Genomic DNA, 119,733 nt, shown 5'->3' with positions numbered 1-119,733 from the left:
TCAGATGAAAATACGCTCTTTGTCGTCATCAAACTAATGTTTTGCAGATGTTAAATGTGGAACCTGTATGTTTAGGGGGGTTATAGCCTAGGCTAACAAATTATAAATGGCACTAACAGTTCGCAAAGTAACTAGTCAGGACACAACTATTCCAAAACTGCAGCTCGTTCCTGGAACACATTTTCCAACTTCAATCAACCAGTCCATTTTGAATTTGTAACTGTGTTCATTTGGCATGGAATGTAGCTTGTGTATCCAATCCGTTAGATACGTGTTTTATAGGCATTTGTTGCTGTAGGCCCAACGGGAGCTCGTGTGGCGGGATCGGATCCCTCCACACACGTGACATGGAGGGGAAAGGGAATTTGGAGAAATGTGTGACGCTTGGCTTGGTTTCTTTTTTTGTTGTACCCAGCAAATGCACATGTTCATAAGGAACACAAGAGTCGAGGCAAATTTGAACGTTGTCTAAAGACAAAATGTCACTTGCCTTAGTTTTACAGTGGGCTATTTGGAGGGGAAAAAAAGTGATCTCTGGTTAAATATAGAGCTTTTACGTCCGTTGCAGTACTAATTTACTCATGCCTACTCGGTTAACGCAACGTGTCTTCAGATTTCCTGTCTCCCAGTCTCCTCAAACTTAATATAAACCATGATGTTAGCTATATTACTGTGCAACGTATGTTATATTTTTCCCCCCCGAGATTGCAAATAAATCTGTACGTTGTAGTGCCCATCGGTTATAAATGTTTCAACCTCTGTGTCGAAGGGGCATACTCTAAAGTGATTTTCGTACCAGGTTAGGAGAGCATGTTCGCTAACCTTTTTCCTCAGGCTCTTACTTGCTACCTTAAATCTCCCACCCTGCTGTGTAAATTCTTCTAACCTGCTACGAAAAAGTAATCGAAGTGGCGTAAGAAGAATTGCCCGTGTTGAGAAGTTGTGTTTTTGCCGTCTGTTCCGGGTTTCAAAGATCACCAAAAACGAAGCATGAGCCTTAACGTTTCGGTCGCCACAGAAACAGACCCTGAGTCTGTTCTAACGTGACCAACAACCTGCGTGCCCATTTCTCCCGGGGGGAATAATTGCTTTTGCGCTCCATGAAACGGATACGCTCTTCACTCGTTCCGCGCCGAAAGAGCGGCAGAAAAGTCAGACGGAGTGGCAGGTAGCCTAGTGATTAGAGCGTTGGGCCAGTAACCAAGGTTGCTTGATCGAATCCCCGAGCTGATAAGGGAAAAATCTGTCGTTCTGCCCCTGAACAAGGCAGTTAACCCACTGTGCCTAGGCCCTCTTTGTAATTAAGAATTTGTTCTTAACTGACTTGCCTACTTAAATAAAATAAAAACACAATTTCAGATGGCACTCCATGCCCGCTCTTCCATAGAGAAAGTTATGTATTTTTTTTTGTGCACCGATAGAGCAGTGTTTGAACTTGGGCTAGCTGTGACTGGACTAGTTCACAGTAGTTGTTGGTTTCGGTTTGTTACACACATGTAATCTCAATATATTTAAAGTAGGTATTTGAAATCAGTTGAACAAGACTGCAGTTATTAAAAATAAGAATTTGTTCTTACCTGACTTGCCTAGTTAAATAAAGGTCAAATAAATTAAATTGTGGTATGTACTGTAGAAGTTGGCAGTCAACATTGTTACATTACATTTCTATTACATCAGAATATACCTGAATATACACTACCAGTCAAAGTTTTTAGAACACTTACTCATTTCTACTATTTTCTACATTGTAGAATAATAGTGAACACATCAACTATGAAGTAACATACATGGAATAATGTTAAACAAATAAAAATATATTTGAGATTCTTCAAATACCCACCCCTTGCCTTGACAGTTTTGCACACTCTTGACTCTATCAACCAGCTTCACGAGGTAGTCACCTGGAATGCATTTCAATTAATAGGTGTGCCTTTGTTAATTTGTGGAATTTCTTTCCTTAATGTATTTGAGCCAATCAGTTGTTTTGGGGGGGGGGGGGGGGGGGGGTATACAGAAGGTGGCCCTATTTGGTAAAAGAGCATTCCATGTTATGGCAAGAACAGCTCAAATAAGCAAAGATAAATAAACAGTCCATCATTGACTGACCTTCGTGTCTGAAAGTAATCTGGAAAATGTCAAGAACTTTGAAAGTTTCTTCAAGTCCAGTTGCAATAACCATCAAGCACTATGATGAAACTGGCTCATGAGGACTGCCAAAGGAATGTAAGACCCAGAGTTGGCTCTGCTGTAGAGGATAAGGTCATTACAGTTACCAGCCTCAGAAATTACAGCCCAAATAAATGCTTCTGAGTTCAAGTAACAGACACATCTCATCTCACATCTCAACATCAGCTGTGAATCAGGCCTTTCATGGTCGAATTGAACACCAATAAGAAGAGACTTGCTTGGGCCAAGAAACACAAGCAATGGACATTAGACCGGTGAAAATTGGTCCTTTGGTCTGGAGTCCAAATTGGAGAATTCTAGTTCCAACCGCCTTGTCTTTGTGAGACATGGTGTGGGTGAACGAATGATCTCAGCATGTGTATTTCCCACCATAAAGCATGATGGAGGAGGTGTTATGGTGTGAGAGTAGTTTGCATATATATCTGATATATTTAGAATTCAAGGTACACTTAACCAGCATGGCTCCCACAGCATTCTGCAGTGATACACCATCCCATCTGGTTTGCGCTTCGTGGGACTATAATTTCGTTTTTCAATAGGACAATGACCCAACAAACCTCCAGGCTGTGTAAGGGCTATTTGACCAAGAAGGAGAGTGATGGAGTGCTGCATCAGAAGACCTGGCTTCCACAATCCCCCAACCTTAAAAAAATGGGGATGAGTTGCACTGCAGAGTGAAGGAAAAGCAGCCAACAAATGCTCAGCATATGTGGGAACTCCTTCAAGACTGTTAAAATCATTCCAGGTGAAGCTGGTTGAGAGAATGCCAAGAGTGCAAAGCTGTCATCAAGGCAACGGTTGGCTACTTTGAAGAATCTCGTATTTTTTAACACTTTTGGGGGGGTTACTAAGTGATTCCATATGTGTTATTTCATAGTTGTGATGTCTTCACTATTCTACAATGTAGAAAATAGTAAAAATTAAGAAAAACCCTTGAATGATGTTCTAAAAATGTTGACCGGTAGTGTACGTAGTTTGAAATTACATTTGATATTTCCCTGCAACATTTATGGAATTTTTTTAAAATTTTTTTTTATTTCATGTTAAGTATTATATGTATTTAAATGGTATCACATTGTAGCCCTCAATATCTAATGGTTTGCTATCAAACACACCCCAATTCCCGCTCAGTATTCTGCAACCAGAGGTCTTTGAGTGGATGCAGCAGGTACTAGAAACCTGAGTTTGAAATGTGAGTTTAAGTAAAATATGTGCAATACTGTATAGATTACGACCAAAAAATTGACTGTCCAATCAAGAACAAGGATTACATTTTTGTGACGTGTTGCAAGTTGAATACATGCTCTAAATTATATTTATTTAAAACTTATACCAAGGAAATATCCTGTGTAACAACACTGAATGTGACATGAACTACATTGACTTAACTTGCATTACTGTTTTGTGTGTTAATACACCACATTAGATTTATATTGTATTATACTGACAAACAAAATCGACACAGTCTATCATGACATGAAAACCTACTTAAAATAAATAACGTAATTCCCTTAAGTCTTGATTTGATTTTTTTTTTAAATGTATGTCCTTATTTTTTTTTTTCCCCAAGTGGTTTTGTAATTGCATCCACAATTCTTAATGCGTGTCTACTTCACCAGAGACTTGAGGTTACATTATGCAAATTCAGAAGGCTGAAGCTCAAATAGAGATCTCAATTTGTTTGCTTTGTATCTCTGTGTGTGTGTGATATAATTTCTGTTATTAGCTTTGTTTACACATGGTAATAGTGTGCGTGATAGACGTTTCCTATTTTGTATTTTACACAATGTATTTTCTTTTTACTGCCACTGTAATTCCAAGTATTGGATTCAGAGTTTGATCAATCCTTTTATTTACCAGCAATTTGAAGTGTCCAGTGCACTGTAGTATGTTTCTAATGGTAGTGTTAACCAAAGCCATTACTCATTGAATTGAGAAACTGTGGCAGGTTAGAAATTCAATCCATATCCTCCCTTTTTAAAGCAGCTGGCCCAATGCTATCCAGATATATATCAAAGGGTCCTATGTACAGTACAAACTGTGATGTTTTGCCCCCCATTTTAGGACATTTGTTACACAAATGCAGAACAGTTCTTCCCTACCAACAGAAAACTTACCAATGAGTATTTTGGTTTTCTGTTACAAAGATTTAGCATGTCATATTAATCCAAATGAGTCATTATGTAGATAAAACACTCAATGGTATACTGAAATCTTCAATGAACTGTGAATTATTGTAATTTTGAAATAAACTATTTCAGTATGAACATTTTGTCTTATTTCCTTTTTTTAAATGTGTAGTTTGGTGATGATCTAGCGTGGATAAATACTGAGCGGAACATCAGATTGAGGCAGTGGAGCCAACAAAGCCAAAGTTGTCCTTTAGGTGTCAGCAAAAGAGCACATAATCATTCAGCCAGAGCCAAACGTTGGCTGTTTGTCAATATTGCGAAAAGTGTGTGAAGTCACACTTTCAAACTTTCAAAGGCAGTACACTATATTATATTTGGTATATTCTCAATCTTATTTTTACTTTGTCTTGTATCACATGTTCTTTTAAAATTTGTTTGGGAAAAATGTGAAACGCTAAATTATATTTATAGTGGGTGTATTTCAAGGGCCCAATGCATACCACCCCCAGGCATGCTGTGGAACCACCTAACTATATGGCAGCTGGGATCAAATTGTATGTCATTATTGTTGCACTCCATTTGGGACTTTCTCCTCCCACAAGGAAGGGTTCATCTGAAGAATTCAGACTTGAGGGTTCGTCCCAAATGGCAACCTATTACCTATATAGTTCATTACTTTTGACCAGAGCCTTATGGGTAGTGCAATACACGGGGAATAGGTTGGCCATTTGGGATGCACCCTTTTTAGGTGAGCTGTTCAACTTTCACATTAGTTACACCAACTTGTTATCGAAAACGCTCTTGTTTGTTCCCGTTGATGCTTTGCAGAGAAACGGTTGAGTCACACTCAACCTGTTGTGAATGTATGAGCAACGTAAGTTGTCTTCTCCTTTCTCTCTGAAATGATTTTGACAACAGTCGCAGTGAGTATTAATACAAATGCCTGACGGCTGAAGCTCCTTAAAGCTCAAGAACAAAGTGACGAAGGCAAAGAAAAAGTGCATTTACAATAGATCATATGAGGCATTTTAATGTACCAATCTAAACTTTAATATTTGTACTTAACCATAACATTTATAAAATGTGTTCTAACAGAATAAACAGTTACAATAGCAGACTTCTGAACAAAACGTCTTCAGCATTCTCCTGTAAATCTTAGTGAATTTCCATTGGTGTCACACTGTTTGATAAAATTGCTCTGATCCGTTCTTCATCTTGAGCTGTCGACAGTGTAACGGTGCATGCCGCAATGCCATTTCACTCAATGAAACCCCTATTGCTGTCATGTGGAACATTCAGACCAAAATGAGAAATTTCGCAATACACAAATTTGTTATTACAGAGAATTGATTTTGATTGTGTGAATATACAATATGTCAACAGTATTGCGAACCTGAACAAGCAGAGAAGAGCGAAATTCAGTGAACGAACGAGGAGAGTGGCAAATTTAGTAATGGTAATGTACAGAATGTCGTCAACTGGGGAAATCAAGCAAGGTCAACTCCAGCTCCACAGCCACCATTTAGTTCCACTGTAATATGCACAGATGTCATTTGCAACTACTATTTGTAATATTCCATACCAAATTATTTCAGAATTCTATGGACACATTCTCAGACAAGCCAAACATGTATGCTATACACACAGCAAATCACAGACCGACTCTGAGGCTTTCCTGTATCTATACATGCATGACCGCCTATACGTGACTGCAACAAGCGAAGTCAAGCTTTACATTGATCATTTGACCCCACATTCACCTTAGTACAGAATCTCCTCAGTGTGCGACCTGTCCTTCAGTGTTGTTGATGACAGAGGAGAAACCTGGTATAGGGTGCCATCAGGGACCATGATTGGGAACTTTTGAAAATGATGATGATTATGATTATGAATATTTAAAAGCCATGCTTGGCCCCCGTGATTACTTGACATGGGGCAAGAGTAGATTTTATTTACGCTGATGAATGGGTCATTTCATTGTGGACTTGTCAAACAAAGCACAGCACAGAGCACTCAGCAGGGTTACAGATATTAAAGGCCCAGTGGGGTCAAAAATGAGAGTTTCCTGTGTTATATTTCCACACGGAGGCTGGAATAATACTGTGAAATTGTGAAAATGATGATGGTGCCCTTTTAGTGTAATGGCTGTTTGAAAAGTCCGCCTGAAATGTCAGCCTGTTTTGGTGGGATGGAGTTTTGCCCTGCCTGGTGACATCACCTACTTCATAGACTAATAAGAAAGAGTTCCAAACCTCTCTGCCAATAACAGCTAGTTTCCCCCTCTCCACTCCCAGACAGTCCTAGCTAAATTCTTGATTGAGAAATTTCTCTTTGCTAAGAATTGTTTTTCTTCATTTTTGACCATTTTAATTTAAAACAATCACAGGAAGGTACTTCATTGTTATCCAAATGATTTGATATTGAGATAAAAAGATCCATTACGGCCGTTTCTAAGATCACAAGCAAAATAAAAAAATAACAAATAGTTATATTCAAACATCTTTATCTATTTATGTGATTGTGTGCTGTAATGTGAGGTATAAATGAATAACCCAGCAAAATACAAAATCGTATACCTACAGTCGATTTTCAGACAGTAGTCAAAGTGATAGGTCTTTCACTGAGGCTGTTCTACACGAGAGTGGACAGCAGTTTTAGTCCAGGATAAACTTTTACTGTAACAAATTCACTATCTAAGCCAAGAGATTGTGCAGGAGACATAAAGCAATTCTTTTGGAAGCAACTTTGCTTCCAACAGGGATTTATGGGAAAGGACTCTTCTGGCCCTTTCTTTAAATAGAGGCGCTCAGCTACTAGACTGTGGAATGTGCTCAATTGTGTGTATTCTGATTCATCCATGTCAAGGGGATTCACAGCACAGCTTGTTGCTTGCTATTCATTGCCTTTTTGAATGATGACCCAATATGGACACCGTAATTGTTGTAAGAACTTCACCCAAGTCAGTAAATAAAATACAAATAATGACAGTCCTACTAACCATATCTATGTGCATTTTGTTGCTTGGAGCAAGGCAATTCCAATCATCTTTCTGACTGGTTTTGCTAATAAACAAAAATATGTCAGTGTGATTACTACAATCATAACAGCTATATATATATATATGTATATATTTTTTAAATAATTTTCTCTAAAATATATAAATCAATTACAAAAATTAGTATTAGTGTTGAATTAAATTAATAATTATCCATTTAAAACAGTGCTTTCTCTTTGTGTTCAGGTTGAACCTATGTAAATGTATAATGCTACTCTCTAAAACACCTTTCCCATAAACCAGACATGTCAATCTCTCCTGGCTCAAAGTAGAGGAGAGATTGACCTCCTCACTGCTTGCCTCTGTGAGAGGTATTGATGTGTTGAAAGCACCAAACTGTCTGTTCAAACATCTAATACACAGCTCAGACACCCATACGTACCCCACAAGAAATGCCACCAGGGGTCTCTTCACAGTCCCGAAGTCCAGAACAGACTCTGGGAAACTCAGTACTACATAGAGCCATAACTACATGGAACTCTCTTCCACACCAAATAACTCAAGCGAGCACTAAAATCAGATAAAACAACACCTCATGGCACAACGAGGACTGTGAAGAGACCCAAACACTTACACACAATCTAACACACTCACTCTCCACACACACACACACACACATTTGTAATGTGGTATTGTGGATTTTATATTGTACATTTGTAATAAAAGAGCAATAATGTAATATATTGTATGATGCGTTGTTTTATTTATGATTTCGGCTGTTGTGTTTGGTTGTGATGTAATTGTTTTAACCCTGCTTGGACCACAGGAAGAGTAGCTGCTACCTTGGCAGCAGCTAATGGGGATCCTAATAAATACTAAATAGTGTATAGCTGGTACGCAGTATGGGCCCTATCATCAAAGCGAGGATAGTATGGTTTTAACACGCCAAAAGATCAATGTAATTCCTCTGATTTTGTTTGATATCTCTGTATAATGGTTCGATTGAATATGACCACCTGTCTTATACTCATCTTGTATACAATATAAAGGGGAAATGATGTCTCATCAAATAATGACATATTTTACAATGATTCAAAAACAGTGAGCTGAGTGAGAACTTATTGAGAATAATAATAACAAATTAAGAAGGGTACACAAATCAAGATACTGGAGTTGAGTAGAAATTAATCAAGATGGCTCAAAATGGCATGCAGTCCTTGTCTTGTTCCCATGTGGTGACCATGTACCAAAATAACCAGTATAGAAATCGCAGTGGCCAGCTGTCAATTGTAGGAAGATTGAAGGTGGGCGTCTCCAGCTGGACAGTAATGTGGGGTCCAATCCGTGCTTACATACAAGTGGTCTGTTTGCAGCACAGGTTTGGTGTTCAACTTTGGCTGTAGCTTTTTCACTGGTGACAGCAAGAAAGATATAGAACTGAGGTCCCAGGGTCTGTTTTGATGCCCGATCCAGCCCAGAGAGGACACAACTTTTGTTGTCATCAGGATGGAAAGATGGCCGCCGGCTCTAGCAGGCAAAGTCCTCAAACACATGTGGCTGTCCTTGGTGGTGGGGGAGATGGTGGTTCGGTAGAATCGTTTTGGCATAAGCTCCTTCAGGATGACTTCTGGTCATGGTCATATCACTGGACTCCTGGTGGCCACAAAGACCACAACACAATAAGATATACAAAATGGGCCAGTTTCCCAGACACAGATAAAGATTAGTCTTGGACTAAGGGCTCTATTCAATTCGTATTGCCGAAGTATCGCGGAAGATCAATGTATACATTTTAAGGTCATTTCCAATTGAGTCGAAATATGCAGCACTTACTGTGAATGCAGTCTCAGCGACCGCGGGTACATTGAGCATCTCTACTGATCGGTGTCCCACCCACGGGACGGTTGAGCTAATGTGCGCTAATGTGATTAGCATGAGGTTGTAAGTAACAAGAACATTTCCCAGGACATAGACATATCTGATATTGGCAGAAAGCTTAAATTATTGTTAATCTCACTGAACTGTTCAATTTACAGTAGCTATTACAGTGAAATAATGCCATGATATTGTTTGAGGAGTGCACAGTTATAAACTCAAAGTTATTAATATTCCAATTAGGTACATTTGAGCAGTCTAGATACAAAATTTTGAACAGAAATGCAATGTTTCATTGGATCAGTCTAAAGCTTTGCACATACACTGCTGCTAACAAGTGGCCAAAAACTAAATTGTGCTTGGGCTGGAATAATACAGTATAGCCTTTCTCTTGTATTTTTATTTTTTTCTTTGTTATTATTTTTTACCAGATCTAATGTGTTATATTCTCCTACATTATTTTCACATGTCCACAAACTTCAGTGTTTCCTTCCAAATGGTGTCAAGAATATGCATAACCTTGCTTCAGGTCCTGAGCTACAAGCAGGTAGATTCGGGTATGTCATTTTAGGCAAAAATTGAAAAAAGGGGAGGATCCTTAAGAGGATCAATCGCGCTACAAAGCAGATCTTCAGCGCTCAGGATTGAATAGAGCCCTAAGAATGTTCAATGGAGGCTTAGTCTGTGTCCTGGAAACTGGCCCTAACTGATGTACAGTTTAACGTTGGCTCAATAAACCAAAATTACAATGCCTTTGAATAAACCAAAATGATAATACCTTTGATGTAATGGTAGATATTTCATGTAGATGATTTTTTTACATCTAGGGAAAATGGATGATTTTGGATGATTTTATATGAACTCGAGAAGTAAATTTGTTCCTCATGAGAGAGGGACCTGGGAATTGGAGTTGCCTCTGGGGGGATGTAATCCTGTACAGTGGGATAAAACAATATTTTTAACAAGAGACTACCCTGATGTCCTTGAGAAAGACATGCAGTGATATAACTTGTAGTGATATATACAGATGTATAGTGATATGACTTGTAGTGATATATAAAGATGTATAGTGATATAGCTTATATATAAAGATGATACATAAAGATTTGTTGTGACACAAAGATTTATAGTGATATATAAAGATTTATAGGGATAGAGCTTATCGTGATATATATAGATTTATAGTGATATATAAAGATTTATAATGATATAGCTTGTAGTGATACATATTTATAGTGATTTATAAATATTTACATTGATACATAAAGATTTATAGTGAGATAGCTTATAGCTTATATAAAGATGTATTGATACATAAAGATTTATAGTGAGATAGCTTATAGCTTATATAAAGATGTATTGATACATAAAGATTTATAGTGATATATAAAGATGTATAGTGATATGTAAAGATTTATAGGGATAGAGCTTATAATGATAAATAAAGATGTATAGTGATATATAAAGATGTATAGTGATATAGCTTGTAGTAATGTATAACGATTTATAATGATATAGCTTGTAGTGATATTTAGATTGACAACCGTTGTGCCCAAATGGTTGTACATCACGGCTAGAGTGAACTGAACAACCCCATTTTTAGGAGGTTCATTCTCCCTTCATGCACAGCCTGTGGATGTGTAGGCCCGCAACATGCCTGATGCAACATGCCTGCCCTCCACAAGCAACACGCTCACCTTACTGGCTTTCATATCTTGCAGATCCACAGTTGCAACTGTGGTCGTCTGTTGTTTCTTCTCATCCTTCTGTGGCCTCAGCAGACGCTGCAGCCTGTGCTTGATCACCTGCATGAAGGGAGGGAAGAGAGAAAGTCAGGAGTCCACTCCGTCAGCACATCTGACATATCCCAGTGCTCAGCGAGCGGGGGCTATCCATATCATTAGCCTCGTATAACACGAGTGAAATCATTCACGCTCATAATTGACACATAAGCAGTGATCGTAGTCCTCACGTAACAGTTGAAAAGGTCAAAGTCCCACTGACACTGATTAAGGCTGCCATTTTAGAATGTTGTCCTTGGGGTTTACAGATTATGAACAGCTGAAATGTGTGTAGGGTTGTAAAATTCCAGTAACTTTCCCGAAATGTACAGGTATTCCAGAAATCCCGGTTGGAATCAGGTGGGTATAAGCAGGAAATCCGGAATCCGCCAACCAGAATTTTTGAGGAAAACTACAGAATTTTGCAACCCCGAATGTGTCCCCTTTTGTGAGCTTCATGCACATACACATATGAGACAATGTACCTCGTAAACATAATCCAAAATTTCTAAGATTGTCAAAATACTGGCTCCAATGAACAAGCCCATCTGGCCTCCAATGTCACCTGAAAAGGAAGACATCATATTAAGATTCCTCCTGGTATGGTTCCAGGTGATGTCAATGATAACTCATTAAACTCATAGTTCAAACCCATTATCTCGAGTCCAAATTCCATTTATTACCATTTATTACTAATTTATTACAAAGAACCACAGTCAGGCAGTTTCTATATTAAGACTCATCTTTAAACCACATGAAACACCAATTGTTGAAAAAACGTTGAATTAAATGTAAAAAATGGCGAGAGAGAAAGGGGTCAGGGCCGAAAAGAGAAACACTCACCTAGTAAACCTGCAACATCGTACGCTTTTTTTTGTTCAATTGTTTCGTAGTTAAGAGCCTCGAAGAAGATGTCCAGCACCAGAAAGTTGTCTCTGGAGACGGAGGAAAATGTGAACATGAATAAAAGATAACTGCATGTGTTTATGATACGTTTGTTATAACCAATAGTGAAGTGTTACAGAGAAAACAATACAACGTGCACTTTCCTTTTAAACTCAAAACACAGCACTGCAACGTCAACAGGATAAGACGTCAACACATATACCGTACCATGTCCTTTTTTATGGTCATCATAAATTGTCACGGTGGCACATTCATGCCGTAAAAAGCAATTCAAAGTAATCAAGTTAATGACTGTCAGATTAGGCGGCCTTTAAGATCTTAACAGCATTGAGCAGTGGACTTGAAAAGCACAGGCCGCATCTGAAAACGCAACCTAGTACCCTACTTTTGACCAGGGTCCGTAGGTCTCTGGTCAAAAAGTAGTGCACTATAGATGAATAGGGTGACATTTTCTCATGATGTGTAAGCCAACCCCTGAGGGTGTCTCCATTTTCCAGCGCTGATCTTTTCCAGGTCATAGTCATATAAGTCGTCAAGTTAGATCTACCTGATATACTCCTCAGACTTGTCGTACTTCCTGGACAGGTAGCGAGCGGAGCCCTTGCTAGGGATCTTGACCATGGAGAGTTCCTTGCCGTAGCGGGTCAGGTTGCATGGTGTCTCACAGGGACAGGTGTCCCCAGTGCTCTTCTGGAGAAGGGCTGGGTACACAGAGCAGATTGTTACATCCTGGGTTTGCGACATAGCCTGGAACACAGAGCAGAGTGTTATAGCCTGGGTCTGGAAGATAGCCTCGAACACAGAGCAGTGTTGTTAGCCTGGCTCTAGGACATAGCTTGGGTCAGTAAGACCAGTCTAAAGCCAGGTGATCCTAAATGAGCTATAGACTCCAGTGACGATGGAACAGCTGCCATGCACAAAGTGAGGCCCTTGTTCTCCTGCATGGGCACCATCAAATAGGATGCTGGTGTGTTTGGGTTCCATCTTTGCCTCCTAATAACCACTGTTGATGGATTTCAGTTAGCAAGTTAAAGGGGAATTCTGTTACTTTTTTATCCCCATATTTATTATCTCCAGTGCCTATGTGCTAGAGATAATGAATATGAAAATTGGTGGGATTTCCCTTTCTTATAATTCAATGTTTACCAGTTTCTAAGTTTTTATTGTCACGTGCACTGTACTAGTACCGTGAAATGCCTTTCACGCTCTCTCTTTCCCAACGATGCAGTAGTTCTATAAAAAATCAAATAAAAAAGAAGTAGACCAAAAAAAGAAGAACACAAAAAAAGTAACTCATCTATATACAGGGTTAGTTCCAGGGTCAGTGCTAATATCCTATTTACAATGGGCAGGGATACTGGAGTGTTACGATTAGATATGTATAGGGGTAAGGTGACTTAGCATCAGCATATATGAGAAACGTGAGCGTGTGTGCGTATGTAGAGTCAGTATGAATATATGTGTGTGAGTGTGTAGAATGTGCATAGAGACAGTGCACAAAAATAAAAGAGTCCATGCAGATAGTCCGTGTAGCCATTTTGTTAGCTGTTTAGCGGTCTCATGGCTTGGGGATAGAAAGATGTTCACGAGCCTATTGGTGTCATACTTGATGTTCGGATACTGCTTGTCATGCGGAAGCAGAGAGAACAGTATATGGTTGGGGTGGCTGGAGTCTTTAACAATTTTCCTGGGACTTCCTTTCAACACTGCCTGATATAGAGGTCCTCGATGTCAGCGAGGTCAGCCCCAGTGATGTACTGCCTGTCCGCACCACCCCCTGTAGTGCCATGCGATTGAGGGAAAGGTGTCGTTGCCATACCAAGCAGCGATGCAGCCAGTCAATATGTTCTCAATGGTGCAGCTGTAGAACTTTTAAAGTATTTGATGGCCATTGCCAAATCTTTTCAAACTACTGAGGTGAAAGAGGCGCTGTCGCGTTTTCTTCACGACAGTTCGCATGTGATATGTGGACCATTTTAAGTCCTTAGTGATTTGGACACAGAGGAACTTGAAGCGCTTGACCCGCTCCACTGCAGCCTTGTCGATGTGAATGGGGGTGTGCTCGTCCCACTTCCGTTTCCTGTAGTACACGATCAGCTCCTTGCTCTTACTGACGTTGAGGTAGAGGTTGTTTTTCTGGCACCATTCTGCCTGGTGCTGAGGGTCAGTGTGGCAGAGGTAATGTTACTACATGCTTAATTAATATACTTACTGAAATCATGGCTATTTCATTGGGTGCACACACTAACACATACAGTGCATTGACTTTTTCCACATTTTGTTACATTACAGCCTTATTCTAAAATTGATTAAATTGTTCCCACTGTCAGCTTGGATGGGGAGCGTCGCTGCACAGCTGTTTTCAGGTCTCTCCAGAGATGTCTGATTGGGTTGAAATCTGGGCTCTGGCTGGGCCACTCAAAGACATTCAGAGACTTGTAAAGCCACTCCTGCATTGTCTTGGCTGTGTGCTTAGGGGTTGTTGTCGTGTTGGAAGGTGAACCTTCACCACAGTCTGAGTTCCTGAGCACTCTGGAGCAGGTTTTCATCGAGGAACTCTGTACTTTGCTCCGTTCATCTTTCCCTCGATCCTGACTAGTCTCCCAGTCTCTGCCGCTAAAAAACATCCCCAAAGCATGATGCGGCCACCACCATGCTTCACCGTAGGGATGAAGGGTTTCCTCCATATGTGATGCTTGGCATTCAGGTCAAAGAGTTCAATCTTGGTTTCATCAGACCAGAGAATCTTGTTTCTCATGGTCTGAGAGTCTTTTAGGTGCCTTTTGGCAAACTCCAAGCGGGCTGTCATGCACCTTTTACTGAGGAGTGGCTTCCGTCTGACCACTCTACCATAAAGGCTTGATTGGTGGAGTGCTGCAGAGATGATTGTCCTTCTGGATGGTTCTCCCATCTCCACAGAGGAACTCTGGAGCTCTGTCAGAGTGACCATCAGGTTCTTGGTCACCTCCCTGACCAAGGCCCTTCTCCCCCGATTGCTTAGTTTGGCCGGGCGGCCAGCTCTAGGAAGAGTCTTGGTGGTTCCAAACATTTTCAATGTAAGAATGGCTATTGTGTTCTTGGGGACTTTTTTTTGGTACCCTTCTCCAGGTCCTGTATTGGAGCTCTACGGACCATTCCTTCGACCTCATGTCTTGGTTTTTGCTCTGACATTTACTGTCAACTGTAGGACCCTATATAGACAGGCTCGTGCCTTTCCAAATCATGTCCAATCAATTGAATTTACCACAGATGACGATCAAGGGAAATAGGATACACCTGAGCTCAACTTCGAGTCTCATAGCAAAAGGTCTGAATAGTAATGTAAATAAGATATTTCTGTTTTTCATTTTTAACAAAAAAAACCTTGTGTTTGCTTTGTCCTTATGGGGTATTATGTGTAGATTGATGAGAAAAAAAAATAATTTAATCATTTTTAGAATAAGGCTGTAACGTAAGAAAATGTGGAAAAAGTCAAGGGGCCTGAATACTTTCCAAATGCACTGTACATGCATAAACAATTTCTCATTCACAGCGATAAAAGCAAATATATGCACAATCAGAAAAAAAACCTCACATACTACATAAACATAGACCACAATACATGGCTTACTCAATCATCCCTCTTTTCAAGACAAATTTCAATTCAGTTGGACAAAATGGCCAGTGTCTATGACCTGATAACAGTAATTCCAATTTTATAACTCTTATAATGAGGTTATTTGTATGCAGGGGCAACACATAATCTATTCTTGGACTGAGGCACACAAAAAAAAAATCAACTATATAATACAAATATATAAATAATGTTTTAAGTTATTACCTTTCACAATGGCTGAATTTATTCTGATTATTTGAGTGGAAAATGTAACCGATATAAATATGAACAGTTCTTGTAAGATATATCTACATTTAGCTCACCCACCCATTAAATGGGCTTGGATTCTTTTTGAAGAAGATGATAATTAAATGTCTGGCTTATTAGGCTTGAAAATCCTAATTGTACTAATATATCTCTCATCACATAATAAAGCGTTTCTTTTATGACCGTCATAGTATCTTTGAGACAAATCACCTCTGCACAGAGATAACCCGAACCAGACAGTGGGGAGTCGGCCGCACCGTATGGAGTTGGTTTGGTGAAGGAATATCAATGTACTGTGAAAGCTCCAACGTGAAGTCGAGTAAGGAGTTGGGTAACATCGTTGTCACTCACAGCTTGCGCATTTCCTTCTCCTACAATTGACATATCAACATGGAGGCAATTTCATTTTGAAATCTTTACCCAGGCTATCTCCACCCATACACTGAAACTCAATATTTCCTTATAAAGTGAGTCAACATTCTGAGTTACTGATTTCACTGTTGTTTTACTCTATTATAATAGTAAATAAAAAGGTTTCTTACCAAGCGCCTTGTCAACACACTTGATGTTACTGGGAGTGCAGATATCGGCAGTTCCTGGAGTACAAAACATGAAATGAGTTTGATCAATCAAAAACAAAATGGTCGCCGCCTGTATGTCTGCCAACATGGAAAACTCTCATTGAGAACAGAACACTAGCTTATCATTCATCTACGAACGCAGACATGGGAAGATGAGTTCCAGGGATAGGGTGTCCGCCTCTGATTGCATCGAGAAATGGAGCACCGGGGCCCCACCCCAAAGGCATATTTAGAAAGTCTAAAAACCAATCAACGATTTACCTTCTCACCGTGACAAACACAGAGCAGGGGGCACTAACGATAGGAATTCATCAGGAGCACAATTAATCGCGGGAAATATGTGTGGCAACGCAGACGACAAAATGTTCTTTGAGTTAATGTTTTGAGAACAGTCGCCTTTCCAATTTGCATTAGGGAAGATTGATTTGGGGACATTAAAGTCGGGGGCACAGAGGAGCAGAGTCGTCATTATGATCAGGGTAGCAGGAATGCACAGGAAATCTTTCACCATATTTCCAATGGAGAGAGGTCAGGTGTGTCTGTACAGGGGATTTTCATCAAGGAATGAAAAGAAGCAGATTGGTATACCACATAGGACTCCAGCCGTGCCGAGACGTACATATTGACAGTGTGAACATGAAATGGTTGAAACAGGGACAAAATTATCTAATATCAGTGAACCACTGGTTGAATCAACGTTGTTTCCACGTCATTTCAAGGAAATCAGGTTGAACCCACGTGGAATAGATGTCGGATGGATGTCTGTGCCATGTAGGGAGTGAGGTTTACAGTAGACTACTTACCGGGCATGTGCACCATCCTGCAGTTGCACTCCCGGAGCACCTCCCTGGTCTCGCAGCGCAGGCGGCAGGCACTGATGCTGTAGGTGTCGTATCCCGGGATCATCTGGTCGCTGGTGGAGCGGCAGTTCCCCCAGGGCTGGGGCAGGTAGGTCAGCTAAGCACAGAGTGATTGATTAGAGCCGTGTCTGAGCCACAGGGAGGAGAAGTGGGAAAAGTACTGAGGGGGTGGTAATCTGGGAGAAAGCAGTGCCGGGGCCTACCCTTTGTTCCTGACATGAAACAAAGGTCTGGAATCCCGGGGAGACTCCGAAGCCCAGCTGGTGGATGTAGGGAGGCTCATCCTGGCTGTGGATCTGCACGCGGATCCCTGCCTCTAACGACGTCTCATCTTCCGGGATAAAAGAGGCACGCGCAGGCAGTACAAAGACACACATACAGAGTGGATTCATTCAGCCTTTTATTCATCAATCCTAGGGGAGGGCTAATTTTCACTACGCCTATCTCAGTCATGAGAAAAATGAGACACTGACAATGTGTGTGTGTGTGTGTGTGTGTGTGTGTGTGTGTGTGTGTGTGTGTGTGTGTAGTATATGACTAACAGTGCTGTCAACAGATGTATCCCTTCCAGTAATCATTTTACAAAAACACTATTCAGGATGGTGATGCCATTGCAAAAATGTATCGCTAGGGTCCCCTCACAAACAAGATTCAGAGATTTATGACAACAGACACAGGAGCCCGCAACATCACGTAAGATTTATGGCTTACTTGTCTCTTTCCAGATGGGGAGATACTCGTCCTGTTGAATATCCAACATAATCTCCAGGCCATTTCCCATTCCACCTTGCTTGGTTTTCCTGGACGTCGACTTGTTCCCGTTGAAAGTGTAACATTTTCCGTATCTGGTGTAGACCTACAGGAGAATATGTTCGTATCAGAAATGTCATAATAAACATGACAATATCCATCTCCACTATGACAGACGTACTCGTGAGGTGTCGTAATGAAGTTGAAGATATGGCCTGGAAAATGAACAAGATTGTCTACGTGGTTTCACATTCTCTGTCTGTAATAAACATAGGAGATGTGTTTTGAGGGGAGAGTTACATACCAACAGTCTTGATCTTTACTGATAAAAACACATCAAAAACACAACTTGTAACGTATACCTGTATTTTACATACTTACTGTATGACTACGATAAAATGATCCATTCAGGATTCCACAGAAATCCCCCAAGATCTTTTTAATCTACGTTAATAAGAAAATATTTAAAAGAAAACAGAAGCATTTGAAACTGATGTACAATATCATCTTATCATCAGCTTGACAGCAGCCTTTTAAGGGAGTTCATTTTCTTTGTTTATGGGCCTTATCTCACTACAGTACAAGCCAAAGTGACACATGTCCGTTATTTTGACTTGACACCATGAACCTTGTGAAATGAAAGAATGAAAGATGAGAAAATCACATGACAAACATAATGAGCAGATGAGACAGCGGGGTTGACAGTCAAATTACAACGGTGTCAAATCCAGAATGTTTCTGTAAAAACAAGCCTGTTTTTACTTCAATATCACCCCACTTAGAGTTGCATAATTCCAGTAACTTTCTCAAAATGGCCTGGTCTTCCAGAAATCGCAGATGGAAGATTCCCGGAACAGGTCGGAACAAGCAGGAAACCTAGAAATCCTGGGAATTATCAGAATTTTGCAACCCTAAGCACAAGCCTTATAATGACTGGTGTGACGGATAAATTAGGGACAAAAATGAGACAACACTGATAGTTACACACAAATTAAAGCCACGGTTGAGCTATAAAACCCGTACACTGTCATCTGGCTCTGCTGGCTGTTGTACACCGTCCATAACAGTCATTAAGACCAGTTTTGTTGTTGTTTGATTCCCAGATTGCCCCTTTAAGCCCAAATCAAATTGTTTTGGTCGCCTAGACAGATTTGCAAATGTTATCGCAGGTGCAGCGAAATGCTTATACAGACGCTTACAGTTGAAGTCGGAAGTTTACATACACTTAGGTTGAAGTCATTAAAGCAAATTTTTCAACCACTCCACAAATTTCTTGTTAACAAACTATTGTTTTGGCAAGTCGGTTAGGACATCTACTTTGTGCATGACACAAGTAATTTTTCCAGCAATTGTTAACAGACAGATTATTTCACTTATAATTCACTGTATCACAATTCCATTGTGTCAAAAGTATACATACACTAAGTTGACTGTGCCTTTAAACAGCTTGGAAAATTCCAGAAAATGATGTCATGGCTTTTGAAGCTTCTGATAAGCTAATTGACATTATTTGAGTCAATTGTAGGTGGACCTGTTGATGTATTTCAAGGCCTACCTCCAAACTCAGTGCCTCTTTGCTTGACATCATGGGAAAATCTAAAGAAATCTCAGAAAAATAATTGTAGACCTCCACAAGTCTGGTTCATCCTTGGGAGCAATTTCCAAATGCCTGAAAGGTACCACGTTCATCTGTACAAACAATAATACGCAAGTATAAACACCATGGGACCACGCAGCCGTCGTACTACTCAGGAACAAGACGCGTTCTGTCTCCTAGAGATGAACGTTCTTTGGTGCAAAAAGTGAAAATTAATCCCAGAACAACAGCAAAGGACCTTGTGAAGATGCTGGAGGAAACAGGTACAAAAGTATCTAAATCCAGAGTAATACGGGTCCTATATATCGACATAACCTGAAAGGACTCTCAGCAAGGAAGAAGTCACTGCTCCAAAACTGCCATAAAAAGCCAGGCTACAGTTTGCAACTGCACATGGGGACAAAGATTGTACTTTTAGGAGAAATGTTCTCTGGTCTGATGAAACAAAAATAGAACTGTTTGGCTATAATGACCATCGTTATGTTTGGAGAAGAAGAACACCATCCCAACCGTGAAGCACTGGGGTGGCAGCATCATGTTGTCCCCACAACAGGAAGGACTGGTGCACTTCACAAAATAGATGGCATCATGATGCTTGAAAATTATGTGGATATATTGAAGCAACATCTCAAGACATCAGTTAAAGTTAAAGCTTGCTCGCAAATGGGTCTTCCAAATGGACAATGACCCCAAGCATACTTCCAAAGTTGTGGCAAAATGGCTTAAGGACAACAAAGTCAAGGTATTGGAGTGGCCATCACAAAGCCCTGACCTCAATCCTATTGAAAATGTGTGGACAGAACTGAAAAAGCATGTGCTAGCAAGGAGGCCTACAAACCTGACTCAGTTACACCAGCTCTGTCAGGAGGAATGGGCCAAAATTCACCCAACTTATTGTGGGAAGCTTGTGGAAGGCTACCCGAAACATTTGACCCCAGTTAAACAATTTAAAGGCAATACTACCAAATACTAATCGCGTGTATGTAAACGTCTTCCCCACTGGGAATGTGATGAAAGAAATAAAATCAGAAATAAATCATTCTCTCTACTATTATTCTGACATTTCACATTCTTAAAATAAAGTGGGGATCCTAACTGACCTAAGACAGGACATTTTTACTAGGATTAAATGTCAGGAATTATGAAAAACTGAGTTTAAATGTATTTGGATAAGGTGTATGTAAACTTCCGACTTCAACTGTATTACCAAACTGGGATGTTTACTAAAACATAGTACACACCTACCATAGGGTTCCTTTGACAGAAAAAAAATAAACATTTCAAATCGACTGTGTGATCGTTCAGTAAATGGGTACACATATAGAATATGTAGCCTAGTATGTAGGAACAAAACAATGTTGTCAAATGATTCAAAGGCATACAGTATAATTGTGGCTAAACCAATAGCGTATGAAGAGGACAATGGTGTGCAAGCCACCCTCTTTGACTGACATGTGCTGTTAGTGTAAATTGGTTTAATCTGTGGAAGGCTGGCACAGAGCAAGCAGAGAAGGTAAACTGTACCTATCATTGATTTAGCCTGCTTCATTGACATACTTAAGCCTCCACCACTGCACTCAATCTGATCCAGCAGGGTACAGCGGTAGAGGGATTCAAGTTTAGAAATGAAAAAAAAAAAGGAAAGAATACTCTCTTACAGAGAGTCCCCGAGTTCTGCTCTAAAAGTTTGGCTGTTTTGAGAATGCCGGGGTGTTCACAAATGATGTCCCCAGAGAGCAGGGGAAGTTTTCCCATCATCTCAGCCTGGAAATCGTTGCTGGCAGAGCCTCCACTGATTCATTTCTCAGCTTTAGAGCCTCTCTCTCTCGTCGCTCCAGGAGTCTGTGTGATTGATGGTGCATTTTCTCCGCGTTTCATCTCGCACCAAATTTAGCAAAGTAACAGCTCTGACTTTGTCAATTCCAAGGAGGAACAAAGTATCCTCAAATCACACTAAGGGAGTTCTAGAAGAATCCCTCAAAGGCATCTATAGCTATCCACCTTTCAGGTAAACCATGCTGTGGACTAGTGTTCTTGGTAACTTTTAATGAATGTAATAGATAGGTACATTCATGACAAAACTTCTACGATGTTCTCTGTCAAGGTATTGGTTATATTTAACAGGCAACCCGGTAAGCCAGATGTCCAGTGACACACATTTCCTAGGTGGCAAAGGTCCGGGTGGATATCGTCCTTTATCGGCGTTGTGGTACAGCCGCAGTAACAAACATAGTCGTCTACGACTTAGGAAAGATGTTGTTATATAAAATGTACACTTAAAAACATGAAATCAGACAAGACACATTTTAATTAATTACAACGTTTTTCTTCAGAATGTTAACATGTGCATCATTGCGTCAACTTTGCTGTGAACCATTGCAGATGGTCCTTGAATAAAAAACAAACAAATTTAAATAAAATAAAACGCATGTTTTCTGGAGAACAAAGGAGAGTTTAACACAAATAACAATTTGAATGTCTCTGTGGGCCGTGCAAACTTAATGTAGAAGTCACTCTGGGCCTTGCCCTTGCATCAATGAGAGAAATTACACTTTTGGTCTCCTGCCAATGCCTTGAACTTTGGGACAAATGGTGTGAGAGCAACTCTGGGACACTGTTCATTGGTGAGCCTGGTGCATTATTTGTTTTTAATAAAGTTAACTGTGGAGAAAGCTGATTCACAGCTGTATGTGGAGCAAAACATGGTCAGGATGTGTAGTGCCAGTTTCTTGAGAACAGGGACATCAGCTGCAGGCACCATCTTTCCCCAGAAAGTAACAGGGTCACAGTCACCAGTCTGCTCCTTCAAATACACATTTTCTTGCAGCTCAATCAACTCCATTTGCAGTGAGGCAACATCTACCAATCTGAAGATCTGTTTTGCTTCTTCTGACAACTTTGTCACATTTGTGACCAAGAAGGGGTTCTGAATGAGCAGCAGCAGTTCTCTCCCAACAGTGAAGTCATCAAAGCGAGCCTTGAAGTTATCCTTGAAGTTATCCTTGAAGTTATCCATCAGCTTCTGGATGAAATCAACATGGTTGGGAACATCTTTGTCTCCCTGCGTTGCACCAGAAGATTGGGGAAGTGGACAAGTTCTACCTAGAGATCATTCTTGAAAAGCTCCAATTTCTTCTGGAAAGCCCGGACCGCTGTTATCATATCACACACTGTGTTGTGCCATCCCTGCAGCTTAACATTCAGTTGATTAAAGTGTGATGTAATGTCTGTCAAAAATTCTACTTTTCACATTTTCTTCTTTATCTTCCAAAAACTCAAAAAACTGAGTTGGCTTGTCACTCTTTTGCTCTGATAACAAAGCTTTTATTTCTTCCCGAATGGCCCAAAAGTGTTCCAAAACCCTGCCTTTGCTGAGAAATCTTACATTGTTGTGCAGTAGTAAGTCAGCAAAATTGGCATTGGCCTCTGTCAGAAAGCCTCATAGCAGGCAGTGTTGTAGGGATGATGTTGCTCTCCAAAAAATTGATAAGTTTCATTATCATTGTCATGACCTCAGGATACTCTTTCTCTTTCAGACTGGCACACAGAACAGATTGATGGATGATGCAGTGGTATGATGTCAGGTTAGGGTGGTCCTCTTTTAAACGTGTAACCAGTCCCCTCCCTCTTCCTACCATGGCTGGATCTGTGATAATGGAGACCACAGACTTCAGATCTCTCCTGCTTTTTGTCAGCATCCCTTTGATGACCTCATGGGATATCCTCTCCTCGTGTGTGTGTGTGTGTGCTTCTAGATTTGTTAAGCCCAACATCTCCCCACAGAATTCCTTCCTTGTTTCATTGTAAAATATGAGAAACACCAGAAGCTGGGCATTATCAGTGTCTTCTGTTGATTCATCCACAGCAAATGAAATGCGTGGTGAATTCTGAATGGCCTCATCGAGTTGTGAAGTTACTAAATATTCAGCTAATATTTCAGATTGCTGTGGAATCTGACAGTGAGCTCTGTTTGATATTTTCCCTGAGCTCATGTTTATGTTAACCTTCAAGCAGAGTGTCAGCGACTTCACACATGCCTTCTTTAACCATCTCAGCATCAGATATTTTTTGGGGGTGGGGGTTTCTCCCAAAACCCAAGATATTCCTCAGTGAACACTCCATTGCACGTTGTTGGGCTGTCAGGCAATTGACAAGGACTTTGGTGGGCCTCTCATATTGGGATTTGAGTTGATTCATCTTGTTCGTTCTCACCTTCGTGTTCAGGGGATGCGTCTCATCCAAATTTCTTGGGGACATAATCTCGTTTAAGATTGGCACTTTTCACGAGGGCTACGGACTCGCTGCATATCAGGCACATTGGTTTTGTGCTAGTTGCGGTGAGAGTTAACGCATTCTTTTCCGTCCACTCATCTTTGAATATACAGTTTTCAGCGTCAACTATTTTGATTATTTATTTAAAAAAGATACTGGTAACTAAGCTCCCGCCATCTGTGACATTAACAGTTGAACCGCGGTCAAATCTTTCTGTTTCTTTCTGCCTGCTTGTCCCAAGTTTCTGCAGAGGATATTTGAAGTTATTGGCCTCTTTGTATTTGCATTTAACCATGCGATTGGATTAGACGGGGTTGTGAGTTAGAGAGGCCGGTTGATTTTTTAAAAGCTGTCTAAAAATGATTTATTTACTTTTATATAACAAAATGAAATGTTGTCCAGTCCGTATTGACCTGTCTCTGGGTCTGGACGAAGACAGCGGTCCGCCAGTTGAGTTTGGCTGCTGTAAGCCAATCATAGACAAGTACATAAACAGATGTAAGGGACACATTGCACGTGTAAACCAGAAGGTGCTGAATACTGACCTATGCAGCTCATGCTGTGCTATGCATGATGTGACATGTCTATTTTCTCAATGAACAAGTGAACCTGGTCCCGGACGTTTGACATGCTGTCAGAAGCAGTCCGGTAAAATGGGAAGAAGCTGGACAAAATAACAGAATCCGGAGTTTAATCTGACATAAAAAGTTGACTTTGAGCGTCCGGCGGACTGGCCCACGTGGCGCCAGCAATTTCACGTGTTACAGAACAGCTACCAAGCTAAGGGAAGAAAACAGTGACATTTAAGTGAGCAGACTCACATACTCTATGCCCCCAGAGGCCAAAAATATTTTGAAGACATTCACATTTGATGAAAATGAAAAAGAGGACTGGAATACAAATGCTAGCTAGGTTTGAAGAGTACTTAGTGGCTACGAAAAATGTCATCCATGACAAGGCATGCTTCTACTAGCGAGTCCAGAAACTGGGGGAAAAGCTGAAATGTTCATCAGGAGCACTCTACAATTTCACAAAGAACTGTGACTTCGGTGAGCAGAGAAATGAACACATCGGGGAACATACAGCGTGCAGGAGGTGTTCCACCGACGTTCGGCACGGAGGAATGACAGACTTCTGTGAAGAAAGAGACACGACAGAGGCAATAGGAGAGAGAATGCCTAGTCAGAGCACACGAGCAGCAGATGCGTAAAAATGTGGTAAAGCTCAGCACAAGGTGGCATCTAGGTGCCCAATGGCAGCTTCGATGTTCAGGAGATGCTTCAACAAGGGACACTGGGAGCCACTGGGATGTTGCAAACGATTACGAGAGTGAGAATGCATACTACCTAGGTGCCGTTGATACAGAAAATAATGTGTGAAAACAACATAATTGAGAAAGTGACACAACCCACAGACTAGTTCGCACCGAAGGTGACAGTGATGAAACCGAACGGTAAAGTACACATTGGTCTGCAGAAACCTAATGAGAATGTGAAAAGAGAGCGATTCAAAATGCCTACTACTGAGGAAACACTAGCCAAACGAACAGGTGCCATTGTGTTCTCATGAAAACCACGCAGCTGGTGGTTTTTGGCAAATACCATTACACAGCGAGATGCTAAACACAATGCTACAGCTCAATGGTGACAGCTGGAAACCTGTTGCATACTGTTTGGAGTTTGGGGCATGTGAACATTTCCAAAAGTTGGCATTGACACATGCAGTCTAATAACAGGCCGTAAACCCCCAATTCCATTGATAGACAGCGAAGACTTAGATGCAGTGCCGATAAGGTGTCAGAGACTTTTACTGAGATTGATGCGATTCGGGGCAACAGCAGAATATGCACCTGGTAAAACATTGGTAGTGGCAGACACACTATCACGCAGCCCACTGTGCAGGGAGCAGAGCACAACTGATGTCACTGGACACGACGAAACACTGTGATTGACAGCCTACCCTGTACAGAGGCTAATAAGTCAAGGCTGTCCAGAACATTCTAAAAGCATACCAACAACCGTGTTAGACTACTATCCGATGAAAGATGCTTTATCAGTCATAACTGAGGCACTTAGACTACTAGATTCTGTTCATGTTAGTCATGGGGGACTAAATGCAGAGAAAGAGCAAGAACCTCAGTGTGGTGGCCAGGTTTATCATCGGAGATATCAAAAGCAGAGTACTGTCATGCAAGTTTTGTTGTGAGACACGCAAAACACAACAGAAAGAGACACTCAGTCCGACCCCCACTCCCAGAACGACCAGGCAGCGTATAGGCACAGACTTGAGTGAGTATAAAGGTCAAAACTACCTCGTAGTGTCAGACTAATATTCTCGCTACTTAGAGATACGACGTCTTGCCTACCACAACAACAGGGCCGGTTATAGTGAAACTGAAAGTGACATTCGGCAGGTTCGAGGTTCCGACCCAAAGAGTCGGTGATAATGGACCCTGGTATACCAGTGAAGCCTGGAGAGTTTATTAAACAGTAAAACCTCACAACCTGCATTGGAATGGACATGGTGAACTTGCAGTCCAGACAGCAAAACAGATCTTACAGCAATATGACCCACTGTTGGCTCTCGTGTGCTACAGAGCGAGCCCTGCAGAGCTGCTGATGGGACGGAAAATCCACACAACACTACCTACACTGGAAAAATAACCTACATCCGAAATGGCAAAACAGAGCTGTTATCGGGCAATGAGATGCGGCAGCAGAACAACACGCATTCTACTCTAACAGACGTCACGGAGTACGAGACCTATCCACTTTGAGACCGGGGAATCCGGTACTGGTCAAGCTGGAAGGGGGAAAGATATGTAAAGGCCCAGCGTTGGTAGCGAGAGAGAATGTGACCCAACGTTCTTACCTTCTGAGGTTGTGGGAGAGAAGAGGACAAATCGCTGGCATCTTCAAGCACTGCATGTGTCGGGCTCCCAAGAAATGGAACAGAGACTAGCTAGCCCTGAGCTAGGTTCGCAAGAGACGATGGTGCGGTCAGCCCAACGCTTCACCGGGGGCACACTGCCTAGCCTCCAGGACATCTACAGCACCAGGTGTCACATATTGGCCAAAAAGATCATTACGGACCTCAGCCACCTGAGCCACGGCCTGTTCACCCATCTAGAAGGCGAAGACTGTACATGTGCATCAAAGCTGGGACCGAGAGACTGAAAAACAGCTTCTATTTCAGGACATCAGACTGTTAAATAGTCACCACTAGCCGGCATCCATGCAGTACCCTGCCTTGAATTTTAGTCACTGTTACTAGCCGTCTACCACCCGGTACTCTGCCCTGCACCTTAGAGACTGCTGCCCTGTGTACAGTGCCTTCGGAAATGATCCAGACCCCTTAACTTTTTCCACATACATTATATATTTTTTTCCCCTCATCAATCTACACACAATACCCCATAATGTCAAAGCAAAAAGTTTTTTTTAACATTTTTGCTAATTTATAACAAACAAATCAACTTAAACAATTTACATAAGTAGACCCTTTACTCAGTACTTTGTTGAAGCACATTTTGGTAGTGATTACAGCCTCCAGTCTTCTTGGGTTTGATGCTACAAGCTTGGCACACTTGTATTTGGAGAGTTTCTCCCATTATTCTCTGCAGATCCTCTCATGCTCTGTCAGGTTGGATGGTGTCGCTGCACAGCTATTTTCAGGTTTCTCCAGAGATGTTCAATCGAGTTCAAGTTTGTGCTCTGGCTGAGCCACTCAAGAACATTCAGAGACTTGTCTCGAAGCCACTCCTGCGTTGTCTTGGCTGTGTGCTTAGGGTTGTTTTCCTGTTAACAATTGTTTGGTTACTACATGATTCCATATGTGTTATTTCATAGTTTTGATGTCTTCACTATTATTCTACAATGTAGAAAATAGTAAAAATAAAGAAAAACCCTGGAATGAGTAGGTGTTTCCAAACGTTTGACTGGTACTGTATATAATGGTGTGCATAGACAGTATGGACAGTATATATATAGAAAAGGTGAGTACAGCAGTAGTTATATGGGATATGTCATGACTAGAATACAGCATTTATATACAAAGTGGGTAAAACAGTATGTAAACATTATTAGAGTGACCAGTGTTCAATTACTTTATGTACATAGGGAAAAGCAGCCTAACATGGTAGAGGGTAGGGTGCAGGGTAGAGTACCGGGTGGTAGCCAGGTAGTAACATTGACTAAGGTTCAGGGCAGGGTACAGGGCGGAGGTTGGCTAGTGGGGACTGTTCAACAGTCTGAATAATAGTCTGAAAAATTGTGGAGCTACAAGCAGGCAATACAAACAAACAATGTACAAAACTGTTTATTGTGTTACAGTAGTTCAAGTTGATTTCAATGAATGATCAGCAGAGTATGGAGAGGTCAGTTAAACAAATAGAAAATATGTCTCATGCTGACAGGCTTGCTTATTTTGGAAGTTAATATAAGCGACTTGAAGTTCGAGTTGAGGTGATACCTCAATGTTGACATTACAGATTGCATAGTATGGTTGACAAAGCAGGAAAAGGGTAATTATCTTCAAGGAGGAGGTGTCAAGGTATTAGCCAAATCTATTAACAGACAACCCTGTAAGCCAATCATAGACAAGTATATGAACCGATGTAAGGGACATACTGCACGTGTAAACCAGAAGGTGCTGAATACTGACCTATGCAGCTGCTGCTGTGCTATGCATGACGTGACATGATCTATATTCTTAATAAACAAGTGAACCTTATCTCGGGTCGTTAGTTCATTTGACATTCTCATCCTCTGCTGAGGGACAGAGGTTAGAAAGTAAAAAAGGATACAAATTCATAGGGCAACACCCGCATGAACAGCTGGATAGTTACATGTTATCCACATTAAAATGCAACCCAAGTCCGTAGCAGTATCTTTGCTTTGGAAAGATGCCTAGCTACGTCTCATTTGCATAAATCTATCCTGTTCTAGCACCCAACTTAATTGGGCTTAATGTCAGGCCATTAACAGTGTTTTGGCATTGTTTTATCCTTAAATTGCTTTCTTTCTCCCCTTGTCTCTCCATTTTAAATACATTAAGAGGCTCACCACTTGCTTTATGACAGTCATCGGACACTTCCCGGGCGCTTTCCTTTTAAATAACCCAAAAAGAATCACTTGCTTCTCCAGAGGACATCCATTTCCTAGCATGTGGCCGTGTGTCAGCGGCCTCTTTTCGTGTATGGATGAGGAGGAGGATTGGAATTCATTTCAGAGGGTAGTGGAACATGCCGCATGGCTGATTGGCAGTTGAGTCCCATTAAGGGCAGCTCACGCAGGTTTAAGGGTGAGACGGAACGTTTTCTCGTTTAATGGCTTCATTACAGACCTCTGGCAAAGTGCTAGGGATCACACAGTGGCATACAAATATTTATATGTACTGAAATATCAATTACTGTATTGTTCAACAACAACAAAAATTCTGGGACTTTTATTTTTTTCTTATCTCCCTCACTCAATCCCAAAAATAGGAATGAAGGGGGAAAAATTCACTATACTCCTTAGAATACACATATTGTTAAAGGGCTACTTTCGGATTTTAGCAATATTAGGCCCTTTACTTACTTCCCCAGTCAGATAAACTTGTGTATACAATTTTTATGTCTCTCTGTCCAGAATGAACAAATTTAGAGTTAGTTTCGCAAGCCAATGCTAACTAGCGTTTAGAGCAATGACTGGAAGTCTATGGGTATCTGCTAGCATGTTAGCAGATACACATAGACCTCAGTTAGCAACTGCACTAGCGCTAGTTAGCAACTTCTTTCAAACTGCACGGCGGAGACAATAAAATGGTATCCACAACTTCATCAGAAACTAGCAGGCTGTATAGATTATAACAGGCTAATGGAGCGGCACATGAGCACTTGACAAAGTCTGCGTCCCAAATGGCACCATAATGCTCTGATCAAAAGTAGTGCACTATGGAGGGAACAGGAGGTCATTTGGGACGCAAGCAGCAGCTCAGACAGATGGGGGTAAATCTACCTTGACAGTGTTGACAGAGTGTGCCAACATCCAACAGCGTACACGGGCACACAAATGAGCCATTTGGAAATGTGATTAGATACCACTAATATAACGGAGATCTATTAATTTCTATCACCAGAGGCATACAATTCTCTAGGCAGTCTTTGCCGGTAATGGAAATGAGTCCTCCCTTGCTTGTAAAGCTTTGTTAAATGTCTTGGAGGACTGAAACAACTGATTGGGCACAGAAACGATGCCCCCTGATCTCCTCTATAAATCAAATGATTAAATCTTCCCACTTTTAAAAACACCCAAAGGCTTCTATAAATGTATCATCGGGAAGCATTTGATGCGGTATGCGCTTCATTTCTACGTACTTCTGTAGTCATATCATTCTTTCAGATCTGTATTTAAATTAGCACATTTGTTTACTGGATTATGCATCACGTGTCTAAACGACACTAACCGTTTGTGACAGTTGACTTGTGTGCCTTTTCTTGCCCACGGCATTATAGCTACAATCTCTGGCTCTTTTTTCCCCCACTTGGATGGTCAGGATCATAGAGTGGATGAAAGGACTGGGAAAGATTAGTACAGCAGCACTGCTGACTGCATGTTATCATAGGTCACAAGGGTCCTCACCAATATATAGAATCCACGTTTATCAAATATGTGCCCGGGCTATTCCCTTTGGGTCAATTTGCTCTTTGTTCTTATCAGTGATTCTGTTTGGTAATATTTGATAGAGCTTGAAGGGGAGAGGAGGAATCGGCCCTGGGCATAGTGCGCCGAAACGGCCCTGCCTGAGGCGTTCGTCTAACTGTCGACTTTGTTTTCTTGCTGCGGTTTAGATTTTTCTGTTTTAATTAAGGCACCTCTCTCGTTAACATAGACCTTCATTCCCCCAGCTCTCAATCTTCCACCTCTCTCTCCTCCAGACTCCCCACCTCCCTGGTGCAAACGCTAGAAAACTACTCCCGGCACTGTCACATTTTGCCTGGCAAACGTTCTGTTTGGTGTTCATCAGGTGTGAGACACTGTCGCGTTTGTTTTAATTTCTCTGGGAAGGAAGTCTGGGGAAACAATATTTGTTAAGGACAGACAATTCCACGTTGGAAGAACGGCAACTATCAAATTACCACCTCATAACTCATCAGTATAAAATATATGGTGTTCATGGGTTTAGAACGTGTTTTTTCCCGCTCATCAGTCAATGGTCCTTTTAGAGTCTACACCTCGACTGAACGCATTCATTATAAAACGTAAGGATTGTGATCATTAGGGGAAATGACCTCACCCAGCATTATTACACATCTATTGCAAATGTTGTGAAATAAGTTATACATAGAATACGTTTAGATCACCATAGCCCATGTTGTGATATTCCAAATGAGACATGCAACACTACCTTTATTCACAAGGTGGTGCAATAAGCGCAACATATCAGGCTTACCCAAACCTCTTGTTTTGGTGGGCTTAACACGAACAAGGAAACAATGTTTACCTTGTAATATTGATGATCCTGGGGACCGGTGTGGTCTGTGAGTCAGCAGACTGTGCCTCCGAGCGGCATCTTTACTCGGGCCTACACACTTGTTCTTAGAACGTGTGGAAGTTAGTGGAAGACACATTTTGCACATTTGAATTACTTTCTTTGGTTAGCATGATAGTGGGGATCAAGTGCTAGCCACCACTGTGATCTTTGTGAACACCATAAAGTTAGATGGAGGGCGCACTTTCCACGAAGCCTGGCCCAATCCCAAATGAACCCCTAGACCCTAAGAGGATTTTATTGGTATAAGCAATATGGTGTAACTTCAACCTATCAGAGGACAAGTTGGAGCTATTACCATATTGATTGCACCGGTCAAATCCTCTCAGATCTCCACAAGTGCATAGGGCGAAAGGTCTAAGGGTATATTGGGATTGGGTTCCTGTTTTAGCATGGCCAGCGCCATTGATTACTTTCATCATTTTGAAGTAGACTGCTGGGTGGGACTTCCTCTGGGTTTAGCCATAATGCGAAAGATGCAAAGACATGCCCTCTATCCAACTCTATGGGCAACATATCAAAGAGTGGTGGAAGAGCTGTCCAATCCAACCAGGTCCAGATATATGATGGGCTATTAGCAGCAGCACTGGGTGCCATTCTCACAGATGTTTGGCACGTGGACTCTTGAGCTGCCAAATTGGGTCATGAGACACAAGGATATTTTCCAAGAGGCCTGTGATGCTCCCAAGATGCTCCCATCAAGGGCGAGTCTATGGTCAGTCAATAACACCCCAAAGCGGCTAAGATTCTGGGAAAAAATATACTACTTCTTACTGGTCAAGTCTCAGAAAGCTCACTCCAAAGCTGTTGGACTCAAATATAACCAATGCTGTTTGGTTTTCTGTGCCAGACTTCTCTGAAAGGATTAGTAAGGTAAATATGTGTGCACTCTGTATATTTTGTTGTAATGGCAACCCCATACTGGTATGAATGTTGCCACAAGTGAGTAGACTACTAATGTCAGGTGAAGGACTCGTTTGGTATACACAGGTCTACACATATTAGAAAGGCTCCTGCGGTTACAGCGCTACCTGTCAATGTGGATTTGATCTCGCTGGTGTTGAGCAATGATGACACACATTTGCTTTTATTTACAGCCAAACTCAAGAGCTAGCGCTGATGTTATTCTGCTCTTGGGGGAAGATGAGTTGGAGGTCAAACTGATGCCAATGCATGGGTCAAGTGAGGGGAAATTACTTCTGAGTGAAAAGGATCCACTGTGTTGTACCAACACCAAAGATGATGATCAGTGATGATGATACAAACACATAAGCAGTGAGACACTGCATATAAGCAACAATTATTTTTAAAAAAAAATTCTCTCCTCGTCGTTGGATAGTTCCCTCAAGGTAAATGGGTGTAACATTTTCCGTCAAATCCATTTTAAACAGGATATTAGGGTCGAACATTTTTGGTGAGCAGTGGAGATGCTATCAAATCCCATACAGGGAATAAAACAAAATAGCCTTGTCAGAATAAGCATTCAAAACAAAAATGGTCAACGATTTTGTATTATTTACAGTATAATGTCATTGGCAAACCCATTTGTAAGCGGTTAGCCTCTGACTTAGACTACGTCCTGTGGATTCAGACGGCTGAAGTTACATGAATTCCCTAGGAAATGCGAGTAGTCTAAATCCCTGAAATGTATTTTTCTATAATAGACACCAAGGCGAGAAGGACATTACTAAATAACACTAGCGCAATTGCTAACTAGCGTTAGTGCAATGATTGAAAGTCTATGAGTATGTGTAGCTAGCTCTGCCTTCCTTCGTACTGGACACAGAGACATACAAATGGTATCCACAAGTTCATCTGACTCTGGGGAAGTAGATAAAGGGCATCATTGCCAAAATCCCAAAGTATCCCATTAAGAGGGTTCATGTCACATGTGACTTTCTCCCTCTCCCTCCCTCTCTTCCCTTTACTATTATCACATTGCTAGTCACCATAGGTCGAAAAGCAAAGTCAAACATTGTTGTTGTTGCTAACATAGACCTACTGTATGACCAATTTGGGTCACAAACAACTTCCTTTAGTCTGAGGAAATCTACAATCACTCATTTACAAATCAAGATCATTTTAAAAGATGGAATGAAGAAGCCTGAACAAAGACAAACGACTTATGTTGGCCTTGACGCCTTGATGCCCAGCAAGGCTTCATACGAGGATGGAAAGTCTTCAGCTGAACTTGTCTGAATAGCAGACATCTGATATTGAGGTTTGAAGGGTGTCGGGTATTAAGAAAGTCCCTTAGAAATGCAACGGTAATGGATTACGTAAGCGACCATGCCCCTCTGCTCAGTGAAACACTTCGGCTTCCTCCTTTGGTCTTGTTTAAACAAGGGTAAACAACAGTAAACATGCCGTCCCCCAAGGCGCATCATTCACCCAAGTCTCATAAAAATTGGGCCAGTGGTGTCTGAGATATCGTGTAAGACTGCCATACGTACAGTTGATTACTATAGCGCACCCTTGGGCCAATCCGTGTAATTTTGTAAATGCCAGATCTCTATGGCAGGATGCATCATTCAGCCAAGTTTCGTCAGAATCTGGCCAGTGGTGGCTGTGATATAGCATGGGTAAGTTAGACTTATCCCCGAGTCAAACAGATCAAGCGATATAAACATGTGCCCGTTATAGCGCCACCATAAGGTTGATATGAATGCTCTTGCATATGTTGAGCTTTGACAGTGTTTGGCTGAATGATGCATCTTGCCATAGAGATCTGGCATTTACAAAATACAATATGAATATCCTTGACTGACTTATATGCATCTATGTGCCAGACCACGCACACGTGAATGTTTATTGGTCAATAGCGTCTATGCTGTTTTAGGTACTAGTCTGGCAAGACACGTCATTCACCCAAGTTTCGTCAAAATCGGGCCAGCGCTGTCTAAGATATCGTGTGACTAACAAAAAAACTTACTAACGGACAGAGGCAGATCCACAGTCCACATCGTCGGGGACAACAAAGCAAGGGATGGACAAACAAGCAGAGGAGCTCATTAAACTCACACTTTGTTACCAGGCACTCTATTTACTGGAAATCAGTGTGAGCTACATGTAGGGTATCTTAACTGTGTGTGATCAAGCAAAAAAAAAAAACTATTATAATTGAAGGAAAAAAAGAGCCACAACTTCACAATGCAGATATAGGAACCGATTTTCAAAATGGCCACCGTACATTCAACCGATTTGCTGCACTTCAAGGCACGTTTTTGAATGTTGCCTTATTTCCACTATTAAATGAGAATAAGTGCTGTGTAATGGCTGATTAACAGGTGTCAGGTTAATAAAGTAATATTAATGCTTAGCATAGGGTAAAGGCAGACGTTCATTATTTAGAGGTCAAAATGCTTAATAAATCAATTAATCAACATGAGACAGACCACGACGGCCATGTGCAGTAGATCACCTGCTGGGTGTCAACGAACGTGTAGAATCGTCAGGAAATTAAGATACAATGAGGGCCGATGTTCCGTGGTTACAGGCGATATAGGACATGTATGGCTGATGTTTGTGTTGGTCCTTCTTGACCCTAAAATCAACCCTGAACGTATGCTTCACAGCAAACATACTGTAGAGATCAAGAGGATAATTATGAGTACCTGATTATACAGTATGTAATTATTCCACGCACACTTTCATCCCACTATCATTCGAGTATTATCCTGAATGTTTCCCCACTTTTTGTGCTACGTTTTTTTTTATTTTTAACTACCCACAAGCTTATTGTCTAACTTCTGCTCCAAATGTTTAAACTTTGCATAAGAATGAAGAGGTATCTGTGAAATGAGATGATGAAATCCAACGTCGGATGTCCCACGGACCAAAATATTAAATTAGCTGGGAATCCTGTGTGATGTAAGATATCAAAGAGAAAGGACAATGTGCCCTCCCCCCAAAAAATATTTGTCCGAACCTTTGTATGCTTTATTTTTTACTGTACCATCTTTCTTCATCTTATCACCTGAAGTTATTGCAACACACAAATCACTTATTGCACAACCCATGGGGGTGACCAGTCCCCAAAGTGGTGATCCTAAAAGTCTGAACATGCTTTAGGAGTTCTAACAAAGAACATAAACAGTTAGATATGAGAGCTTGACCCGTCCAAATTCCCAGTTTAATTAAAGACAAGTCCCCTGTTCAGTCATTTGAAGTCTCCTTTATTAGAAAATGTAAAAAGTCTCCTCCCCAGAGAGTCTCCAAGTCATAGGGAAACTGTGCACAATATGATTTTAATTTCCCAGGAGACCACAGCACGGTAACTATTTAACGATGGGAGGTGCGGCTCTACTGAACGAAACAAAAAGGGGGCGCTTTCTTTTCTTTGTCATCAAATGTGTCCTCCTCTTCACGAAATGTTTGACTCATTTAGCTGACATTCAATTGCCCTTTAACTATCATTCAACTCCAACCTGGGCCTCATTGCATTCATCACCTAACTCAGATATAGTACAGTGTTGGGTGGGGGTGGGCACTGGGTTTGGCACCGTAGGCCTATTACTGAAAGTTCAAATGGACAAACCTTATCTGTCACCATAAACGTTTGTCTAAAAAAAATATAATTTGCCATTCCTCCAGAAATAATCCATTAAGTACTCTTCTTGCGGGACTAAAATGTCTATTGAAGGGTAGCATGTAGGGGAAAATGCTGGAGGGTGGAGGCATAGAAGACCAGCAGTCTGCCAGTGGTACCAGGGATTCATTTTCCTATAAGAAAAGTTGTGGGACTGATAATGTAATCACCAGCATAGTACATCTAACTGTTAAGCACCTGGAGAACCCCAAGCCTATGCTAGACTGTTATTTATTGATTTCAGTTCAGCATTTAACTCGCTACAGCCACATGTCCTACTCAGTCAGCTAAAGTAAATGGGTGTTAAGCCGTACACCATTAGGTGGTACCACTCATTCCTGATTAGCCAAACTCAGCAGGTTAGAGTTAACGGTACACTTGCTGAGTGTAGAGACATTAGCACTGGTGGCCCCGCAGGGTTCTGTGAGTTATCCCATCTTATTCATACATTTTACACAAATGAATGCACCAGCAGTAATCCTGATAACTATATTGTCAAGTTTTCAGATGATTCCGCCACTCTTGGTCTGCTGTATAATGATGCTGACACTATCGTGTACAGGTCAGAGATCCAGAGGTTTGTCCAGTGGTGAGATGAAAATGACAACGCGCCTGTGGTTGTCCGCTATTCCAACATAGCACAGGTTTGTCCAACACCGCCTCTATTTCCTACGTAAACTCAGGGTTTTTGGAGATGGCCAGAAAAGTATGCTACTGTTCAACCATGTGGTCATAGAGAGATATGGCATCACAGTCTGGTTTGGTAATGTATCCGTCCAACTAAAATCTCAAATTGCCCACCTGACACAAACTGCCATGAAGGTTATGGGTGTCAGGCAGGAGTGGAGGATCCTTAGAGGAGGAAGTGGAGGACCAGCCTCCCCAGTGAATTTCAAGAAAAAATGCAATACGTGAAAAATGAAAAAAGTTCCTTTTTAAATAAAACTATACTAATTATATTCACTTAACTACACAATTTATTAAAACAGATTATTTTGCAACGAAGGTCTGCAGTAGCCTCAGCAGCACTCTGAAGGGTAGCTGGAGGACAGCTAACTTCTGTCCTCCTCTGGGCACATTGACTTCAATACAAAACCTAGGAGGCTCATGGTTCTCACTGCTTTCCTTACACATTAATTATGACGTCCTGCAATTTATCAGAGCTCTTGCAGCATTAACTGACATGTTGTCCACCCAGCACTGCAGAGCATAAAATGTGCTGAGTAGTTGAATCAAAGAGAGAGATAGAAAATAGTTAATGCCAGAGAGAGAGACATCTAGCTATATTTCGTAGTAAATATACTTTCATGTACTTAGCTAGCGTCTAATGCAGCTAGCTAGTTTAGCCTATTCAAACACCCGACTCAAATAGAGAGGAAGCCTATGTTAGCTAGCTGGCTATAACTATCCAACACTGGAACTCTTCCAAGTCAAGGTAAGCTTTTTATTGCCATTGGGGCCCTCCGGTGAAACTGCTAAACTGCTTGCCGCTGACTGTACACTGTACGGCATTATTGTAGCGGGATTGCTAAAGTGTTAGTTCTAGTATCTACACTACATGGCCAAAGGTATGTGGACACGCCTTCAAATGAGTGAATTTGGCTATTTCAGCCACACCCTTTGCTGACAGGTGTATAAATTGAGTACACAGCCATGCAATCTCCACAGACAAACATTGGCAGCAGAATGGCCCGTACTGACTTTCAACGTGGCACCGTCATAGGATGCCACTTTTCCAACAACTCAGTTCGTCAATTTTCTGCCCTGCTGCCCTGGTCAACTGTAAGTGTTGTTGTTGTGAAGTGGAAACGTCTCGGAGCAACAACAGCTCAGCTGCGAGGTGGTATGCCACACAAGCTCACAGAACGGGACCTCTGAGTGCTGATGCGAATAGAGCTTAAAAATCATCTGACCTCAGATGCAACAATTACATCAAATCAAATTGTATTAGTCACATGCGCCAAATACAACAGGTGTAGTAGACCTTACAGTGAAATGCTTACTTACAAGCCCCAACCAACAATGCAGTTTTAAATATGGATAAGAATAAGAAATAAAAGTAGCAAGTAATTCAAGAGCAGCAGTAAAATAACAATAGCGAGACTGTATACAGGGGGGTACCAGTACAGAGTCAATGTGCATGGGCACCGGTTATTTGAGGTAATATGTACATGTACTGTAGGTAGAGTTAGTGACTATGCATAGATGATAACAACAGAGAGTGGCAGCGGTGTAAAAGAGGGGGAACGGGGCAATGCAAATAGTCTGGGTAACCATTTGATTAGGTGTTCAGACTGAACAGTCTATGAACAGGGTGGCTGGAGTCTTTGACAATTTTTAGGGCCTTCCTCTGACACCGCCTGGTATAGAGGTCCTGGATGGCAGGAAGCTTGGCCCCAGTGATGTACTGGGCCGTTCGCACTACCCTCTGTAGTGCCTTGCGGTCGGAGGCCGAGCAGCTGCCATACCAGGCAGTGATGCAACCAGTTAGGGTGCTCTCGATGATGCAGCTGTAGAACCTTTTGAGGATCTGAGGACCCATGCCAAATCTTTTCAGTCTTGTTCGTTTTTGGTGATGTGGACACCAAGGTACTTGAAGCTCTCAACATGCTTCACTGCAGCCCCATCTATGAGAATGCGGGGATGCTCGGTCCTCTTTCTCCTGTTGTCCACAATCATCTCCTTTGTCTTGATCATATTGAGGGAGAGGTTGTTGTCCTGGCACCACACGGCCAGGTCTCTGACCTCCTTCCTATAGGCTGTCTCATCGTTGTCGGTGATCAGGCCTACCTCTGTTGTGTCATCTGCAAACTTAATGATGGTGTTCGAGTCGTGCCTGGCCGTGCAGTCATGAGTGGACAGGGAGTACAGGACGGGACTGAGCACCCATTCCTGAGGGGCACCCACCCCTGAGGGGCCCCTGTGTTGAGGATCAGCATATGTTGTTACCTACTGCTCCCACCTGGGGGCAGCCAGTCATGAAGTCCAGATTTGAGAGGGTCTAGGGTTTCTGGGATAACGGTGTGAGGAATGACCAGCCTTTCAAAGAACTTCATGGCTACAGATGTGAGTGCTATGGGTCGGTAGTCATTTAGGCAGGTTGCCTTAGTGTTCTCGGGCAGAGGCACTATGGTGGTTGGTCTGCTTAAAACATGTTAGTATTACAGACTCGGACAGGGAGAGGTTGAACAACTCAGTGAAGACAATTGCCCGTTGGTCAGCGCATGCTCGCAGTACACGTCCTGGTAATCTGTCTGTCCCTGCGGCTTTGTGAATGTTGACCTTTTTAAAGGTCTTACTCACATCGGCTGCGGAAAGCGTGATCACACAGTCTTCCAGAACAGCTGGTGCTCTCATGCATGTTTCAGTGTTATTTGCCTCGAAGCGAGCATAGAAGTAGTTTAGCCCATCTGGTAGGCTCATGTCACTGGGCAGCTCTCGGCTGTGCTTCCCTTTGTAGTCTGTAATGGTTTGCAACCCCTGCCACAAGCGATGAGCGTTAGAGCCGGTGTAGTATGATTTGATCTTAGTCCTGTATTGACGCTTTGCCTGTTTGATGGTTCTTCAGAGGGCATAGCGGGATTTCTTATACGCTTCAGGGTTAGAGTCACGCTCCTTGAAAATGGCAGCTTTAGCCTTTAGCTCAGTGCGGATGTAATCCATGGCTTCTGGTTGTGGTATGTACGTACGGTCACTGTGGGGACGACGTCATCGATGCACTTATTGATGAAGCCAATGGTTGATGTGGTGTACTCCTCAATGCCATCGGAGGAATCCCGGAACATATTCCAGTCTGTGCTAGCAAAATAGTCCTGTAGCTTAGCATCTGCTTCATCTGACCACTTTTTTATTGATCTAGTCACTGCTGCTCCCTGCTTGAATTTTTGCTTGTCAGCAGGAATCAGGAGGATAGAATTATGGTCAGATTTGCCAAATGGAGGGTGAGGGAGAGCTTTGTAAACAAGCTCTGTGTGTGGAGTAAAGGTGGTCCAGAGTTGTTTCCCCTCTGGTTGCACATTTAGCATGCTGATAGAAATTTGGTAAAACAGATTTAAGTTTCTTGTTTGCTTATGGCGGAATACAGTTCATTCAATGCTGTCTTAGTGCCAGCCTCTGACTGTGGTGGTATGTAAACAGCTACGAAAAATACAGATGAAAACTCTCTAGGTAGATAGTGTGGTCTACAGCTTATCAAGAGATACTCTACCTGAGGCGAGCAACAGCTTGAGACTTCCTTAGATATCGTGCACCAGCTTTTATTTACAAAAAATGTAGTCCGCCGCCCCTTGTCTTACTAGACGCCGCTGTTCTATCCTGCCAGTACAGCGTACAACCAGCCAGCTGTATGTTGAATGCTTCGTGGTTCAGCCACGACTCCATAAGTGGGAGTTTATTCGATTGCCTACGAATTCTCAGAAGGCAGTCCGCCCTCTGGCCCCTTTTTCTCCTCCTCCTCTTCACGTAAATCACGGGGATCTGGGCCTGTTCCCGAGAAAGCAGTATACAGTTCGTGTCGGGTTCGTCAGACTCGTTAGAGGGAAAAAAAGGATTCTGCCAGTCTGTGGTGAGTAATCGCAGTCATGATGTCCAAAAGTTATTTTCGGTAAAAGAGACGGTAGCGGCAACATTATGTACAAAATAAGTTTAAAAAATAAGTTGCAAACAAAGCAAATAAATAAAAAAAAAAACACAATCGGTTGGGGACACGTAAAACGTCTGCCTTCTTCTCCGACGCCATTCCCTACCGGGTTAAAAATTGACTTTGGAAGCAACATCAGCACAATCTTAAGGATTAGCCCCTTTTTCAAAATGTTTTGCCTAAAATGACATACCCAAATCTAACTGCCTGAAGCTCAGGACCTGAAGCAAGGATATGCACATTCTTAATACCATTTGAAAGGAAACACTTTGAAGTTTATGGAAATGTGAAAGGAATGTAGTAGAATATAACACAATAGATCTGTTAAAAGATAATATAAAAAAAAAAAAACTGTTCTTTTGTATGTTCAAAATGCAAGAGAAAGGCCATAATGTACTATTCCAGCCCAGGTGCGATTTAAATTTTGTCCACTAGGTGGCATCCGTGTATGTGCAAAGTTTTAGACTGATCCAATGAACTATTGCATTTCTGTTCCAAATGTTGTATCAAGACTACCCAAATGTGCCTTATTTGTTTATTAATAACTTTTCATGTTCAAAATGGTGCACTCTCCTCAAACAATAGCATGGTATTATTTCACTGTAATAGCTACTGTAAATTGGACAGTGCAGTTAGATTAACAAGAATTTAAGCTTTCTGCCAATATCAGATACGTCTATGTCATGGGAAATTGTCTTGTTACTTTCAACCTCATGCTAATCGCGTTAGCTCAACCGTCCTATGGAAAGGACACCGATCCCGAAGAAGTTAATGAAAGTCTATACGCTTTGCACAATCTTCACATTTTGCTGCCTTAAAATGACATCCACATAACCTACTCCACATTTTTTAAGTCTAAGACAAATTATAGAACATTCATGAACATGTATTGATTGCATATGTCTTCACAGCCCAAAGTTACTACTTGGTGGAAACACCTTTTGCAGCCATTACAGCTGTCAATCATTTAGAATATAATTCGTCCAACCTTGCACAACTCTTAGGGCAACATATATCCATTGTTTTTGTCAAAATTGCTCCAGCTAAGTACATTTGGTTGGGAATAATTGATGGACATCAATATTCAAACCTTGTCTCTGATTTTTCAAGCAGATTTAAGTCAGGACTATGACTGGACCATTCTGGAATACTTAACACCTATTGGAAAGCCATTCTGGTGTGTCTTTGGCATTACAATTTGTGTAATTGTCCTGCAGTGTTAGGTTTTTAGAAGACTGAGGCGGGTTTTACTTTGATCCTGACAAAGTCCCCAGTCCCTACCAGTGACAAGTATACCCATAACATTATCCTGCCAGCACAATACTTGAAAATACAGAGGATCAACAACATTGCATTCATGTCACATTACTGGCCTGTATGACAAAGTGAAAAGGTAACCTGTGTTAAAAAAATCCACTCCAAATCATAATTTCAATCATCCATTATGATTGCAACAAGGCCGTTAAGTAATACTGCAAGACTACCCAGCAAAAACATTAACTTTTTGGCCTAAATGAAAAACTACAGGTTTGGGTCCAATCCAAAACAACACATCACAGAGTGAAACCTTCTGCATTTTCAAGTATTGTGGTGGCATAATCAGGTTATGGGTATGCTTATCACCGGCAGGGACGGGGGAGTTTGTCAGGATCTGAAAATAAGAAAGAAGCAAAGCCCAGGTAAAAAGTTAGAGTGAAACCCCGCCTGAGTCTTCTGAAAACCTAACCCTGGGATAGAAAAAAAAATGAAACGGGACAATTACACAAATTGAAACGCCAAAGACACAGCAGAATGGCTTTCCAAGAGGTGTTGAGTGTTCCAGTCTCAGTCCTGACTTAAATTTGCTTGAAAATCAGAGACGTGGTTTGAATAAAAATCCCTTTTTTAGATTTAACTTTAAAGAATCATGTGAAGACTTTCACTAGGCAATTCCTATGTTGCATGTGTAATATATAGCAGTGTTTAGACCACCTAAAACGAGACCGATTCAAGACCAACACTGGAGCATTTCGACTAGTTTGCAGCATCTGCAACAGGTGTTATCAAAGAGGATGTTGTTGCTAATTTGTTAGCATCTCCCTTTTCAAGAATACCTTTCAACAAGAAGTTATGCTTCAAATGATCACCATCTGGTGAGTGGAACTGCGTTTTTTATTGCAGCGCGCTTGCTGTTGTTAGCCATCTCTTTGAAAATAACTTATGTGTGTGAAACATTGTTGCATTTAAAGTGGAACTGACCTCATTATAGAAACATGAAATCATATTCAAATCTGTTCATTTAGACCCCCAGAAAGTATATTACACTTAGATATGGTCATTTTCACGTTTTCATAAATTCTTAGAATGTTTGTGAATTACGCATACTAAGGCATTTGTGAAAATTCTATAGCAATATGGAATGGAAAAGCGGCCGTGTGTTTGGACAATTCATAGACATTGCAGTAAATAAAACAGAATAAAAACATCTGTCTTGTCCAGGACTGGAGTCTACACAGACCGGCGCGCTATAGCCAATCAGAGCTCCAGTATGCCTTTATACAAACAGCCAATCAGAGCTACAGTAGGCCTTTATACAAACAAGCCATTTGCCACACGGCCCTAACATCATTCACTTTGAACGGGACTGTGTGTTTACAGGAAGTTGTGACTGCGTGACTTTAGATCAGTAGAACGCATTCGCCAAAAGCCACAAAATATTATACAATCCTATTGATCAAATAACCATGAAAAGGCTCTCTCTCCCGCAGTTATGCACATCAACAACAAAAAGATCAACAACTAATGCTATCCAGAGCAAGATGAGCTAAAATCTAACATTAGATAAAACCTCTCAAACTTTTTAAGCTAGTTGGCTGTCAAAATTGCACTGATAATCGATGGGGAATTATAGTGTCTTCAACCTTCTGCAGCTTGCTTGCCAACGCATGCTTGTCCCAACCAAGCACCCGAGCTGACTGGTTAAAGTTGGCTAACTTGCTAGCTTGCTACTTCCAGACACAAATGAGAGAACACCCCGCATGTGAATATATTTCACGTACTTTGTGCATGATTTCTCTGTTGTACTACATCATTGATAAGTCGTATACCTCCACGACACTACTTTGATACGAATCAGTAGGGATTAAGAAGTGAGTACGCGCAATCCCCACTGGAAAAAAAACTGGGTACACGGTCTATACCTGCATATACCCTCCACTACTCCACTGGCCCTTTGTGTTTGACAAAAAGTGCAATCTCCCACAGGAGTGCGCTGGTAATTTGGTTGCTGTCCTTTCAGAATCAGAAACCTGTCACACACTGAAAGCCTATACTGTAAGTTCGCCACTGGGCAAAATGTCTATAATAGATAATGCTGTTAAGATATTCATATTTCAAGAAAGGAGTGTATATATTTGGCTTGGCAAAGCAGTTTTATGCGATGACTGAATGGAAGCTGAAAATTATGATTTTTTTTACTCCGCTGGTCTCGGTCTGGTCTCAGGAAGAAATTATGAGTCCTCACTGTCCGAGTCAAGACCGAGATACTCAACATGTGGTCTCGAGTACTACACACTGATATATAGTGTCTACTTTGTATTCAGCAGTACTCTGTGTCTAAGACAATTTTCCCCTTGGGGGTTAAAGTTCATCCTATCCAATCCTATCAACTGCATCATGGTAGTCTACCTTTGATACTGTTTGGCATGTGTGGCACCTGTACTGCGCTTCACTGAGACAGACAGACGGACCTGAGAATGCCTTGGTCGCTCTGCATGGGACAAGTTGTCAGCACTTTGTCAGGCCTCATGATTTCCAATCCCCTACAGGGCCACGGAGAGGACACAGAGTGTGCTGGGGTCTCCAGGACAGGTGGGACTCCATTTGAAGTCAAATCACCCTGACAATTATTGTCATGCATTTCTCATTTCAAAGAGCTTGTGCAAAACCAGCCTACTAGGAAAAGGCCGAGTGGCTTTCAGTATGTAGTGTCATGAGTGAGACGGTCAAGTTTTTGATCTTTGCTTATGAAACGAAGTGGGAAATTCCTATTAGAGATCTGTGAAATCGATCAATGTAAATGTATAACAACGAAACACTGTTTAATTAATGCCTGATTTCCTTTATAAAGAAACAATTTTAGATCCCTGTTCATCAAACTGAAATAACATCTGCTCAGAGGCAATACATCTCAGAGTAGAATATATTTAGCATTGCCCTGGATTTACCCATGTTTTTTTCTATAGGGCAAGGTCAGGTGGGGGGCAAATCTACCCCCTGACTTCCAAGAAGCCTCCTGTTTGAAGCAGCTGTTTGAGAGACATGCAAGTCCTTGACCACCCTCTTTGCCTTTCATTTAAATGTTGACAGATACTGTCTAACTAATCTGCCTATAATACACTGCATGTAGCTGGTGATGACAGAAATCAATAGACACTTAAAGGACGTTCTAATCCTATTGTATCCAGTCGGGCAGTCTTTTATCCTTACGGATTTTCACACACTAACTTAAAATCTGTTGAGTGGTCTTCAGGGCGGAATTCTTATTCCTGTCAGCGATGGGGGGGATTATGGGTAAGATTTAAAGCTTCTACCTCCAACTTTTGCCAGGAAAGGTGGGCGAAAAAACAAAGGAGAAATGAGGTTTACATTTTGAGTGAGCCGACACCCCGGTGCATGGCGTAAAGAAACAAACAAAAATCACCCATCAAAGTGGCAGATGAAAAACCATCTGCTATCCTTTATCCCAGACATGTTTCAGTCATGAAAATATAAAACTGTTCTCCCGTGGAGAAGAAGCTTATTCTCCTGTTTCAGGATTCACAACAATCTACGGCGGGATATACCTTTGACAATAAAATGGAACACCTGCCTTTTTCCCCAAGGATCGCTTGAGACAACATATGCACGTTTGGTGGTGCCAGTGTCATCTGCTGGGTGTGTTTGCATTATTCTGAAGCAATTCAATTAGCCCCAGTCCCCATTACACCTGGCCAATAGCAAGATTCTGCATGCAGGTGATGAACTGGAAAGGCTTTAGAATGCTCAGTCAATTTGGACAGTTACAGAGTGCAAGCTATACATGTGGGAGTGTGGCTTTCTGTTAAAATCAGAACTTGCCATTACATTTTCATTGTTTTACGATAAACGTTCCCACTTCCCATTAAATAGTGGGCTACTTTGATTTGTTTAACACTTTTTTGGGGGGGGGTTATTACTACATGATTCCATATGTGTTATTTCATAGTTTTGATGTCTTCACTATTCTCTACGATGTAGAAAATAGTCAGAATTAAAGAAAAACCCTGGAATGAGTAGGTGTATCCAAACATTTGACAGGTACTGTATGCTGAGACCTTCTTGTTGCTCTTTAATGGCATGATAATAATACGTAATAATGACAGAATATGTGTGGTATAATCCACTACTGTGTTTGCCCTAGTGATCCTCTTAGCTAGACTTACTCCACATTAGGGCTATTGTTGTGTCAAAATGTCCCTGCCTGCTCCCTCTTCACATCAATCCCCAGCTCAAACGCTGGTCTTGGCTGCTATTTTTAGGATGAAGCAAACTGGGTAAAAAAAATAAACATGATTGACGTTAAATTATTCCCCAATCCTTGAACTGTGTAGCAAGGCATGGAGTTATGACTCAAATCACAACTAAGAGAGGATCAGATTGGCACAGTGGAAAGTGTTGGTGGGTAATTGAATTGAAAAGCACAAAGCCGCTGTAGATCACACTCAAAATTCCTCAAGCCCTTGAATTCAAAACCAAGTCACGACCCTGGTCGCCATAAGTGCAATCCAAGTCAAATCCCAGTTGGTTGCATGTGTGTCTCTCTGTCACGAGCAATCCAAATTCCCCCATCAATCGGGCAGCGGAAGACACGATCCCTGACAACTTTTCACATCAGCCAGGGATTAGGAAGAGGGGTTTACGCTAGCCTTGCCAGAATCACGGATAACATTTTTTGAATCAGCAATTTAAACTAATTTCAAGGCTGGCTCCGCAGCAATTTTCTGGATCAATGGAACGTCATAGCTCACTTGGTCACTAGCCCTCTTATCGCAGGTACCTACAGCAACGGGTTGTAGGGGGGCCTATGCTAATCACGGAGTCTGGAGGGGTGCAGGGGGCATGTTCCTCCAACAGGGCATCTCTGCCCCTTTCCTGCCAGTTCAAAATCCTAAACACATTTGATGTTTCTCTAATTCAGAGTTAACAGCTATTTTATCCTAAAAAGTTGCATTTAGAGACAGAAATATAAACATTTTGCAAACACTAAATGTAAAAAATTAAAAAGTACAAATCCATTTGCTTTATTTTGAACAAAAAATGTGTGCATTTGATCTTTCATTGAAATGAAGGTACCCTTAAATGAGACTTGTAAGAACATTACAGCTACCACTCTCCTTAACAATCTTTGTTAGTCGAAAGTCAAACAATCAGATTATACCACAACTCCTAGCCTTTCCATCCTTGAGCCAGACACTTAAGTGGGTATTGGTTAAAGCCTCCCTGGGCCATCTCAGAATATAAATGATGTAAATACAAACCATTCCATTTTACAGGACGCATTTAACATATATTATTGTGATCTGAGGGCTGGAGACATACTGTATACTTTGTAGAATATGGTTACGGGGGGGGGGGGGGGGGGGTAAAAGTAAGTATCTACAAATAATTTCTGTTGTGTGGCTTCAGGGTGGCACAGCTGAGGACAGCATTATCACAGCCACTATTCATTGGTGCTGCTGGCGCCCCTATTCCATTGAACACGAATAACTCAGATGTGCGACTGAATTTCCAAAGTTATTAAATCTGGCAGAGTGAAAAAAGAAAATCAACAAAGATCATTCCATTGTAATCTGTGGATTACTCTGCAGTGCTTGCACTTTTTCCAATGTCCCCATGCTTGCGCATGTCAAGTCTGGGACAACGGGAGGGAAAAAAGGGGAAATAAAACACAATGAAAGATACTTTGAACTCTCCAAGACTAACACATCATCCTACTGTTGTGTTTAGTCAGTGTCAGTTCCATTTGTTTCTATGCTTCAATTACCAGAGAGGGAGTGCCGCAAGGGGTTAAAAAGCAATTTCCCCCATCATGACATCTGTACAAATAATGGTGCCAAATGTTGGAGGAAAAAGGGGGCCAGATAAGGGGTAAAAAAAAACAGTGGTGTTGGAGGAGAGAGGTTAATCCGCCTGTTTAATCTGTGGAGGTATGGGGAGGCCTTATCTCTGCCTCCTGCTGCCTCTGCACACTCCTTCAGCACCCAGGCAGTCTGACTGTCTGAGATCACTCAGTACTGAGAGGCGGGTGGGCCGGGGGGAGCTAGGGGGGAACCAGGGACAGCATCCGGGTTACAGCCATCCCAGCCCTGCCTAACTCAGCCCAGACATCCCCCATCCAGCTTTGTAAGGGCCATAGAGAGGGAGCGGAGAGTACCATACCACTGATTCTATCGGACACCCAGGGGTTGGCCACTCATTCTTTCCTTCCTTCCTCTCACTGTTTGTTTTATAGAGGGGGTGATGAATCTGGGCCACCGGAGCCTTGGCACTACACTCCAGCTCATTCGCCTGGTTCAGTGGGCTGCAAAAAGACTGCAAATTGTGTTTGTAAACTCAGCAGCTGTCAACTACCAAGAGGCTTAGTACAATGTGGGAAAAGCGAACAAACATAAATATCACTACAGTGATAAAAAAAAAAAGGCTATGGGCTATATTTTAACAAACCTAACACAATGGTAAATCTTATAGTGGTAGCTATACTGTAGTTCCCGGGGGTGTGTCAGAAATATTTGAGCTATTTTCACAGAGAGAATTGTGTGTGCAATAGTTGGCTGTGGCGTTTTTTTGGTTTTGATTCATAAATAAGTTGTAGGTATGACGAGGGCTTGACCATTCACTGGCCAATCAGCGTGTTCCATGACGTAATGCTTGATGATGTTGTCTCGATGCGTTGTCATCAACTCCAATTCGGCTTGGGGGGCACAAAATATTTGCGTCCTAGTCCATTGTATATTGTTACTGTTTATTAAATATGTTATAGTGACAAATAAGTGACAAATCAAATTGTTTTTGTCACATGCTTCCTAAAATATAGGTGTAGACTAACACTGAAATGCCTACTTCCGGGTCCTTTTCCAACAATGCAGAATGAACTCATTATCAAGGTGTTCCTAATGTTTGTAGGTAGGGGTAAAGTGACTAAGCAAAAGGATAGATAATAGACAGAAGCAGTAGCTTATGTGGTGAGTGTGAAAGTGTGTGTGTGTGTATGTGGCGTCAGTATGCATGTGTGCACGTGTTATGTGTGTGGGCGTGGTTGTGGGTGTGTGGGTGTGGGCGTGTGTGTGTGTGTGTGTGTGTGTGTGTGTGTGTGTGTGTGTGTGTGTGTGTGTGTGTGTGTGTGTGTGTGTGTGTGTGTGTGTGTGTCAAGATGATCTCAATGGTGCAGCTGGATAACTTTTTGAGGATCTGAGGGTCCAAGCCAAATCTTTTCAGCCTCCTAGTGATGTGGACACCTGAGGAAGTTGAAGCTCTCGACCCGCTCTGCGATGGCCCCGTCAAATGTGGACGGCGGGGGAGTGCTCGCAATAGTAAAATACATACCGTTTTTTTCGAAATAAGTTTTGGAGTGTTGGTAGTCAACATTGTTGTAGTTGCTTTAGTTGTAGTTGCCATATATGTCTCATGCGCATCGCACTTCTCCTAAAATAAAAATGTCTGAGGCTCCCATTAAAATGTAATGTGCTGTATGTGTGAGGCACGTTTGCAATATCCACTGTAGATATGACATTATAGGACTAAATCATTCGAATACGTTTGGAGGAGCACGTCTTTGGTAACCGGACAAGAGGTGGGGATGGATACAAGCGAAATGGAGTAGCCTCTGCAGGTTAGCACATGTGAACTGTGAATAATGCAAAAGCATGACGGCAAAAGCCTCACAAGTAGACCATTTAGAAAACCGTTTGCAAGTAGGCTACTTTGCTAATGCATAGCCAGGATTAGACAGACACCCAAAGCACTGCTGTTCAACCAACTTTTGTTATATTAAGGTAAGCTACTGAGGGCTCGGTTTTTAATAGAATGAAACGGACAACAAGCAATTGTTACAGAAAAACGACTTGAATGTTTCTAAATATGAGGGTCACAGGCATCATGTCATCTGTCGTTCCATGATTGGTATATATGACATGTAGCCTACATGGAGGGAGTTTTACGCAACATCCAAAATAATAACAGGAGCCGGCTAAAATATTGTTCAACACATAGAGACGAGGTTCATGGGGCACAAAAAGCACATATTTTGTTCCTGTGCAAATGGACACTGTGCGTCACGGCTAGATAAGCTGCACTTCCACTGTCAAAATCTATGGCTTAACCAACCGCGTTACCGCTAAGAGCTGCTTTTGGTGAGTCTAACATCTCCCCATTTGCACTGAATGGAATTGACACATTTGCACTTGTTTTAAGGACACACCTGAAATATTAACACCCCTCCCACTTCAGCGATAGTGCGTTGACGTTAGACAGACACATTCCCGAACCTGTCGCAAGGGGTGGAGCGCCAGTTTTAACATGCTGAAATTGACAAATAACGTGCATTTGACACTTGTGCCGCCTTATCGCCAGCCGAAAAATGGAGCCTTACGTCTATTCACAGCCTTTGCATTCTATTTTATTTTATTACAGTCAGGCTCAGTCTTCATTTGTCAAGCATTGACTTTTGAAGAGAGATAAACTGTAGAATGTAGTGTACTATGTAGGGAATAGGGTGCCATTTGGAATGCATGCTAGATCTGCCCTCACCCAGAAAAAGCCCAGCCCGCTGAATCAGGAACAGGACTAATGACTATATGATTTATAAACCTTTTGCTTCTTTTCGTCCCTCACTTGACCTTACCATGAGCACTCTGTTTCAGCCTTGGATCGAATGGGTCTTTCTAGTGGCATACTTGCTAAGTGTCATGTCCAAATGCTCCGTATAGCACAGCTTGAGACTGACTTCGCTTACTGCACAGCAGGGGAAACTAGTCAATTACCAAAAATGTTTATCCCAATTATTTTGCAAATGCTCAGAACAGCAACATGATTGTGCAGACATTGATGATAACATCTTATTAAACAATCTAGTCCGCGGGTTATCCATGATGAAACCATACACAGAAGGGCATCACTTCTAGGTAGACATTTAATTCATCAACATTTAATAATCAATATTTACTAGCTAGCTTGTCTTCTGTTTAATGAGCTGTATCCCAATTGTTCATCAAAGTCTTATAACAACCAAGGGCTAAGTGATCAGCCGTAGAATTGACTGAGCATGACACTGCACCGGGATGGGCTGTATTTGAAATATGTCATTGGTATTTGAAAGGCTTGGAAAAATAGGTTTGTTGTTTTGAAGACGCAGTCTGCCCATCCCCGACCAAGCAGAGCAGAGGAGAGAAAAAGAGGTGACAGGAAATGATTGACAGGTGTTCCTTCTTCCAGAGAGAAGGATAGGCTGTGTTTCCGCTGTCAAATCCCATGCCTTAACCAACCGCGTTGCCGCTAAGACCGACTTTTGGTGACTCTTAAATCGACCTATTTGCACTGAATGAAATGGTCACTTTTGCGCTTGTTTTTAAGGACAAGTCTCAACTATTGCTACCGCTCCCACTTCAGTGCAAGTGAGTTGATGTCGGCAAGGTACTTTTCCGAACATGTCGCAAGGGGTGTAGCGGCAGTTTTTACATGCCGAAATTGACAACTAAGGTACATTTGACCGGTGCCGCCTTACCGCCAGCCGAAGAATAGAGACTTACGTGTCTATTCACAACATATGTCATTTAATTGAGCGAATATTACAGTCTTCATTGGTCAAGCATTGACTTTTGAAAAGAGAGAAATTGTGGAATGTAGTGCACTATGTAGGGAATAGGGTGCCATTTGGAATGCATGCTAGATCTGCCCTCACTCAGAAAAAAGCCCAGTCCGCTGAATCAGGAATAGGACTAATGACTATGTGATTTAAAAACCTTTTGCTTCTTTTCGTCCCTCACTTGACCTTACCATGAGCACTTTGTTTTAAACCTTGGATCGAATGGGTCTTTCTAGTGGCACATTTGCTAAGTGTCATGTCCAAATGCTCCGTATAGCACAGCTTGAGACTGCCTTTGCTTACTGCACAGCAGGGGAACCTAGTCAATTACCAAAAATGTTTATCCCAATTATTTTGCAAATGCTCAGAACAGCAACATGATTGTGCAGACATTGTTCAATAAGATGTTATCATCAATCTGGTCCGCGGGATCACTTCTAGGTAGACATTCATTTAATTCATCAATAGTGTAGATATTTACTAGCTAGGTTGTCTGCTGTTTTATCAGCTGTATCCCAATTGTTCATCAAGGTGTTATAACAACCAAAGGCTAAGTGATCAGCCGTAGAATTGACTGAGCATGACACTGCCGCGGAATGGGCTGTACAGTACAATCGAAAAGTATTCAGAAACCTTCAGTTTTTTCCACATTTTGTTACCTTACAGCCTTATTCTAAAATTGACTTCATCGTTTTTTTCGCCTTCATCAATCTACACACAATACCCCATAATGACAACAGGTTTTTGCAAAACGTTTTTTTGCAAAAAAGTACTTTCTTGAAGCACGTTTAGCAGCGATTACAGCCTCGGGTCTTATGGGGTTTAATCCTACAAGCTTGGCACACCTGTATTTGAGGAGTTTTTCCCATTCTTCTCTTCAGATACTCTCATGCTCTGTCAGGTTGGATGGGGAGTGTCGCTGCACAGCTGTTTTCACTTCTGGCTGGGCCACTCAAGGACATTCAGAGACTTGTCCCGAAGCCACTTCTGTGTTTTCTTGGCTGTGTGGTTAAGGATGTTGTCCTGTTGGAAGGTGAACCTTTGCCCCAGTCTGAGGTCCTGAGCACTGAATTTTCATCAAGGATCTCTCTACTTTGCTCCGTTCATCTTTGCCTCTATCCTGACTAGTCTCCCAGTCCCTGTCGCTGAAAAACATCCCCACAGCATGATGCTGCCACCACCATGCTTCACCGTAGGGATGGTATTGGCCAGGTGATGAGTGGTGCCTGCTTTCCTCCAGACGTGACTCTTGGCATTCAGGCCAAAGAGTTCATACTTGGTTTCATCAGACCAGATAATGTTGTTTCTTATGGTCTGAGAGTCCTTAGGTGCCTTTTGGCAAACTCCAAGCGTGCTTCAATGCTGCAGACTTTTTTTGGTAAACTTCCCCTCGACACAATCCTGTCTCGGAGCTCTACGGACCATTTTTTTTGACCTCATGACTCATGTTTTTGCTCTGACATGCACTGTCAGACCTTATATACTGTAGATAGGTGTGTGTGCCAACTCATGTCCAATCAATTACATTTACAACAGGTGGACTCCAATCAAGTTGTAGAAACATCTCAAGGATGATCAATGGGAACATGATGCACCACAATTTTGAGTCTCATAGCAAAAGGTCTGAATAATTATGTACAGTGCCTTGCGAAAGTATTCGGCCCCCTTGAACTTTGCGACCTTTTGGCACATTTCAGGCTTCAAACATAAAGATATAAAACTGTATTTTTTTGTGAAGAATCAACAATAAGTACATGAAGTGGAACGACATTTATTGGATATTTCAAACTTTTTTAACAAATCAAAAACTGAAAAATTGGGCGTGCAAAATTATTCAGCCCCTTTACTTTCAGTGCAGCAAACTCTCTCCAGAAGTTCAGTGAGGATCTCTGAATGATCCAATGCTGACCTAAATGACTAATGATGATAAATACAATCCACCTGTGTGTAATCAAGTCTCCGTATAAATGCACCCGCACTGTGATAGTCTCAGAGGTCTGTTAAAAGCGCAGAGAGCATCACGAAGAACAAGGAACACACCAGGCAGGTCCGAGATACTGTTGAGAAGAAGTTTAAAGCCGGATTTGGATACAAAAAGATTTCCCAAGCTTTAAACATCCCAAGGAGCACTGTGCAAGCGATAATATTGAAATGGAAGAAGTATCAGACCACTGCAAATCTACCAAGACCTGGCCGTCCCTCTAAACTTTCAGCTCATACAAGGAGAAGACTGATCAGAGATGCAGCCAAGAGGCCCATGATCACTCTGGATGAACTGCAGAGATCTACAGCTGAGGTGGGAGACTCTGTCCATAGGACAACAATCAGTCGTATATTGCACAAATCTGGCCTTTATGGAAGAGTGGCAAGAAGAAAGCCATTTCTTAAAGATATCCATAAAAAGTGTAGTTTAAAGTTTGCCACAAGCCACCTGGGAGACACACCAAACATGTGGAAGAAGGTGCTCTGGTCAGATGAAACCAAAATTGAACTTTTTGGCAACAATGCAAAACGTTATGTTTGGCGTAAAAAAAAACACAGCTGAACACACCATCCCCACTGTCAAACATGGTGGTGGCAGCATCATGGTTTGGGCCTGCTTTTCTTCAGCAGGGACAGGGAAGATGGTTAAAATTGATGGGAAGATGGATGGAGCCAAATACAGGACCATTCTGGAAGAAAACCTGATGGAGTCTGCAAAAGACCTGAGACTGGGACGGAGACTTGTCTTCCAACAAGACAATGATCCAAAACACAAAGCAAAATCTATAATGGAATGGTTCAAAAATAAACATATCCAGGTGTTAGAATGGCCAAGTCAAAGTCCAGACCTGAATCCAATCGAGAATCTGTGGAAAGAACTGAAAACTGCTGTTCACAAATGCTCTCCATCCAACCTCACTGAGCTCGAGCTGTTTTGCAAGGAGCAATGGGAAAAAAAATTCAGTCTCTCGATGTGCAAAACTGAGAGACATACCCCAAGTGACTTACAGCTGTAATTGCAGCAAAAGGTGGCGCTACAAAGTATTAACTTAAGGGGGCTAAATAATTTTGCACGCCCAATTTTTCAGTTTTTGATTTGTTAAAAAAGTTTGAAATATCCAATAAATGTCGTTCCACTTCATGATTGTGTCCCACTTGTTGGTGATTCTTCACAAAAAAATACAGTTTTATATCTTTATGTTTGAAGCCTGAAATGTGGCAAAAGGTCGCAAAGTTCAAGGGGGCCGAATACTTTCGCAAGGCACTGTAAATTAGGTATTTCTGTGTTTTATTTTTAATACATTTTGCAAACATTTCTCAAAACCTGTTTTCACTCTGTCATTATGGGGTATTGTGTGTAGAGTTTTTTAATTTTTTTATTTGATCCATTTTAGAATAAAGCTGTAACATAACAAAATGTGTAAAAAGTGAAGGGGTCTGAATACTTTCTGAAAGCCACTGTATATGAAATATGTAATGTGTTTGTTGTTTTGAAGATGCAGTTTGTCCATCCCTGACCAAGCAGAGCAGAGGAGAGAAAATGAGGTGACAGAAAAGGATTGACGTGCTCCTTCGTCCAAAGAGTAACTTCACATTTCAGTTTGGTCTAGTCTAATTAAAGTGGCAGAAGGAACCGGTCTTTTCAAACGATATGTTGAAATGGGCTACCTTTCTCTTTGATATTCAGAGAAATAAACAGTCCTACTAAACGATTCCGCATCTCTGGCCTCCAGCTACAAAAACAATTACCAGAAAATCAATTTCTACACACAGCTACCTATTTTTTTACGAGTCTGTTAATGAGAACATTCCATTGACTTGCCATGGTCCTAACAACACCGAGTGCCATTTTTTTTGTTTTGTTTATTGTCCTTTGCTTCAGAGTTGGTCAGAAGAAAATAGATTTTTGTCTTGCCAAATGTAAGTGTGAGATCCTTAAAAATAGCCATTTTCAATTCCCATTTATTCACACATTGCCTTAACTTGCCTCAAAGTTTCAAACATATTGTAATAAAAATCTGAGGTGTGGCCTATTGTGTTGGACCTCTGAAGCAGGCTTTTGAGGCTGCGGGTGCGTCCCAATATCACCTTCTTTCTCCTAAGATGTACACGCGTTCACTGCTTACCTCACATTTAAACCCATTGGATTGGTGGAGGCGTGGGCTAACACCTTCTCTTACACCAGTAACTTCCTTTAAAATCAGTGAAGGGAAGTGAACAAGTGCACACTTTGGGAGGAAGGAGAGATAATTGGGATGTAGCTGAGGTTTCTATTAAGTTCTGTATTCTCCTGGAGCAAGGGCCCGATGATTTGCACTGTTAATGGACAGCCGATGGCTAATGACAGGTGTATTAAGTGATCATAGGATTTTAATGGGCACTTAGCCCCGACCCTTGAAGACAGAGTCAACACAGAGCTGCTGAGAACCATCGGAGCAGCTGTCGCACTGTCAAACAGAGGGAGCTCACTCAAATGATCTACGTCCACTCTTTTTCGAGTTGTCTTTTGCACTCTTTTCGCTCTAGACTCAAACTTCAAACATTGACGCAATGTGACATTTCTTTCAAAACAAATGTGACATTTAACAACATGACTGCATCGTGTGCATCATGTGCATCATGTATCTACTGTATCTACGGAGTTTCATTTTACAACTGCAAATGTCATTGGCGTCATCATGGATGTCGCACAACTAGAGGATGGGAGTAATATGAATTTATATTCCATTTTGACTCTACTGCCAATCACTGTGTAATATAAGGTCTGTCAAAATGGACATCCAAAAAGGTAATGGATCTACTGTACCTTTTTACGTTCACAATCTCGCTCCTCTAAGACAAATCATTTTTATCTGATGCAAACCAAACATCAGGGGTGAAATTTCAACGTGATAACAGAACAGAATGGGCAGAGTTGAACACTTACATTTATTTTTTTTTTTTTTTTTACTTTTCACATATTTCAAATCAAACAAAGAACATGTTGTGCCTGAATATTAATATGTTTCTCACATAAACATTGAGAACAAACGTTGTGGGCACGCAACAGAAAGAGATTCACAGTAAACATGATTCCCTCTTTGATTGAGTTCTCACACATTTGTATTGAAATTGTGACGTCTACCCCCCCGCTCTGGCGCTCGACGTCACTGGTTTACTAACCAGCGGTCCTGGAAACCCTCATTACGCACACCTGGCAACCCTCATTACACACACCTGGCAACCCTCATTACACACACCTGGCAACCCTCATTAAGCACACCTGGACTTCACCACTACCCTGATTACTTCCCCTTTATCTAGCACTTCCAGGTATCACTCTTTAGGCAGCATTGGTTCAGCTCATGTCCAGACGCTTCTCTTGTTTTGTAACTCTTCATGTTCGTTATTATTAAACTCACCATCTGCACCTGCTTCCGGACTCCCTGCGTCTACTTTACAGAAACATGATGAACACATTCACCAGAAACAAAACACTCTAGGCAATCTACCCTAAGTTACCAGGGCATTTTGGCATTGATAGGTAGAGCTAGACATTTCCTATCATCATTTATTAATTTTGTACTGGAAATTTCAACTCCTACGGGTGGCTCAGCTAGAGACGGCACATGTTTTAAGACGTGACAGGAGCAGGCTGCTTTAGACTAGACTGCAGTAGCGTCATTTGGAGACTTAAACCTGCACCTATCAATCATATTAAAACTTTATTTATACCATCTGCAAAAAAAACTGCACCTCAGGTAAACTACAGGATCCTCTCTCGGCGAATGCTGTTACCACAGCCAAAGGGGATCTCAGTCTGAAAAGTAAACAGTTTAATACCCTGCCATAAAACAATTAGCTAGATTGACATTGCAACACATCACTCTTGTACTTTATACAATAGTTATAAAATGGGGGAAGGTCATTTGCATTGAATTGTATGCTTGAGAGAACAGAGGTAAACTGTGTCGCTTGTCACTCCCTATCTCTCTTCTTGCACTGCTTCACTGGCAGACCGTATTATGTGACTGTCATTTGTCTTAATATAGTGCATTCATCTTCTAAGGTTTTAGCCAGGCACCTTAGGGCAGCGTCTCAAATGGGACCCTATTCGCTTTTATATGTACCTACTTTTGTAGTCAAAAGTAGTGCATTACATAAGGAATTGGGTGGGCCCCGGGCAAAAGTAGTGCACTATATACGACAATGGAGTGCCGTTTGGGATGCAAACCAGGTTCCTTTGGACAGCAGTGAGGTAAAGCCTAGGTCACAGAACCAGGAGTCCCGCAGAGTAAGCACAACAAGCAGGGCCACGCTGTGACGTTCAGCCGTCAGTGGGCTTACTCTCCCGATCATTCAATTTCCTTTTCTCTTGGCCACTTCACACATTTCATCCAGCCACATTTTAAATGCCAGCGGTTTCATTGATTTCCATTAGAGCAGCTCACATCTCTTGGCTGAGGCCACGGCAGGGATATTTTAGCATTCCACTTTAGCACACTCCGCAGCCTCTGGATATCACTTGCCACAGCCTTCTCCGCCTTACTGAACAGTGTAAGTTGTGTTTAATTGAACAGCTGAAAATGTTCGAATCACATGAAATAGGGCAGAGGGCAACAACAACAAAAATCGAACAATTGGATACAGGAGAATAATGACCTGTGTTCCTGCTTCATTCCCCCGTTGACATTTTCACACACCTTTCAGTGCAGGTTTGAGGTTTAAGCAGTACTCAGTCCCTCTCTCTCGCCCCGGGGCTCGCCCTGAGACCAGCAGACCACTGGTTCAATCCCTGTCTCACGGGCTGTAGCACAGACCAGAGAGAGATGCATCTCTGTTCCCAAACAGGCACTAAAGAGCAGGCCTTCGATCCAGGGGACATACTTGAATGTCACCTTAGATCCCATCCCAAAAATCTGCAGAGAAGGTCAGCATCCATGAGCTATTATGAAGAATCTCATACAAGCAGCGCTGGAAATAACATGAGGGTGCATTAGGAACCCAGAGGTTATGTGCCAAATGGCACACTATTCCCGATCTAGTGCACTACTTTTGACCATATGGACCCTGGTCAAAAGTAGGGCACTATGTAGGGAATAGGGGCTCTGATCAAAAGTAGTGCACCATCTAAGGAACAGGGTGCAATTTGAGATGCAGGCAGTGACAGAGGCACCCCATTTGTTTCCAGTATGCTTTTCAGGGAGGGAAATGTGTGTGCTTGACTACAGAGGCCACCCAAGGAGAGGCAAACTCAGCCTGTTGCAACTAGTGTAATTCTCAGAGTGAGGGCTTTACCATAATTGGCCTTGGCATTAATAACAAAACAAAAAACTAATCAGAACTGGTGATTAACATGGCATGGTCAAACGTATTCCTCCGCCACGAGTGACCGAAATACTCTCCGACGCAACACCGTCTCCATGGCAACGGACAAAACAGGGCGATAGTGGCCAGCCTCACGAGTCTAGTTTTAATGGGGTCAATATATGGAATATGTACTCGGCTCGGAATTTTGACAAACAATTGCCCCTAGCATTGGCCTGATGAGAACACGAACACAGTGAAGGAGCAAATGTTTGTCACACAGAAAACACAAATGTAGAATCATTTCCAAAATCAATGTCTCATTCAGATCGAGGTCTGAACATGTCCGAATCCAAATTAAAGTTAGGAGTTGACCGTAAAAAAATATATAAAAAAAGAAAAACGTTTTTCTTTGGCCTATATCAATGTCGACGGGAGAAAGCAAGCATTGATGTACACTTTAGGTTTCACCCAGTCTCTGCCGAGCAACGTTATCAAAATGGTGAATCAAAAAAAAAAACGTGCTCTGTCAACATAAAACCCAACTCCCTGCTGGATGCCTTTATCTCACCTGCGAGCTCCCACTGACCGCTCATGTGACAGCATTTGTGATGATGCCTCAGAGCTGCACAGATCAAGCGAAACCTTGCCTTGGCTGTGCTACCTTACCTTCCCTATATTAGTGCACTACTTTTGACCGGAGCTCTATGGCCCCTGTTAAAAAAAAAATAGTGCGCTACATATGAAATAGGTTGTGCCATTTGTGATGCAGACCGTTTTTACAAAATGTCAGCTAACAAAGCTGTTTTCAGCAGACATGCACAATCTCAAAACAAGCTCATTAAGGTGTGCTGTGCTCAAGTATTATCTCCCGGCCCTGCTGCATGCCTCCAGGTCTATCAGTAGATATTGTTATTGGAAGAATTTGGACGTTCGTGAGCGAGAAGGTCAATGAGCTGATGATGAAAATGAGTCCCCTGCTGCAGCTGATAAACTGCTATTGATTTGACCATGAGGAATGGTAAACGGAGGGAAAAACATGGCTGCATGTGTGAGAGAAACTGTTTACGGTATGGGCCAGGTATATTTCCAGGTGGCAAATGTAGAAAAACCTTTACTCCGTTGTAAAGCTCTGATATCATACAGTATATTTTGAAAAAGGAACTCCGGTGTACTGGTATTCTGATGGAGCAAAACGTCGAACGCAACATTGTAGAGACTGAGAAAAATTGTAGGCTAAACTTAAAGGATATTATAGACCATCCCAAAAATACAGAGGCGTTGCATCCATGTAGGAAGATTGAGACATTGTAGAGAACGAGCATGCTGGAGAATCTTTTACCTCTATGCACTGGGTACTACACCAGGTGTGCCGACAACCCTCTAGTGTACAACACACGTTAACATAGATGCTTGTTAAAAACACCAAAGAGATAGTGTAAATGGAGAGGTGTGGTGGCCAATGTTCCCTAAAACAAAATTCGGCACTGAGCAAATTTCACAGTTCCGCTGAGCGCAAACTTGAACATTGTGAAAGTTCTGTGCAACTTCCAGCGTGTGTTTACTGGGAACACTGAGGCTGAACCCGCTTTAGATGACAGTTTTAACAGTGGCCAAGTAGGCTGCTGTGGCTATTTGATCGTAATAGTCTTACCAGAGTTGCCTACCATCAAAGACAATGGAGAAAATGCATCCCATGACATTTTCACAGCTTTTCTACCTTTCAGCCACATTTGCAGTGTAAGGGTTTTCCTGTGGTGAAGGAGAGGCGGACCAAAATGCAGCGTGGTGGTTATTCATGTTCTTTAATAAAGGAACTATACATGAACTAACTAACAAAACAATGAATGTGCGAAAACCTAAACAGTCCTATCTGGTGCAGAGACAGAGACAGGAACAATCACCCACAAACACACAGTGAAACCCAGGCTACCTAAGTATGATTCTCAATCAGAGACAACTAATGACACCTGCCTCTGATTGAGAACCATACTAGGCCGAAACATAGAAATACCCAGAACCTAGAAAAACAAACATAGACTGCCCACCCAACTCACGCCCTGACCATAATAAATAAATACAAAACAAAGGAAATAAAGGTCAGAACGTGACAAGCAGCCAATGTGTGGTGTTCAATATAGTTCTACATTCCATGAGAATTTTGAAAAAAAACACGCAGGGCTTGATATTAACCTATTTTATCCAGTTGACTGAACATATTGTTGTGTTGATTGATGCAAGAAACCACTTTACTAAATAAAATGCATTATTATTCCGATACATTTACTACAGAGAATCAGACAAATGATGCTACCCTCTGCCTATTGGCTACTTAGCTTATTCAAGCCTGTCTCAAAATACAACACTGCCCCTTTAAGAAGAAAGAAAAAAAGCTCTTTACCTGACTCACTTTTCAAAGAGGTCAAGAAGTGTACATGTTCTGTGCTCTTGTAGGAAGCAATCAGTCCCCTTTTGCTGACTACAAATGATGCATAACTGGGCTAATAACTCACTAACTAGCAAAGGATATGAACAAAATGTGCACACGTGGCTACATGCAGCTCTCGCTTTGATCTCAAAACAAGCGCATCTACTCACAACCACTCATGCTGTAAACACAGTCCAGTTCAAAGTAAATGGCACAGATTCATATATGGTTACGGTCTATTTGCATATAGGTCTACTGCAGCTCTGATTGTTTATGCTGCATTGGTCTGTGTAGAGTTGTCGTGCGTGTCAATGCAATAGAATCCTAATCCAATGCATTCTTCCTACAACAAAATCTCTTGCATAGTTCATTTTGTTTTGGTATGTTGCATTGAAAGTGGTTAATATTGCGTTGATTAGATCACAATTGCCACAGTATAGGGAAACGTTGATAGTGAAAATGGAAGCCAAGATCTACCTCACAAACTTAAAAAAAAACATGAGCCTATGCAACATTAACCAATTAAAAACAGCACTGTAGCAGTGAGGTTTGTGCATTAAGCTATAGGCCAATACATTACCACTGCATATTGGTTTGAATTGCACTGCCAATGCATTGTTGTTCGGGCCATTATATCTTTTTAAATGTGAGGTAAGCTGTACAGTATGATCACACAGGTAATAGATCCGTTGTTGTATTACTTGTGAGGCACAGCAGAGTGAACATTCATAAAAAAAAATCAATTTAAAAGCTTTTTATTTTTATTTTACTGGGCTGATGGTGCCTGCAATCTGATGGTCAGTCTCAGCCTGGGGGTCTGCCTCTCAACATCACTCCATTCTCCCTTTCCTCCACTGACACGGACTAAAAAGGGACACCGTCTTCCAGCTGATGGTGATACTCGAGGTGCACCACATTATTTTTGCCTCATGTTGTTATTCCTGTGAACAAAGGAAAGTTAAATATTCCTCTATATTAAAAAGGCCCATGCCGCTAATAATAACAACGCAAGCCTATAGATACACTTTCCTACTCATTCATTACTCTGCAGTGCTTGTTGTAGGGCTGAGTGAAAATAGGAAGAACGCTCATTTTATGGCTTATACAAGTGTTGAATACAAAGTGTTGACAGTGCTGAGTAAGAACTTAAACATGAACTCACTCATAGAAACAGCAGCTCTTTCTTGTATTCATTGACAGTCTCTCTCTAGTCATGGTTTTAAACATTTTGAAATCTCACAGCATGAACTCTGCTGTAGCTTTCTTTTATGTCTGCTACATAAAAATCTTCCGATTGGCCAGCGGTAGCGCACTTGATTTGCTCTTCGGGCCGGGGGAATGCAGATTTTGTACCTTCAGGACACAGGAATTGGTTCAAAATGGCAACAGTTGCCTACTGGGTTGTTTTTTTTACAGGAATGTTTGGCGATCGACTAGGAATGATCCATTGGTGGCCACTGCTCTTGGTCTGTTTAGCTTCTGCGCGGCTGCACGGAAGTCTCGGCGCAGCATAGAGGCAACTACCACCCCTGCAACATCAAGAAATAACATACATTTTTGTAATTTAGCAGACGCTCTTATCCAGAGCGACTTACAGTAGTGAATACATACTGTACATTTTCATACTGGTCCCCCGTGGGAATCAAATCCACAACCCTGGCATTGCAAGCACTATGCTCTACCAACTGAGCTACACAGGACTAGAGAGCTGAGCCACTCTCCATATTTAGTAATATGTATGAGCAGCTGGCCAGTTTATTTTTCACACGAGTAGGAGAAAGAGAGGGCTGAGGCCAGGGTGTTAGCCGATGAACTGATGGCCTTTGCTGTGTTCTACAGGACCTCAGTCAGTTCGCGAGCATCGTTTACCTCCTCCCAGAAGACACCGGTCCATTGCTGCTGCAGGCTAATATTAATTAGTGCTTGTCAGCAGAGCACTCCTTTAAAACAGGTCATGCGCAAGGTCAATGTGTTACATTATAATTACCTTCCATGTTGGAACAAGATCTTCCCTTTGAAATTGGCTGGTACACATACAGTGGGGAGTACAAGTATTTGATCACTGCCGATTTTGCAGGTTTTCCCACTTACAAAGCATGTAGGGGTCTGTGATTTTTATCATAGGTACACTTCAACTGTGAGAGACGGAATCTAAAACAAAAATTCAGAAAATCACATTGTATGATTTTTAAGTAATTAATTCGCCTGTCGTCGGAAGGAGTGGACCAAAGCGCAGCGTGAAAAGTGTTCATGATTACTTTAATATATAAAAAACCACTTGAACAAAGTAAGAAAGCGAACAGTTCTGTCAGGTAACAGAGACTAACAGAAAATAACTACCCACAAAACACAGGTGGGGAAAACCGCTACCTAAGTATGAATTCCAATCAGAGACAACGATAGACAGCTGCCTCTGATTGGGAACCACACTCGGCCAAAAACAAAGAAATAGGAAACATAGAATTCCCACCCTAATCACACCCTGACCTAACCAAATAGAGAAATAAAACAGCTCTCCAGGGCATGACAGAGGGAAACAGTGCCCCTCTGTCTCAGTACGTGTATTCCATGTATGCTGTCTGGACCAAAGACTATAACATGTTGCCACTGTAGCATTTGATTGATTGATGCCAGCAAGCATTTGGCCTCCCTTGATAAAAAATACATAAAAATAATTAGCCAATCAGAGTTGAGCTGAGCTCAACTGGGGGTTGTCCTGGTGCAGCAAAACACCCCCCAAGGGATGCCAGTTTGGATTTGACTTCACACAAATCAAATCACTTCTTAAGCAAAACTTAATTTTCATTAAAACTCCAGAAAAACCTTTCCGAGACTTTCCGAGAGTTTCTGGTCTGGTTGTGTTGATGTGTTGATGTCCTGCAGTAGCTAAATCTGCCATTTCTTAAGCCATGGATGGAGACGGGGATTTGAACTTGTGGTTTTACATGAATTCTCTGGACAAGCCAATGATTATGACGCCGATTCTGATCTAAACATAAATTCATATGTTGTGCCACTGAGACGATTGATGTTCAAAGTGTAGCCTAGATGCAGCCTAGAACTTTTAGGTTCATGCTAACTAGCTAGCTAACTTAGATGGTTCATTGTTGCCCATGCGCTGAAGTTAGGCTATCAAGCATTTTAGCTAGGTAGCCTATGACAACAAAAACTAAAGATTTACTGTATGACAGAGCCATGGACCGTTTTGCCAACATGAAAGAGAGAATGACATTGGCGTTCAACTAGTCTACTTTTAGGGTGAGTCAACATTTTTGGTTTTACTTGAGGGTGGATGCACACACACACACACACACACACACACACACACACACACACACACACACACACACACACACACACACACACACACACACACACACACACACAAACAAACACACACACACAGAGAGACAGAAATCAGTAACATGGACAGCCACATGATATTTAGCAACACTGATTGGACTAAATAGTTTTCGGTATCCTTAAGTTGTTTTCACTGTATTAAGCAAGTCAGCCATATCAGCTATGTTTTTTAAAAGGCAGTAAATGAGGCTGAATTAACTGTTTCGCTGCCAGACAAGGTTCCGCTGATAGCCAGGTGTAGCAGTGGTAAGGTGTGGGGACTGCTGTTGGGACTCTGCTGTTGGGACAGCTTTATGTAGGCCCTTACAGTTTGTGGAAACCGTTTGTCACAGTTATAGTGCAATTAATGTATTGTTTAGTGTTGTAACGTGTGCGCTGGGAGTTGGGAAGCAAGTTCAGGGAGTGCATAATTTAATAAACCAAACAAGTAACACGAACAACGCACAGACCAGAAACAGAAACAATGACGCCTGGGGAAGGAACCAAAGGGAGTGACATATATAGGGCAGGTAATCAAGGAGGTGATAGAGTCCAGGTGAGTGTCATAATGCGCGTAACAATGGTGACAGGTGTGCACCATAATGAGCAGCCTGGTGACCTAGAAGCCGGAGAGGGAGCACACGTGACAAGTGTTGTGTTGTGTAGTGGCTTTGCCGGCATGCGTCCCCAATATGTTTTGTTTCTTTGCCCCACCAAGATGTAAAATCACCACTGTCTCCATATAATGTCACACCCTGCAAAAACATTGTCCCGCATGACTTCGGTTTTATGACTCACTCGAAAAATTGAAAAGTGAGGTGTTACTTTGCATTGGGACTTTAGATGGGTATGCTATTGAGTACACTATTTTACAACTTGATATTAGATGGTACCTCACTCTGAAAGTAGTCTATGGGCCAGGAGAAACTGGAATCCTTGCTTCGGTTTTCTTTAAAACATCCTCAACAGACTTCAGCTAACTTTAGCCACCACAATCTAACAATCAATGGAAATGATGGGGGCATGTGAGCATGCTTTTTTTTCAAATAGCTGATTTGAATAGATTTCAGGTGATTTGGACATAGTTTTTTTTAAACATGCCCCCCCCCCATCACTTCCATTGATTGTTAGCTTGTGGTGGCTAAGGTTAGCTGAAGTCTGTAGTGGCTGTTTAAAGAAAACTGAATCATGGATTACAGTTTCTCTTGGCCCATCAAGTTGTAAAATAGTGAACTAATCCTTTAATAGCATTGGGCCAGTAACCGAAAGGTCGCTAGTTGAAAAATCAGTCAATATGACCTTGAGAAAAGCACTTAACCCTCATTGCGCCTGTAAGTATCTCTGGATAACAGTGTCTGCTAAATGACTGAAATGTAAATGTCATATATCTCTACATTACAGCAAAGTTACAGTGTATTACCATGTCTGATCTCTAAGGTATACAGTATGACAGCAGTTGTGACATCCTGTGACTGTGGAGGCTGCTGTGGCCTACACCCTAGTGGCACTCAGCTGCCTGTCCCTGTATTGACCTTCTAAATGTGTGTGTCCCTGTTCTAGTTCATCTTCCCTTGCAGTGGCAGACAGAACTCTCCAGAGGCCAAACACCGAGCAACGAGTGCATCCGCCTCGTCTCTGATCAAACATCCCTCCTAATGTAACCATCTGAAACCACAGCTTTCTCTTCTTCCCTCTGGTAAAGCCCCACAGACAGGTAGACAGGTAGGACGTGTGTCCCGCTGCAGGACATTCATCACATTTGCTGTGGATCTGCTAAACAAAAGTCCAAGAAAATAAAGCATTTGTGTCCTCACCATCATTGTGACATTTTGTTACGCCTCAGAGGGACAGGCGCTGATCCAGCCCATGTTTCAACATCACGTCTGTAATCTGTGTAAATGAGTCAAAGGCCAGTGTGGTTTAGGAGTGGTGAAGGGGCATTACTCAGAGAAAGACACAGAGGGGAATTGGGGAATATAGTGTATTCTGGAGATGATAGTGTATTGCCATATCATCAGGAAGCAAAACAGTCCTGCCCTCTATTTACATGTGCCTCTACTGAGTGTGCATCCCAAATGGCACCTTATTCCCTTGGTAGTGCACTACTAAGGGTATAGAATGACGTTTGGGACTTGGTCTAAGCCTTGACAATGCATAATCCAAGACGAGAGTCCTTCTGAAACGAGAAGAGCCCACCTCAGATCCTCAATCATGGGCCATATATCGCGAGACAGTGTGTGACGTTTGAAAATGACATTTTTAATCTGCAGTCCGTTGCCCCCTGATGTGATCTACAGTACCATCGCCAAGGACTAAGACAAGCCCCGTAAATCTGACATATATTTTACACAGCATCAAGACACCAGATCGATTTGTATCCCTTCCCCTTGAAACCAATAATGAATTCCTGATAACTCATTACCGGTTGGTGGCAATTTACAGCACAAATATCAAAGTGGAAGTTAAATTCAAAGTTACTGTATATTAACGACATGTCACAGGCCGCTGGTTGTAATTTCAAGATGTAAGAGACAACACGCGTCTCTATGGTTCAATCATACAATTGCACAGCTGTTAGGAAAAGACAGAGAAAAACTGTGAAATGATCTGTGAAAAATAGGTACATAAGTAATCTGACTCCATTTCTCTGGAGACTTCCAAGGCGTAATTTATTTAAATCAAAGTCAAAATGGTTTAATCATCCATGCACGGCTTAATTGAATAATTACGAATGTGACTAAATGGAAAAAAATAACTGTGGAAAATAAATGTTTCCACAGACAATTCAACGTGCAGTAGAGATTTATTTATACAACTTCATACTCAGACTTAGACACGCTAACAAAACAGCAAAAACATCCAAGCATGATGTCCAAGTTACAGTTGTTCATATTTCTTTGTCCAGACTGAGAAAAATATTGACATACATAATAATATATCCTCTGTACTGCGCTTTCAGAAGTGCGTTTGATTTGTGCGGCCCGGGACAAAACACCATCTAACGATATTGAATTCTGAGTTGAAACAGATTGCCAGTGCAGAAAGAAAGGGCGTTATTGTCCTTACTGCACATGATGTGCCAATGCTGTTCTCAAAATATGTGCATAACGAGGTCGTCGGAAACTTCATGTTCTCATACGCAGAGGGAGACGGAAGAGTCAAGGTAAAAAAAAAATCCCTGAGGGCTTTAACATGAAAGTCATTCACTCCCACACCTCAACCTCTACCGCGCTGAGAAGAACACATACACACAATCAGCATCTCTTCTTCAAAAGCAGTCTGCGTGATCTTGTCGCATAGCCCGCTCACAATGAGTTTCGTCCTGAATGGCCCAAACTAGCTACTTTTAGCGATCTTATTGAGCTCTTATGAAGTACTCCTCCAAAAGCACAAAAAATGCCTTCGCCCAGAGAGGAAAATACAACATGCACACAACTTCTCTCTTTTGAGACAGAATTTATGAGCTGCAATATTATTTGCATGGTTTGCAAAGGTCAGGGAACCTACATTTATCAGCCACTTTTCATCTGTCTCTTTGGCAATCGTTGTTCAAAATGGCCTAATTATGGTGATGACAACATCAAGTGTCCCCCTGAGCCCAATGTTCATTCCTCCTAAATTGTGTGAGCACCCTACTTATGCAGAGTCACAGTTGTCCACCGCTGGGCGTGTTCGATCAGATGGGAGACATAGGTCACAGAACACTGGAGCTTAGCCTTGACAGTGAGCTTCTTAATTAATCTCAACCCTCTCCAGGTCCAACATTTCCATGACGACAACAGGTTATAGCTCACACAAGTTGACAGGTCTCCACAGTGCAATAGCCATGGTGGGTGTAGTTTTATGTGATACTTCTCCATTGAGAGTTCCTCATATTGGTCCATACATCAGAAATCAAATCAAAAATCTTCGTAAACAACAGGTGTAGACTGACAGTTAAACACTTACTTAGGGATCCCTTTCCAACAATTCAGAGTTAAAGATAAAGACACAACAATTTAAATATAAATAGTGACACAAGGAACAAATACACATGAATGACAATAATGCGTAAAAAATAACCCGGCTATATACAGGAAGTAACAGTACAGAGTCAATGTCCAAGGGTACGAGGTATTTGAGGCAGCTATGTACACTGCGAAAACATATAAACGCAGCATGCAACAATGTCAACGATTTTAATGAGTTACAGTTCATACAAGGAAATCAGTGAATTGAAATGGATTCATTGTGCCCTAATCTATGGGTTTCACATGACTGGGAATACAGATATGCATCTGATGGTCACAGAAACCTTAAAGAAAAAGGTAGGTGCGTGAATCAGAAAACCAGTCAGTATCTGGTGTGACCAGATATCCTTCACATACATTTGACCAGGCTGTTGACTGTGGCCTGTGACATGTTGTCCCACTCCTCTTCAATGACTGTGAAAAGTGGCTTGATATTGGCAGGAACTGGAACACACTGTCGTACACGTCAATCCAAAGCATCCCAAACATGCTTAATGGGTGACATGTCTGGTGAGTATGCAGGCCATAGAAGATCTGGGACATTTTCAGATTCCAGGAATTGTGTACAGATCATTTCGACATGGGGCCCTGCATTATCATGCTGAAACGTGACAGTTGATGGTGATGGAAGCGGATGAATGGCACAACAATGGGCCTTAGGATCTCGTTACGGTATCTTTGTGCATTTAATCGGCTACAGAGAGCGAGATGACACAGTCATCCAGAACAGCTGGTGCTCTCATGCATGGATCAGTATTGCTTGCCCCGAAGGTAACTTGTCTGTTAGGCTCACATCGCTGGGCAGCTCGCGGTTGAGTTTTCCTAAGTAATCAGTGAGAGTTTGCTAGCCCTTCCACATCCGTCGAGAGCGTAGTGACGTAGTGGGATTCAAACATAGTTCTGCATTTACGCTTTGCCTGTTTAATGACTCGTCGTAGGTCGTAGCGGGATTTGTTATAAGGGCGGATTTCAGTTTCCCTGCATTAAAATCACTGGCCACAAGAAATGCCACCTCTGAATGTGAATGTGTGAATGCGTGAATGTGTGAATGCCACCTCTTTTCTTGTTCGCTTATGGCCCTATAAAGCTCATTGAGTGCGATCTTAGTGCAGCTTCGGTTTGTCATGGTAAATAGCAAGTTACGGAACATATTGGTGAAAACTCTCTTAATAAATAGTATGGTCTGCAGCTTATCATGAGGTATTCTAACTCAGGTGAGCAAAAACTTGAGACTTCCTTAACATTGAGACTTCCTTAACATTAGAGATCGTGCATCAGCTGTTGTTAACAAAGACTCCCCCTTCGTCTTACCCGTGTCTGCCGTCCGGTCTTGATGATGCATAGAAAAACCAACGAGATGTACAGTATATTCATGTCCTCGTTCCTCGACTCTGAGAAACATAGGATATTTCAGTTGTTCAGGTCTCGTTTGTAGGATAGTCTCGAAAAGAGCTAATCCAGTTTGTTCTCCAGTGACTGCACGTTCGCCAACAGAACATAGGGTAATGGTGGTCCGTTCGTTTTCGCCGACGTAATCTCGTCAGGATTGCCTAACTCTTTTGCATCCTGGGGATTAGGGCCTGGTCTGGAGTAAGCGGAACGTCCGGAGCTGCCGACTCGTTGAAGTAGAAATTGTCACCCACACTAAGGTTAGTGTTCACTGTTCTAATGTTCAGAAGCTGTTTTTGGTAATTGGAAATGATTGCAGAGACATTATGTACAAAAAAATTTAAGATCAGATAAAAATAAAACGCAATATAGAACAATTGGTCAGGAGCCCGTAAAACAGCTGCTATCCACTGCAGCGCCATCTTGGAAAACACGTTAGATGTGCTGAGATAGTTTGTTATGAAGATGAGTAATAATCGGAACCCCATGAGATCATGTCATATGATATGATCCCATGTAGTTTGCCTGGTAAGGAGATTCAAAAGTATTTTACAAATAGGACAAAAAAATATCAAGTCTCTCTCTCTCTCTCTCTCATGTATATATATAAACTATTCATTATATGTAGGCCTATGTATTTGCCATGTATGTGCTGTGCTCTGGTTGGTTAAAGACAAATCACATACCGTTTTGAGTGTGGTGTGGAATGATTCAGGACACTGTTCAATCAGTTTGAATTGGTTATTTCCTGCATCGATCTTAGTCATTTCTGCTCTACGAGAAAATGTGCCACTCACTGAACAGTGCCTGGCCCAAAGGTCTCATTGATTCTAAAACAACAGAAAGATCAGGCAACTCAAAGCTTTTGATAAAAAATTAGCAGCAATACATTTTATTAATGACATTTTATTATGAAGCTCGGACCAACATTTTTTTTCTAAGAATTGTCACGTTAATGTATCATTCGTGGGTGGCAGGTTTACAATAAGTAAACATTAGACATTTTGTTTGTCTATTCTTAATAGGGTACCTGGGCAAGAGGAAGAAAATATGCACTTGACAAGCACAAGGCGGCTAGGGCCACAGAGAGCTAATCATATGCACACAGTGTACAAACACTAATTACACAGTGCAGTTAAAGCAGCAGCTAAAACCAATACGGGTCCTAGAAGTTATCAGTGTATGTTGATAACCACCCAGACAATTCCGACCATCATTAACCTCTCGACGACCCCAGTTCAGCTCCACAATCCCTGGGATTCTGGGGGATTAATGCTACATTTACATAACTAGGGTCAGGAACGGACAAACAGCGTATTAATAACAACGGGGCTGACATGATCCTCATTGAACTTAATCGAAGTCTCCCGCTACGATTAGCTGTCATCATAATACAAAGCTGGTTCGGAAACAATGTGATAATAACCTCAACAAGCAGCCGACAATGTTGATTATTATGTAGAGAGGCACGTGATATGACGTAGGAGTAAAACATGCAGCGCTATTTAGATACAAATTTGATCAACTGTGTACATTGCAGCAACTCAACCGGCACTATAGTTTTTACCACCGAAGAACACGCAAAGGACGCAAAAATCCAACGCCTCATTGATTGAAGCACCACTAAATGTCACATACGTTCTCAAATGCGTCTGCAGGGTTGCTTACATTGGTCAAACTGAACCAGCATTGAAACTCTGCATCGCAGAACACAAGGCTGCTATTTGCAGTAAAAACACGGACTATGCTGTTGAGCGCCACTGCATAGAAGCCACTGGTGTGATACAGTTTCTCTGGTCACCCGCAGAGTCGCAGAGTTGCAGACACCCAATTATCACCTATGTATATACTTTATTTGGATATGGCCTATTAGATTAATGAGAAAGATGGTTCATCTTATTATTAGTATTATTTTGTGCTATAATATGCCATTTACCTTGAAACATTATTAGTATTTTCTTACATTGGTGTGTCTCAATGGTCTACTAGGCTATAAATAGGAGCTAAGTGCAATGGTCAGGTCACTGAGGAAGATGTCAGCTTGATGTCGAAACGTCAGTCACCTGTTGTAATCCTGTACAATGGATTAAAGTGAGCTAAAAGAAATCAATCTCTGCCTTTTTTGTTGAGTGCTCTTTCGGCCTCGAATAAGTCCTTTTTGAGGTTTTTCTTGGACAGCCCTTCTCATGACTTTTGTCATTGTTGTTGAGCACCCCTCCTTTCCTTTGTTTTCTGAAGTGAGAAGGCCCACCGGAACTCTGTGCATAAAGTATATTGAATTTGAGCGTTAGCGAATGGAGTGCAAGACAAATCAAAAACATGAGTCATTTAAACCCAGGATTTTATTCAATTGTGTTACTTGACTGGCCAATGGCCAAAAGTCCTGTGTTAGATGTACTTTTTTTGAACATGAAATCACAGCACCTGCTTATGCAAGTCATGTCACTTTTCTTCACCTCGCCTCTGGTGTTTCTTTACACTGCATCTGTTTAACACCTGCCAGTCCCACATTGGCAAGGCATTAGTCAAATTAGAAATGTCAACATTCATATCAAGCCTGAAGCCCTATCCCTGCTTGCAAATAAAGTGCTATTCTTCTTACTAAATTGCCTATTTAGCCAAAAAGGATGGAAAGTGTAGGGTAATTCCACGGGAACGGAATCGTGCTGAAACTCAGACTTTTCACTTAATTAACATGTATGCCAAACCAAAACGATTGATTTCAAAGTTTAAGGCCAGGCACCACATACTAATAGGGATTTTTTCCCCCCTTAATGATATCGCAATCAACTTTTACCGGTTGACGTAGACACAAATATAATACTGTTTTGTATTACAATTTTTTCGCAAATATTATATACAAATATCAAAATGAGACTATATCTCATTAAATATGTGCATATTTGCAAATCCGACAAATATATTTTCAAGACACTGGATTAAGTCAGCCTAAATGTTTTGGTTTTATTTTGTTAAGACAGACCAGGACTGAATTTACTCAGAAATATATAAAAAAAAGTATTTTGGCAAATTTTTCAAAAGAAAATGTTATCTAGAATTTAAAAAAAAATTATAACATATCAACAATTCCCTCTGGGCTAGTCTAGAGAATATATCTAAAGATAATCACACCAAATTTGATGAATGTGGCTGCTTCTGAAGCTAAGGAAATTTAGTTGGCATGTGAGAAGAATCTGACTTTTGGGAAATGGCAGTTAAAGATCCTGAAGTACACTGAATTTAGATTACCAAATGCCAAACACCTATTTAGACCCAATCACAATCTCGTCAGAGTAAGTTACTACTTATAGTCCAGTTTGTTACATTTTCTATGAAGTGGGCTTTAGAATGATGTGTAATTCAATGTAGTGAGCTTTGAAATTATGGATGTACTGTAGGTCCATTTTAAAGTGGTTAAAATGAATGAAATATGACAAACTATAATATGACAAACTAATAAAATACATTTTACATTTTGACACTTACTTTTTTAAAATACTAATGTTAATGGACCAAACGTTTTGTTTTTTGCTCTAGCACTACACAGTTGATTCAAATAACCATCTCATCACCTAGCTTTGATTATTTGAATCAGCTGTGTAGTGCTAGAGTAAAAAACATATTATATATATGGTTATATATATATATATATATATATATATTATTTTATTTACCGTTGGCACTGTGCTGTCCAAACTTGTGAAACATAGACATCTATGATTGGTTCAGATTTGATCCTGTCCGGACAATTGTGGCCTGGACCAAATCTGAACCAATCATGGACGTCTATGGTTGGGCCAAATTAAGTCCAGTCCAGACTTTTGGGGACATTGAAATCAAGGGTGGTCTGGACCAAAAAATGATGTTGTGGACGTTGAAATCAAGGCCAGGGCGGACTGACCACATTTCAACTACTTTTCAACACCCATTGACATCAGGTGTCATTCTGTGCTCGGTGGTTGAGGATGCCGGTTACAGTAAATGGAAATAGAAGGAGAGGGAGGGAGGGAGGGAGGGAGGGAGGGAGGGAGGGAGGGAGGGAGGGAGGGAGGGATTTTCCAGACTTTTCAAACTCTTGCTTTGACCACCAGATGACAAAAAGAGAAAGAAAACAGTTATGAGCTGAACATAACAGCATGCCAGTGGAAGGGAGGACAGTAGAAGGTGACCACTCTGTGGTTTATGACTATTATGATTTCCCATTGGAGAAATTCCGTTACCAATTGTTCGGAAATTCTGTTACCGATTTGGTAACAGCATTTTGAGTTTTGATCACTTAATAATTCATAAAAAATTGCTATAAGTAAAAACACTAACTAATTCATAGGTCTACCTTTACTTGTTACTTCTGTGAACTTTCACTATCCCTCCCTCCTCATGAGGGAGAGAAATTAGGAAATATCTTACAGATATATGTTTTTTTGGCACAAGGCAATGTTTCTTCAATTTACAAAAATGTGCAAAAGCATGAGATGAGATATATAACAGCACCATGGCAAAAAGTGTAGAATTGCAGGAAATTAGCTTTAAATCTGCAACATTTTCTCTTAGCCTCATGACAAATTGTGTAGAATAGCATTATAAAACTCTCTGCACATTGCCAAAATTGCCAAAATTTGTTCAAAGAAAGGAAGTTAGCCAATTTCCCTGAATACAAAAACTCCTTTCTTGCTTAATAATTAATGATCTGCTTAATGTGGACAGATTTTGGGTGGAGTAAACCCTCTCGCGTCGCCTCTTCCTCTCTGCCTGTAGTAATCTGTTGTTGGGTTAAGACAAAATGATAGCCGGTGCAAAAGAAGATAAGAAAGATAAGTGTAAATTCGGTATTTCTGATTTCTTATTTTTTATAGATTTGCAAAAATGTCTAAACTTATTTTCGCTTTGTAATTATGGGGTATTGTGTGTAGATTGCTGAGGATTTACATTTTTTAAATCCATTTTAGAATAAGGCTTTAACGTAACAAAATGTGGAAAAAGTCAAGGGGTCTGAATACTTTCCGAAGGTACTGTATATATATATATATATTTATACTCCGGACTCTGACATTGCTCGTCCTAATATTTCTATATTTCTTAATTCCATTTTTAACTTTAAAAAAAAATGTTTGTGTATTGATGTGCATTGTTAGATCTTACTGCACTGCTGGAGCTACATAGGAAGACAAGCATTTTGCAGCACCCGCAATAACATCTGCTAAATATGTGTATGCGACCAGTAAGATTTGTTTTTAATCATATACTTTTTTCTCCAGGGGAGATTACTTTCATAAACTGACTGGCTGAGTTGTGGGACAGTGGCTGCGCATTGATAAATATAAAGGAATTCTTAACAGGCATTACCCGGAAAATGTGGGGATTGTGGTGAATAATTCCCTGCTATCAACCAATTGGCATCCAGGATGTAAAAGAAAACTGTTTTATAAATATATACAGTATATCTACACAGTATATAAGTAGGCAACAAAACAAAATCAAGATAACTTGCTATCTTTTCACGTCTTCCTAAAGACCATGGTGGATACTGCTGATGCACAGCAAAAATAAGCAGTGGGAAGCAGTGGGTTAGGGCTGAACCTACACATGTCCCTGGGAGACTCAGGAGCCTTCATTAGCAAGTTACAGGGTGAGAGTTACTGTAGCGTTATTAAGTAAGACACTTCAAACAGCCAATTGATCAGTGAGGTTGAAAATATAATCTCAAACTCTGATGACTACTTTGGGATGCTTTAGATGTGCTAATTAGGATTATTGATCCCATATCATGTCACAGTTTAAGATGATTAAGGAAAACTCCCACATAATTTACTGGGAGTGCAAGGTGTGCAACTTTGCAACTTTCATGAAGGGCACTTCTAAAAAAAAATTTTTTAAAACTGTTTCTCTGACGGATGCATTTTAATGGCTCGAGAGGAAACAATGAGAGAGAGAAAAATACTCTCACTGTAGGATAACGCTATATCATTGGGAGTGGAAGCAAACGAGAGAAAAAATGATCATGATCGGAGAACCTTACATCCTTTACTTTTAGGGAGATAGCCTGGCCACTGTAGAAGTGTTTGAGGTTTAAAATCAGGGCTGCCTCCTAACTTCAGTGCCAAGTGAGTGACAGAGCAGTGACAGAATACAAATGTGAACCTTCATTGCACTGGGCATCCACATAAACATTCGCAACCCCCGGGCCGCACTTTGAATTGCTAATTTAGTTGTGATGAAGCTGACGGGAATGTGTTTGGAGAGGGAACCATGGGATATACAAGCGATCCCGCCTCCCTTTACAAAGTCATCCATTTAGTACGTTTTTCACCTCCCCCACAGCTCCCAGACAGAATGGACAGTCCACTATTTTCAACGACATTGATCAGCTGGGGTGTGAAGCCGGGCCTGGGATATTAGAGGGGAAAATGATCAGTTAGGGCCGGAGAAATGACTTACTGCAGGGAGACTTTGATTGACTTCCCTCCGGGAAGACACTGCGTTAGGACTCCATTGGGGTGGGAGGCCGTGGTTTACCAGGCTGTTGAATGGACAGCAGGAGAGTGGAGCTAAGTTCAGTAGAGGGATGTTGTTGTTGAAAAGAGAGTGAAGTCACAAAAGGGAGCAACAACGGACAATGCCAAAGAGGGAAAGGTGAAGATATGTCTAACCGCTCTCTTTTTGAGATGCACAGGGTTGGAATAATGTATTACATTTCACACACACACACACACACACACACACACACAGATCCTGACCTATCGCCCTCTCTAAGGAGGCAGCATGAAGGCTTATGTTAGAGCAGGTCACATAAAGACATGGCTAAGGGGTTAACAGATAGTCAACTCCTTGGCATACTTAATCAACGCAATTACATCCGTCTCTTTTTTAAGTAGACTTACACAATCAATGCCATGCAGTGCTCTTACAAAATGATGCAGATAATAAGAGAGGAAAGTGTTTGTGTTCATCTGGTGAAAGTCCTAATGCAACACGTCGATAATGAGATATGAACCGCAAATGCAATCAAGGACAACAAAATCCAATTTTGCTGAAGTTATCCATTATCACGTGGACTCTTCCCCCCCCCCCCCCCCCCCACACACACACACACCATTCTGGAGGACGTAGTTCGAGGAAATAAGCCTGTGCCTTTAGTTGCACGGGCCACATGTCCGACCGCAAACCAATCAATTTCTACACACCTCCTTTCTCATTCTGCGCTAATGTTAGAGGATCCCTTGAGGTTGAATGTCTTTTCCATCTCTTGGCCAATTGTGTTGAGTATCGTTCACATCTTCTGTACTGCCAGTGTCCCTTATGAGTTGCTGAGGAAAGCTTACTAAATGTGTGTGAATCTCCAGATAAGTCCCTGAACACACTTCTTAAGTGGAAAATCTGGTCTGTTGTCTGTATAGAATTGTATATTTCTTGTGCAAAAATATTTGAAAATTAATAAATAAAAAGGACTGGAACTGATTTTTAGTTTGATGGATGGAATATTAAATACATATCCATCTGTTCATTTAAGGATATTTTCTGTGTTCTGCATTGGTCACTATCAACACGACGTAATATGAAAGCTTGGTTGAATTTGGGGGGGTGGACTGTATTCCTGTAAACATATATAATATTCCTGCAAATGCACAAGTACAGTGAAATGCCTTTCTTGCGAGCTCTAAAGACAACAATGCAGTAATCAAGGTAGCCAGGTGGTTAGAGCGTTGGGCCAGTAACCGAAAGGTTGCTAGATTGAATCCCCGAGCTGACAAGGTAAAAATCTGTCGTTCTGCCCCTGGACAAGGCAAGTTAACCCACTGTTCCTAGGCCGTCATTGTAAATAAGAATTTGTTCTGACTTGCCTTGTGAAATAAAGTTTAAAAATATCAATTAAGAATCATAATGCATGACTCGCTTTTACATATTTGGTGTAAAACCCAAGAAGCTTAGTAGTACCGGCATTAAAATAATGTAGTTTTTTTGGTACAATTTTTTTTTACCAGTATTTGACCTCCACCGCCCTCAAAATGCCATAATAGCCTGTGGGAAGAAGTATTCCTTTTTGCAGAGGGCTTCCCAGTAGAGACAACATTGCCCCGAATCTTCTAGATCTCATTACCAATGGAGATTATGGGAAAGTGGCCAGGCTGATGTGGTAAAAAGCAATAGAGGTACCCGAGGATGGAGTAGAAAGCTGCGTTAAAGAGATTCCGACAGGCATTTCAAGTCTTCTAAGCAACTCCAGGCATGGTGGGTAGAACCAAACAGAATGCTAAATAATCAACTATCCACCCTCTTTCTAATCTCCATGACTTTTCATGCCAAAGCTGCTAAATAGCTTTAGACTGAACTTAATACATTGAGGCCTGACACAGGCACAGCCAGTATGCAGCCTCTGAAGTTCAGGCGTTGCAGTTTAACCCAAACAAAGGTTGAAAGGAGGAACTGAACTCTAAAGATAGGCGGAACACACCGATCAGGTAGTTTTATAACATAGGGTGAATTCAGAAAAAGTGGGATGTCATATATACTGGGACAGCTTAATCCTGATGTGTTCAGTTCTTGATCTGACAAGTGAGAATCAAAACTATTGTTACTAAGCCCTTGCAGAGAAATCACATGATAAAAATCACATTACTTCATTGGTGTGTCATCATAGAGGTGGGCAGAACAAGGTTCTAACAGTCAGCTCACCCTGCGAAGCACACGATAAGGTCAGTGACAAAGTTTCATAAAGCATCAAAACAGAACAAAGCTGTCATAAATAGTGCACAATGAAAAACGGTGATGTAAATGTACATATGTACTAGATACGTACTGGTGCATCAAAATAAAACATTTAAAAACAAAACATTTATGAATGTATTTTGTAATTCAGTCATTTTTTTTGTTGTACATTTAAACTCAGTTTCAAAATTCCTGACATTTAATCCTAGTAAAAATTCCCTATCTTAGGTCAGGTGGGATCACCACTTTATTTTAGGAATGTGAAATGTTAGAATAATAGTAGAGATTTCAGATTTGATTTCTTTCATCACATTCCCAGTGGGTCAGAAGTTTACATGCACTCAATTAGTATTTGGTAGCACTGCCTTTAAATTGTTTAACTTGGGTCAAATGTTTTGGGTAGCCTTCCACAAGCTTCCCACAATAAGTTGGGTGAATTTTGGCCCATTCCTCCTGACAGAGCTGGTGTAACTGAGTCAGGTTTGTAGGCCTCCTTGCTCACACACGCTTTTTCAGTTCTGCCCACAAATTTTCTATAGGATTGAGGTTAGGGCTTTGTGATGGCCACTGCAATACCTTGACTTCGTTGTCCTTGAGCCATTTTGCCACAACTTTGGAAGTATGCTTGGGGTTATTGTCCACTTGGAAGACTCCTTTGCGACCAAACTGATGTTTTGAGATGTTGCTTCAATATATCCACATAATTTTCCTGCCTCGTGATGCCACCTATTTTGTGAAGTGCACCAGTCCCTCCTGCAGCAAAGCATCCTCACAACATGATGCTGCCACCCCTGTGCTTTACGGTTGGGATGGTGGCCTTTGGCTTGCAAGCATCCCCCTTTTTCCTCCAAACATAACGATGGTCATTATGGCCAAACAGTTCTATTTTTGTTTCATCAGACCAGAGGACATTTCTCCAAAAAGTAAGATCTTTGTCCCCATGTGCAGTTGCAAACCGTAGTCTGGCTTTTTATTGGCGGTTTTGGAGCAGTGGCATCTTCCTTGCTGAGCGGCAGTTCAGGTTGTCGATATAGGACTCGTTTTACTGTGGATATAGATACTTTTGTACCTGTTTCCTCCAGCATCTTCACAAGGTCCTTTGCTGCTGTTCTGGGATTGATTTGCACTTTTCGCACCAAAGTATGTTCATCTCTAGGAAACAGAGTGTGCCTCCTTCCTGAGCGGTATGACGGCTGCGTGGTCCCATGGTGATTTTACTTGCATACTATTGTTTGTACAGATGAATGTGGTACCTTCAGCTGTTTGGAAATTCCCCTCAAGGATGAACCAGACTTGTGGAGGTCTACAAAACAAATTCTGAGAACTTGGCTGATTTCATTTGATTTCCCCATGATGTCAAGCAGAGAGGCACTGAGTTTGAAGGTAAGCCTTGAGATACATCTGCAGGTACACCTCCAATTTAATAAAATTATGTAAATTTGCCTATCAGAAGCTTCTAAAGCCATTACATAATTTTCTGGAATTTTCCAAGTTTTTAAAGGCACAATTTAGTGTATGTAGTCTTCTGACCCACTGGAATTGCGCTGGAGTGAATTATAAGTGGAATAATCTGTCTGTTAACAATTGTTGGAAAAATGACTTGTGTCATGCACACAGTAGACGTCCTAACCGACTTGCCAAAACTATAGTTTGTCAACAAGAACTGTGTGGAGTGGTTGAAAAATGAGATTTAAATGACTCCAACATAAGTGTATGTAAACTGCTGACTTCAACTGTAGCTAAAGTAGGACATCACTGAGTAGCTAAGGTGTGATAATCTTATAGGTTTTTCCAATGGAAAGAGATCCCGTTTACATTAAGGACCCCCTGTACTTAGATTAGGCAGGGCTCTGGTTATTTTAGTATTGTTATCATGTTCATTTTTGGCACCAATGGCACCAAGCAGAATTTTCTGCGTTTCTGTATTCTGTAACCTCTTTCAACATCCATCCAACATATTAGCCCAACACATGATCAAGATGTTTCCTAATCACACACAATGTAATTGAATTATCGTTAGGGTACAATTAAGGCTATCCCATTTTATCCAACCCGCTGTCCCAATTGACCAAATGCAAACTGTCAATATGGTTTTGACTCAGTGTGCCCAAATGGGTGTGAATATAATATCAACATTAGTCCTTTTTGTGTGATTAGGAAAAAAAATCTTGAGGATTTCAGAAATGTATCATGTGTTGGGCTAATATGCTGGATAGATGTCGTAAGAGGTTGCAAAAAGTGTCCCACTTATTCCTAATTCACCCTACTCTATTTGACATTCAGATCAACTAATATCCATTCCACTAACAAGAGACTACCTTTCTGTCTATTCCATCTTCATTTCTGCCATTGATTCAAATTGTACATTATATGAGTCATAGAACATTCTAGAAAACCAAAGTCCTCTGACATACTATACAAATGTATGCAAAATATAAACAAATTAATAATACGGATGGATTCAAAACATGCATCTCTGCATTCACAGGTGTGTAATTCAAAGTATGCCTCTCCCACTAGTTACTACCTGGAGTTGAGCGGGACTCTGGTTAACATTCAAATCATGAGGCTGCTGGCTAGTTAAAAAAAAAAAAAAAAAAATGTCAGGTCATTATAGATTGCAATTTTTGCCAGAGTAAAATGAATACATTAAATCTTTATTACCCGCAAGACGATGTGAGAGAGGCAGGAAAGACACCTTCAGAATATTTCAGGCTTTTCCTGGTTTACCCGTCAGATCAGAAGAAATGTTTTTTTTTTCCTTCTTTTTTTTCTTCTTCTTTTAAAACTTTCTGGGGCCTGTCATGTCAGGGTCAGCGTCTAATCACATAAGGGCTTGATCAAAGTTCCAGTATCTAGAGGGAGAACACAAGACCTGATTTCTCAGTGTGGGAGATTAATTCCACCATCAACTAAACCAGCAGCACCCCGCCCACACTACCCACCTCCGCAACCCACACACCCCCACAAAGCCTTCTGCTGAATGCTAGCAAGGCCAGACAGACAGCTCTGGAACCTGTTGTAATCAGGAAGATAGAATAAACAGGCAGAATCCAGACTCCATATCCTAGCATAAGATAGATGATCGTAGGGATAATAAAAAAGGAGGGTAAATCACGAGTTGGACGTCTCCTAGGTTGGGTGATCAAAAGATCTTAAAGTTGAGAGCGTGGGGAGAATGCTGGAGTAATATTCCTCACAAATCCCATCGTCAATATTTTTAAAAGGAGCAGTTGCCCGTCTTTCATACCTCACCAGTCTTTGGGATCTAAAGCCCTCATCGTCGAAATCTAGTCTAGACCTAACCAGGGCTGTAACTACATATGAAGACACTGAGGTCCGGACCGCTGTAATGTTTTCAAATAAAATAAACTATATACACACACATATATATATATATATATATATATATATATATATATATATATATACACACACACTGAACCAAAGATTTTACTAAGTTACAGTATATAATATATATATATATATATATATATTAATTAGGTCCTAATCTATGGATTTCACATGATTGGGAATACAGGTATGCATCCTAAAACCAGCCAGTATCTGGTGTGACCACCATTTACCTCATCTCCATCTCCTTCAGATAGAGTTGATCAGGTTGGTGATTGTGGCATGTGAAATGTTGTCCCACTCCTCTTCAATGGGTGTGCGAAGTTGATGGATATTGGCGAAAATTGGAACATGATGTTATACACGTCGATCCAGAGCATCCCAAACATACTCAATGGAGTGACGTGTCTGGTGAGTATGCAGGCCATCGAAGAACTGGGACATTTTCAGCTTCCAGGAATTGTGTACAGATCCTTGCCACATGGGGCTGTGCATTATCATGCTGAAACATGGGGTGATGGAGGCAGATGAATGGCATGACAACGGGACTCTTGTCACGGTATCTCTGTGCATTCAAATTGCCATCGATAAAATTACATTGTGTTCGTTGTCTGTAGCTTATGCTTTCCCATACCATAACCCCACTGTCATCATGGGGCAGTCTGTTACAAACGTTGACATTAGCAAACCGCTCTCCAGCACGACACCTTACATGCTGTCTGCCATCTGCCCGGTACAGTTGAAACCGGAATTCATCCGTGAAGAGCACACTTCTCCAGTGTGCCAGCGGGCATTGGAGGTGAGCATTTGCCCACTGAAGTCAGTTATGACGCCAAACTGCAGTCAGGTCAAGACCCCGGAGAGGACAACGAGCACACAGATGAGCTTCCATGAGACGGTTTCTGACAGGTTGTTTAGACATTTTAGGTTGTGCAAACCCACAGTTTCATCAGCTGTCCGGGTGGCTTGTCTCAAACGATCCCACAGGTGAAGAAGCCGGATGTGGAGGTCCTAGGCTAATGTGGTTACACGCGGTCTGTGGTTGTGAGGCCGGTTGAACTTACTGCCAAATTCTCTAAAACAACGTTAGATTGTACGCTCCCCAAAAACTTGAGACATCTGTGGCATTATGTTGTGTGACAAAACTGTACATTTTGGAGTGGCCTTTTATTGTCCAAAAACACAATGTGCATCTATGTAATGATCATTCTGTTTAATCAGCTTCTTGATATGCCACACCTGTCAGGTGGGTTATCTTGGAGAAATGCTCACTAACAGACAAATGTATGCTCCAAATTTGAGAGAAATAAGCTTTATGTGCATATGGAAAACACTTTAGATGTTGCATTCATAATTTCTGTCCAGTATATATATATATATATATATTGATTTTCTTTATTTTTACTATACAAAATAAAGAAAATCAATTAGCCTACGGGTCAACATCTAAATAGTGCTCCCAGCGTTGATCGATGCTCAGAACGTTTATATTCTTGATCTAATCGCATATACCACTTTGTGAACGAGTGGGATCATGAACAGTAGTTTGTTCGTTATGTTCGCCTGCGTTCCCCGGATTTGCCTTTTTAGCAGCACTTTCACCACTCTCTCAAATGGCTAACTCCACCCTTTCGCGGCGCAGACCTCGAGGGCCTGAGACATGAAACGAACTACCAGTTCAGAGCGGGCACAAGTAGGCAACTAGAGACGCTGACAGTTTGCGAAACGTCGGACAAAAGGCCATTTTTAAACCGTCCCTCGACTTCCTCCTTGCCTACAGCCATTCCTTAAAACCAACAAAAAATACATTCGGAGAAGGAGTGCACAACTAGTAAATAGTCGCTTACAGTCAGGTGGGTATCAGCCGGCAGAGACTTCTATTGCAATATCTTTGAAGGGCTCTGGCTAGTATTACTTAGCCTCTGACGTCCTCCTTCTAGCTGGCTCATGTTAAACAAAGCCTATTTTAGCTGGAGCAAAAAAAAAATAGGCTGCTACATGATAATAATAACTTTGCTTTACAGAGAGTAGGTTACAGACATGAATGTGGCGCTCAGTGGTGAGGCTGAGGCAGGCTGCATGCAGGAGGAAGCAGAGGAGACAGATATCCCTTTCATACACCGACCGAAATCCCACTAATGTACTATGCCTGCTTTCTTCTTCTTTTTTTATTTATCTGAAAGGGGAAGGTGGTAAAAAAAAAAACAGTTTGAAAATAAGACCAACCTAAAGACCTAGTCATGATTCCTGCATTTTCACAGGCCCTTTAACCAAAATACTGGTTTCAGGTCTATGTGAACGATTCTCTACTTTTTTTGCAGGTAAATTCATTAACATTTCCATTGTTTCTCCCTAATTTGAAATGCAAATAGCCCTCTTGGTTAAACAACGCCCCCCTGCCCCCAACCAATCCCAATGTGCCTGTTACCTACTGATATGTATAAAAGGGATATATACCTGCAAGAACGTGGTAAATAAGGGGCTGTTTGAAAGGGGATCATTTAAACATTGCCGTAAAACATTTTTACAGGTAATAATACCACACCTTCTGTCCGAAATGGGTAATAGAGAGAGAGAGGAAGCAAGCAGAGAGAGAGAGAGAGAGAACGGTGGTTCCCAAACTTGGGGTCAGGGCCCTCCTGTGTGGGGTCCTCAGAGAAAATATGTAGACCTACTAATCTTATCAAACAAGTTAGGAACACATTTTGTTTGTTGATGCTTCAATATAAACATCTCCACACGGCCTATGTTCCCTTTAGGCCTACATTAAAATGCAAACGATACAGTTGTAGGAATGTCATATGTTTTTGTTTATATCGGTGGTTGTTTGGCTCATCTCAATCGCCCACTGGAGTTTATAATTTACCCATTACCCACCTTTGACTACTTCATCGCTTCCTTTGAGCTCCCGAGTGACGCAGCGGTTTGGCCGGGGTAGGCCGTCATTGTAAATAACAATTTATTCTTAACGGATTTGCCTAGTTAAATAAAGGTTCAACTAAAAACAAATATGTATTTTTTTATTTTTTATAAAATATATTACAGATATGTAAGTCATATTCTAACAGTTCATGTGAATGTGATAATACAATAATCTGTGTACTCCATTAATTAGTAATGCCTAGGAATACAAATGTGAACGCTATGTAATTTGACAAAAGAGATATGTATGTAAAGAGTTGAGGATTTTATGCAATTCATCATTACAACTGACTGAAGAGTAGCTACATGCCAGTGTGAATCATTTCTCATATTTACCATCTTTCAGGGGTATAACATTACAAATGTGTAGCTAATAGGCTATGCGTTTGTAGATTGACGGAGGTGAATTAACCTACAGCAGCCAAGGTGATAATGGCTGGGGTAATTTAAATAATAAAATCTCGACCGACTTCAGCAATATTAATAAAAAAGTGTATCCTGTCAGTGTTTACCAAGGTCATCACCAATATTCTGCATTCCCACCTGTAATCCTACACCCTAAATGCTAGTGGATTGTCGGGGGATTAAGGAATTATCCACCCCTGCAGGTGAACATGTTGCTAGAATGGGAGTTGCTATTGGGAGGAAATTTAAGATGTTCAGTGCCTTCGGAAAGTATTCAGACCCCTTGACTTTTTCCACATTTTGTTAGGTTACAGCCTTATTCTAAAATTGATTACATTGTTTTTCCCCCTCATCAAACTACATACAATACCCCATAATGACGAAGCAAAAACAGTTTGACATTTTTGCTAATTAATAAAATATAAAAAAATGAAATATCACATTTACATAAGTATTCAGACCCTTTACTCAGTACTTTGTTGAAGCACCTTTAGCAGCGATTACAGCCTCAAGTCTTCTTGGGTATGACACTACAAGCTTGGCACACCTGTATTTGGGGAGTTTCTCCCATTCTTCTCTGCAGATCCTCTCAAGTTCTGTCAGGTTGGATGGGGAGCGTCGCTGCACAGTTATTTTCAGGTCTCTCCAGTGATGTTCTATCGGGTTCAAGTCCGGGCTCTGGCTGGGCCTCTCAAGGACATTCAGAGACTCCTGTGTTGACTTGGCTGTGTGCTTAGAGTCGTTGGTTTGTTGGAAGGTGAAGCGTTGACCCAGTCTGAGGTCCTGAGCACTCTGGAGCAGGTTTTCATCAAGGATCTCTCTGTACTTTGCTCTGTTCATCTTTCCCTCTATCCTGACTAGTCTCCCAGTCCCTGCCGCTGAAGAACATCCCCACAGCATGATGCTGCCACCACCATGCTTCACCGTAGGGATGGTATTGGTCAAGTGATGAGCGGTGCCTGGTTTCCTCCAGACATGACGCTTGACATTCAAGCCAAAGAGGTCAATCTTGGTTTCATCAGACCAGAGAATCTTGTTTCTCGTGGTCTGAGAGTCTTTAAGTACCTTTTGGCAAACTCCAATCAGGCTTTCATCTGCCTTTCATTGAGTATTGGCTTCCGTCTGGCCACATTACCATAAAGGCCTGATTGGTGGAGTGCTGCAGAGATGGATGTCCTTCTGGAAGGTTCTCACATCTCCACAGAGGAACTCTAGATCTCTGTCAGAGTGACCATCGGGTTCTTAGTCAACTCCCTGACCAATGCCCTTCTCCCCCGATTGCTCAATTTGGCCTACCTCCTGGCTTGGCTTTTGCCCTCACATGGACTGTCAACTGTGGGACTTATATAGAAAGGTGTGTGCCTTTCCAAATCAAGTCCAATTAATTGAATTTACCACAGGTGGACTCCAATGAAGTTGAAGAAACATCTCAAGGATGATCAATGGAAACAGGATGCACCTGAGCTCAATTTTGAGTCTCATAGCAAAGGGTCTTATGTAAATATGGTATTTCTGTTTTTCGTTTTTAATACATTTGCGTACATTTCTAAGAACCTGTTTTTGCTTTGTCATTATGGGTTATTGTGTGTAGATTGCTGAGGAAATTGTTTTGTTTAATCCATTTTAGAATAAGGCTGTAACGTAACAAAATGTGGAAAAAGTCAAGGGGTCTGAATACTTTCCGAAGGCTCTGTATACAACAGCAGATAAGTACAGCAAGGTAAGCCATCATAGGGAGAAGACAGACACAGACATATTCCTACATCTCCAATTCTGCAGCTTTGTGGGAGAAAACTCACCCTTACTCTAGTGGTGTATTCTGATCCATACATTATAATTGATGTATCCCAGTTACTGACATACCCTGGTTCCATTGTGTACTGGTCAACACAAATATGAGTTGTGTGAATCACAACTCACTCCCCATTCAATGGTGAAAATAAATTGCTTCGAGTTTTTCAGATGCAAGTGTAACGTCACGTGACCATGCAATTTAACTCACTTTTGTGAAGATCCTATTTGTATCACTTGAAGTGGTGCAATGGGATGCCGTCTGTCACTGAGGCCATCTAGGATTTCACTCCTACCCTTCCCACACACTGCCCTGAGACATCTGCCTACCAAATCAGCCAGTATACAGGCTAGTGTAGCTCTCGTGGGGAGTGGAGCAGCGGAGTCTGAGCAGACCCACTTCCAAGTTTCATCAAACAGTTGAGAGGAATACAGACTGGACGTTTTCCCATAAGCAACTTGAAAATAAGATAGAACTGCATCATTGGGCTGCTTTATCCAACTAACCATAAACACAACACACTACAATATCCAAATTAGGGAGAGCGTATTCGTTGTCCTTCAGAATCAGATGCAGCGTAGCTACTGTCAACGAGTCTTTGCTGCACGACTGAGCGTGTACACTTATCAGTGGGGAGTGGAATCAAGGGCAATTGCATGCTCATGGCACAGAACGCAGACTGGCCAGCAGCAGGAGACTTGTAAGCTTTTTCCAATATATCTCTGTGGCAAACTGTCTCGCCCAACGTCTCAGGAGATAGTGTTTACTCAAACAGCTCACACAGTTTAGGTTGGGAGTTATTGCTGTGAAATGTCCAACCTGGATGCACCACCTCGGACGGAACTAAAGCAGGGAGTGTAATCATGTCTCATAGCAAGTTTGCCGCAATAACAGAACCATTTTTGGCACATTTTCTCTGTTGCGGTGTCAATCCATAGTCAATGCATGTTTATCCAGCGCTCCCGGGAGGAACCCAGCGTCCACGACCTCTTTCGTATTCAGAGAGGGAACTCTCCCAGTCCCCTTTTTTTGCTCCCTCACGCCCCTTTGTCCACAATTCACAGCACTCCTTTGTAATGAGATGCTAATCCTCTGTAACTTATTCCAGTGTTTGGGAGAAAGAAGGCCTTTATTTATTCAGTGTCTATCTGTATACATGTTTTGTGTGAAGAGGTCTCAGGTCTTCATCCGACATTATCTGCATTTGAACGAGGCGCGTGGTTAAAGGTGACTTCTCCTGAGCATCATTTTACCTACTTGATACGATGCTGGTTTCGGATTGATTTTCCTTCCTTAACTCAATTGATCCAGCGGGACGTTTAATTATTCAAGCAAAAAGTACATGATATTAATCTTGTGGACGGCTGAATAATTCATTTTTGATTCGTTGTTCGTTTGCGATCCAAATCTAAAATAAATATTATGCTCCCAAATGTATAGTTTTTAAACATTTGTTTATGAACAAACGTTACATGCCACAAACAGGCCCGTTTTCCCCCCCTGAAAGATGCCATGCACCTTAACACAGAGATAGAGAGCAGTGACTGGCAGTCCAGTTCTGTCGGTGCCTTGTGATGTCTACCTTTATTAAAGGGTGAATCCATTGTGTAAAGGTGCTCTTTCTGAGTAGGAAATCTGCTTGACTTCAATACAAGCGGAGTCAGAGGGGCAGGAAAGGAAAGGCAGATAACGCCCCCCTTTTGGAACACTCCAATAGCATATGGAAAGTTGGCACACGGAGTGGCTCCAATTTAGCTCCCGAACCAACTGGTCCAGCACAGAAGTGGACAGCAAGGGACAAGCGCAATCTCGCTGACCACTCTGTTTCCCACTGAGCTCACTGAGTACCGCTTTGGGAAGAAAAAGCTGTGCCTAGGGGCGTAGCGCACATTCAAATCAGCCGTTCTACTCTCCTTTCTACTATAGCTGGAGTGTATAATCATAACATAGTCATGTCTAGTACTCCGCTGATATCGATCCATAGCTGTTGCGCTTCCTCAGGAGCTGTCAAATAATACCCCAAGCTCTCTACAGAAAGTATGATAATAGCTATTAGATCATCAATATTCCAGAATAAAATGGATTCACGAGCATAAATGATATTGTCAAGGCCTCTTTCGGGCACAAGGAGCCGACAATTTTTTTTCTACAATGACAAGTCTCGTTCAATATATCTCCATCTCACTCCTATATCTCATGTCCTATTGCACATTATCTTCCCTGATGTCCCTCAATGTCGTAGTGATTATTTGTATATTAGCGTATTACCTCAACTTGCTAATTAACTGTCAGTTAAGAGATATTATAGCTAATATGGGAAAGAATACACAAGCAGTCTCAGGGGAGAACTTTCATTATGGTACACCTACTAATGAAACATTAGCATCCTGTTAATTTCCCATAGAACTGAGTCGACGGTGAAGGTCGAAGACGAAGGGAAAAAAGTGTGGTGATTTGTGAGTGAAGCGGCGTGACATTTATTTCTTCCCTGGACATTGGAGATCTGTTTCCGAAGCATGCTATTATACCGTCCTTCCTTTACTCTAACGCTCTGTAAACAAATAGCAACCTAATCCATGTATAGTGCACTACTTTTGACTACAGCCCTATGGCAAAGGCCATGGGGCCCTGGTCAAAAGTAGTGCACTACCATATAGGGAATAGGTTGCTATTTGGGGATGCTGCCTCAGAGAGAATGTCAAGGACACACGTAAACATGGACAGAAAGGGATGCCATACCTCATTAATGGCCATATTTATTCTAAGTGACGCCCTTATCACGGTGTTTGTTATGAAATGGATGAGATCACAAATTTGAAAAGATCTATCTTTTTTTTGGTGTGTCCCGAGGGCATTTAGAGGAAAAGCGATTTACATTCTTCTCCCAGGAAAGGACATATGATCTTAACTTATCTTTAGATGAGAAAATCACAAACGGAGAAGCTCTAATTAGAGTATTTACATTCAAGTGCTCCTATCAGCTGCACACACACACACACGCACATGCGCACGCGCACACGCGCACGCGCACACCCACACCCACACACGCACACGCGCATGCGCGCACGCGCACACCCACACCCACACACACCCACACACACACACACACACACACCCACACACACACACACACACACACACACACACACACACACACTGTGCTGATCGTCAAAAGTGCTGTGAATTTTGCTGTTAAAATAAGTGCTTCGTTTTATGCATCTCACCATCAACAAAATACAAGGTGCTTCTTCACAGATTCTGCTCTGATCTTTTAAAAGAAAAGTCAGGCAGTCATGTGTATTGGATTTCACCGACAGTATCTAACTGGTGTGATGTTGATATTAAAAGGTGAAAAATATATGATAAAGATGTGAGCCGAGACAAACCAGTAAGCTCTTCACTTGGCATACGTTTTCAGAAACAGTGTTTGGTGGTGGGCAGGACTCTCCCATGTCCAAGTATCTCTTTTCCCCCTTTTAGACTTCCAACTTAGGTCCTCATGAAGAAGAATGTTCCTATGGTCATGAGGGGAACCCAGGACATGAGGACAGTGTTGCTATCAATGGCCAAAGGGACTTCCCTCTAGGGACAGCAGTGTTAATCGGAGCCACTAGGTCCTCACCCCACTGGATCAATGTCAGCAGACATTTCCTGGTGCGTGCCAAGTTATCTGTGTTTCAACTTTAATAGGTTATTGAACGGAGACGTCATTTAGGGAGCAGGGCCGTATTTCACGTTATTGACAATGAGATGCGCAAAACCTTCTCAACAGCATACATTAGGATAAACAGAGTAAATCTTGACAACACTGTCAGGGAGGAGGAGTACAATAACATAGACAACAAATAGCACATCAAACCCTGCTATTAAAGCGAGGAATGCCGCTTATCTGACTCATTAAGACAACAAAAAATGTACAATCAGAAAAATGTGGTATAATTAGTTTAGGTAATAACATACGGGGAGGATGATTAGCAGAACTGAAAAACTATTTCTGAAGGACATGTCCTCCTACTTCAGCCGGGTTCATGTGAGTTCAATCTAAATCATTTCTGAACGTCAACACTGAATTAAAGGCCATCCTCCTAAATGCTGCTGGATGCCCTTGCTCCATCACATTCGGTCACAACCTTGGATCCAGACATGATCAACAGCATATCAACAAATGTCACTTCAAGAGACGGTAATCCAGGAGCAGCATCCTAAATGACACACTATTTCCCATATACTGCACTTCTTTTGACCTGGGCCCATAGGGGCCTATAGGGCTCTTGTCAAATGTCGAGCACGGTACAGGGAACATGGTGCCATTTGAGACGCACACAAGGTGAAAGCCCTGTGTCAGGCAGACGACGAAAAGGCCAGGAAGAGTAGATCAGACCATCCCACCACAGCCCAGAGGGACACGGTCCGGGCCCTGTCCGGCCAACCCAGGAACCAACCAAGCACAGTAATGGTCTTGGCTCCAGTCGTGTAATCTGCTGCAGCACCAGAATTAAACGGTTTGTTTACTTTAAGTTGTGTAAATGTGTGTATATTCACAACAAAAAGCATTTATTAATATCATATTGGAATCTATCAAGAAGTAATTTGGTTGCTTTTTTAGTGCAGTTCCTTCCACTGTAATGTATTTCCTGCACCTCAAGCACTTCATAAGTGAAATGTACTAGCAGGATGACAAAATGAGAGGTGGGAAATCAAGCACGGAGATAAATCAGGTGGCAGTTTTGTGCGTCTGAAGGTCGAGTGGTTTGTCAACATCACATCTCCACATCTGGCACATGGGGAAATTGTCTGTCTGGAAAGATTAGCCTATGTACAGAAATAGAAATATACCAACGATCGTGAAAATGGGCATAACTTTATTCAAGGTACTATAAAAACCTTGTTCAAGTAACTACCTTCAGAAATTCTCTCTTTACTTTGTTTGAATGTATTCAATCCCTTTTTTCATTTTTTTTATTATTGTTAGGTATTAGTAACTAAAATACCTTCAAAAGGTTATTTCCATCTTTACTTTGTTGAAATATAATCCCTATTTTTCCACTCAACGTAACAGATATAAATTTACAGTTACCGTGCACCACCATATAAATCTGATGTTCTAAGTTAGGGGAGGAAGGGACAAAGCTGATGTTAGGGGAGGAAGGGACAAAGCTGATGTTAGGGGAGGAGGGGACAAAGCTGATGTTAGGGGAGGAAGGGACAAAGCTGATGTTAGGGGAGGAAGGGACAAAGCTAAATTCCCTTCGGAAACTAAAAAAGGGTGCAAACTTTGCACTATAGTGTAAATGCTTATTAAATCAGGCCGTAGTGGTTTCCAGAGTCTAGCCTATATTGCACTATACGCAATTACAAGGAATACTTCAGGCACACATTTTGATCACATCTCTTAGCAAAGGATTGCTACGATGGCAACTGGGAGGAATCCGCGTTACCGTAATGGCATTCTCCATTACACTACGTCACCGTATCGTTCAGAAAGCTTTGACATGACTCAAAAGGGATTTCTATGATTACACAAGACGTCTGTGCGGGGTCAACCCCAGGCAGTGTATTTGCAGTTGTCTCAAATGTAACCGTCGTGAACCATTCCACAATCCGTTAACAGCCATTTCAAATGTAGCCATAACACTATGGTTTTACCAAACCTCTCTCACGGGGGAAGGGGTTCTAGGTTCCGTGTCGTCTTCGGGACACTGTTAGGGTTTAATAGATCGGAGACAGAATATCACACCTGGCACCCAACGGCACTGCGGGTCAATAGAGGGCATACCTGGTTTGCGGCAATCTTTTGAGCAATAGTGGCAAATATGCAAAGAATGATATACACTCGGCACAGCAATTGAGATCAAATGTTTGCGAAATCCCGCATCGATAATGTATTGCAAGTGTGGGGCCAGGCCACACGCGAAAGATCAGCGAGGGGGCCGAGCCAAGTGACATTAGACATAATTCAGGACGCAAGCCAATTCTCCAGCCAAGCAGATACACCAGGCACGGGCAGTTCCTCATGCAGACACAGATAGCGCTGGGGGTAGATATGCTACCGTGACATTTGTGCTCCTTGCTATTTCCTGCCGCTGAATGGTAGTCCGAGTGATCAATGACATTTCCAATGCAAATCGCAGCCACAATGGTTTCTACAGTTGAAATCTCTTTGAAATGTTCAAATGTGCTGCCTCCTTCAAGGTAATTAAGTGATACTGGTAAAAGGAAATGAGAGGCACACATCCATTATCTGGTCTAAAAGCAGGCTTGATTCGTTTTTCACACGCATTTCCACTAATGTATTTCGGGGACTCTCACGGCTTGCTCCCCTGAAGAAAGGAAAGAGTTTACAGTGCATCTTTGGTCAGCAGCTTTCGTCATCATCACCTAGGCTGCCACCCAAATGACACCCTATTCTCTATATCGCGCATTACTTAGTGCACTATTCCCTATATAGTGGACTACTGCTCACACAAAGGGAATAGGTAGCAACTTGGAATGCAGTCTTACTGTATTCCCGATGGAGACTGTAAGCACCGTTTTTGAAAACATACATAGAGAATGCAGAGTGTATTTTCAGCCCACTATTGTATGAGGTGTGGAAATGGCTGCTCATGGTTCAATGGGTAGCAGTACTAGACCATTGGAGCACCCTTTACATGTAAATGAGGAAAGGTCTGGCATATTGACCGAGTTTGGCCAACAACTCTGTGTTTCTTCTAATAGAAATGTTCAAATCTAACTCGAACATGGGCTCTGGCAGCACTAACAAATGCAGCAGAGGCTCGGCCCAAAACACAGCAACCAGATAATTAGTCACACCAGGCTTAAGGGCTGGGAAGCAATCTGACTGAAGGATTTATCGATCCATTGGAAGGGGGAGGGCCACAGAGTTAGGGGTTATTATCAATCTTGTTGAATCAAGTCCTTCAGCCGGTGATGAAACACACACACACACACACACACACACACACACACACACACACACACACACACACACACACACACACACACACACACACACACACACACACACACACACACACACACACACACACACACACACACAACCAACAGCTTGGTGTACTAGTTATCAAAAGGAGACATATGTGTATGTGAGTAAAGACTCCCAGAGGTTAGAGGGGGTTAACTGCACCAGAGCATTAGAAGCCTTTATCGTGGAGTTAAAAGCCATCCCTAAGCTCTAGCTTCATCTGATATACAGCCTAGTGCTCCAAACATTGCAGAGGTAAGACGTTTTAAATGTGATCAGAAATGATTAAAAAAAGCCAAATCCCCCCCTTAAAAAATAAACTGTTTGGTTTTGTATCATACAATAACTGGTCACAGGTGGGATTTATCTGATTGGATGTTGATGATGCATATCGAGTAAAGCAGCCGACCAATTTTATTGTAATTCATCTCCAGCGAGTGTGGCAGCGTGGAGGAGGACAGTATGTGGGACAGGGCTGGAATAGGTTCCACCGACTGTACTCTTCACATATCCCCCATTAGAGCAGCATGATGTGGGATCAACTGGGGTATTCTTTACACGTGTAGGAGCAATAACTACCCAGACTGTGCATTGGTCTGGCGAGCTGCTCATATCCCAACCGAAGACGGGCTCTGAATTCAGAGTGAGTCTGTACATCAAATGTGGAGTAGCATGTTAAGCTGCAAAGACTGGAGGGAAAGAGGCCCACAGCAGTGGAACTGGATTGGCTAATTGACAGGCTGTTTCAGATGGAGCTCCAGAAAAGCGGTCACTTTCCCTGGTCCCCAGTCCTCTGTCTCTATCAGGGGGCTGGAGGGATGCGGGGAGGGGCGCGGGGGGGGGGGGGGGGGGGGGGGCAGACGCTGAACCCACTGGGGGGGGAACTGTCATTCACATACTCCTGCGCGTCATGTGCAGCACTCACTCCAAGACAAAAGAGACATGCCACCCCGGGAGAGAGTGGGTGCCAGCCACACAGAGACACAACACAGAGCACCTGTTCATGGGAAAACTTCTCGCAGGACGACACAAAGGAATCAGATCTAGAGAGTGCCTTTTGTTGTTGACTGGGAGTTTTTGCCTATAGGAAATTCACTGGAGCTTGTATGAACAAAGCCCCCAGATCTCAAGTTAGGCAGTTGTCAGCCTCGGTAAGGATCAACAACAGCATCACCATACATGCTTGCCGAACCCTTCTGCATACTATTGATTTGCATCATCCTTGTTCCAACCCTTAGAATATGATCAAAATAGATGAGGTGGAGATCAAGAATAGTCAACCATTCAGGTTCACGTCGTTACATTTTTTATTGTCTACTAAAACACAGCAGCCTCTCAACATAGACTTAACACTCAGGAATGACAAACTGCAGACGGGGGACCTTTAATGGCGACTGCGTTAACCCAGGTTTCATGGGTTGCTGCACACCATTACAAGTCCAACGCCACTTAGTTAACCCCGTGAATATATGCAGAAGGGTTCTGTCCTGGCTGAGAGATAAATCTGATAATGCAGCTGCAAACAGAGCCGACAGAGAGCAAACAAATCCAAAATATCCTGTTTAAAAAGCCAAAGGCTCTCTGCCAGATCCACACGATAGCGCCACACAATGAATGAACAATTATCCTGAGGTTACAAAAATGAACAACAAAGCGTCAGGACATGTTGAGTTAGCTCTATCTGGTGCTGATGAATTCATCTGAGTCAATAATATGACTTTTTTTATTATTAAAAAATGGCAGAAAATGCTAGTCAAACAATGCTACCAATCAGCAAAGGTATCGAAGGGAAACAAATCATTTTGATGCATAATTATGTACGATCGCGTCCTAAAATCGATCATCTATTTGTTTTTCTATTTGTTGACCAGTCAACACATTCTTAGATTCAATATGAAACAACATGACCTCTATGGAAAACAGGTTGGTGAATTGAATATGGACTGGGAATGGCTAACATTGGGTATCTGTACAAATAAAACAATACGACTACGCTAGTAGCTGCCTTTTTCTTTGCATTTTTCCTTTCAATGCAGAAGAACCGCTCCTAAAAACACACCTATCAATCTTCTGAGAAACAGGTCTTTGATAGTCCACTTTCATCCAAGGTGTTTCTGACGATACGGTTCCATGGAGCTACTGTGTTTGGATGACAAAGACACAGGTTTTGAACTATGCCTATTTTCCTTCAACAATCATTTCACCAGAATGTATGATAAATTGCTATGTATCTCTATCTTGGTAGGGTCTTGAGTGCCTCGAGCGCAAATGCATGGTTTGAATTCCTTTTTCCCTTTCCAATTATTGCTTTTCAAAGCACACGATTCAGACGCACAGTGACACACTTATTTTTCAATAAAATGTTGTGTTTGTGTCTAACTTGTGACCATTCAAGTGTTGTGAGAGACCATTTCTTAAAAACAGTAGAAAAAGAACAAAACAAAATGGCAGTTTCAAGGTAGTATCTCTTTCCTGCAATCAAATGACCTAGTGGCTTCATGGGTAGAATGTATTCGTATTTCTCATCATTTCATAATTAATCAACATTATTTCAAACAATCCGCTGTTTCTATGTCAAACGCTTTTGTTATATTTCAGTCTTCTTTGGTGTATATACTGTAATGTCTAATATTGGGATGCAAACTCAAAATTGAATACATTTCAACTCCATATCTGACATGGTACAGATTAGCCCATAACCATGTGTGTGAGTTGAGTACACTTTTGTTTCAAAGTAGATTTGTTGGTGATTTGTACGTGACCCTGATTTACCCGACTGCAGTAAAAGGATAAAGACAGACGGAATGTTTCTTGAGGTAAAAAAAAAAAGGAAACGACAAAGGCCTTGTGATGAGGCTATTCATCAGACTCTTCTCCTGAGCACCATCTTAGTCATTACCGGAACAAAACATCTGGAGACCTCCAAACGATCCACTGAAACTCACAACGCTGTGCAACTAGGCAATCCTGCTAAATGCAAATCAATGAGAAGAAGAAGAATGAATGCGTGTACAGAGAGAGATGGAGAGCGCACGTGTGTGTGTGTGTGTGTGTGTGTGTGTGTGTGTGTGTGTGTGTGTGTGTGTGTGTGTGTGTGTGTGTGCGTGTGTGTGTGCGCGTGTGTGTGTGTGCGTGTGTGTGTGCGCGTGTGTGTGTGTGCGCGTGTGTGTGTGCGTGTGCATGCGTGTTAGTGTATTAGTGTGCGTGTGATTGATAGCATTTCAACTGTAATAACCATGCTTCCATTGAGTTAGTTTAATATTCAGCCTTCGCTACTGTGGTGCACACTTTTGTTGCTCCATGCACCTCAGAGGCACGCACACATGAAAAGTGGAGTAAATGCCGTGTGAAAGAAACTCTGTGGCTGGGCTTAACATCTGTTAGCTAGCTAGAGCACATCCCTCACATCCAATCCCTGTCTGCCCTCACTCAGAGCTCCCAACTCAGGCTGACTGGCTCCTCACACGGACGCTCCCTCCAAGTTCTGCTGCCCTTGGGGGTGCAGTAAATGACATGTCATGCGTGGAAGAAGTAGGAAGCCTGTAACAAATCTAACTGACAGCCCCCCCCAATGCCGACCACAGAGCTATACAGAGAAAGAACAGCAACTTAAGGAACTTTCTATGGGATCTTAAATCTGTGCTGAAGTCACTCCCCATCCAAAAGATCTAGCAAGGTTTCAACAGCTGACACGGGACAGCCCCGTTCCTGGACGTCGCGATCCTCCCCTAATTAATGTACCGCGCGAGAAGTGACTGTCAACGTGTCAGAGGACGTTCTCATCAGCTGGTGTAGAAATACTGTAGCTTGAACCCGAGTGCATAACAAACTGTTGGAATCACATCTCCACAGCTGCCAGTGTTTTGCCATCTTTACCCATCTTTTTGCTCCCCTAGGATGCATGGCATTTTCCTTGGCATGTCAAAATGTAAAATGTAAAATCTTACTAAATGTACATGTCAGTCGGTAGTAAAATGTCTATGTGAGTGATTCTTTAGGATCAGAAATACTACGAAGAGGAAAAAGCTGCCTATACATTGCAACAGCCACAGAAATCAGGGAGGACACGTCATTATTTCCTTGGTCCGTAACTTGGCATATCAAAGGTTAAAATTGTGTAATACCACGATAAGAGAGAATCCTTGGGTCTCAGGAAGGTGAGCATATCAATGTTCAACAGACCCTATTAACACTTGACACCAGTACTTTATCATCACTAAAGCAATTGCATATTCCTGTTCCTCCTTGAGAGAGGGAAAAAAAATCCATCTCCTATCAGGACTGTGGCTTTAATAAATAGTGCACAACACACACATGCACAACACACACACACAGAGAGAGAGAGAGAGAGAGAGAGAGAGAGAGAGAGAGAGAGAGAGAGAGAGAGAGAGAGGACATGACTGGATGTGAGAGAAGCTTATGGAAATGGTTTAATTCCTTTTAGTCAATCTGGCTAATGCAAAAATCATGTATGTCTGTCTCTAAATATTTCATCCTAACAGCAGCGAGATTGAAATACAACATTGGTGGAACATTACTCCTTCCCTCCTGAAAGGTACAAGAGCTGTGAGAGCTAGGGAGCCACAATCCCAGACAGAGAAAGAGAGAGAGGGCGTGAGGGAGAGAGAAGTTTAGCTTTTAAAAGGTAATTTTGTGGCCGTGTTCTCTCTCAGTTGCAAACAATTTTCCTCTTGAGAGCAGCCAGAGCCGTTGTTCCATGCCGTTACATTCTCAAACGCTAGGAAATCATTAGAGAACTGTTGCTCCCCTGTATATGACGAAAGATAACAGAGACACAGAGCTCTGAATCCTATTTATTTAAGCTTTTCCCAGTAAAAAGCACATGGCTCTTGAAGTAACACTAAAACACAGAGAATTTAAATTACACTGCCTTTAAAGTACATAGCCGACTCCAACATGTATCTTTCATGCCTCCAGGTGCTTTGCAAAAACAAGAAAAGTGTCCAAAGATCTGTGTTTTTGATCAAATTGCAGAATATTTAACTTCCAAACACATGTGTACTTATTTTTCTAATGCCCTGTGTTTTCAGTATCTGTAATGTTTTTTTAGTTCAGAAGAAGCCGGAATTAAATGTTCTTTCTCAGAACAAGACACAGGTATGTCAGCTACTTTGGGAAACTTTTCAACTTACCACAGAGAAGTCCTCAGCAGAGCAGTTCTGTCCACTGAAGTTGCAGCTCTTCAGCATCTCGTCCAGCTGATGTCCTGTCCGGTTGAAGATGTCCTGCATGTCCGGCGCAGGATAGTCCAAATCGGTGGGCTTGTGGCCATCCCGGTTTTTTGGTGGTAGACCTGTGAGGTTAGCCAGGTGGTAGATGTCGGCGTCGGTGAGAGCGGAGAAGCGGAAGCGGTTGATGTTGCAGATGGTCACAGCGGGAAAGACCATCTCAGGGCTCGCTTCCTCATTCAGAGCGGTGACGTGAGGGTGCTCCAGGTAAGAGATGGCACACTTTGCCGCCTGGTACAGAAAGAGTGCCAGAGAAGCCAAAAAGGCAAGTGCCCAGAGGGTCTGCCGAATGCCCAGGCGCCCCGAGACAAAGATGTGGTTAATCCCGTGGAGAGAGCTGGAGTTGGCGAAGCCGACCAGGTCCTTAGCTGGAGGTGAGCAGCTCTCCTCAATCAGGCTCTCCTTGTCCCCATCCTGCTTGCCTTTCTGCTTCTCATCCTCCTCTGCAAATTTGATTTTGCAAACAAATTCGATCGGCATGTGGGCAGCCAGCTCTGCGTTTGGGGTTGTTTTGATGACAGCTGTCAGCCCTGATCCACTTGTCCCGTCTTCTCTGGCTGTTGTCCTCAGAACAGATTACAACTCCACAAAGAAGAAGAAAAAGGCACGAGAGAGTTGCTGTTGCTGCTGCTGCTGTTAGTGCTGCTACTGCTCCTGCTGCTGCCACTGACTGCCACTGCTCGTAGTGAATAGTGCTGCTGTGCTGCTGTTCTGGATGCGTGTCTCAGTACTTGATCATCTCGCAGAGTCTTGCTTATCAGCAGTAATACAGCTGTCAAAAAAAACACCCTTGCTCTCCGCTTCAGACCCACAGATGAAAATGCAGCATTTTGAGTCAAGCTAAAAGAGGCAGGGGGCTACTTAATAATTCATGAGAAGGCAACACTGTGATTATTTCCTCTTCACTGGCGCGGGCTGCAACTTCCCCCGTTGTACGTCACTGTGCTTCCCACAGCCCGCTCCTGCTTAATCCACTTGTTTGAAACGGTCTTACTCCTTGACCGTAATAAGTTAGGGTCGAAGGTTGTTCTGCCAAACATCCGGTGCTTTATGAGAATTGCAGGGTGTCACTAGTTTTTAATGCCCCCCCCCACCTCCTCAGATCCCCAGAGAATGCCTAATTAGAACAATGATGAGGAGTGAGAGAAGTGGAAAGGAGCACCAGGCAACTCCTAGCAATCAATCTCCTCTTTGGAACAAAAAAAAAGTGAAAGACTATCGATCCGGCTGAAGCATCTGTCAGAGATTAAGGAAGGCAGTACAACGGTCCTTTCTTATCAGGAATTAATGGCATAGTCACAGGCTCCAGCACGAATTTGAATTCGGGGATGCCTTCTGATCTGGGACCGTGATGATGCTGGAGATGTTGAAATAAAGTATGGATTTCCACCCACTCCTCCTCTTTGACAGTGTGCGCCTTCATGTTATTAACGGCCATTATCAGATTGCCAAACAAAATGATGTGAATGGGAGGCACAAAAGTGGGCTCCATAATGCATGTTATTCCCCTTTAAATTGGATTAGTCATGTGATTCACATCACACAGGGCTGGGACCTTTAGAGGAAAAAGGCATATTTGAAGATGAATTTAAAACGCATTCAACATACAGTACGTGCCAAGTCCTCTCAAGTGGAGATGGTGAGAGGGTAGAGGATATAGGATGAGTACAGATTGAACAAGGAACTACTGGGGCAATGAGGCTTTTAAAAGCTTCATCAAATAGATATTTCCGCGGACCCTCCCCTTTCTTACTCACTCACTATATAGACTGGGGGGACTAAATGAAACTGGGAAACAGCAGGAAAGTTTACTTTTGACTTCTGAAAGTTAATAACCGAATAGCATGAAATCTTGTCAAATTATAGAAAGAAGAAATGATCAAGAATGCAGATATTGATTGAAAAGACAAGAACAATCGATATACGCTTAGTTTGCGCAAGCCAAGGTAATTCCCATCCACAGTGAGAGCTGACAAAGTGCCCTCAAGTAGCTGCTGAAGCCATACCCTTGACCCTTCTCCCTTGATCAATGTCATGGTAGTCACTTCAACGAGGGTTTTTACTCCGTCAAACAGAAAGGGATGGACCCTTGATCATAATTCCGCACAGATACATTGAGACACTGTGTCTAAGGAATATTACATTAACTTGGTGCTAATGATGTTTAGATGGATTAACCATGCTTCTGGCAGTGAGGTCTGCTGTACATCAAGTATTTTGTTGAGAGATACCCTGAAGATGCTGAGGTTCTTTACAACAGCCACACAGAGGGCTGGGCAGACCGTCATCCCTGGGGAGGGTGTACAGCCCTCATTCCTGCCTACAAAAAATATAGCAGCCACATCTGGCAAATTCAACAATTTCTCATAATGGAGAGAATTATATTTGCATTTAACCAAGACAGGTTTTTTTCATCTTACAACCCAAAAAACACAGTACACTAACGGATCAAATACAGTGCCTTGCGAAAGTATTCGGCCCCCTTGAACTTTGCGACCTTTTGCCACATTTCAGGCTTCAAACATAAAGATATAAAACTGTATTTTTTTGTGAAGAATCAACAACAAGTGGGACACAATCATGAAGTGGAACGACATTTATTGGATATTTCAAACTTTTTTAACAAATAAAAAACTGAAAAATTGTGCGTGCAAAATTATTCAGCCCCTTTACTTTCAGTGCAGCAAACTCTCTCCAGAAGTTCAGTGAGGATCTCTGAATGATCCAATGTTGACCTAAATTACTAATGATGATAAATACAATCCACATGTGTGTAATCAAGTCTCCGTATAAATGCACCTGCACTGTGATAGTCTCAGAGATCCGTTAAAAGAGCAGAGAGCATCATGAAGAACAAGGAACACACCAGGCAGGTCCGAGATACTGTTGTGAAGAAGTTTAAAGCCGGATTTGGATGCAAAAAGATTTCCCAAGCTTTAAACATCCCAAGGAGCACTGTGCAAGCGATAATATTGAAATGGAAGGAGTATCAGACCACTGCAAATCTACCAAGACCTGGCCGTCCCTCTAAACTTTCAGCTCATACAAGGAGAAGACTGATCAGAGATGCAGCCAAGAGGCCCATGATCACTCTGGATGAACTGCAGAGATCTGCAGCTGAGGTGGGAGACTCTGTCCATAGGACAACAATCAGTCGTATATTGCACAAATCTGGCCTTTATGGAAGAGTGGCAAGAAGAAAGCCATTTCTTAAAGATATCCATAAAAAGTGTCGTTTAAAGTTTGCCACAAGCCACCTGGGAGACACACCAAACGTGGAAGAAGGTGCTCTGGTCAGATGAAACAAAAAATGTAACTTTTTGGCAACAATGCAAAACGTTATGTTTGGCGTAAAAGCAACACAGCTGAACACACCATCCCCACTGTCAAACATGGTGGTGGCAGCATCATGGTTTGGGCCTGCTTTTCTTCAGCAGGGACAGGGAAGATGGTTAAAATTGATGGGAAGATGGATGGAGCCAAATACAGGACCATTCTGGAAGAAAACCTGATGGAGTCTGCAAAAGACCTGAGACTGGGACGGAGATTTGTCTTCCAACAAGACAATGATCCAAAACATAAAGCAAAATCTACAATGGAATGGTTCAAAAATAAACATATCCAGGTGTTAAAATGGCCAAGTCAAAGTCCAGACCTGAATCCAATCGAGAATCTGTGGAAAGAACTGAAAACTGCTGTTCACAAATGCTCTCCATCCAACCTCACTGAGCTCGAGCTGTTTTGCAAGGAGGAATGGGAAAAAATTTCAGTCTCTCGATGTGCAAAACTGATAGAGACATACCCCAAGCGACTTACAGCTGTAATCGCAGCAAAAGGTGGCGCTACAAAGTATTAACTTAAGGGGGCTGAATAATTTTGCACGCCCAATTTTTCAACTTTTGATTTGTTAAAAAAGTTTGAAATATCCAATAAATGTCGTTCCACTTCGTGTCCCACTTGTTGTTGATTCTTCACAAAAAAATACAGTTTTATGTCTTTATGTTTGAAGCCTGAAATGTGGCAAAAGGTCGCAAAGTTCAAGGGGGCCGAATACTTTCGCAAGGCACTGTATATAAACCGCAACAATTTAAACGATGTCAATGAGTTACAGTTCATACAAGGAAACTATGCACAAATCTATGGATTCCACGACTGGGAATACAGATACGCATCTGTTGGTCACAGATACCTTTAAAAAAAAGTAAGGGCGTGGATCAGAAAACCGGTCAGTATTTGGTGTGACCACCGTTTGCCTCATGCAGCCGACACATCTCATTTGCATAGAGTGAATCATGCTGTCGATTGTGGCCTGTGGAATGTCGCCCCACTCCTCTTCAATGGCTGTGCGAAGTTGCCGGATATTTGCGGGAACTGGAACATGCCGTCGCACACATTGATCCAGAGCATCAATGGGTGATATGTCTGGTGAGTATGCAGGTCATGGAAGAACTTGGACATTTTCAGCATCCAGGAAGTGTGTACAGATCCTTGCGACATGGGGCTGTGCATTTTCATGCTGAAACATGAGTTGATGGCGGCGGATGAACAACAGGTCTCAGGATCTCATCACAGTATCTCTGTGCATTGAAATTGCCATCGATTTAATTAAATTGCGTTCGTTGTCTGTAGCTTATGCCTGTCCATACCATAACCAACCCACCACCATGGGGCACTCTGTTCACAACGTTGACATCAGCAAACCGCTCACCCACACGGCGACATACACGCTGTCTGCCATATGCCCGGTACAGTTGAAAACGTGATTCATCCGTGAGGACCACACTACTCCAGCGTGCCAGTGGCCATCAAAGATGAGCATTTACCCACTGTAGTTGGTTACGACGCCGAACTGCAGTCAGGTCAAGACCCTGGTGAAGATGACAACCACGCAGATGAGCTTCCTTGTTTCTCACAGTTTGTGCAGAAATTCTTTGGTTGTGCAAACCCACAGTTTCATCACCTGTCCGGGTGGCTCGTCTCAGACGATCCCGCAGGTGAAGAAGCCGGATTTGGAGGTCCTGGGCTGGAGTGGTTACACATGATCTGCGTTTGTGAGGCTGGTTGGAGCTATTGCCAAATTCTCTAAAACGACGTTGAAGGCGGCTTATGGTAGAGAAATGAATATGAAATTCTCCGGCAACAGCTCTGGTGGACATTCCTGCGGTCAGCATGCACAACATTTTAGGGAAATAAGCTTTTTTGTGCGTATGTAAAATGTCTGGGATCATTTCATCTCATTAAATATGGGACCTTTACATGCTGAATGAAATTCTTGTTGAGCATAGATTATAAACAACTTTGTTTTGCTGTTTCTATCACATTATTAAAATATTTTGAGAGCTCAAAAATAAGGAGGAATGGGCTCATCCAGCGGTACTGTAGCTCTAGTATTTGATAGCAGCTAGTAGATGTAGTCTTTTTATCCCAGTGAAAGGAAAATAGTGCTACTGATAAGCTGTGAAAGGAAGCAGCTGCCACTCCCAGTAGCATGGTAATTCCCTGCCGTGTGTTGTACCTTAGTTCAGCATCTTTGTGCTTTTTGTCATACCCTTCTTTATGTTGAGATGCAAAAAAGACAAACCTTTCAGCAGCCATTGTTCACGCACAAAGCACACATGGAATATAGGGTATTTCTGATTGGTTGGTGTATTTCAAAGACGTGGGGGGAAAAATCATAACATCTTAAAGAAAGATATTGTGATGATAGGATTCAATAGACCTCCAGTGAAGTGACTGAGTGAACCCTAGAGACTATGGTAAATATTAGGGATTAGGGAAAAAAATCGACACATTAAGACATCACAATATTCTTTTTGGACGATGTTATATAGATTCTTTGACCAAGTTTAATTGGATAATATAACACCCAAAACTCCGCCGTTTTTCATTCTATAGCTTATTCTCCATCTACTTTTTAAATAGTGGGCCAACATGTTTTCAGCTCTTTCATTTCCATGACGGATCAAAACCCATTTCCTCACGCGCTCTCTGCAGCAGACATAAAGTGAACAATATGATTGGAACACCAAATATCAATCAAATTGCAGTATCGAATCGCAATACCTATAGAATCGTACGAATCACAGTACATATCGCATCGGCACTTAAGTATCATGATAAGATGGTATCGTGAGGTTCCTGGCAATTCTCAGCCCTGGTAAAAATCATATTACATTTCATGTCATATTTTGGTAGCAGCAGCCGAGCAAATGTCACTGGTTGGCTTCAGGCTATTCAACACCTTTGTCCATTTAAAAAACTATTGTGATGGAAGGGATTAATTGATACTGCATGCAACATACAAAATCAACAACATGTAAGTACACTGAACAAAAATATGAACACAACATGTAGAGTGTTAGTCGCATGTTTCATGAGCTGAAATAAAACATCCCAGAAATGTTCCATACGCACAAAGAGCTTATGTATCTAAAATGTTGGGCACAAATTTGTTTACATCCCTGTTTGTGTGCATTTCTCCTTTGCCAAGATAATCCATACACCTGACAGGTGTAGCATGTCAAGAAACTGATTAAATAGCATGATCATTACACAGGTGCACCTTGTGCTGGTGACATTAAAAGGCCACTCTAAAATGTGCAGTTTTGTCACACAACTCAATGCCACAGATGTCTCAAGCTTTGAGGGAGCGTGCAATTGGCATGTCCACCAGGAATGTCCACCAGACCTGTTGCCAGAGAATTGAATGTTAATTTATCAACCATAAGCTGTCTCCAAAGTATTTTTTGAGAATTTGGCAGTACATCTAACCGGCCACACAAACTCAGACCACGTGTAACCACGCCAGCCCAGGACCTCAACATCTGACTTCTTCACCTGCTGGATCATCTGAGACCATCCAAATCAAACAAAATGTTATTTGTCACATTCACATGGTTAGCAGATGTTAATGCGAGTGTAGCAAAATGCTGTGCCTCTAGTTCCAACCATGCAGTAATATATAACAAGTAATCTAACAATTTCACAAAAACTACCTTATACACACAAGTGTAGAGGAATTAATAAGAATATGTACATAAAAATATATGGATGAGCGATGGCCGAACGGCAGTAGATGCAGTAGATGGTATAGAGTACAGTATATACATATGAGATGAGTAAAGTAGGGTATGTAAACATTATATAAAGTGCCATTGTTTAAAGTGGCTAGTGATACATTTATTACATCCAATTTTTTATTATTAAAGTGGCTAGAGATTTGAGTCAGTATGTTGGCAGGAGCCACTCAATTTTAGTGATGGCTGTTTAACAGTCTGATGGCCTTGAGGTAGAAGCTGTTTTTCAGTCTCTCGGTCCCAGCTTTGATGCACCTGTACTGACCTCGCCTTCTGGATGATAGTGGGGTGAACAGGCAGTGGCTCGTGTGGTTGTTGTCCTTGATTATCTTTTTGGCCTTCCTGTGACATCGGGTGGTGTAGGTGTCCTGGAGGGCAGGTAGTTTGCCACCGGTGATGCGTTGTGCAGACCTCACTACCTTCTGGAGAGCCTTGCGGTTGTGGGCAGGGCAGTTACCATACCAGGCGGTGGTACAGCCAGACAAGATTCTCTCGATTGTGCATCTGTAAAAGTTTGTGAGTGTTTTTGGTGACAAGCCGAATTTCTTCAGCCTCCTGAGGTTGAAGAGGCACTGTCTGTGTGGGTGGACCATTTCAGTTTGTCCGTGATGTGTACGCCGAGGAACTTAAAACTTTCCACCTTCTCCACTATTGTCCCGTCGATGTGGATAGGGGGCTGCTCCCTCTGGTGTTTCCTGAAGTCCACGATCATCTCCTTTGTTTTGTTGACATTGATTATGAGGTTGTTTTCCTGACACCACACTCCGAGGGCCCTCACCTCCTCCCAGTAGGCAGTGTCGTTGTTGTTGGTAATCAAGCCTACCACTATAGTGTCGTCGGCAAACTTGATGATTGAGTTGGAGAAGTGCATGGCCATGCAGTCATGGGTGAACAGGGAGTACAGGAGAGGGCTGAGAATGCACCCTTGTAGGGCCTCAGTGTTGAGGATCAGCGGGGTGGAGATGTTGTTTCCTACCCTCACCACCTGGGGGCGGCCCGTCAGGAAGTCCAGAACCCAGTTGCACAGGGCGGGGTCGAGACCCAGGTTCTCGAGCTTAATGTTGACTTTGGAGGGTACTATGGTGTTAAATGCTGAGCCGTAGTCGATGAGCAGCATTCTTACATAGGTATTCCTCTTGTCCAGATGGGTTATGGCAGTGTGCAGTGTGATTGTGATTGCGTCGTCTGTGGACCTATTGGGGCGGTAAACAAATTGAAGTGGGTCTAGGGTGTCAGGTAGGGTGGTGGTGATATGATCCTTGACTAGTCTCTCAAATCACTCCATGATGACGGAAGTGAGTGCTAAGGGGCGATAGTCATTTAACTCCGTTACCTTAGCTTTCTTGGGAACAGGAACAATGGTGGCCCTCTTGAAGCATGTGGGAACAGCAGACTGGGATAAGGTTTGATTGAATATGTCTGTAAACACACCAGCCAGCAGGTCTGCGCATGCTCTGAGGATGCGGCTAGGGTTGCCGTCTGGGCCGGCAGCCTTGCGAGGGTTAACACATTTAAATGTTTTACTTACTTTGGCTGCAGTGAAGGAGAGCCCGCAGGTTTTGGTAGCGGGCCGTGTCGGTGGCACTGTATTGTCCTCAATGCGAGCAAAGAAGTTGTCCACCCAGACAGCTGATGAAACTGTGGGCATGCACAACCGAAGAATGTCTGCATAAACTGTCAAAAACTGTCTCAGGGAAGCCCATCTTCAGGTGGAAAACAGCGTGTATGTCATCGTGTGGGCGAACGGTTTGCTGAGGTCAACGTTGTGAACAGAGTGTCCCATGGTGGTGGTGGGGTTAGGGTATGGACAGTCATAATCTACAGACAACAAACACAATTGCATTTTATCGATGGCAATTTGAATGCACAGATATACCGTGACGAGATCATGAGGCCCATTTTCGTGCCGTTCATCCACCGCCATCACCTCATGTTTCAGCATGAAAACGCACGGCCCCATGTCGCAAGGATCTGTACACACTTCCTGGATGCTGAAAATGTCCCAGTTCCTCCATTGCCTGCATACAAAGACATGTAACCCATCAAGCATGTTTGGGATACTCTGGATCGATGTGTATGACAACGTGTCCCAGTTCCCACCAATATCCAGCAACTTCACACAGCCATTGAAGAAGAGTGGGACAACATTCCACAGGCCACAATCAACAGCCTGATTAACTCTATGCAAAGGAGATGTGTCACGCTGCATGAGGCAAGTGGTCATCACACCAGATACTGACTGGTTTTCTGATTCACACCTCTACCTTTTTTTAATGGAATATCTTACCAACAGATGCATTTATATATTCCCAGTCATGTGAAAGCCATAGATTAGGGCCTAATGAATACATTTCAATTGACTGATTTCCTTATATGAACTGTAACCCAGCAAAATCTTAAAAATTGTTGAATGTTGCGTTCATATCTCTGTTCAGCATGGAACTGGAGAATTATCTTCACTTTTCAGTTTTGTGCTACATAATAAATCCAGAATGTTGCGCTTCAGTTTTGCTGTTCAATATATTTTTGATTTATCTTGGGAAGAAATATATTTTCTTTTATCTCTGCTGAAAGAATTGTTCCTTGGGGTGAATGTTTTCCACACAGGCATATCTATTCATTCCCAAGAGTGCAACTATGAGATAGGAAGTTTGACATTCTGACAGACCCTAGCCAGCCTTGCTGCTACACAAGCAAATGAACTTTGAGACTCTGAGGCTATGTAATTGTTGATAGAGAGGTATTAATTCTCTGACAGTTGTTAAAAAATGTTCCTTGGATGCAGGTGAGGTAACAAGTAGTAACAAAGGTGTTTATCTGCACCAAACAGACAATCCAACTGCCTGAAACCGACCAGGGAAATGTCAGATTTACATTTAAGCAAAACAATATTGTATTTCTAGTTGGTTTTCCTCATTTGAGGATAGGGGACTGAGAGAAATGGAAGGATGTGTTGATGTAAACATTTTAAAAAAAGTAATAAATAGCATAGATCCCAGTTTGGGAGATTCAAGTGTAAAATTAAGGTAAGATAACAACAACAACAACAAAAATATGTCCCTAAAGCTGTGTTTACACATACAGCCCAATTCTGATAATTTTCCCACTAATTGGTCTTTTGACAAATCACGTCAGATCTTTTCACGTCCGATCTTTTTTAGAGCTGATCTGATTTGTCAAAATAACTGAAGTGTCTGTCCTATATCTGAGAGTTATAAGAAAGATCAGGAAATTATATATATATATATATACATATATATATATATATATATATATATATATATATATATATATATATATATATATATATATATATATATATATATTGTACATGTATTTGACACCTCCATATATCCTTCCATAAACTTTTTAAACTGGTACTGGGGAACCTTCAGACAAGTCTTGTGAGGCTTGTGGTTGTCCTAGAGCAAAACAACCGACATGTACCTGTTTGGAGCCCAAACTGTTCCGACGCTACAGACAGAAGTTGTCAGTACAGCTGATCTGCCGAGTCCCAAGACGCTTGTGGGGGCTCGTAGCAAAACGTCTCATCTTTCCATAGAGGGGTCATAATACACTGCTCAAAAAAATAAAGGGAACACTAAAATAACACATCCTAGATCTGAATGAATGAAATATTCTTATTAAATACGTTTTTCTTTACATAGTTGAAAGTGCTGACAACAAAATCACACAAAAATTATCAATGGAAATCAAATTTATCAACCCATGGAGGTCTGGATTTGGAGTCACACTCAAAATTAAAGTGGAAAACCACACTACAGGCTGATCCTGGCTGACTTTGATGTAATGTCCTTAAAACAAGTCAAAATGAGGCTCAGTAGTGTGTGTGGCCTCCACGTGCCTGTATGACCTCCCTACAACGCCTGGGCATGCTCCTGATGAGGTGGCAGATGGTCTCCTGAGGGATCTCCTCCCAGACCTGGACTAAAGCACCCGCCAACTCCTGGACAGTCTGTGGTGCAATGTGGCGTTGGTGGATGGAGCGAGACATGATGTCCCAGATGTGCTCAATTGGATTCAGATCTGGGGAACGGGCGAGCCAGTCCATAGCATCAATGCCTTCCTCTTGCAGGAACTGCTGACACACTCCAGCCACATGAGGTCTAGCATTGTCTTGCATTAGGAGGAGCCCAGGGCCAACCGCACCAGCATATGGTCTCACAAGGGGTCTGAGGATCTCATCTCGGTACCTAATGGCAGTCAGGCTACCTCTGGCGAGCACATGGAGGGCTGTGCTGCCCCCCAAAGAAATGCCACCCCACACCATGACTGACCCACCATCAAACCGGTCATGCTGGAGGATGTTGCAGGCAGCAGAGCGTTCTCCACGGCGTCTCCAGACTGTCACGTCTGTCACATGTGCTCAGTGTGAACCTGCTTTCATCTATGAAGAGCACAGGGCGCCAGTGGCGAATTTGCCAATATTGGTGTTCTCTGGCAAATGCCAAACGTCCTGCACGGTGTTGGGCTGTAAGCACAACCCCCACCTGTGGACGTCGGGCCCTCATACCACCCTCATGGAGTCTGTTTCTGACTGTTTGAGCAGACACATGCACATTTGTGGCCTGCTGGACGTCATTTTGCAGGGCTCTGGCAGTGCTCCTCCTTGCACAAAGGCGGAGGTAGCGGTCCTGCTGCTGGGTTGTTGCCCTCCTACGGCCTCCTCCACGTCTCCTGATGTACTGGCCTGTCTCCTGGTAGCGCCTCCATGCTCTGGACACTACGCTGACAGACACAGCAAACCTTCTTGCCACAGCTCGCATTGATGTGCCATCCTGGATGAGCTGCACTACTTGAGCCACTTGTGTGGGTTGTAGACTCCGTCTCATGCTACCACTAGAGTGAAAGCACCGCCAGCATTCAAAATTTACCAAAACATCAGCCAGGAAGCATAGGAACTGAGAAGTGGTCTGTGGTCACAGACTGCAGAACCACTCCTTTATTGGGGGTGTCTTGCTAATTGCCTATAATTTCCACCTGTTGTCTATTCCATTTGCACAACAGCATGTGAAATGTATTGTCAATCAGTGTTGCTGCCTAAGTGGACAGTTTGATTTCACAGAAGTGTGATTGACTTGGAGTTACATTGTGTTGTTTAAGTGTTCCCTTGATTTTTTGGAGCAGTGTAGTTTGTATGCCAAACTGTTCACACGCTACAGATGGTTTCGTGAGAAAAAAACAAACATTTTCATGATGCCTCATGGTCTGACAAACGCTGCTCTAGCTCTGCCACCTTTCACAGAAGCTGCAGATGTGGAACCTTGGTGGAGGCGCCGTATTGAGACGCATCCATTGCAACAACAAAAAACGACGGACATCTCTAGTTTAAACCGACGGATCGTTGTGGGGATTTTTTTCTCACGCTAGCCTGCTAGTTTTTATTTTATTTGAGAGATTACGTCATGCGTCGCAGTGCTTGAGGCGTCGCCACAGATCCGGGTTCAATCGCGGGCTGTGTCGCAGCCGGCCCGAGACCGGGAGACCCATGAGGCCGGCTGGGATATCCTTGTCCCATCGCGCTCTAGCGACTCCTGTGGCGGGCCGGGCGCAGTGCACCCTGACCCTGTTGCCAGTTGTACGGAGTTTCCTCCAACACAATGGTACGGCTGGCTTCCGGGTTAAGCGAGTATTGTGTCAAGATGCAGTGTGGCTTGGCGGGGTCATGTTTCGGAGGACGAATGGCTCTCAACCTTTGCCTCTCCCGAGTCCGTACGGGAGTTGCAGAGAAGGGACAAGACTGTAACTATCAATTGGATATCACGAAATTGGGGAGAAAAATGGGTAAAAAAAAATAAAAAAAATAAAAGAGGTAATATTATTACACCAGGTAATAATGGAACAGCGGGAGGGGACACACACAGACAGACACACTAACACATGATTTTGTTGTATTGTTTGTATATCGTTGTATTTTATATTTCTGTGACTGTCTTTGTCTAGCAGTGTATCAGTGTTTTGTTATACGTCATGTTTTGTGTGTTTTTGTGGACCCCAGGAAGAGTAGATACTGCTGGGGATTCAAATCAAATAAAAACCCTGCAGTGAATGTATTAACATGTTGCCCTGATATATGTACTGAGGCCAACCTTGCTGCTAAGTATAGAATTGGAATTTCGGCTTTACATCCGGTTCACAATTCATTACAGATTGAGACTTTTTTTTCTTTTAATTCCCCTGAAATTGCTAAAATAACTGGTATGACATTGAAAGCCACACACCAGACTTTCCCCCCCATATATGCTGAGATTGGACACGGTACGGATCAGTCGCATAGTTCAGCCTTGGCCAGCACAAATCCTGCTCCCATGGTCTAATACTACATGAAAGTCCAAAGTGCCAGGGCCTAGTGAGAGCTCTCATTATTAAGGTTAGACTATCTACTGAAGGACCATATGGATACTCATTTTGCTGTATGTATGAATGGAGCCCATTGCCCAAGGGAGAAAAAGAAAGAGTGTAGCCAACGCAGTGGACTGAGGAATTGACATGCTCTGCACACATGAGCAGAAAGCTCAAGGTTCACTGATTATTTTCAGAGCCCCGAGGATCATTTTTATTCAAGAAGCAGTACACTGCTTTATTTAAAAATGCACAATGTCTTACTCATGTACACTACTGTTCAAAAGTTTGGGGTACTTAGAAATGTCCTTGTTTTCCATGAATACATACATGAAATGAGTTGCAAAATGAACAGGAAATATAGTCAAGACGTTGACAAGGTCATAAATAATGATTTTTAATAGATTTTTTTTGTGTGTCCTTCAACCTTTGCTTTCGTCAAAGAATCCTCCATTTGCAGCAATTACAGCCTTGCAGACCTTTGGTATTCCAGTCGTCAATTTATTGAGGTAAACTGAAGAGATTTCACCCCATGCTTCCTGAAGTACCTCCCACAAGTTGGATTGGCTTGATGGGCACTTCTTACTTATCTGAAATTGCTCCCACAACAGCTCAATAGGGTTCAGATCCGGTGACCGGTGACTGTGCTGGCCACTCCATTATAGACAGAATACCAGCTGACTGCTTCTTCCCTAAATAGTTCTTGCATAGTTTGGAGCTGTACGTTGGATCATTGTCCTGTTGTAGGAGGAAATTGGCTCCAATTAAGTGCCATCCAAAGGGTATGGCATCGTTACATTTTTTCTGCATGTGTTCTTTTGCCCATCTTAATCTTTTCATTTTATTGGCAAGTCTGAGATGTGGCTTTTTCTTTGCAACTCTGCCTAGAAGGCCAGCATCCCGGAGTCGCCTCTTCACTGTTGACATTGAAACTGGTGTTTTGCTTGTACTATTTAATGAAGCTGCCAGTTGAGGACTTGTGAGGCGTCTGTTTCTCAAACTAGACACTCGAATGTACTTGTCCTCTCGCTCAGTTGTGCATCGGCGCCTCCCACTCCTCTTTTTATTCTAGTTAGAGCCAGTTTGCGCTGTTCTGTGAAGGGAGTAGTACACAGCGATGTATGAGATCTTCAGTTTCTTGCCAATTTCTCGCATGGAATAGCCTTCACTTCTCAGAGCAAGAATAGACTGACTGGGTTTCAGAAGAAAGGTCTTTGTTTCTGCCCATTTTGTGCCTGTAATTGAACACATACAGTGCCTTGCGAAAGTATTCGGCCCCCTTGAACTTTGCGACCTTTTGCCACATTTCAGGCTTCAAACATAAAGATATAAAACTGTATTTTTTTGTGAAGAATCAACAACAAGTGGGACACAATCATGAAGTGGAACGACATTTATTGGATATTTCAAACTTTTTTAACAAATCAAAAAAACTGAAAAATTGGGCGTGCAAAATTATTCAGCTCCCTTAAGTTAATACTTTGTAGCGCCACCTTTTGCTGCGATTACAGCTGTAAGTCGCTTGGGGTATGTCTCTATCAGTTTTGCACATCGAGAGACTGACATTTTTTCCCATTCCTCCTTGCAAAACAGCACGAGCTCAGTGAGGTTGGATGGAGAGCATTTGTGAACAGCAGTTTTCAGTTCTTTCCACAGATTCTCGATTGGATTCAGGTCTGGACTTTGACTTGGCCATTCTAACACCTGGATATGTTTATTTTTGAACCATTCCATTGTAGATTTTGCTTTATGTTTTAGATCATTGTCTTGTTGGAAGACAAATCTCCGTCCCAGTCTCAGGTCTTTTGCAGACTCCATCAGGTTTTCTTCCAGAATGGTCCTGTATTTGGCTCCATCCATCTTCCCATCAATTTTAACCATCTTCCCTGTCCCTGCTGAAGAAAAGCAGGTCCAAACCATGATGCTGCCACCACCATGTTTGACAGTGGGGATGGTGTGTTCAGGCTGATGAGCTGTGTTGCTTTTACGCCAAACATATCGTTTTGCATTGTTGCCAAAAAGTTCAATTTTGGTTTCATCGGACCAGAGCACCTTCTTCCACATGTTTGGTGTGTCTCCCAGGTGGCTTGTGGCAAACTTTAACCGACACTTTTTATGGATATCTTTAAGAAATGGCTTTCTTCTTGCCACTCTTCCATAAAGGCCAGATTTGTGCAATATACGACTGATTGTTGTCCTATGGACAGAGTCTCCCACCTCAGCTGTAGATCTCTGCAGTTCATCCAGAGTGATCATGGGCCTCTTGGCTGCATCTCTGATCAGTCTTCACCTTGTATGAGCTGAAAGTTTAGAGGGACGGCCAGGTCTTGGTAGATTTGCAGTGGTCTGATACTCCTTCCATTTCAATATTATCGCTTGCACAGTGCTCCTTGGGATGTTTAAAGCTTGGGAAATCTTTTTGTATCCAAATCCGGCTTTAAACTTCTTCACAACAGTATCTCGGACCTGCCTGGTGTGTTCCTTGTTCTTCATGATGCTCTCTGCGCTTTTAACGGACCTCTGAGACTATCACAGTGCAGGTGCATTTATACGGAGACTTGATTACACACAGGTGGATTGTATTTATCATCATTAGTCATTTAGGTCAACATTAGATCATTCAGAGATCCTCACTGACCTTCTGGAGAAAGTTTGCTGCACTGAAAGTAAAGGGGCTGAATAATTTTGCACACCCAATTTTTCAGTTTTTGATTTGTTAAAAAAGTTTGAAATATCCAATAAATGTTGTTCCACTTCATGATTGTGTCCCACTTGTTGTTGATTCTTCACAAAAAAAATACAGTTTTATATCTTTATGTTTGAAGCCTGAAATGTGGCAAAAGGTCGCAAAGTTCAAGGGGGCCGAATACTTTCGCAAGGCACTGTTATTGCTGATGCTCCAGATACTCTACTAGTATAAAGAAGGCCAGTTTTATTGCTTCTTTAATCAGGACAACAATTTTCAGCTGGGCTAACATAATTGGGGTTATCTAATGATCAATTAGCCTTTTAAAATTATAAACTTGGATTAGCTAACACAACGTGCCATTGGAACACAGGAGTGATGGTTGCTGATAATGGGCCTCCGTACGCCTATGTAAAATCAGCCGTTTCCAGCTACAATAGGCGGCAGGTAGCCTAGTGGTTAGATCGTTGGACTAGTAACCAAACGGTTGCAAGATTGATTCCCCCAGCTGAAAAGGTAAAAATCTGTCGTTCAGCACCTGAACAAGGCAGTTAACCCGCTATTCCTAGGCCGTCATTGAAAATAAGAATTTGTTCTTAACTGACTTACCTACTTAAATAAAGGTCAAATAAAAATGTACAACATTAACAATGTCTACACTGTATTTCTGATCAATTTGATGTGATTTTAATGGACAGAGAAGGTGCTTTTCTTTCAAAAACAAGGACACTTCTAAGTGACCCCAAACTTTTGAACGGTACTGTATGTCTTCAATGTTTCAGTCCATAAAATCCATAGATATGTGAATAACATGGGGAGAGATCACGGAAAGTGCACATCCCTTCCGAGTAGTGCTCTCACAGAGAATGTTGAGGACCACAGTATATTAGTCCCCTGGTAGTGTATTGCTGCCAATCAGCTGCTCTCAGCCACAGTTCAGATGAAAGACTACTATTCTTTAAGGGAACTAAAAATAGACCGAGGCTAACAAATGCAACATTATTGACAAATCCTCAAATAAAAAAAACAGAGGTTATTGACAATATGCAGGGTTTTCAAGTATTGACAAGCAAAATGGCAGAGCTCTGCATCTACAGTTAGTGAAGGACACAGCCAGAGTAGAGCAGACTAACTTCCCAACAGTATGATATTTTTGTGTCCTCACCCTTTCCCCTCCCCACACCCTTCCCCCAAGAAGAAGAAAGAAAGGCACTCTCTCCCATAAGCAAGTGGAACAAAAGCTAAATGTCACAGGCTGAATCTCCTTTCACAGAAATCATTCATGCGCAATTTCTACAACACATGGCTTTTTGTAAATAATACATGCACTTTCTTTTTAAGAGCTTCTTAATAAAAATCCCTCTCCCTCTTCGAGAGTTCATGGGAGTGTCAGGTTTTCTGTGGAGGCCGGCCAAAATAGCGATGGCCTGTAATGCCAGGGGAGAACATTGACTGACTGAACCTGATACGTTTGCATCCGACACACAGAATAACAGTCCAGTTGAAAACAATGGATGACAGAAGACAGTAGGAGGAAAAACATGATAAATGTGAGGGGGGGAACAGATATTTACAAATGAAAGATTTTTTTGGAGGGGTTTACAAAACAAAGTTTACACTGATAAAGCCAAGTTGTGTGTGTTGTAAAATGAATAGCAAGGCGCTCCGAGCTATCTTGCGATAATTGCTTACTTTGTACTTGGAGACATTGTGATTAAGTGGACTGATACGGCTATATTTCACATGGGACACCTCTCCCCCTGCCTTGATTATCTATATGTTTGTGTTTGATGTCTTGATGCAGAGCGGGAAGCCTCATTAGAGGACAGATGCTGACTTGTTATTGGGCTCACAGGCTGTCAGTGCAGGACAGATGGGATGTGGAGGGAAGCCTGGGAGGGACCGCTGACCCTCTTCCCCTCCCCATCAGCATTACAAACAAGACGGGCATCACACTCCCAATCTTTCCTCTGCTCTGACAGAGCCTCACCTGCCCTCCAGCCCAAACAACAACAGGGCATGTTCTGCCGCCAGCTGTGTACCTCACCACCACGCACGCCTCGGTAGAGTCTGTGAAAACTCACTCCAGCCCTGTGAGGCTCACTAGGATTTCACACAACAGAGAGTCAGTGACGATGATAATGATTCTGTTCTGTTTTGGGGGAGGGTGGTGGTGGTGGTGGGAAGAGAGTTAAAAGTTGAAAACTGTCTCTCTGGCTGGATCTTATCGCTAATCCAGTTATTTTGAGAGGTAGAATCATTGTGTTTGTTTGTGCCGTCTTGGCTTTCAGAGGTGGGGAAACAGCTCATTAAATTGCCTTAACATAGCAACTACCGAATGCAAGACAAACAAACGGCTGTTCGGTTTAAGAGAAAGGGAGAAGAAGAAAAAAACAGTCCTAGAACAACAACTTATTAAATATAAATGACGACAATTTCGAGACGGTGTAAAAATTCATCAAAACAGCCCGGGCTCCCCGCTAAGTGAAGAGTGTCGCAGCCACATCCTGCAAGAAAAGTTGAGGTTGCATTCTGTAAAGAGGTTCTGATCCTCCCGACGATGAAAGAACAACATGCTTGAAGAACAGCATCCTTAGGGAGAGGCCCTGACACCGGGTATTAGAGGCAGAATAAATCATGTAATGTTGCTGTATCATCTCTGGCCTGATCAATCTACTCCAATCAATGAGCCCGTCTCCAGCCATGATATCTGAGAGACAGGAGAGCGGGCACCTAAGCTGCTCATTAGCATTGGGGAGTGATTGGATAGCTAAAGGAGGTACAAGGGGAGCATGGATGGATCAGCCAGGGGGCAGAGAGGGGTGAACTGAATAAATATTGCAGAAGAGTCACCCGATAATGGGATCCTCACAAAGGCAATGAAAGACAGATCAATTTGACACAATTTGGCAAGGTCTTGCTTCAAAACATCTGTTGGGCACAAATGTGTCGATGTGGTTGTAAAAGCAGTGGACGTTTATTACCTTCCAGAACAAGACACACTTCTAGTTCAAATGTGTTCAGTTGTTCCAAACTAAATTGGATTGACGGTACACTTGAAGCCATTCAGAGCGCGCTGGTGCGATCTTACATGAGCCAGAACTTCATGTTGTTCAGTCACTATGAATGGGAGTCGATTTTATTTCATTTCTTTGATTTCTTCTGTTCATGAAAACAGATGAAGAAAGTTAGAACCCACTCTATTGAAAGTATATCATCGGCGTTGTGTACTTTCAAAAGGAACATGTAATACAGTATAACAGCACAATGTGCAGCTAGCTACTTGTTGATTTACCATTGTTCACAATGTACGTGACTTTCATTCTCACTAAGGAAAGTCCCCATTCTGCCCAAACAGATCCAAAATGTCTTTATCCTCAGCGGGGGGGGAGGAATCTATTATGATGTGAAATGTACTGCAATGCTGTCATTTGATCTCTTAATAGGTGCATTTTGGTCAATTACCAAGGTTGCAAATGAAAGAAGTCCAATGCGAATCAGGCATCAGTGTAAAACATAACCAAGCTGTGAACATTAGGTAACCTTCGTGGCTCTGAGATGACCTTTTGCGTCTGACCATAACACAGAGAATTCAAACATTTGCATGAGAGGAAAGCAAATGAATCAAGTCTGCATGGCATTGCTATTGATACAATGTAATTGGTGTCTTCAAAGAACTGTGACAAAACAGCAATTCACCACAATAAAGCAGTTTTTTTATTTATTATGCATAGACATTAAAATACAAAGCATGTCAACAAGTGCTGGGGCTACATAAAAATACATTTTCAAACAGAGACCAAAATAGCTGCTTTCAGGGGACACTAATGCCCATTAACTCACTTCTTTTTTTTTAAAGAGAGATTTTTTTTCACTTAAAAAAAAAAAGGTTTTCGACAGAGTAAAAAAATAATAATATGACTACATCCAAGAAATATTTTGGAATTTGAATTAATGGAGGTCCTTGTGAGGGATGGTAGCAATAATTAGATCAGCAGCGGAACACGTAATGGTGTCTGACCTTTCCTAGTGCTCCTGGCTTCAACCTCCAGATTGGGACATTTAGCTGTCGCTGTGGACAATTATCTCTCAGGTACTTCCTGCTGTGTTGGATAATAATACTTAATTAGCCAAAGAGCAGAAAACATGGGGAGGACTCTCTCGATCTGTTAGAACTGCAACTCTCGGCCAGAGTGTGCAGCGTAGTCAATCAGGTCCACTCTATTGCCTCCTCTCTCACCTGCACAGTGGGTTTTCCAGGCCCCATGCAGGCTGCGCTGGTCTTAATCAGAGCCCTTGGTGGTATCATGCTTTCAGGGGACACAGAGGTCAGGCCATCAGGGG

The 119,733-nt window shown here is 42.0% G+C and overlaps 1 protein-coding gene across 1 annotated transcript; it reads right to left on the bottom strand.

The window, feature by feature from the left end:
• Window positions 1–5,394: 5,394 nt before the first annotated feature.
• On the bottom strand, window positions 5,395–99,915 carry LOC139396904 (acid-sensing ion channel 4-A). Its single transcript, XM_071143836.1, has 10 exons — window positions 99,169–99,915; window positions 17,891–18,035; window positions 17,383–17,510; window positions 17,123–17,276; window positions 16,281–16,334; window positions 12,424–12,577; window positions 11,814–11,905; window positions 11,456–11,535; window positions 10,887–10,994; window positions 5,395–8,967 (listed from the first exon to the last, which is right to left on the bottom strand). The coding sequence occupies exons 1-10, from the start codon at window positions 99,742–99,744 to the stop codon at window positions 8,842–8,844; spliced, it is 1,617 nt and encodes a 538-aa protein (XP_070999937.1). The 5' UTR covers window positions 99,745–99,915; the 3' UTR covers window positions 5,395–8,841.
• Between the last annotated feature and the right edge of the window lie 19,818 nt (window positions 99,916–119,733).

The sequence above is a fragment of the Oncorhynchus clarkii genome, chromosome 3, assembly GCF_045791955.1.
Source record: "Oncorhynchus clarkii lewisi isolate Uvic-CL-2024 chromosome 3, UVic_Ocla_1.0, whole genome shotgun sequence".
Classification (NCBI taxonomy): Eukaryota; Metazoa; Chordata; class Actinopteri; order Salmoniformes; family Salmonidae; genus Oncorhynchus; species Oncorhynchus clarkii.
Note: the sequence above shows the minus strand (reverse complement) of the source record. Positions and strands in the feature narration are given on the sequence as shown.

What these genes read in the sequence shown, in the direction of transcription:
- LOC139396904 (XM_071143836.1), bottom strand. Translation starts at nt 99,744, where the DNA reads ATGCCGATCGAATTTGTTTGCAAAATCAAATTTGCAGAGGAGGATGAG. An exon ending in CCCCATCTGGAAAGAGACAA is followed by an intron (nt 17,511 to 17,890) that starts GTAAGCCATAAA and finishes TTATCCCGGAAG; the next exon opens with ATGAGACGTCGTTAGAGGCA. An exon ending in GTGTGTTGACAAGGCGCTTG is followed by an intron (nt 12,578 to 16,280) that starts GTAAGAAACCTT and finishes CTGTGTACCCAG; the next exon opens with CCCTTCTCCAGAAGAGCACT.